Below are 138,560 nucleotides of genomic sequence, written 5' to 3' on the forward strand. Positions count from 1 at the left end.
GCAGACTGGACAGAAACACGGCATAAGCCGAACAGCAGGGCATTGAGTAATTGGCAAGTCAGCAGTAAGTTTGCACATCCTGGTCGACCCAGAAAAATGTCCCTGGGGCGCCGCAAACGGTCGGCCAGGCCATCTTTTCCTTACATTCATGTGTGCTTCATGTGCGTTTCGGTAGGCCTTTGTGCCCCATCATGCTACATGCTACATGCTGCACAATCAAACATAACTTCGAGCTCTGCTCTGATTAATGCGTATGAGAACTATAAATCTTGTGTATATATGTTGCACAGGAAAAACGCTGTAAGTGAACGCAGCAGCCTGCACACAGAAAAATATTGTCTAACATCATTATCAATTATTATCTCTTAATTAGATTAAAGTTATGACTATAGGCTAAATTTTGTGTACATAGCTGACGGGTTTCTGAATCAATAATTCCGCACTTAAATCATTTCAGTTATTAGGCCAAGATAAATTCCAGTTTACTCACCAAAGAAGCAGCAGCAAAACACCAGTGTGTAGAGGGTGATGAATATTATGCGCACATCGGTGCGATCAAAGATGTACTCGCTGGCCTTCTCCGCATCCTCCGCGTCCTCGTCCTCGATGACGGCACCACTTCCGTCCCCCGAGAGAGAGAGTCCGGTGGTCAGGGCGGGCACGATGGATGTGGTGGGGTCGCCGTAGAGCAGGATGTAATCGGTGCTGCTGCCGTTGATGGGCGGACTGATGGTGCTGGTGACATTGGCGGAGGCTGTCAGCGCGGAAGCGGAGAGCACGGCGAGCAGGATGGGCAGCGTTGTCCGGCTGGAGAAGTGGGTTACGGAGCAGGACGACCGGGGTGACCGGGATGGCTGCTGTTGTCTGCTGCTGGTGGGTGGGTGGTGCGGTTGCCGCTGTCGGAAGGCGGAAGTGCTGTGATTTGGCGAGCTGTTTGGACTGCCGTTGTTTTGATTATGCACCACCCTGCGGTGGCCGTCGTCATTATCACTGTTGAGGTCGTAAGCCGCTGATATGTGTGCCCCATCAGGTCGCCATCGTTGCTTATGCTGTTTTCGCTGCTCCACTTCCGAATCCTGTTGCCAGGACCAGGACCTTGCTGTCTGCAACATCGTCATAATCATTTTGTGCGTGTGGCCGCCAATAAAAGACGCAGCTGCAAGGACAAAACACAAAAGAGTGCGATGGAATTTAGTTAGTTCTTGTATGTGCTTCCTTAAGTTCGTTAGTTCTTGTCTGTTTTTCCTTTAGGCATCTACAAGTCAGTTGTGATTACATTTTTGTAGTTTTTTGTGGTTAACTAAAATTTCTAATTCCTAAAGCTCTCATTTTCAAATATTTGCTAATAGCATTAATGGTCCGTAATCCACTTTTAAAGGCTATGCACACGGTGGCCTTTTGATCTAGTCGAAACACTTCAACGGACAGGTTTAGTTCATTAACGACTTAGTCACGTCTGTTATGTCCTACGGCAATTAAACGTGAGCCACCTGAAAATCTCATAGCCGCCTACACAAGTCCACGGATACTTATCGCAATAGCTGTTCGAGTGGACATTTTAATTAAGCCGTCTTTAATAGCGAATATAATTAAAACATTTGTCTGCCAATGCCACGACACAGGCAGTAGTCAAAAAAGGAAAATTATGCTTTTCCATTTGCCACGCACGCAATCACTGCTCATTCCATCCAATATTTGTACATATGTATGTATGTATGTATCTGGTGGCTGGCACTTTGCTATTTTTAATATGCACAACGCTTTGTTGCTAATTACGCGAGTGCAGTTGGCAATATCATAACATTCACCACCTCCTGCCTGCTCCTCCGTTTGCATCTTTGATTATTGCTCTCTGGGCTCGTGTACGTGCTCTAATTAATAGACACTCGTATGCAAACTCACTACATCAAACATGCGCCAACATAAAGACTGTCAAGTAATTAACACACTGGATTCTTATGTGCCCATCCTTACAGACGCTTTAAGGGGTATCATGCATGCATAATTTAAAGGAAATCCACTAAAATCCATTGCGATAATCAACGGAATCAAAGTCTAGAGAATCTGCAACATTTAACGAGTCAATCACATTCCCGTTTCTTCCGCAGAAAATGGTTATAAAGTTAAAATGTTATAAAACGAACATGAAACTTTTATGAGGAGCTTCAAGGCGAACTTTAAAGTAATGTTTAAGGCCTTCAAATATACTCAGCTGGAGGCTAGAAAAAAGTTTCAGCATGTATCACTTATTGAGTAGAATTACGTAATGATTCCTCTCAATTTGAACCCCTTTTGATATTAGTTAGTGCATTAGTAACTGCTAAATTGTGAGTTAACTAGAAGCAAATATTCTATTACACTAGAGATGCTGTTCGTTGTAAAGGAACTTGTCAGGATACTTGAATGCCAGCTTAGTATAAACAAACACATCGAAGTCCTAGAACTAAAGACATTAAGCAGGAATCGCACTGTAAATTCCTTACTTTACTTGACAGAATTTACAATTGACTCCTCGCCGACTGCATTTTAAACGCCTTTTAAGAAAATAGTAGCAAATAGTTCGTTAAATAAGAAAGTCTGAAGTGCGAAGGGAATGTCGCGCTGCTGACGACTTCCGGAACGGAAATACGGAAATTGTTTGGAGCTCTAATGAGGCAAGTGGCTTTGAGTTCGACTGCGACTGGGTACTCGGAGACAAATGAAAAGCGACGTTTGCCGGGTCGTCTGCTCCTAAATTGATTTCCTTGATACTGATTTAATTAAAAACCAGCAGCTAGTGCAATGGAAGCTTCCTTTTTGGCTTTGTTCAATTGGCCCAGGGGATTCTCACCCTGGAAAGTAACAGTGTTCTAGGATTGGTAGATTTAAGCACTAGATTTTTGACATGTAATCTAGATACAAATGCAATGCTTAGTGAAAAGCCTTAATTAAGATTCAAAATCCTACATTTTTGTTGCATTGTGAGTTTAATTTAAGGTCGAAACGTTTTGGTAAAATATCAATGTCAGCAGTGCAAATGGAAAGTATAAACAGAACTTAAGACACCAAAGAATGTTGTATATTGCTTCTGAAGACAGAAAACAAAACGCAAAAAGAAAAGTCATTACAACTTGCTCACATAGCGAGCAAATTGCGGAAAAATATTATTTCCTCGTTTTGTGGGCAGAGCAACAGCAGCCAAAATTACAGAATGCGAATTCATGTTGCACTCAGTTGTCTGAGGCTGGTGCAATTGGAATTCGGTCCCCATTTTCCTATCTTTTTTCCTAGCCAACCACTTTCCCACCCAATCCGCATCCGAATGTTTGCGTAAATTGCGCTCAAGTCAGGACATTAGGTGGTAATTGAGTGTGCCGACAAGAACCAAGTGAAAAATGCCTTCCCACAGAGTCGGCACTTTCCCTAGCACATGGGAAAGTGTGAGCACTACTGAAAGGCACTGGGGCGACTAGTTGAGTGGCAAAATGGAAGAGGCTCTCAGGACAGCACTAAATTATGCTCCTAAAAAATATTAAATTTTTGGCAGGCCAAGCTGAGAAATTAGTTTTGCACGTTCCTCGCTTGTTATTATTATCATGAACGGCAGTCTAGGATAACACGGCTGCAATATAAATCAAGAATATAAACAAGTTACCTACTATTTAAAAAGTTTGGTATTCCCTTGCTATGTTGCTAAAATAGTACTTTTATTTGTAACTATTTTCTTATTTCCTGCCTTTTTATTTATTCACCGCTTGGATTAGTAAACGTACCTTTAAAGCAAAACCAACCTACAAACTCGTACATGCATTCCTATTTTAGATACGTTTCAGGGTCTGGGGCACAGTTTCCGGGGCCAACACTTGTGCAACGCGACACCTGCTGCAAGGTGGCGCAGGAGAAATGCGTTTTCACGATTTGCTGCCACGCTCTGGTTGCTCTGATGGCCGTGAATGTGCGCACCGCAACCTTGGTCACCTTTTGTCCTTTGACTCGCCGAGCCATTGTGTTGGCCAAAAATATGTAATGGGAACTGGGACTATTGTTTGTCTAGCGGGCAGCAGAGAATGGCATGGGAGGTCTGGCTGGCGGAGGACACAGGACTTTTGGCGTGGACCACGTTATTGGAAGCCAATTTAGCAGACAAAATTGCCTAGAATGGCGGCATCGCGACGGGTGGCCAATTGGTGCAACAACAGTGCAGCACGAGATGCTCAAGTTGCATATTTATGGGGCATGGGAAATTAATGTGGCTCGGATAGCGAAATGAAAAACGGCTTAAACGGCAATTGGCAATTGGCATTTGGAAATGGTCTTCTTGCGACAATTTTCTTTAAATTTGCATTTAACTCAAGTCTTAAATCCTGCCATCCTGCATCCTTTCATCCTGCTATCCTTCCATCCTGCCTGCGGACTCCTTTGCATCGACACCGAATAATTTATGACAGTCGCCGCCAAGTATTGCGGATATGGGGAGGAGTTTTCAGACGGACTGGTCGAAGATTATGCAAAGTTTTCGGCGCCTGCTCGCAGCAGTTGGAGCACCAACTTTCCCAGCCAAAAAGTGTCCACTGGAAAATTCGATTCAGAATGGAGACAACTTTTGGCTCGTGGGAATTTCTGGGTTTACATATATGACGTGCTTGTGGGCGCGAGACAAATTGGTGGGCAGGGCAGAGGGCGGAGGCCGGAACTGACAGCGATATGCGCGAAGGACTAAGCCCTGGGATTTCGCGGCGGGAAAATAAACACCATTTGAAGGGCCTTTAAAATTTATTAAAAAAAAATCGAGTTTTCACTGGCCAAACCAAAAACTGGCTGGTTGCCATTTGAGACCCGAATAAGCTTTTACAACGAGCCACTCCTGCTCCAATCTCCGGCACAAATCAATTTCAAACGTTTGCGGCCCCAGAAAAACCCTTCTGGATTCCGTTTCATTTGCAGTCGAAATACAAATGCTAACAATTGAAAACCGCAAACCCGAAACTGGCCTCAAAACTGCTATTGCCTATTATATACGCAATCAAAAGAGAGAGCAACATGCGATCCGATTATGTAGAAGGCCCAAATGAAGGCCTCATGGTTGCAACTTGACCTAAAATCAAACCTGTGCAACGTTGCTCTATTGACCGCATTTACAAATCAGTTTCATTTCCTTGTTTTCCCTTCAAGATAAATAAAGAAGCCAAAAGTAAGGGATATTTTTAAAGAGGCATCCTGAAAATGTTTTTCAGTGAAACATTTTAAAACTTAATTTTATGAGCAAATATTGAGACCACCCTAAGCTAAAATCGCTTGTTGATCTTAAGGCTAAAACTTCAGATTTAAGTCCAGATTGGAAGCCAATCACCGCACAGATATCTTACCGCTACAATACCATTATCGAATATTTAAGCTCAAGCCACGAGTACCGAAAATAATGGTGAATGCAATTCCATTTCGCAGAATTGAAAAATAATAGGCACTTTCCATTTATGGCCAAACATTCCCACAACTCTGCCTGACTCGCCTTTAAACGAGTCCTAATGTGACAGCCAACATAAAGGGAAGGCAGCAGGCGAATTCCCCGAGGCAACGACACTTGCGAGCTGCCAATTCGAAGGAGCAGGATGTAGAGGCTCGGGGCTCGGGGCTCAAGTGTATTGTGATGTTGCCAAGGAGGTCCTGTACGTGGAAAGTGAGTGCTCGGGGAGGCCTAGAGCTCATTAATTAGGCAAGACCACAACTAAAGATACGAATTGAAACAATGGCCTGGGCGGGCCTTGAAAATATGTTGAGGACATTCATCATACTCAAGTGTCGGTCAGGATGGTCGGCTGCAGGCAGCCCCATAAATATTACATTATAATTATGAAGGCCAGACAGCTGCTGGTGTGAGTGGTGGTGGGGCGGAAAACTTTTCGCTGCAAAATTAATCAAGCACTTGCGAATAACAAGACCAATACTGTAACTGCTCTCGGTCATTCATTATTTTATATGCCGTCTGGCCCGTCCGACGGCCCACTAATCGAAAAAAAAAACAATACGCAACATGTGCCAAGCTCGACGCGCCGAAAGTCATAAAGACACGGTGGTCCAGAAAGCAGTTTGGAATAAATTTGCCAGTCCTAAAAGCTACACCGATCACATTGGCAACCGGGCAACCAATTAGCCCAATCAATTTAATTCGCTGGTACAGGAAAATCACACACTCGCGCAGACAACGATGTAATAAAGTGAGAAAGGCCAACTTCTGGTTGATTGGTATTTGGCAGCCGCAGTCACATGACATAAAGTCAACCTTTTCACATTTGCCAAAACTTTCGATATTCCTTTCAGCAAATGCCATGGAGCAGCGTCACGTCCACGGCGTTTGACAAGTTTTTCACACGACTCCTGGCTGGCAGGGTTAGGTGATAAGCCAAGTTTCGGCATTTGATTCAATTAATAGCGGATTACCCCGACCAGAAACACGAAACACGAAACACGAAACTTTCCGCCAAATTGCGCAACTTGTGGCGTACTCATTTGAAATTCAAGAACCTTATTACATTTCAAATACTGCTCGGTTGGCGGGCAGATGCGAATCCTTTGAGAGTTTCCGGAAAGTATGTTTGTTGCAACACAGAAATTGTATGACTTTATACGTCTAAAGGAGATACACTACTAAACACGGCCCTTCTAGTTGGGCGAATAATTTTCACACTTTTCTGATAAATGACTTTAAAGCGTATCAAGCAGTCCATACCCGTGTCGAAAACCTATTATGGTTTCAGAGCAAGTAAGCCCCATCTGGCATTTAAGCCCAGGCTTCACCAGGAGGTGAAGATATGCCCCAAGGCGGCGCTGTGCGTCTTTTCAAATGGCATTTTGTGTACGCCGCGCTATCTGGCGCTCATAATCATTTGTCCTTGCGGCAAAGATCCTTTAACCAGCTCCCCCGTCCCCTCATCCCCCCTACCACCCTTTCAGCGCCCATGGACGCATACTGGCAAACGCTTGGGAATGGGGCTCGTAAGTTTGTCAGTTAAGCGTCATCTTCATGTCTTCATGGCATTTCGCTGAAAGTGCAGGTAAAACTCGATGGTGAAAATTGATTTTGTCTGAGCATCACCCACTTAGGGGCTGACATTGCTGGCGCACGTTAAATTTAATTTATGCCATCGAAATGTAAACACACAAACGAAAAATGTGATTTACTCGCCGAGTTTATGTTGTCCATGTAGCTGTAGTACTTTATGTTTGCTCTGCTTCCCCTCAAGTCGGCAATTTATGAGCTTGCATAAGAGCATCGAAATTAATAGCCAGCCGTTAGCCACATTTAGAAATTGGGAAAAGACGAAGTGGGCTAAGATTCATCTCCTCTTAAATGTATCTTTTTATTAAAGAGGCGACAATGGGTACGGAAAACTGTGAGCTCTTGGAAAGAGTATAAAAAATGCTCGTACATCACAATTCCGACCTTTTTCACTAAGCCCCTTCGATAATCGGACAATTTCCATACGAAATGCATGGGCTAAAACGTATGGTTTGTAATCGAAACAATTGCACCTCGACAGAAAATCCCAAACATTTTAACCATCGTCCAGGTTAACCCATTTTTATTTGCTCTTGCCGCCCACTTGCCAACCATTGTATGGCATAGAATGCTCTCTTGACAAAATGGGTTTTGTTTTCCACAAAATTCCCATGGCCATTGGACCCCGTTCAATTTAAAATCACTTGATTCGCAGTCCTGTGTTTCGGTCTGTGATGTCTGTTGTGGCATTCAGGTTTTACTGGGTAAGTACGGATTTATTGTGTCGCATTGCCAAATGAAATAGAAGCACGTGAAGGAAGAGCGAAATAATCAATTCATTGTGAGTGGTATTAACTGATTTATTGCCCTGAAACTGCATCTGGGGTGCCTCGACATGCAAACTGAAAACGTTAGCCTCATAACTACTGGTAATGAAATAAATCAATCGGTTTTTCTGTTTTCAGTAACATTGTACAGTAATTGTTACAAATTTCAGGCATTTTTCTCGTCAGTTCCGAAAAACTCTTAGATGAATCTCATCTTTTAACGAAAGAGGGTAAAAGTCACAGGCTCACTTAGTTTCAGAAGCTAATCATCGCAGATTAATAGCTTCAAAAGTTTTGATTCGCTGGCAAAGTTCTGAATCTCTTTTCGGGCCACTAAGACAACTTCCGTCGGCAACAATTTCCCTACCACTTTTCCTGTTTCACCTATGTGTTTTCCAGCATTTTGAAACTATAACAACTACGTCACGGCGTCGTCAAGTTGTGAAGGCGGAAATTATTTTGACGTTTGTTGTGGTTTATAGCCCAGCTTATTTAGCCCGCCCCAAAGTACTCCCCTTTTTTTGTTGGTGGCACCACGGAAAGAATGCCCATTTTTGTCGTGATCTAACCTGACCCTTTTATAGTTACCACAGCCATGTATATGGGCTGAAGTTTAGCTTTTCCTTTCGCAAACGAGATTGCGGTTTCGCCGCTTGCCTGTTGTTTCAGTTCGTTAGCATAAATTTGTGTGTGGTGGTTGTATGAAGAACACAACAAAATTCGCCACCGACTGCCGGCATTAGGAGTTTGGTACCTAATTATCCTCGGCAGCAGGCAATGAGTCAGCTTTCCATGCAAATGAGTTTAAAATTGCGCCAAGCGTCAAGAAGGAGCAAATGCTTAATGAATGCATTGCGCAAATTACATTGTGGAAGCCACAGGATTGCGTGACGTTCCCTCCACAGCCGGGACCAAATTGGCCCAAAATGACGTGGTTGTTGTCTCCTGTCTCCTGGCCAAGTTGAAAGTCCAAGCCCAGCACGAGGTGTCGTCGAAATGGTTATTTTCTGCTTTTCACCACGAAGGTCACTCCAATCGACTTGACCCTGGCTGAAAACTGGCTCCAATTCCTCGATGATTGTTGTGTAAATAATACACGAAACATGAGCGAGCGATGGGTTCGAGTGCCTCGACTATTGGATACCCGTGACTCATATATTTCAATTAAATATGCTTGCATGGTGAGCAAATATCATTTATATATATTTATACAGTTCTATGATATTTAATTTTTAGACAAAAAACTTAGGTAAATACTTTTCTTAGGTGCCACTAGTATCGTTTATAATTAATATGTATTCAGAACTTAAATGCATTCTTATAGCCTATCGATTATGAATCATAGCAATGATATTGCGTAAAAGCTTAAAATGACAGTCATGACCTTTTAAGGCTACATTTCAAATCAAAGTGTGTGCCCACTCCCCAAAATATCTAATTCCTCTGAGAAATCCTGCTGAATTCGACCAAGAAATGTTCGGCTTCGAACGATTTACTTTAAAAGAACAACGCCTAAGTTTGCTCAACAATCAACTTTAAATTTGAGCAAAGACTCGTCTGAACCCACGCAAATGCAATAAAATACAAGACTTGACTGTATTTAGCCACTTTTAATCAGGTACATATGTATGCCTCCCTATACAGGCTACTTAGGAAAGACCCATATATCTCTGGGCCACAGACAAATCGCCCATTAATATGCGCTAGGCAAAAAGTCGAGCTCGGTACATAGGACTCTAAAAATGTACTCCACTGTGGGCCGCTTAAGAACAACAAACATGTTTATTTGGGTCATTATGTAAACAGGGTCAACTGAGGAAAGTTTGACCCCAGACCAGTAGATATGATAAATGGTAGGTCTTTAAACCGTAAATAACGCATATAATTTTTTAAGTTTGGTGGGCTTCTTCAAGCAATGTTGAAACTTGGAGGAAAATAAATTTTTCGTGGCTGAAGGAAAATGTTCTGATATCGGATTTCCACTAACTTTACAATGTGAATTTCTTGGTTTACGCCTTAAATTAAAACAATAAAACAAAATACAGCGCTTTACGTATGAGTTTTCATATTTCCCCAAAAGTGCCAAAAAGTATGCTACAAAATATGTAAGGTTTGCTCGATCTAAGAAGGGGTGAAATTCAGGCTCGTAACGTAAAGTTAGCGCCAACCGAAGCAAAGAAAACTCATATGTACAACATATGAACGAAAGTCGTAAGCAACGAGGCATAAATTGCCAGATTACCTTCACGTTCACCGCCTAAGCTTTATTTTTCAAAATTGCCCTATAAAATCGAACTTGAAGAACAGGAAGTCGAAATAGAAGCAAATTGTCACAGGGCACAATAAAAATGTGACTTGGAAAATATTTATAAAAGTCCACCTTTCGCATTCCATTCTTCTTTCTCATTTCCTTTAGATTGGTTCCATGCTCTTCGCCATTTAATTAATCAGCCAAGGCTCATTAATTTAAAACGTATTCAGTGCAAATACTAAAGAGTAGTACATTTTTCACTTAAAAACCCCACACATTTCATATGTTTACCTTTTTGGAGTTGCAACAAGTACTTGCACTTTTAAGTGGAATCCATTAAATTGCGCTGTTCTGTAGCCGACTGTTTTTAATTAGTTTTGAATGGTTTTTAAAAATCGTAAAACCAGCGCAGCGGTAAAAGTTTTTGACTACTATAGAGGCGAAACAAATTAACTGATTATACTCTCATAAATTTATCCAAAATAATTAAATTAATTTGCGTTCGCCTCGCAAAAGCCGAAATTCCAATAAACGGTTGGATGGCGCAGACCTAAATTAATTCGATGCTGCTGTGGGTATTTGAATTTCGAGCATCCTGTCGTCAACAGAAAGTGGCAGGAAAAAGGACCCGCAGCGCAAAAGAGGCAATCTCACACCTTCATAGTTCAGTTGGCAATGTTTGTCATTTGCGCTTCATTTAGTTTTTGCCACTTGTGGGTGGGTGGTGGTTGCAGGCGATTTCCATGATGCCCAAATCTAAAAACCAGGTGATTCGAGTCTTGAACTTCGATTTCTAAGTGTGAAATAAATCAATGTCACTGAGTGCTTTGCTTTTGAATTATCACACTAAAACTGTAAGCGTTAAACTGAAAGAGTTTTAATTCAGTGTTAAACTACTGATGTGAATTTGTTGGAATTTATTTCAAAACCTAAATCAGCTCCAAATTTAATCCCAGACTTTTATTCGCTTTGTCATTTGTCTTTGCGGCATGAAAATATCTCTAAAGCAAAACTCAAATCTCTTTTGTGCCTTAAAAGTAGTTTGTTTCTGGCTGCAAAGCAAGCTTATGGCTTTAAATTTTCTTTTCTGACTAGAATAAAGTTTTTATGTTTCATCTCAAGCTTTGGGCCATAAAACCATATAAGTCAATAATTTACGAAAACCGTAGCGTACTTCATTGCGGACATACTTAATTTAATCCTGTGGGGAAAACGCTGTGAGTGGAGGACAACATGTGCATATGTGTAATCACAAGGCTCGTGTCAACACATTTTTCAAAAGGTATCTTAATGAACCGCAGTCTGATTGTACGAGTAGCTTTTGGCTTGATGGTGATGTGGAGATATAGGCAAGGACCTGTGCAAATACAAATCTGCCATTTGTTAATCGAGACACGCACACGCAAATCAAAATCACAAATAAACCAGAACAACAAAGACGCAATCCGAATTAAATGGTCTAAGGCACACCTGCGACACGCTGCCATCACTTTTGTTTGTTCACTTCAGGATTGCGTGGGAAAACTCACATTTTTTGTCTTCCACGTGCGGAAAGTCGAAATTCAGATGATTATGCGGCAATCTTCTTATCGTTGAGGTTGAATTGTCGGATAATCCGTATTAATTATCCAGTATTAAATATTAATCTAAAACTTTCTTACCTGCGGTTGAATATCGGAAAGTATATCCTTCTTAGTATTAACTACTATCTTTCCGGTAAAGTGCTTCAAGATTTCGCTGGAATTCGTCTTTAAGAAAGCTGGCAAATGGATTAGCCAGGTTTTTAGCCGAAAATCACAAATTCAATCACTGCCTAGTGGAAAAGTCTATAATAATAAGACTCCGATGTGCCGATACTTTCGGGTTACATTTCCTTTGGGTTTCTCACAGATATTTTACAACCGAAATTCTTATAGCGTTTGAAAATATTGTTTTTCCGTTAATGCTTCGCTTATTTAGTGTAGCGCTGAAATTAACAAAAATTTGTATTTACTCATTGCGAATCCAGCATGTTGTAAAAATGACCTTCGGTTTTCACAATCGTTTAGTGCCTAAAATTATTTTATTATTTCCAATTAGCTCGGCGAATGTGGTTCACTTCTAAAAATAATTCAGTATTCCCAGTAGATATAATTTTTGCAAAAAGCTTCATGCTTCCATTGTAATAATTCGTATGTGTAAACTAGGCATTTAAGCAAAGGCTTTTAGTTTTTCAATTTGCAAGTGCATTTAAATCTATATAATTGGAGCAAAACCAATTATACCAAAGACAGGGTAAAATTGATAAATGTTGAAAAATTATTTATCTTAAATAACACAACTTTGAAATGATTTTTTGATCATGAGGGTTTCTATCAACAGTTTTCATAGTATATTTACACACTTTTAAATACATGAAGTGTAATTTTTTCGAATATAGCCGAGCATTTAGGTTTTAATTTGAAGCGTTTTTCAGGTTTATTTTACATTTTCTTGTATTACCGGTATATTTTCCGTTACGATACGATTTTCGCGTAGTCCGTCGGTCGAAATAAACTGTTCAACAACTGAAAACATTTCACTTTTGAGATCCTCAATCTTTCGAAAACCCGCTGCAGCTTTTCACAATTTATTAACTCGCACTGACAGTATCATAAATATTTCAGAAATCGCGCTCCTGTCGAATCCGCGCATTCGTCGAACTTACACAACCACGAGCGGATATTCCGCTTGTTCAGTACGAAAACGAGTAAAATATTATTCAAATATCACTCGGCGTTCTGGGTCCGAATTCCCGCTCGATTTTGGCATTTCGCGTCCGATTCGTTTGAGATGCCGCGACATTCTGACGACGGCTCGTTTCACAGAAGCGGGCCAACACGAAAGGCGTCCGAATGCGGCGGCAGTCGACAGCGCCTGCTGGCCAAGTTAACAGCGCTGTTAGCCAAGCTGCACTGTGCTGTTGTGTTGTTGCATTTCCACTTGTGCGTCACGTGCTCCTGGCTGTTGTTGTTGCATTGAACTTGAACTAGTGGCAAAGTTGTTGTCGTTGTGGTTGCCATTGCAGTTTTTTCTGTTTTTCCGACATTGGCGCGCATTTTGCCGGCTGTTTTTGGCTGGCATTCGGCATCTTTTCTCATCGCGCAGGCGCTCTGAATTGGGAAGACCGTTTTTGAGTAATATTTGGTTTCAAATTTCATTTGATTGTCCCGCTGCAATGGGAAAGTCTAAGTAAACTAATCATTCAGCACGGGTGGGAACTTACTATAATTTCTAATTTTAAGGAAGCATATTCTGAGAGCTACGCTTATACATAAATAGAGTTCATTCGTTCGCCTCCACAAAATTCAAATTATGGCGCAATTTGAGCAAACTGAATTTGAGGATCTTGACAACAAGTGCTGTGAAGCGCATTTAGAGTTATCAATTGACTGGCATTTCTATATTTAAATTTGTATATAAAGGAACCCAAAGTTGTTACATTCCGTATATAGATACTGAATAGATATTGGAAAGGATCCAAAAACTTTATTTAAATCGTTGGTCCCTTAAGAAATTTAGCAGCTAATTAACAGCTATTTGTATTGAATAAAACCTACGTATTTATTAAATATTATTGTGGCTATCAGACTACGTAAACAACAAGTCCTGCTGATATTAATATGCCAATTGTTCAGAAGTGTCAAAGTTGTACAAGTAACCTCTTCCCCGCATTCTTCAAACGGATAAGCATTATGCACGTGCCTGCTGCTGAATGCCAAATACTCGTAGTATACAAATTTAACAAGGCGGGAAAACTTGCACCTTGTGTGCTGCGGAAAACTGCGAGAGTGGCTGCAGTTTGAAAAGCTTTGCGTGCATTAGTGAGTTTCCCAACAAAAATCAATCTTAGAAGGCGTATCTGGTTGCAAACTCCACCGCAATGTAACCCCATCTTCTAAGAACGTTTGGCTGAGCTGGCAAGTCGGAATCTTTAAAGTTTGATTTCCTCGGAATTAGCTACAAGTCTTTGCCCGAGTGTAAGCCGCAAAGCTAGATCGAAAATATGTTATTTGGATGGTGGCACTCTCACCGAAGGACGAAGGACGCAGAAATTCCAATGCAATTTGATTTTTCAACATTTTCCGATGGCTTCGCGGATCTCCCCTTTCAGCTTTGAACATTTCCGTTCTTGGCAAAGAGAAAACCTTCGCCAAGTTCAAGTGGAAAAGTAGTCATAAGTCGGTGGCAGCACATGGGTGCGGTCAGTACTTGGGAGCTGAAAGAATTGAATTGTGGTCGGCGAGCTTTTCGCAAATAAATTAAGTATGTGTACTTTGAGCTTACAGCTTGCCAAAGAATCGCTCAAAATGGAGTGGGCAAAAGAGAGATTTAATGCTGCCAAAGACTTTGAATGTAAATTTAATTTGAGTCGCAGCATGATGTATGGCATAGCAATTTTAATCAATTGTCTCCAACTCGGCAAAGAGTCCAACAAACACTTACCCTCCTTATCCCGTCACAATTCTATTGAAATTAATTGATTTTGGCTCAGCAGTAGGCAAACATATACATATCATCAATGCGGTTGGCCAAATACGCTGGAGAAGCTAAGCAGATTAAATAGTCGCTCATAGGAGGCAATTAATTTTACATTCTAAGTAGTTGCCATTCAAATACACTAGGCTATAGGAAGTATACTGCACAATATTAAGTATACGTAATTATAGAAAGTACACCTAAGTATAATTCCATTTTGCGACTTTAAGCTGTTTGGCTGTTATTTAATGAATTATATATCCAAACCTTTCACTCACTCGTGTGAGAAAACGAGTGATTATAAATAGCATGGAAATCTACAGTCGAGTCCATCGATAGTGGACATATTTTAAAATAAATATCATATTCAAAGCATACACTAAAAAAGGGTAATAAGACACAAGGGAAAAAGGCAATGGTGGCAATAAAATCACAATCAATTATTGTCAAGTCACAAAGTCCCTTGTTGCAAAGCCAATGAATAAATAAAAAGCTACACATGTTGCATTTAGAATACCCAACATTTTGTATTGTTGTTTAGTAAATCAATAAGCAATATCTTATCTCATTCTTAAAAATGGATATTGCATTGCACACAACGGACTGAGGTACTTTACCACTTTACTTGGTAATTTGTTAAAGGTGAAGATAGTCTGCATAGACATAAGTTGCGGCAACACGTAACATAATGCCTTTTACATAGTGCGTATTGTGCGTAATAAAATTATTCAGTGAAATCGTTAGGAAAATGTTGTTAACAGCAAGCAGGCGGTTACTTATCATCCGGCCACTAATTAAAACAAGCCGCAGGCGAAAAGGCAAGTGCTCGCCTGATAGTGAAATCCAACTTTGGGGAGTTGGCCAACCTCTAATGAATAATGACGGCCCAAAGCGGAGTAAAAAAAAAAGGAAAAACCCGGTCCGAATGTCGGACAGCATTTTGCGCGTAGCGTGCGTGAGCGAATCAAACATGTCCTTGAAGGACGAATACGTGGCGAGGACTGGCTTAATGGAGGGAAATCGGGCAAACCCTAAATATCCACTGGCATCGAGAATTAAACAATCGATTTGACGCCAGTCGCCAGTCGGCAGTTGCAAGTTGCTAGTTCCCAGTTATCCAGATGAAACTTTTTCCAGGTCTAGTCGGCAAAGTTTTCGCCAGAGCAGCAGGTCCTTTGAATGGATGGATAGATGGATGGATGGATATTGACCCAGCCAACGTCCTTTCGCTTTGCATACTTTGCGCCGCAGTGCCAACGCAATTTGTTCCAATGTCGTGTGTCACGTTTGCTTTCATTCTGGCATGGCTTTTGGCTCCTTGGCTTTTGTTTGGCATTTTGCTGTTTGCGCTTGTGCCATTTAAGCCCCAACTGCAGTTGCCGGCCCCCCCCCCAAACCCCCATTTCAGTTTTCTGCGTCCACCTTCCCTGCATTTTATACGTTCATTGGCTTTGATGTTGTAGCTGGAAGGACTAATGAACCCTTTGGCGAACGGCGATGCCGGCAAAGGCCCATAAAACTCAAGCGAACACCGCTCTCATTGCGATAGATAACACGAACACACCGCCGAGTGTGCCATACATGAACTTTATAGTTCCTTTGTTCCACGCCGCACATAAGACATTTTTGCCACTGAATCTGGAGCAAAGGGTACGTGCGAAAAGAGTCATAATTCTGGGATGGCAATGTTTATGCTGATATGGTTCATATTTTGGTGGGGCCTTGAAACATTTGCTATACTACTACTATATTCTTAATTTGGGTTTTTAGATTACCATGCCAGGAGCTACAAAAATGGGGTAATATAGCTGCATTAAAAGCTTTTCACATTTGTAGAGGCAAAAATTGAGGTTTCGTGTCAGCCGGAATCGTTGTACGACAGTTTAATTGGCGCTTGAACCAGCTGGAATTTGGTGTTAGACTGGACACAAAACAGAAAACACGCAAACCCCATGAATAACTAAATTTGTTCGGAACTGGACAAATGTAAGCTAATACAATTTTTACGATCAGATTTCAATAATGCGTTCAAGGCTCAGTTTGTGTTAACATTGAACATAATAGTTTTCATTTCAAGGGTTAGAATACATTTACGGATAGAACATCTACATTGTTTGAAACTGATATTAGATCTCCCCGTTCACTTCTGTATTGTATTTGTACATCAATGGGCTTAGAATACAATATTGCAGGTACAAACAATAATCATTACAGAATTTGTATTAAATGATGCAGACTATTTACATTTGCCACAGCATTTATAATTCAATTAGCTTGATGATTCACCCGGAGCAGCAAAAGGACGAGCTGCGTCTCAAAGGCCAGCGGAACTTATAATTACCACAAACGGTGGCCGCTTCTCGGTTACAGGTGGGCGTTGCGGCCACCCACCCCTCTCGTCACCGTTATTGGCAATGGCTTGGGGCACGTTTCGTGTCAATAACTTACAATTAGCTTGAAGTGGTTGAGTAGTTGAGTGGGTGAGCCCGCAGAAGGCGGTGGATGTCGGGCCAAGGGCGGGGGCGTGGCCATTCAGTCACTCGGGCCATAACTAATAGATAATAATGACACGACCACGTCAAAAGTTGATGGTATAGGGGTTCATTGGACCTCCCAGCCCAACTGCCGGGTTAGGGGACAAAGTTCACTGCGCTATACATGCGATTCTCGTGTTTATATTAATCAAAAAGTCCCAAGAATAGTAATAATAGTAAAACTTAATAAATTAAAGAAGGAAATATCTAACTAACTGCCAGGAGTAAGGAAAAATTCATATTTTTGTACCATTGCTTACCGTATTTGGAAGTGAAATTTAATGCTGGAATAAACTTAAACAAATTTAAGAATTCAACCAAACATATTCTATTAGTTGCAAACTTTAAAATGGCTTCGGCCTGTGGTGGCGATAAAAATAAATTTTTGTTTGCAACAGTTTGCAACAACCGGTGGTGGTAAGTCGTCCAGCTAAGAGCCATTATAAGTTCAAAATTCTACTTAAATTTGATTGCACCTACTTAGCTCAAAGCACACTTAAAAGTCTATCGACATCAGATTGCGGATTCAGCACCCCAGAGATATATGCCCACTCGACAGATCGAAGACGCCCTCGAATATATCTTTTGGCAATAGTATATTGTATCTGAATCGCTGTAGAAATAGAAGGCTGAAAAAGGGAATGGAGATTCGGGCTTATACTTAAAAATGCCGTCAACGCCTTGAGGCGCCAAACATATTGAAATTGTCTTTTTGTATGACGGTTCAATGCACAGACTTAAAAATGTTGCCGTCTGGTCAAAGTTGAATGGTCAGAATGTCGGAAAAAAGTCAACTCTCCTGGTGTGTTTTGCCAAGCGGTTTGTAAGTAATTTAATTGCCAAATGCAAATTTCAAATTCCCTGCGCAGGTTTTCACCGACATTAAATACACAAAAATAATGACTGGAATAAAATTAAGTAGAGTGCATTTGGCAACAGATAAACTTTGAAGGGAAAACCATAAATAAACTGCTAACTTTAAGGAAAAACAGAAATGAAATGTTTTCGACTATAGGGTAGACAATAGTCTTATAAACTTAATCGCTTCGGAATGGCTTAACCAAGCTTAAATAAACAAATATTTGCAGTTGGCTCGAGCACAATTTGCCGATGCTCAAAGGGTACTTGTGGATATTAGTGAGAACCTCTTCAATGGCTGCATCTGTAAATGGCGACATCGTAAACAACTATTTACTCAATGTCCTCTTACAGACCTCGTACATAATTATCTGCATTGGTTTGGTAAACAGGTCCTGAGAAAGGAAAGGGTTTGCATCACCGCCTTATCCTGACAAAGGGAAATAAATCAACACAACCACAAATCTGTGGGATAGCATCTATTCCTATTAGACTTGACCCAAAGTTTGAGGCTGCGCATCAAGAAAAAATACATAAAACAAATAGCAAGCCAGACAACTAAGGCAGGTCCTTGGACAGCTGGAACTGAAAGTGTTTGTTAAAATAGTTAATTCCCAAGGGTCCACAAAGCTGCTTTTCTTTGATGTTTAAACTACTGCTACTCTACAGCTAAATCTTAAGACTTTTTAATATCTTTACCATTAGTTTGTTTGTTTCCGAAAATTGTGCTAGAGTGCTCATAACACATTTAATAAGCAGCGAAAATATGTGCCACTAAAATTGTTATAAAAAAGAGTAGGCTAAGCATTTGTAACTAAGAAAGAATTGAGTTGAAGTACATTTTACATTCATTTCTCTTCCAGACATAAGCAGAGAAAACCAAAAATGCCAGCTCAAAAGGTAAGAACCTCTGCGTAAATTATCCAAACAAATTTAATGTATACCTTTTTTTTTTTAAATACAGCCCCCCGAGTTCAAGTTTCCCATGCATGACATACACTTCAAGCAAACGTTTCGCAACCTAAGAGTGGCCTGTACTTTGGCTTTAATAGCTCCGCTGCTTTTGTACACTTTACACAACAATCCGCGCAGGAGGAAGTACAGGAACTTTTACTCCAAATACGATCCGCTGGATGCGTTCGATCGCATGATGAGTGGAGGCTACCTAGCGTCCTGTCCGCCGGGTAGTGGACCCAAAAAGGATGACAAGAAGGACAAGAAAAAGAAATAGAACACCATACAAGGACATTTAAAACATAATAATACTAACATAATGCCCCTTTTATTCATTTCTTGATATCAACTCATTAAATTAACCAAGTGAGCTCTTGACGATACACTTCCTAAATGGAAATATAAATTAACATGGAACTAGTTTACACATTATATTATGTACACAATAAATTGGAGCATTGCAAACTATTATTTTCAATGGTACCTTTCATTTGCAAGTTGAAGCAATAAAGTTTGTGGTAGAAGTACTTGCGATCAGCAGCGATTTAATCGCATTTAAGCGGAGGCAACCAATACAAGTTGGATGATGTCGGAAATCCGCCGAGATGTTGCCTAAAACGCTGAATAAAGGATGTGAAACCAAGCGAGATGGGCGGTGGGAGATGTGGGCCAAACCAAGGCAGCTGTCGAGCGACAAACTTAGAGGCAGTATCGAAAATGAAACTTTTCGGTGGCATCAGAACAACAAATGCGGGCTCATATAATGCGGGAAAGGCATAAAATTTCAATAAACTTGCTGCCTGCATGCTAAGAAAAAGAGGTTCGCGGTTGCATTTCGCCATATTTTCGGGAGATGGGTGCTGCCCCCTTATGGAGAATGTGCAGTGTCAGTAAAATGGGGAACTTTATTGCAGGCCGCGTTGACATCCCTCCCGGCATTGTCACGCTGCCTGGATAAAAGAGGAGGAGCCTCAGAGGAGGAGGCGCTGAATCGGGAGGAATGGCACTAGGTACCCACCATGCAGCTACGGGGGGAAAGGGGCTAAGGGCCGTTTGTGCAGCGAACCGCGTTCTTCAGCATGGGAAGCATGTCGCTAATTATCCTCTTCAAAACCTAAGCCCGAAATGTTCACCATCCAACTTGTCTTAGAAAATGGTGAACTTTTAGCATTTGCAGCTAAGCCTCTCAGTCGCTTCCTGGGCCATATTTAAGCCAACACCAACCGTGCCCAAATGCTGCACTGCCTCCCGACAGCTCCTGCACTTCGCCGACCTGACTCCAACTCGCCAAGCAACTCGCTCGCATCCTGGTAGCCTCAAAGAGAAGCAGACGTGCTCGGCTGAAGAACACCTCAGATAGCAAAACCGCAAATACCACAAACTGCGCCATCTCGACGGAAGCAACAATGGAAATCAGTCAGATGTCTCAAGTCTCAAAGTCGCTAGTGCAATGCCCTACATTACCCCTTTTTTTAGCTTAAGCATATCCTAAAAAAAAAAACTAATAATTATATGTGCTTCATTTTAACTGGCTTTTATTTTATATAGATATATCCTGATATATTTTAATTAAGAACAAATATCTCATAGCTTCAAAATTGACCGTAGTTAGTTTCATAAGTAAGATTATAATTATTATGTATAAGCTTACAAGGTCCTAAGTCTGGCTGAAAAGTGTGCATGCCCACTCACGTACAGGGTATAAACAAGTTGAGTACTTAACAAAATTTGTCTGCGCTTCTTTTTCGAGAGTGGAGCGGCTATTTTGCATGTTGCTGCCACCTGCCCACATAAACAGAAATGTTCCTGAGCACGTCCTGCTGTCCGGGACTTTTATTCAAGGCAAGGAAACATTTTTATAGCTGTTTTGGGTCATAGAAAAACGGGCAGTTTACCTTTTCCTTAGTCTTGTTTTTCATCCTTCAAGTGTTTGAGGTAGTAGAGGTGTTTTTCGGATACACTTTTCGTGACCCTTTTGATTGCCAATCGATGGCCCGTGTTAAGGAGATATCAAAAGCACTTGGCAGTCAAACAAATGTGTATTTCATATTTGTACATTTTTGGGGCATTAAATCATGTTGAATGTCGCAACTTCTCGTTGCGCCTGTATGTTTTTCGTTCCCAGAAATGTGAGAGTCCCGAAATAGACATTTCCTGGCTGGGGGTAAATGCATAATTGCTACCTAGCAGCTCCTCGACTTGCACAGCTCATTAAGCCCCCCTTGTTGTGGCAGTGCCTCAAAGTTGGACAAATTGCATGGGACCAGCAGAATGATGGCCCAATTGTGCGCCTCGTAAGACCGAACGCCAGGCAGCCAGGCTTCGATAAATCAAACTGGCAAAAAGGATTTCCGCCCTGACTTTGACTTGATGTGCATTTAATGGGCGGTTTGCGTCACGAAGCTTTCCAATTGGCCCAGTGCTGGCAGACGGACTGGCCTGCTCGCTTGGAAAATTGCAGTTTGGCAGCTTGGCTAGCTCGCAAGTTTGGCAATCCGCTTACACGTCACGAAAGTCGACAAAAGTAGACAACATTCTGCATTATTCTTCATATTTATGAGTCAAACTGCAGAATGTCGCTTTATTAGGGGCAACTGGCCGGGCAGCTCTGCCTTTCCCAAACAAGGCACCCAAATGAACATGCGAAATGCCGATGAGTGAAGCCCCATTTCGAGCAATTGAACTTTTTGATTGAGTTGGGGGCTTAAGCGATTTGCCATCACAAGGGTTTGCACAATGGGTGTTAAATAGATTCAGACCGAACGAATTGATGGATTTTACACTGCAAACGGATAGGTTAACAAATCAGGGAAATATAATTATGGAATAGTAAAGCGATTAAAGACATTTATAATAGTCTGTATTATGCCAGATCTGTTCATGATATAAAACTGCTGCGAGTGCTACAGTTTTTCCTTCTTAAAGATATAACAAATTGATGATATACCTAAATGACTAACTAAATAAAGTTCTTGTTTTAATTCAGCATTAATTCCTTGACTTTCTATGGTGATAAGAATTCAACTTTTTAAACCCGGTAGTGGTGTTAAATCTGGAGTGCAAAGGGTAAAACATGCATAATGCCGGAGTGAAAGCTGCAAATCCGTTGTGGATTCCGTGTAACCTCCTCCTTATCCCTTAGGTTTTTTTAATTATGGTTACGCTGACATAGGCACGTCACTGGCAACAACAAGAACCAGGACACGAGGATACAAGGACATCAGGACACCAGGACACGAGGACAGCAGGACAACGGGCGCATCTGGCACATAATTTCATTCATTTTGTTTTCATTATTGCACCACTGCTGCTGTCGAGAATTGGGAAGTGATTGCCGTCCTGACAACTTAATTTAAAAACAGAACTATTGGCGAAACGCTTTACAATCTGAGCAACTTTAATTTGGTTAGCCCGAAAAATGGATGTATACTTTATTATTCCTTCACTTTGTGCTTGCAAACTGACGTTTTTGCGCCCGACGGGCTTTAATAACACTGAACTACCGCATTTGTTTACATTTATCCCACGATCAAGGATTCCAAGTGGGAATGTTATTTAATGTTTTTTTTAAACAACTAGTTCAGGCAACACACAGTTTCCTTTTTTTTTACTGAAAACATGCCTAACTTATTCGGCTTTAAATGTTTTTTTCATTAAATGATTATATTTGCGTACAGAATTAAAATGTTAACAGCTTTGATAATAAATAGACGTTGCTAAAATAATTTATAGGTATAAATGAAAAGTTTAGTTCGCACATGGGGCTACTTTCTACCCGCTTCGTTCAAATATTTTGTTGGCTACTGTTACACCTCACGTCGAGATGAAAAACTCTAGCGATGCATAGTTGACGAGACAGGTATCGAGAGAGGTTAAAACAATTGCGATACACAGCATTTTCCTTCCACCCACCTGTGAATAGCGAAGTGTTCGCCTAGCAGTGCCTATGCGATTTAAAATGTTGAAAAACAGGAAAAACAGGAGGGAAGAAAAGAAAATGTAAGCGAGGAATCGAAATGGATGCGAAGGGCAAATAAAAGGATTTATGTGTGCGATGGTAAGCTGCGGCTGAAATAAAATAATTTGTCTCGTGCTCTTTATTACTGCATATGTAAGTCATCCTCCCTTGATGCCTTCCACAGAAATAGAAGGCCCTCGGGGAGTGCGGCACACAGAAATACACTTTGAAGATGTTTTTATTAACCACTCTGACCTCGGTTTTATCCCTTTTTATTCATGCAGAGAAACAAGTATGTTTGGTCGGATCTGCTTTAAGTTAAATCAATAAACATACTTTATTCTTCGCGGTTATGGCTGGTTTTATAGAAATTTCTATGCCGGTCATGAGCTTTGATGTTTGAGCCCTTGCCAATAATAAAAAAGAAAAACTTGGGGAACTGGCAAGAATTAAGCATGCGCCGTGTGGAACCGCGGAGTTTTCAGATGCAATCGGGGCTTAAAGCTGAAGGAGTGTTCGCCCCCAACAGTTTCCATTTGGATTTATCACTTTAAGAATGGGGCGAACGGGTCGATGGAGCACGATGCTAAGCACTTCTCCAATTTGTAGCAATCTCTCGGAAAACATGGCGTATGCGTAACGCGCAACACATAACTCAAATCGCCGGGCATATTCATCTCCATATGCAAAGTAGATTTATGTCGCATTTCTGTTCCGGCGTTGGCATTTTTCGGCCCTCTTCAGCCATTTGAAATTCCCACAACTTGTCGGCGTATTTCGCTTGTTTGTTGATTAAGGCTCGAGCTCTTTTCGCTCTTCTCCCGCATGAGCGTAAATTTTCCGCTTTCACAAAGCTTAAAGTCAACACTTGCCCCTTACTTCTATTTATATTTTTGTTTCTTTAAGCAGGTATCTAATTCAGGCATGCATTATTTAATTACTTAAATTCTGTTTTGGGCGTTGCGCACACAGTTCACGTGCCTGAATTTTTGACTAGAACTTTTCGAGAATAATAGAATTCTAAATGGAACCCTAAGAATTGCGAAGTTTAGACACGTTCTTAACAAAATATTGGCCAACAACCAACGAATACAAGTGCTACTGCTAAACTTTGGGTTTACACTTTATGCTGCACTTAAATCTAGTCTCAGTGTTTATAACAAATAGATAAAAGTAATTATTGATAAAATGATGGGATCAAAACTTATGAAACTAAAAAGCTGCAAGTCTTTAAAGGTCAGTCCGGCTTAAGGCCAAAAATGTATACAATTGAAAGAAAAAATGTGTCAAAAGCTCTTTATTGAATTTCGTGAGGAAAATGCCAAGCGGAATGCCGGCAATGAGGCGATCCAAATAAGCTGCAGCCCACAGGCCATATGGCTCATGAAATCCCGGCAATGCAGGCCAGCGGGAAACCGATGCAAGGCGCTTTTCCACTTTTCCATGGCACCGTTGACACAAAAGTGAAGCCGGTCCAGGTCGCTTCTTATTCCGGTGTTTGTTTTGGGCCCCAGCCAGCTAGTCCGCCAGTCAGCCACTTCGGATGAGCCTCGGTTTTATTGCTCACTTTAACAGCATTTGAGCAATGCATTTTCCGAATTTTCCAGCAGTTGAGCCATGAATTTCATGTTTGCATAGTTTTCCTTTTGTGGTTTATATGATTAGAATTATGGTAATGTTTTGCCTTTAGTTTGATTGGAATATATTCCAATAAAAGACTGGTCAATTTTTCTGGCTCTGGTCCACTTGCAAATATAAAACGTGGTGCTGGCAAAAATTTTTATATTTCGCACTAGTTATCACTTCTCAGGAAAAAGTTTTTTCCTGGCTTCCTAAGGGAATTAATCAGTTACATTCAACTGAAGGCAACAATAAATTTAAAAGTTCAGCGACTTCAAACCAGCCAGCCATCCAAAAACTTTTGTTGCGGCATAAGTTGAAACTTATTTACTTCGTGGACTTTAAACTTTTTTGTCAAAATCATCAAAAATTTAAAGCTCATACCCTTTCTAGCAATTCAATTTCATTCAATGTTGCTTTTTCTATGAGCGAAATGCTTGTCCAATAATTAATAAAATAACATTTTCACAATCACATGAACATTCTGCCATGCCATTGCAACTGTTCAGAGATAAAGATAGAATTCGTAGATATGAATACAGCGGCATGGTATTCGAAAAGTACACAAAAGGCCATAAAATAAAAGCTTCCTGAATTTTGGTTTTTCATGTGCATCATTTGGCCCATTCTATACGCCGCAAATTGTTGCATTTTTTAAATATTCTGACTGAGCGCATTTATTTGTGGTTCATAAAAAGCTTCAATTCCCAATGGACCTCAATCCAGCAGACCCATAAAAATGATTGCACTGCAGAGCCTAGAAATACATTCTACGCAAAAATAGCAATCAAAAAATCATCGGCACTGGTCACTCGTTCTGGGCCATGATGTGTCCTCTATACCTTTGAAATGGAACTTTTTGGGAGCAGTCTAGGTCTTTTCGGTATCGATGCCAATTTGTAGATTTGGATTGCAAATAAAAGTACGAAAAATGCTGAAATTGGACACAGACAACATCAATATTGGCCAGCTTTAAAAAGATTACGGACTAAGGCAGGATGACAACTCCATATTACACCTACGTGATATTTATATATTGTTAGCAAACTAAATAAACATTTCTAATTCATAGCAGGCAAATACCCATTCAAATCTTACAGGCTTTGGATCGAAAAAAGCGAAATATATTCAAACATATATTTTGTATCAAAGTAAAATTTCATATTAGATTTCATATCACTCCCAATTCGACATTCTACCGGACGTAAAAACGGGTTCAATCTTCGGGTAACATTTTACAGAATGTAAAAAATCTTTTACACGCTCCTCTCCTCACAATTTTAAAAACTGAAATGCACAAATTGGTTATGTATTGTAATTAGTATTGCAAAATACTATACTTTACCTGGCTTTTTATTATCAGCTCTTTGGCAATTTATATTTTTCATTTGGCAGGCATTCACGGCTTCCGTATGACACTGGCCATCGAAACCACAAACAGGCCGAAAGTTTCGTGAGCAGAACGTCTGACAACTTTCGGCAAAACCAAACCAGAAGCAGATAAATGCCAGTTTCAAGATGTGCATTGTTTAAACTATATAGAACTGTATAGAGCAATGGCAGCAGACGAAAAACTTTAAATATACTTGGAAGTCTGCATCGGATGATCGGTTCTGCTAGGGTTACTTAAATGCGGAACAAATGGGTTTCACAATTAAAGAAATCTCGCTCGTTCGAAGTGGGTACACTCTTACATGAATGACTAACATGTGACATCCATGCAGTTCCCAAACTGCTAGTAAGTGCAACCTATTGTAGCTTTAAAGTCTGCCAATCTACAAACCGCGTCAAGTTGAATTCCATTGAAAATACTGAGGAGGCATAACATTCCTCACTGTATCCATAACCCCAGTGATTTATTGCTTTCAGCTCCGTGTGCGTCTCTATATGGCCATCCGTCATACGTTTCATAACAGAAAACTGATTTTATTGGCCCTATGTTTTTTAATGTGCTGAAGGGAAAAGTTCAGCTCAACCGACTTGTTTGCTTGTGGCTACGAAAAATACATTGCGGAAGTCCATATAACAGGATATTTATAAATGAAAATCCCCTAACTTTCACCAGTGACCACAAGCATGAGTTTATGGGCTTCTCCGCAGCCGGAAGTCACTGAGCACCGCAAATTCACCGTCAACTACAAAATTGAAAAATCAAGGAATTTGCACATCCTGTCGGCAAGATTGCATGGGCTAGTAAATAAAGTGGTTCCAAAAAATCCCATCTACATTTTACGCTAAGGATATAGTTACAGATATATACGTGCAAACTGCACAGGACTCAAATTTACAAGCAGCTTAGCTTGAGCAAAACCAAAAGTCTTACACTCAAAGTATTTGAATAACATATTTTTAGGTTCTGAGTCTTTGGGGTTACCCCACCACTTTCCGTAATTAAATTTAATTTTCAGACTTTAGCCATGAAAATGCGAGAAAATCACTTTGTATGGTAAAGTCATAAAGGTCAACAAGTTTTTTTTTTTTGTGATTCGTGCAACGCCGAGACATTCATACCGCGTCCTGAATGCGAAACGCAGGAATATTTTCCGCACAATAAATTTACAGCGTATATTTAGTTTATCCCTGCGTCCTCGTGGGCACGTTTCCGCCTTGACGCCATCAAACAAAAGGCACCCGGGAGGCCGCCCAGTTCAGCAAAATGTCGAGCCGCCCCACAAAAATAAAACGACTCTCGCAAAAACACATATGTACACTTCCACTATATATTATAGTATGCCGCTGGCCGTGTGAAAATTCTCGCCTTCCGCTCGACTTTTTTGCGGCTCAGTCTTTCGCAGCCTCTATTCCATTAACTTAGTTGTGTCACATGGGGCTCAGCGCTGGGCGAAGCCTGAAAATAAATGAAAGTAAATAAATTAAATTCACTTAATGCTAAAGTAATGAAAAGGGACTTCAAAGTGGTACGGGTATCTCTTTTTGTTCATTTCCCAACTCAAACATCAGGCAAACAAAGTTACTTTTGCAGTTGCCCAAAAAAGTATGCTACGTTAAATATAGGTCCGACCTTCAGATTTGCTTCCATGATGCGACTATCCTGCCAATTAGCTATGCCCAAATAATAGGCTCAAAGTGCAATTCTCTGTCTCATTTGTTTTAATTATTGGCTAATGGTGGCCTCCGTCAATAAGTCAATACTCAGAAGTCAAAGTTGAGCAAGCCAAAAAGGATTTAAGTGTTTGTCGCAAGTCACTTTGCAAATATAGTCATACACTATGCTTTGCTCTAAAATCTAAGTCATAAATTTTCATTTGTCGCAAACAATTTGCACTTTTATCCTCTCCTGAGTTGCTTGCCATAATTCTGTCTATTGCTGTCCTGGGAAGAAGCAATTCAACTTTGCACAAGTTAATTAATTGATTTTCATAAACCAAACTCAACGGCTTCTGGCATTTTTGCCCATAATTAGTGTTTCTTTCAAAGTGCGGTTTTTGTTCTTTCATCGGCACTAGAATGTACCCATAATTAGGTTTATAAAATGTTATAAAATTAACTTGAAGCTATTTAAAGAATGGAGAGTTGTTGGGGGTTTGTTATATGTTAAAATGACCAAATTAACAATCTGGGAAAACGAAATGAAATTTCATGCTCGGCCAATCGAGAGACTTTAAAACTTTGCCTCGTTTTCATGACATCTCCACTGGGCGTGCGGATCGCCACAATACGCAATTAGTTGGGCACTTAATCCGAGGAGCAAACACCACCAGTGCAGAATGACACCCCGATTAGCGCCGGCTGTGATGGGGATTTATCCCATGCCAAATGCCCCGCTCTCGGATGGCTTAGCTTGAATGTTGGGAAATTATTTGAGAGCTTGTTTTCGCTTTAAAGTGCAGCTAGGAGTCCTTTTTTTTTGCTGGCCCCCATCGCTGATTAATGAATATCCTTAAGAGTGTTTTTATATACATGGCGAATCCGAAACCAAATCGCATTAATCAGCAGACGCAAACAAAAGAAGAATCAAGGTCGTCTGGGTCTGATGAGTAAACAATGGATACCTTTCCTTGCTCCTAGCTGCATTCAAAATAAAGTATACCCCTTATCGATTCATTAATTATTCTATTAGATCCAATGATTACACAGTAACGTACATATACATACTCGGTTTATTATTAGCGCTGTTGTTGTTTGGAAAAACATTTATATATTACATAAAAATCGTTTCAGGAACAGAAATACAGATATTTAATATTTCTACGGGAATGGGGATATAAAAGTACAGAAGGACAAATTTCAAATACTTGTATTTGACTAGGCTAACGAAAGCTGCTCACTATGCAGAGTCTTCGTAGACATCTAGGCTAAGGCAGTTGGTCCAAAAGGCATCAATGGTATGGTACAAATGGGGCAGTGCATTGCCGATGCCATGGTTCTCATCGGTGTAGGTCTGAAAAATGTGGCAAGAGCTTTAGACGTGTCGATGTGAATAAATTCTAGGTTTTAGGACCAACCTGTTCCTCGAACTGAATATCTTTTCTCTGTAGCAACTTGGCCAACAGCAGGGAGTGCTGGTAGTGGACATTGTCGTCGCCGGAACCGTGAATCAACAGGAAGTCGTGGCTTTTGAAGTTCTCCAAGTTGGTGAACACGCTACTCTCCATATACTTCTCCAAGTTGTCATTCTCAGTGGGAAGTCCCATATAGCGCTCGGTGTAAATCGTATCTACAGCGAGACATTGAAGGTGTTGAAAAAATAATAAAAATAAATGAAAAAGAGTTGACAAACCGTAGTACAGCCATGAGGTAACTGGAGCCACCGAAACTCCGCACTGAAAGACCCGCTCGTCATCCTTCTCAATGGTCTTGGCCGTCATGTAGCCACCATAACTCCATCCCCAAATGCCGCAACGCTCCGCATCCACGAAGTCCAGATTTTGTTGCATCCAGCGAGTGACAAAGAGTTGATCTTCGACCTCGTGATCACCCAGATCGTTGTTAACCGAGAAGAGCAGGTCCTTGCCCTTGTTACCCGTACCACGGCCATCAATATACGCATAAATCGTCTCTCGCGAGGTCGTGACAAACGCCTCGTAGCCCAGGGTGAACCCGTTGGTCACTCGCACCGAGTTGGGTCCCTGGTAGACAACCACGATCAGTGGGTACTTCTTCGTCTCCACGAAGTTGGGCGGAAGGGCGAGCTTGGCGTAACCAACACTGCCATCGGCCAGGGTGACATTCATGAAACGATAGCTGGGACGCAGCTTGTTCTCTATTTGCATGCGGTACGCTGTGTTCGGCTCCCAGTCCACCTGGAGTGACTTCGTGGCGGCCTCGAAGATCCTGGTGTAGCTGGGATTGGGTCCGGTGCAGGAGAGCGTGTAGTAGGAGAAGGACTTGCTGAACGTGGCCGAAGCGGAGCGACATGCCACTCCATCCGCATCGATTTGCCCGCAGCTGAGGCACTCATCGTTGCTGAACACATGGTAAACCGAGGGATCTCCGGGCAGAGTTGCCTGATAGTAACTGCAGAAGGAGTGTTTCAATTGGAATCGCTTCTATATAATACTAAGGTGTATGCTTACAGTATGTCCCTGGCTTCGTCATATCCATAAACGTTCAAAACCGTGAAGTTACCGCGCGACTGCCAACTGTTGAGACCAGTCTCCAGGTCCAGGTTCCACACCTGGTGCCAGTTGTCTATGAAGTAGCCGAAGATGCAGCTCTTGCCAGCGGTGAGGCACGTAGGCGTGCCAATGTCCACCCAGCCGCGAGGCTCCTCCAGTCGCCTCACCTCCGCACAGTCACCCAGGTAGCTGCAGCTCTGAATGGAGGTGAGATTCTGGCGGCGATTCATCCAGGTGATGAGCAGGTGAGTCGCGTTCGACCAGACAACGCTCTGCAGGATGTGATCGCTTCCGACAATCTCCACGGGCGCCACGATGCTGTGCACGATGGGATCAGTGTCGGACACGTCGTAGACGCGTAGGCTCACCACCGGGTTCTTGGAGCCCGATTTGGGATACTTAAGCTGCTCCTCGTGCGGATACTGATAGAATGTGGTGGCGCCGTCGCCGTACAGGAAGTAGGTGAATGTCTCCACCTCGGTGTCGTTAAAGAAGCCCACGGCCAGCCTGCTGCCGTCCGATGACCACCAGATCGCGCTGCCGCTGCTCAGGACCTCCTCTTCGTAGACCCAGTCGGGCACTCCGTTGTAGACCACCCCGTCCACGCCGTCGTCCGTGATGCTGACCTCCGAACTCTCGTTGAAGTGGATGAACACGTTGTTCAGATAGACGTAGGCCAGGCGATCCCGCAGTGGCGACCATCCGCAGTACTGCAGCTTCTCGCCTTTGTGGATTTGCACGGATGTGTTGGTCTCGATGTCGAAGACGTCGTACTGCGCTATGTACGAGTGCCGGAACTTCTCCGTGAGGTTGTGCCGGATGAGGATCTTCGTGTTGTCGGGCGAGAGTGAGAAGGTGGCACCCACATAGTTGTTCTGAAAACAGTGAATCGTTAGCATTTTCCAATCCATTTCCATCGTATGTAAAGTGCATTACCAGAAATGAAGAGTTTTGGAAGATCACATCTGTCTTGGTGGCCGCATTGAATTTGTGGATAGATCGGTCGGTGGCAGTGTAATAGAACTCGTCATCTGAAAAAGTGCATGTGTTGAAGATCAAAGATCCGAGTGAAGGGTATCTGACTTTCTATCGTTCTTTAGATTTTTTGGCGATCGTATCGATGCCCACAGGTTGGTTAGATAACATATACAAATACAAACACCCTTACTAACTAATTAACTTTGTACAAGTTTCAATTGCAGCTGTTTGAAGTAAAGCGAGTCATTGAATCTGGAATGCCGCCAGAAAAAAAGGCAACTAGAAATTTGGTGCTTCGAAAGTTAAGTAGGAGAAATCTGGCATCGCGCCAGTTTCATAACTGTGCACCAAATGCCCTTCTTTATAGGGAACATCATCGAACTACAACCAAATTTCCTATTACTAAGCCATTGTAGAGCGCAAAGTTCCCAAGTAACTTGGAAGTGCCAAAGGAAAGCAAATCTAAGATTTTTCTACTATCTGGACACTGCCATTATGGTTAACCAAACGTCGCTGATAAGAAACACTAAATAATCGTACTATCGAGCTGCAGAATGATGATCGTAATTCATTCAAGATAAGATTAAGCATACTAAACTAGCCAAAACTTGAGCTCAAATTGTAAGTCTAGCAAGTTTTCTTCGTTTCTTCATCAGTTAAGTATTATAGTTCTGGGTTAATTCTTTTTTCTGTGCATTACTATAGGGGGGAAATGAATTGCCCAGCCGTATTATACGTAAATTAGCTCATTGATAAGGGTCGGAGCACTCGCGGTAGGAATTCCCCGGATGTTAATTCCCCCCAAGATGATAATTCCCCGCGGGTGATGCTATATGTGATAGCAGTCCAAGGCACAAGACAAGGTTCTTAGCGTTGGTGGTGTGATGGGACAACAAAAGGTTCGACGACCCAGAACCGATGGGATCGATGACAATAAGCAACGAACCTGTTATCCAGGTGCCATTGAAGCTCCGAAGCCCCGAGGTGCCATACAGAGCTTCCGTAAGTTCCCACGCTGTCTTGTTGCCCTCCGCTCCCTCGATCCGTCCAACAACCGCCGCCGTCGACGGACGCGGACACATGGCCATGAGGAGGCCAAGGGCAGCGATCAGCAGCGGATTAACTAGCATGTTGTATGCCGCCCGTAAAATCGTAGATCGTTGAAGTCCACTTCACACTTGTCACTTCGCGAAATCCGCAACACGCAACAGTCGGCGGCGCGGCTAAAATGCAACTGAGCCGGAGTCGGAGTCGGAGCAGAAATCAGAAATCAATTACAATCACACAGCAATTAGCGCGTATGTCTACGCCGACGTCTACGTCGACAGCGGCAGAGCTCGCGACTGAGCGAGTGAGAGCCACCTGTTGAGCGCGTCGCGGCGTTGCCAGATGTCGCCATTTATACACCGCTCATACGAACTTACACTTGCCGACAAAGATTACACTTGAATGTCGCACATTCATAGGGATTTCTTGATAAATTATCCATAAATATTTAATATTTCTTCAATATTTGAACAACATTTTTGAATGGCTTACCCGTATTCCAGGTGCCATTAAAAGCTAATAGTCGCCTGCCCAAGCCGTACAATGCCTCCCTAATTTTCCATGCGCTTTTCACTCGCGTTCTGTGCTCCGCGTCCGCTGCGGGAACAGATCCTAATGCTAATTGGAGCAACAGCAACCAGCAACTCAAGCTAAATCCACCGTGCATAGCTGTATAGCTGCAGCTGAAAGGGCCACGCTTAATCTGATGTTGGAAACAAGTGCGGAGTGCTTGGCATCTCAAAAGCGAGTGAACTGGCTTTGCTGAGCGTAAATGATTATATTAAATTAGTGGCCAATGGAGGAAAAGCCATAGCGAAAGACCCCATTTAACAAGTGGAAGCCCTAAGAGCTGGCAGATACCGCTTTCTGGGGAAAACTACTACAGGAATAAGATACATCCTTTAAATGTTTACTACATATGAATGTATATGAATGCTTACGGAGCTTTTTTTAAAGTTTATGTCTATCATACTTACATATTTGAAGTAGACAAACTTCAAGGCACAGAATGACCGGCTTTTTTCTGTGAATAGTGAGTATCCAATAGTCGAGAATCCCTCATGTAAATCATTCCTTCCATAAATTCCATGTAAAATTCAATTAAAAGGGCGTCTACCTTCACGGCTTTTGAATTAAAAATAACATATGTAGGTTTTTACTTTCGATTTCTAATTTTATTCTAAGCTTCAAAGAAGATTAAAAATGATTTTTCTAAATATCAACCACCCTTTTTCAGTTTTTTTTTTATTCAGTAAGGATGTATTTTACCAAGCCAACTCCTTCCATACGAATATTGCATACTTTTCAGCGCTGTCAAATGAAGCAACTAAAATGATGGTGCTCAATTTGTTCTATTAAAAAATGAATAACTTATTTGCAGAGAACGATTCTGAAAAAAAAAACAATATTATCTACAGCTTGAAACCCAAAAGGTTTAGGCAATAATCCAGCGACTTTCTGGTATAATAATATAATAAACTAATATATTTATTAATTAAGTTTATTTTAAATCTTATAAACAGTGTTGCATGATTTTTGTTAAGTTTCGTGGCACCGATCAGCCTGCAAGCGGCATGTTACAGCAACCCAGTATCTAAAAACAATTGTTCATACACTGCGGTCCAAAATTGAGGTTTCGAAAGTCAGAAGAGTTGTTCACTGCGGCCGCTGAGCCGTTGGGTGCTGATTTTGCAGCTGGTGGCTGGGAGTCTGCTGCTGCAGCTGCAGGACGTGGCTCAGGATCTGCGCCTGCTGCTCGAGACACTTGGGGAAGAAGGTCTGCATGAGGTCAACCTTGCGTTCCTCCAGCTCCAGTCGCTGTCGGCATATCTTGGTCTGTTCGTAGAGCAGCTGGTTCTTTCGCCGTACTTCCTCCATGTACAGCGCCTCAAGCGAATCTGCGTGTGGAGGATTCACAGAGCCGAATGGACGACCCCGCTTGCGTGGCACAGGAACGGGGGAGGCGCCAACGACGGCGGTATTGGTGGTTGGAGTTGGAGCTAGTGCTGGAGCCGGAGCTGAGGCTGGAGCTTGTGCCGACACCGGCGCGGACATACCACCGTTTGCGTTTGTGGCCACGCTGATGGTGTTATTACTGCTATTGATATAGGCTACCGCCGTGATGGGCTGGTGGTTGACGCTCGATGTGGCCGCAGTGCTATTGTTATTGACGCTGTTGTTATTGAATTGAGTTTGCTGCTGCTGAAACTGCGGCTCATAGTTCGCTTGGAACTGCTGTTGCTGTTGTTGCTGCTGCTGCTGTTGTTGCTGTTGTGGCGTCTGCAACTCGAGCAGCTGAGGCTCGGCTGGTGAATACTGTTGCAACTGCTCTTGAAAGGGAATGGAGCGGTACTCTTCGTCCTCGTATTCCTGCTTGACCACCTCGTCGTACTGGTCCGTGAACAGCTCCGTGCTAAAGCTCATTCCGCCGCTGTTGTTGTTGTTGTGGCTGCTGCCGTGATTACTATTGCTGCTGCTATTGTAAAAGGTGGCCGTACTCGGCTCACTGGCCAGTCCCAGGCCCTGCTGCTGCTGCTGAACGGATTGTTGCTGTGGCTGTTGCTGCTGCTGCTGCAACTGCTCCGCGGACACATCATCCCGGGGCGGAGTCATGTCGCGGTTGTTGAGCAGGGCCTCTGGCGGCAGCGGATCGGCGTTCTTGGGCCTGTGCAGGTTCTTCAGGATGCGGTTGATGATGTCGTACTTCTTCCAGCGCGTAGCATGGCTGGATGGATCCGCCTGCAGCTGTTTCTTGACTTGCCTGAGTGGAAACCGCTCTGTTAGCATGCAATCATAACGACGTGGTCAAATGGTTAACCTACCTGAACTTGGCCCTGGTCTGGTTGACCTTCATCTGGATCTCCTCGGGCTTCACGTCCACGGCGAACCGGTCGCGCAGCTCCTCGGCCCACCGGCCAAAGAATATGGTGTTTTTGCCGGTGCGCGTCAGCCGCCAGTTGTCGCGTCCCCAGATCTCGTACAGGCGCTCCTCCTCGCTGGGCGTCCAGTAGCGACGCGCCTTCTCCTTGCCCCTGCCCTCGAGCAGCTCCTGACCACCGCACATACCCAAATCCTGTTCGGCACCGCTGCCGCTTCCGCCCGCGTTCAACGCCAGCTTATCGTAGTCCATCGACTGCTCTGCTCCTGCTCCTGCTTCTGCTCCCGCAGATGCTGTTCCCTGTTCCGGCGCCTCTGGGTGTGCGGTCTCTGCTCCAATTACACAATGCGACGCAGCGGCACAATGGTGGAACACACGGGAAGCCAAGAGTAGTTTTTTCTGCACAAAAAATCAACAACAGCTCTGATACACAGAAGAGTGTGACCGTGCGTCCCCAAAACGCCGAAAATGCCCATAGCTTAGGGTGACCACTCCGCAGGGAATTAACACAATTTCTATCTTATATATCTGTTGTTTACAGAATTTACTTTCATACGCATTAAAATTCGAGAAAATAACACTTAGATAGCAAGGGAACATTATAGATAGCATTGGCTACATTTTATAATTGATATAAGCATAACTGATATAAATAAAGTCGCTTGATCGAAATAAGAATCATATTATATTTTCTAACTTCCGAAGATTTCAAGAACTGTAAAACTATGTATATGAAAGTAAAAACCGTTGGTTGTATCTTTTGCACCTGCTGCCGGGTCGCACTAAAAGCGTTCTTGGTATTTCCGCGCTTTCCGCGACTGGTCCTTGGTCACGTACGAAAATGTTTGGATGCTAGCGATTCCACGGAATAGAAGTGGAAAATGAGTGGCCAGAAGCACCTGCGACTGCGCTACTACACCTCCTTGGAGGAGGCGATGCTGGTGCGGCTTTGGCGCGAGCACCTGCACGACATACCCTCCTACACGGACAACCTGCCCATTTTCCGGGAGATCGCGCACGGCCTGCAGCAGCACGGCGTGCGTCTCAACAAACAGGAGGCTCGCCGGCGCATCAACAGCTACCGCAACAAGTATTTGTAAGTCGCAGCTGCTCTGGCCACGTCCAAGTGCTAATATGCCCTATTCCTCCTTTGCAGAAACGAGCGCAACCGCGCGGAGGGCAATGCGGACTTCCAGACCGACTGGCGCCTCTATCCGCTGATCGACAGCCTCTTCCGTCCTGCCAGGCCGTCGACGGACCTTTTCCACGCGCGCAATGTATTGGAGACGGCCGCCGCGAGAGCACGGGTGGATCTGCCCTCCCTGCCGCCACTGCATCTCACGTCCGCCGCCCACCTGAAGTTCGAGCGCGACCCGGACGGAAGCGCCTTTCTCGATCCACAGCCCCTGGTGCACGCAGTGGTGAAGACAGAGCCGCGGCAAGACGACCAACACCATCCGGTGAAGACTGAACACAATCCCACAGAAACGCAACTGGGAATGGCGGCTAACCACTGCCCGCAGGGAGCTGCAGCCGACAGTGCCATTCGGCGGATCCCTCTCATGCCTGCCAACCACAGCCTGCCCGAGGCAGAGGAGGCGCCATATGGGGGCCACACCAACGGCCTGTCGGACGCCGAACGTTCAGCGACCAAACGGCGACGAGGGCGTCGTAGTATTCTGCCACACACGGGCAAGATCACAATGGCCGTAGTGGAGGAGCTGCGCAAGGAGAACAAGATGCTCGAGGAGCAGAATGACGCCTGTCTGCAGGAGCTCGAGCACAAGGAGAAGCAGTTCATCACCATGGAGCACAACTTCCTGGCCTATCTGGAGCGGCAGGAGGCCTTGCTGGCGCAAATACAGCAGAGAGCCATCAAGCTGGAACCCGATCGCGACTACTAGAACTTCGGATGATATGAGCCAGCTTTAGCTTTAAGTAGGGAACAGAGTCCCACTGGTGGACATCGAGTCTCGACGCTTGACCATGTGTATTTCATTTCGTTCCTTTCGCAGACACAGAAGTCTATTTCACTTGACGTACAAAGCAGCATAGCGAACCGAAGATATGTTTATTTCTTAGCCTTTTCTTATTAAAACGTATGTATAATGTGTATAAAAAATCCGACTTTGTAAAAGAATTCTGTACGGTCTTTAAGTTAAGTTGAGTTACTGATTAAAAGTTTAAAATGTAAACTAGAGTAAAGTATTTCGAAATAGTTTGGATGAATTAAGATTTAAGATACATTTCAAAAACTGGTGAAATAATAAATTATAAGAAAGAGGAAATTAAATTATAAGGATACTATTGCGATAATTATAGAATATCCGTTTGAATACGAATATATTTTTAAATAGTAACTAAGTTAAGCATTATTTCAAAAGAAATGTGAAAATGCAATTTAGTTTGAATTTTGATTCATTTAGTGTGTGCAACAACCGGGGGTTATTTGTGCACCAACCCTAGTGTGGCAGCAGTGTGACCGTGGCTAGAACGCGTCGAATATGTTGTATACATTTCTTAAATTTTTATATTTTTCATTTCGGATGTTACATGTTTATGTATGGGATCTTCTTATTATTATGTAAATCAGCTGTCTAAAACCTTAATTTTTCAAAACTAAAAATTAACATGTATGCCTTGCTGAAAAGAGTTCTCTTAATCATAAAAACTTAACATGTGATTAACATAAATTTAACATGCTGTTAGCAGCAGTGTTCTTAAGAGCAACCTAAGAGCTTTCCTAGTCGATTGGCACGGTCACACTGTAGAAATACCAAGACCATCGAGTGGCAACGCCGCAACAACGGCAGATATCGGGAGTTGGCAATATGCCATTCGATTTCGAGACTTTAAGCGAAACGGTCGTGTTTTTGCGCGTGTGTGCGGGTGGCGGACGCGCGTGCCAATCGGAAAAGGCCTTTAAATCAAATGAGTGGCTCGCCAAAGGAGCGCATCAAGGTGTGTGCACGTGTCGAGTGTGGGTGTGTGTGTGTGCGGCGCGGCGCGGCGCGGAGAAAGCCAGCCTTCCTGTCTGGGATAAAAATAAAGATAACGATTGGGATAAAGATCGCCGAACGGATTGTGCGAAATGCACAAATCGCCGTGGAATCGGTGCTAGAGAAGGAAAAACAAGTGTGCAGCACACAGATTGAAATGTTTGCCCATGTGTGCGCGAGCGTCACCTAAATAAACAACATAAAATTCGATTTGCAGCAAGGAGAGCGAGTCGGAGCGAGTGAGAGGGAGAGAGAGAGAGAGAGAGAGAGAGCTATTTTGTTGTTGTTGCCGCTGCATGTGGCATGCCCGAAAATCCCAATCAGAATCAGCTGAGCCCTGCCTCGCCTCGCCTCTGCCTCCCTATTACCCTTCCTCCCACCATCTCTTCCTTTCGCACGGTGTGTGCAGGCCAGTGTAAAAGTTTTTGCGTGTCTCCACCGTTTCTCTTTCTCCAGGGCCGCAACACTGTGCTACAAACTACGTGAAAACCCGTTTCGTTACATTTCGCTTCGCCCCGCCTTCCCCCCTCCACAACTCCCTCTCTCCCGATTCGGTTTTTTCTCCGCTGTCGCGTCACGCCTCGTTTTTTTTTCTCTGTTGTGTGTTGCAGTTGTTGCTTTTACTCAGTGCCTCTTTCATTCATAGAAAACGGTCAGCAAAGCAAAGCAACGCAAAGCGAAGCGACAGCAACAGCAACAGCAACAACAAACAGAAACAGCAGAAATAACAGCGCGATTTCTTTTCGTTTCGCCCAAAAGAGCAGGCAAAAAAAATCAACAAAATACGAAACACAAAGCCAAATCAAAAGAAATCAAATTTCAAATTCGTGCGGCCACCAGCAATATCGAAATAAAGAAATTATCTAAATCATCATCGACATCATCATCAGCAGCACAAAAATCGAAAATTGCCTCGCTGTGTGTGTGATGTAAGTTCGATAATAATATTTAACAATTGCAAAAGTTTATTTTATGCATTATGCCTAACTGGCGCCCATTGTTCGCCCCTTTTTATTGCTCTTCATTTGGCTTTCCTACGTCTTCCGGCTTTTTTATTGAAATTCACTACTCATTTGGGGCCAGCTTTATGTGTTTTTCAACGTATTGTACATATTGTTAACACATCAAGTGCAATAATTCTTTATGGTATTTAATGTTCTCTTAATTTGTTAGAATTTTCCCATGATCGTAGTCATGTATGGGTTTTTCCTTCTGTAGTAATCGTGCGGGTCTAGACCACTAGAATGATAAGGTTGATAAGATTCTTGGCTGTAATTATCGAATCTATGGCAAAATCATAACTATTTTTTTTTATTATTTCTTGCTGGCAAAACTGAGATAGATTGTTTTTGGTTTTCTACCGATTTGATGAATTTCATTTTCCAATCGCGTTTTAATTTTCACATTAAAAACACATTTGTTAACCCATTAAAAATTTGTTTGGCATTTGTTTCCTTTCAAAACAGCTCATTAAATCCCCGCAGTCCACATAAATCTTGTCGTCGTTTGTGGCTAAATATTGTCACTTAGCAAACACCCGAAAATACATAACTTAATTTATGCGCACGAGCATTAAAAATAGATTTTGGAGGTGTCGAAAGAATAAATATAAATATAAGAGGTTTGCTAAATAAAAGTGTATTAGGTAATTGTACACCACGCATTGTTATAAACATTACTGCCTTCTCATTATTATTTGACAATTCTATACAAATTATTTTTTGCTTGGATCTTCAGTTAGCTTGGGCTAGTTGTATATAAATAGACATGAGCTGTCCATAAAAAATGAACATTTTTTTGTGAAGTGGTTCAAACGGGCAATTTAACACGATCTACTTAACTTGTGTGTTGCTGTTTATTAATAAAATATTTGCCAATTATACGACAGTTTACGTGTTTAGTTCCATGTGTTTCGCCCTATTATTAAATATTTGTGCTTTATAAACACAACTTATTTACTCCATTAGTATGATTCGAGCATTTTCTGGGTAATCAAACGAACTAAACAAATGTTTTTCTCAATAATGGAAAATATTTGTGTAGCAAGACAAGAGAGCAGTTTTCCGCATCACAGAACTCAGTATCTTATATCTGATGGCGCATATTGTAGATAAGAAATTATAGTAAGTAAGTGTAGTAAGTAAATTTAAGGCGATACCAACGCATTGCGGTGGCTGGATTACGCAGAACATAGGACCTTGGATACGAATAGCTCGGAAAGATTTCTGGTTTTTAGATAAAGAGCGAGAAACACAATTTTCTACACAAGATTCAAGCGGAAGTTTATAATCGCTGCCACGAAAATTCCAGAAGGGTGATTTGTGGGAGATTTTCAAGAGAAAACAGTTCTGGATCAATTCTCTATATGGGCAACAACTATTTCGCTTTTATTCTTGTTTCTTTGTAAATAACACCTCTTGTGTATTTTAAGTTTTCAAATTAAATTGCTATTATGGTTTCATTAATTTATCATTTTCCCCCTCTGACCTGAAAAGTTTATTCCCCCGCCTGGTGACTTTTGAAATATAATTGACACCCCCAGTGACGTAACATCAAAGCTCACATGCATTTACACAAATTTTGTTTGTCATGGACACAACTGAATCATATTAGGCCACAGCATTTACTACACTGGTTGACAAGAAACCCGTTTTAATTTGTGTTTCGCTACTCTGGTGGGAAAGTTTTAATTTTACATAACCAAATTGAGATATGAAATTGAAAAATTAAAATATAAATATGTGTACGCAGAACTATCAACATAAAAAAAACCTATAGTGATTGACTATCTGATACCGTTACTAGTAAAGTGAAGAGTCCAACAGCTTGTGGGCGTTAGAGTGGGCGTGGCAAAAAGTTTTCTTGCAATTCGATAGAAATTTACAAAACTGATACAAAAATAAAAAAATATCAAAACATTTTTCAAAACTGTGGGCGTGGCAGCTTTGGGCGGTTTGTGGGCGTTAGAGTGGGCGTGGCAAAAAGTTTTTGAACAAATCGATAGAAATTTACAAGGCCAATACAGAAATGAAAAAATATTTAAACATTTTTCAAAAGTGTGGGCGTGGCAGTTTTGTGCGGTTTGTGGGCGTTAGAGTAGGCGTGGCAGCATGATTCGACAAACTTGCGCTGCGTCTATGTACCTAGAGTCTGTATGCCTAATCTTAACTTTCTAGCATTTGTAGTTCCTGAGATCTCGACGTTCATACGGACAGACAGACGGACAGACGGACAGACGGACAGACGGACGGACGGACAGACGGACAGACGGACAGACGGACAGACGGACGGACAGACGGACATGGTCAAATCGACTCGGCTATTGATCCTGATCAAGAATATACTTATATGTCGGACATACTTTACGAATCTATATTTTATCTACGAGTATAATTATTATAGTAAAATGTGTTAGACATCATACAAAGTTAAACATCAAAGTTAGATGAACAAGCTTTTTGTTTATTTTTTTGCAGTTAACAAAATTCTAATTCTTATAAAAACGTAGTAATTCAGTTTCTTTCAATTGTGAATTAGCTAGATTTTGTAGTCCACATGGGTTGACAAGTTGTAACCCTTTCCCTGCCTGTCTTACCGGTATTGCATTACAGTGTTGTGGTTAACCACAAATAAGCAGTTTTGTTCTTTTGGTTTTCCTTGCGTTTTACACTTTCCAAGACCCAGACCTTAGAAATCAGTCAGTTGTAACGTACATACATCTTAAGGTAAGAACTCAAGTAAGTCAGGTGCGCAATTGACTGCTTCTAGTTTATTCATGATACCTAAAATAGTTTTTTATATATTTTTATATTCGAAAATTATTATAAAAAGTTTGATTTGGAAAGCAAAACTTTGCGACCCATTTAAATTTCAAAAAAATTTTTTTGTATCTTCAAGTGAACTTTTCAGGTCACGCATAGAACATCAAAGATTTAGTTATTCAAAACTTCAACTAATTGGTATTAATATCTTTTGCTTTCGTATTTTACTACATTTCGTTAATGTGCTCATCCAGCGTTGTGTTGCCAGTTTCGCTTGTTTAGGCCAAATATGAAATGGGGCAGTCGGCTTTGTCATGACAACTGTAGGGCAACAAAATGTTTATCCAACTTCCTCTAACAGTTGGGCACGCAAAACCGTCAGTCAGTCACGGCCAGGGGTATTCCGCCGGGGAGAAGAGTGGTGGCTAGGGATAGGGATTGGGTTCCGAATTGGAATCGGGAGCGGGACAGGTGCGCCCGGTGTGCGGTGTTCCGACACCTTTCTCCACGGCCAGGGGCCATGTCATCGTCAGCATGACGAGCACTGGGTTGCCCAGTTGGGCGGTCGGCGGCTTATGCTTAATGGTTGATTGAATTGAAACGAGGGAAAATGGGTTGTTTAAAGGGCTGTTGTTGGCCTGGTGGTTCCTAACACCTAGATGAGGGTTCTATGAAAGGCAGCTTACTGAAAAACACGTTAAAACGGAGGCTAGGCAACTCTGGTTACCAGCTTTTTATGTAGCGCTTATTTAAGAACGTTGGTATATTGTTTACCAGACTCAAAAATTGTTTATATGAACCGCTTTTCATTAAATACACCTTTTTTTTTTTTTTTTTTTGATTTTTTGGTGCATTTAATTTTAGCAGGGTAATGCAATTTCTTACACCTAGTTAACAAATTTGTTTCGGTCAAATGTTCCTAAGTTATTAAATCACATTTTCTTCGCCGTTTTAGATATATAACCTTCAAGGATTAAAAAATATACATCTCCAAATTATCAAAAAAACAGAATTAAGCTATGTATAAAAACCTATATTGCATAACTACAAACAGAAGCGAAGCTCATTCTGAAACTAGCAGATATATTTTTTTAATGTTCAATTATTTTATTTGAAAGATGCATCTAGAGCTACAGACAAAGAGGTATTCCAGCGAACGACACAATTAAGATGGCACATTTTCATCAGGGCGCATTGACTGAATTCAGGCGCCTGGCAATATTTATGTAGTACTTTCCTCAACAGCATGGCTTTTCATGCTCGAGCAGCAAAAGTTTAGTTGTAATTATTATGCAAATATATACAGTTCGAGCGACGAGAGAAAATGTTTGTCGGCTAAAAAAGTGAAGAACTTGAAGGCGACGTTGAAGGCATTTGAACAAATCATTGGTTGGCTCTGCCAGAGTTGCCTTATTGTTATGCAAAAGGGTTGCTTACTAAGGACAGACTGTTGCTATTGTTGTTTATTGCTTTATTATTGTTTGTTTTGACTGCGACTCTTCTTAACTCGATTGAACCTTTAAAATGGTATAAATATGAAATTGAAAGGCAAGCATGTATTTGATTTTAATATTTACATTCTAATGGTAAGCGGCCAAGAGGTAGCACTTCAGTGGGGAAAAGAAAGAAATTTAATTAAAATTCGTTTGCCTTTACCCTCATCACTTATGCTCTTCGTCTGTGCAGCTTGTGTGTAGTTTTTGGCAGGCTTCCAAGTGGAAAAGCCGCCTGTGTTGTCAGTTTCTTTGTACCTGGAGAAAAATGTGACAAATTTCCGCATACCATGTCTCAGATGCTATACCTTTTCTTAAAAACTAGGTAATAGGTGCTAAAGTATACTCGTGTTTGGCCAAGGGAGTTCTTTTCCAGATGTTGTCAAGCTTAACACTTGCTAATGCTCGAAATGTGTTGACGGAATCGTTTCTCTAAGTGCAGGCGGTTGGGACGGCTTAGAGATAAGACTAGGAGGATGGACCATGGGTGATGGAGTGTGGCAGCCACTCAAACTTGACATAGACTTGGGCCACGGGCTTTGTGTTCGTGAATGTGCTGTTGAGGTTGTGGTGGCATTTGTGTGTGTGTGAGTGTCTGAATACAAGGACGTGAGCACCATGTGACCACTGTGGCACACATGCCGTGGACAGGGACAAAAAATGCGGGAAGTCCTTAGTGGAAACCAATTTCATCACTTATTGTCCCCAGCTAAGCTGGCAAAGAACCCGTCTTGTGAGCTTGGGCACAACCTTTGATGGGGTTGGAACACTGTGCCGCAATTCGGCTTAGATTCGGGCTAAGCTTGCTGTTAAGTGAATTAGTGAAAAACACATTTTAGTTTTGAGCTGCATTCTCGTGTTCTTGATTACTTAAAAGCTTTTCCTCACGCACAGACTGTCACAGGCCAAGAACAAGGGCGCTTGTGGCTTTTAAATCGATAATGGCAGAGAGGTAAGGAGGCTGCATGAATAGGCATAGAATGGACCTTCGGCTGGCGATCTGTGCATTTGATTGAACTGAGAGGACTAGAGCCTTTTCAATTTATTAAGCGCCATTGAAAATCGAATGAGCGGTAAGGACATAACGTTCAGCATGTTCGGAAATATAATATCAGATTTGCGACAATGCAAAAACGTAATATTATAGATATAATAATGCAAACTGTATGACTTATTATAAAAGTTGGTAACATTTTAAATAGCTGGTTTCCTTTTAATTTGCAGATGAAGTGTACCAAGGAAATTAAACCATCTTTAATTAAGGAAATAAAATTTTTTTTGTTTAGTATTTTCAGAGCGACAAAGTTTGTTGGGGTTGTTAAATAGTCGGTACTTAACGTGCACGGAATATGTTCCTTTGTCTTATTTGCCTTTTTTGTTGTCTCTCTTTTTGCCTGTGAAAAATATGCCAACGTACTTAAGTTCTTGTTGCGCATACAAGTACTGACAAATTGCCTTCATGAGCTACCCACCCACTTTAGTTTTGCTTTTGAGGACTCATTAAAATCCGGTAAGAATAAATCTTTACAAATTTCAACGCTCGCTGCGGGAAGTCTGTTTAAAATGGGGACAATGTACATATTCTCTTAGTAATTTAGTGTGCCGAAACCCCATTTTTCATGATGCCAAAACGCGTTTGAAAAAAAGATACCAAAATCTTGAAAGCTCTGGCAAAAAACTAATTACTTGTGGGTGCATTTTGAATGTACATATGTCTTTAAAGATTCATATTTTGCCCTGCTAGTTTTAGTGATACTTATTTAATTATTTTCTTTTGCTCACCAGCTGTTGTAGTTGGCCTTTTTAATGAGTGCCCCTGAGAGATTTGTTTTAACTGGTTAGCATGAGAGAACGACGAGCTGCTTAAAAGGATAAGCGTTGCATGAAATATGAAAATGTCCTTGACCAACATGCTGCAAACTTATCCTGTTTTCAAAATCATAATTTTACGTATGAATATATACAATTATGAAAGCCTGCCTTTTGTACGAATTCCGGAATAATTAGGATTTATTATGATTAAATTTTATTTAATATCATTCCACTTAAGCTTTAAGCAAATGAAAAACGTTTATGCAAAATACTTATCGAAAGCCGTTCGAATGGTAATTTATTTTATCAAAATATTGCGGAGTTTACCCCTAGATGGCTGGACTCCCACATATTGGCCCACTGAAGCATCCAGCCGGTAAATCAATATGCCACCTCGAGAGGAGTCATCCATTACGACCTGCTTGCCAAACATCCGTGCGCAGCTAACAGGCGAAAAAATAATGACGGCAACTGGGTGTCGACAATGGATCCTTGTGCAGGCCAAAGGCACAGGATATCGCCGCCAAAGGCGCGTAATGTCATTAACAACAAATTGAGCACATTAATAAATATGAATTATGATTGTTAATAAAAAAGTATGGCCAAAAGCCACGGAACTGGAAGTGTGGCGTAGTTTCGGGCCATTTTCACGCCCAGTGGCAGGAAGCTGACACATACCCGGTGCCACGCCCACGATTGGAATGGGGCGCAATTAACGGAGTTGCGGGTAACCCAAATGGTAATTCGCCCTGTGGCCCACAGGCTGATGTTGCATAACTTTCAGCGCTCCATGGAATGCGAGTGTGTGGTGTGGCAGACATCATAAATCAGTTTTTGTTCCGGGAAGGGGCCACCCAGTTTCCATAGTTGATTTTTATTTCGTCCCGACTGAGTGTGGCCCAAAGCTCAAAGCTTCAAATGGTCAGCAAAAGATAGAAGAAATGAAAAGCCACTGACAGCTCATCAAAAATTGGCTTCGAAAGAAGTTTGAGTATCGACTGAAAAGTTTATTTAGTCGTAACCCATTCTCTACTTTTTAGTATACCAACCTGCTGTTAAACGTGGCCATGCTTTCACCTTAAACTGCACTTTAAAACCCATTTACAACCTAAATCCTCGTAAACCGCTGAGCCCGCAAACGGTTCATCATAATGGAGGCCAGAGCCATTCTAGCCAAGTTACTGCTCATCCGCAGAACGGTTGCCATTTTGTTTTTATTATTTAAGATACGGGTGGGAGGGGCTTAACTAGGACCACAAAGTGGATACCACCTACCCATTTGTTGGCATCAAGAATTCCTTTGGTATATTCGATTTTCGATTTTATATTGAACTCAAGTGCGCTTCAGTGTGTTTTATTGATAACGTCAGCTCGTCACTTTTTTCTTTGTGTTACTTAACTCGAAGAGTGACAGCCGTGAATTAGGAGAAAGAAAAGTTTTTCCTCAAACTGTGTCCCTGTCTGTTTGTAAGGCTATCTGTGTAATTTGGACCCAACATTTTCGCAAACGGAAGGAGCGTCCTGTTTTTGCTTCCTTCCAGACTGACACTTGTATTCGAACTTTTTCCTTACACGAGTTTTCGGTTTGACTTGATGTTATTTGCAGCATGCCACATCGTCATCGTCATAATGATGATTCCTTTATCTTTACGGCACCTTGCACATTCATCGCATTTCCTTTCGTCGGTGAAGTTTCCTGGCTCTAATGTGATGTGAAATTTGACTAATTAAGTGTTAGACGAGATTATCTTGTAGGTTGCGTGTCAAAGACCATCTTTTTGTCATCACAGCCTCCATTTTCAAACGTAACTGAAACTTCACACACAATGGACTTGAAATTAGACGATGTCTTGTGAGATTGATTGCGTTAGTGCTCAATTAAACAAAAACCTGCCCAGTTCATCGTGAAATGTGATTTGGTTAATTGGAAAATATTTGGGGTAAGACCTGATAGCCATCATGATTAGGAGGCCATTGAGAAAGTTTTTACAATCCCCTTTGCTTCGCTGTGCAGCTAAGGCTTGTCTACCAAATAACAAAAATATCTTCATTTAAAATTCGTTTATTTCCGGAATTGAATGTTTACAAAAAGGGCAATCATCTCTTTAAGACGAATATTCGCTTAAAAATGTTCGAAATTAACAGGCAGCTGTGTCATATGGAAAGAGAAATATATGCAAATGGAGTTAGCCCCGTCAGAATCTCAAATGGTCGTGGGGTTTTTTGAGTTTTTTTTATTTTGCCTTCGGCTGCTCATGCGACTGTCATATGTATTTTTAAGGCCCCAATGCTTTTGGCCATCTTTCAGGTTGGTTGTTGTTTTTTCTTTTTGACTGATTGCCGCCTCAGGCACGAATGCGTGTGTAATATTTATCAGTCCATTCAATTTACATACAAAGTGCTAAGTGTAATTGAAATTTGCAGTAATTTCCTACTCAGCTCGGTAAACTGTCCGTGAAATATTATGTACTTCCATTTCAAGATTTTATATATTGTAAAGGAATACTTGTCATATTCGTGCAATGTAATCCTTAGGGTTTTTCTTTATCAATAGAAAAGACAAACATTTTCAACTTAATAACGGACCATAAAACATATCAGAGTAAAATATTTGACTTATTTATGTTGTCTAATCTCGGTTCCTTTTACTTTTCCACGCTTTTGTTTATTGATTTGATAGACACGTACTAATATAATTAATTTTCAAGGTATATAGCTCACGGGTTTTTAATCTTATCTTTTGCCCAACGGCAACCTTCAACAAACCTACTATCAATTTTCCATACACCATACACCCTAATGTAGGAAAAAAAGGGTTTATTAAACTATTTATATTCTGTTCAATATTCAATCATTAACTTGTATGAATTCATTAGCAAACCCTCTTTGTGCTCAAGTACAATAATCCTTTTATACTCCATGTGGCTCATTAAATAGCAAATAATACTGTTTACACTGATTTTCTTTCAAGAGCAATTAAATCAAAAGGGGCTTTTAGAGGCTCTAGGAATTAAAAGCCATTTGCTGTTAGAAGTTGGATGTAGTTTTTAATTGGCCATTCATCGTGCCACTTAGGAAACTTCTGTTTTTGGTACAACGTCAAAGCACGGTTCTGATTTGTTCCAATAACGTTCCAATAACAGATAACGTATCTAAGAAATTGGTAGCCAAATTCAATTTTACCTCTGCAGAAACCAAATGTGTATGTCTAGTCATGTTTTACAACTTCTTATCAACGAAAGAGCAACTGCCTCAGTAACTTTATTAGAATTGATGTATACAGGCATATTTTCCACGTAAACATAGTTTTTAATGAGTGGATTTTCTTAAAGACGAAACTGTTTTCATGCTCAACCCTCATTCTCTATAGTTATTATTTTTTAAATAAATACCTTTTTCGAGCAATTATTTGGCAGTGTATTGGGTGTTTTCAACTTACCCTTTCACTAAAATGAAGCTGATTATGTCTACAGACTGCGCTGCTGGAAACTCAATTAATTTTGAATGCAATTTAAAGTGCACTTGTGTAAAGCATTCTACTTAGTAGACACTTTCCCATCTGCGAACTAAGTCCACTCGGTCATTTTCCTTTTAAGTTTTCCTAAGGGTTGCGGTATTTTTTCGGCGCTTTCCATTGAAAAAAGTTTTTGAAATACGCTAATTTTAATTAGCTTCCGACCAGAGACTCAGTTTCACTAGCCAATGCCGTTCGACCATCCAATTTCGCTTTTATTTCTCTACCCCGCTCACCAGATCGGGTAAACATGTTTGCTTTTGTCTGGCTGCCGGTATCGTTATGTAAGTGCCTAGTTTATATATTTATATAGTATATATTGCCCGTAGTCCCAACGTATTCCATTAGCCAGGCGAATGCTTCCCCGGGGAAACGCACAGTTTATTTGCTCTGTTAATTAAAATTACGAGCGTCAGACAAATTTGTCTGCAATGTACATGCAATGGGGTGATTATAGGTAGTTTGATTTGTTAGTCCATGGTTCATTTGCAGCTAATTTAATTAACATTTTGGGCAGTAACTTGGTGGCTTACTCACTTAGTATTACTTCTTAGCCCGTATTAGTGTAGAGCATTGTCCATTTTGTACAGGACTCGTCGAAGAAAACCATTAAGGGTCTTTTATGCCATGGTGTGCCAGGCACACTCGCTTAATCTTCGGCTATTCAAGTACAAATCTGGGCCGTTGGGTTTTTATTATTGGTTCAAGCCATGCAAGGACCTATTCAGCGTCCTTACCACAGATACAGCTGAAAATACAGTCCCCAAAAGTGGGAAAATGCCGCGGAATCGACTTGCCTGCAGTTGTGGATTTTGCTGGCTCATAATGGCACACTATTTGTGAACACACTTACTTGACATGCGAGTATATTCATCTAAGGTTTATTTATTATTTATTGCATACCTTACTATACTGTCATGATTTTCCTTAGGCGGTGAACAGTAAAATGTAAACCAATGGTGTTTACTTTATTATTATCTGTTGATTGAAAAAGTCATAATAATTGTAGTTTGCAGAAAAGGAGAAAATATTAGTTATATTCCAGTTCCGGATATTGATAGATTTCTTTTGTCATCCTTTGCAGTAGCCTAGCTGAATTTCTTTTCCAATTCTAGGGCATCTCTATCCGAGTTTCCACTTTGCTTTCGTTCGGTTTTCCCTCTCGCCAAACCTAATAAATTTTGCATTGTGCGCGGCGTTTGGTTGGAGGCCGCAGTTACCTGAATTCAGATATTGCCTTCCGGACATACAACTTGGCAGCAGCTGAGGCTGTGGTCCTTTTACCCCAAACCCGCCATCGGAATCCTTAATATTCCCTTGTTGGCTGACCCTGCGAAAACGCCTTATGGCTTCCTAAATATTTTAACTACGAAGTGCAGCAGTTTAAAGCGATAACATAAGCTATCTATATGATGTTTGAATTTTTGATAGTGTGAGCAGTTGTTGAAATTTGTTGCTCGGCATTTGAACTTTGTCTCTCGTCCTTTAAAATGCTCGGAAAGTGTTATGTGCACATGTTAAGTAATGCTTTAAGTTTCCACTTGCAGAAACTTTTGAAAAATCGTATTATTCAACCACAGTGCTCTTGACCTGTGGCTTCCACTTGGCCTGGGTGCATCCATCCCCTTCATGTCTCTAGACAAAACAGATAAATGACTGTATTTGTTGAGTTTGCTCTTGCTGCAACATCCCTACCCCTAATCCTATCACCACTCGAGAAGTCAAGTGGCGAGGACCAACTGCTGAGCTGGGCTGAGCCCTTCTATGGGTTAAATGGAGCGCAAGGAGTCTGGCGGCTTGTAAGGAAACCCCATTACTTAAAAAAGTATGAGACTGCTGCACAATTTGCAATGAGCAGGCAAACCATGTGTGACCACGAATTACTTATTGAAATCCCACATAAAAGGGAATTGGCATTTGTTTTCGATGCAGTAGCAGCTTTTCAAAGTACATATCATCTTTGCAAAACTGGGTGAAAAGCATTTGCAAACTTTAAACTTAAACCTCTTAAGAACAAAAAAGCGTTAACCTGCTTTGTTTTCTTTTGACCCAGCTCCGCCTGCTCCTCACTAGAAGTCCAAAGTACACACCTGCTAACGGGTAACTACCTTGAGGCTGGGAGTCCTGGCTGCACTGCATCCCCGGGGCACCGTTTATTCAGCAGACGATGACGGGGAAAATGTGCAGAAAGGCAGTTTGCCTTACTCTACACCGTCTTTGTGTTTCGTTGCACATCAATTTTTAAGCAGACCAAATGCAGCTGAATTGCATTTTAAAGCAGACTTTACCGGTTCGCCTGCATTGCGTAGAAGATTGCCGGAGGCCTATTTAGAATACATTGTGTAGCTAACCCAAAATCCATTGTTAGCATTGCATGTAAGAGTGCTGGGATCCTAGCTTGCTTTTGGCAAAAAATACGGATTTCAAATCCTGTCTAAGAAGTAGTTACATATGCTTAAATATAATACGCCTAAGATTGTGCAACATATCTATCTAATTAACTTCCAATTCTATTCTTTCATTAGAATATGACTAATTACATTTATCATTACATTGCATTTATTTCTGACTAATTACATTAATCACAGTTGACTAATTATTCTTGTTCTCTGTCTTTTCAGAAAATAGCAAAATAAAATAGGTGAGTGTTTACAAGTTCCGTCTTTGTTTGTATCATAAACTTACGTTTCTCAAACTGACTGTTTTTTCTACTGTAAACATCTGTTTCAAGTAAAAAATTAATATTTTTCTTAGATTAGGGTCTGTTTTGATTTATCTGGGGCAATGCACTTGGGGGTATGAGGGCATATTGATCATAAGTTCGTGCCAAAATTAAAACTAAGTCGAAAACTTTGGAAGGCGACAGAAAAACAAAATGCTCTATGCGAATTTCGCTGGTTCGGGCAAGGTAACACCAAAATTTGGATTATCCGGCAGTAAACATGAAGACATCCAAGTTAGTTAGCTGTCCTCGTTAATCACCGCCGTCAGTTTGTTGTCATGCTTTATTTTGTTGAGCCCGGCTTGTCGTTTTCATTAACCTTAATTAGCGTGTGCCGTTGACATTCGTCACTATCCACATAACTGCAATTGCTTTACACCCGTCACTATTCCCCGCCGCACTGCACAGCCATGATTATCAGCAACATCATCGCCAAATGAGAGTGATATTTGGTGTCACACGTTTTCCACGTCGCTCCTCTGCATTATACTCTTCCCTGCCATTCTGGAATGGAATGGCCCAAAGACCTCTTCGCCGGCTTCTGATATTGACCATGGCTGGCATTTGTGGCCAACCACCCATCTCCATCTCCATCTCCAACGCCAGCCAAGCAGCCACTTCCATTTGCCCAGTTGCTCATTGCAACTGGCTTGGATGACTGCCATCGCCGTTTGTGTCAGCTGCAAATGAGTTTCTGGGCCGCAAGAGCGAAGTGGAATAGTAGAAATAGTAGAAGTATGGATGCATGGTACACCGAGTTTGGAATATTGAAGGTTGAGAGGTCTTGAATATTTAGGCAAATCACTTTTGGGGCGATTTCAACTGGTAGGATAGCAATCTCATAAGCTCTGCGTTTTCAAAACGATGTTTTATTTGCCAATTAGAGTGTTTAGGCGAGAACGAGTGCATATTGAACCCATAAGTAATATGCCAACCAGCACTAATTACGCCCATGCCTTAGTTCGCTTTCCACCCCAACTTGCCATATAAGCCTCGGGTGCGATGTCGCTTTTGCTCCATTTACTTGCCAATGACAGTGAGTTCGAAAAGTATGTCGACCTATCGCTTACTTCACTGCCCACATGGGGAACTAGTTTCATTTTTTTTGTTTTTTTTTCATTTTGTATAAACGTTACTCGGCAATAGCATTTTGTATTGGAATCGCATGGCACGCGGCCTGATCGTGTGACTTTGAACTCAATAAGTGTGGATTGGTCCGGTCGATTTTTATGACAAGTAGCGAAACCGAACAATATTAAACTGGATTAAAACGAACCCAAAGTGCCAGTAAAAACTTTCACGTAGTTCATTTGCCAGATGGAAAAAAGCTATTTGTGCCTTTTTCCGTCCGGCTGTTTGTCACGTTTGAAGTTTGTTTGGCGCTTTTTTCGACTTTTTTGCTTCCTACACTGGTATTCTTGGGATCTTGAGATCTTGGTTCGCGGTCCGGGTTTTTTATGATGGTTCTTCGAAAGCCTGACAGCTTGAGGACTGCTTGTCAATAAAGTTCTTGACACCTTTTCTTCATTTGCACAGATTTCTCTCGGAATGACTTTCGGTTTACTTTTCACTGTATTGTTTTTTTTCTCATTCGAGCACACATTCCATGTAAATTCAATTGCTTTTTTTCGCTAAGCAATATAAAGATACTTGAACGGAAGCCCATGAATATAAGATAAGAGCGCATACATTAAAAGTATATTGTAGAGAGTTCGTTAAACTTGTGGCCCGCATTTTATGACCTCAATAATTGTGCTTTAAAATAACAAATTTGATGCTAAAAAAAATCCTGAACTATAAAGTGGTAATTGTTTCAAATGATATTATTGTTCTGCTCTGCTTTTTTTTATCTTTTGAAATTGTTAGCGTACAATGCTTTGTATTTCATAATTTGTACACTGCTGAATGAATGGCAGAACACAATAGCTAACACACTAAATAGCAATAATAGGCATTTGCATTCAATTTGCTGCATCAAATGCTTAATGACCGAGTGAACAATCGCAAATACACGCACAAATATATGAATATTGCTCGTTTCTCGTTCCTCGAGCCGAATTATATTGTGCAAACAAAAGCAACCCATCTCCCATCTCATCGCCCCGGACTACTGGTCACCTGCCTGACCTCAGAGTTGAGTTTGTGTGCTTTAATTGCTTCTGACTTTTTGTTGCTTCCTTGTCTTGGCTTGTTGAACTCTCAAGGTAACAAGAAGTAGCAACCTGCCCCCTTCCGCGGCGCCCATTTAATTTCCACGAAATGAAGAGGGAAAAAGCGGCAAATAAAATGTCTAAGATTGCGATTATCTTTTTAATAACATCTCGAGGAGAGGCGAACATTACCACAAAAGAGGCGGGAAACTGGCAATGAAAAGAAACTAAAAAAATCACGAATTTAATTACCACGCACCCAGATAGCGCCCCAAATGAAGCAATGAAATCGCAACAATCGCAACAACGGTTGGAGTATTGGTCACTGCAAAAGTATCATCTAACTAGAACCATTGCCCATATGGTAAATAAATTAAATTAAGTTTTTACTACGTGTTTTCTGTAGTTTTTCCGCATGCCTGCATCTCAAAAAGCATGTCTGACATAGGTCTTGGGTGCCCAAACCCCCTAATCGTTTCAGAGTTTTGCTCTAAATGTTTTCATGGTCCCCGTAGATATGTGGCAGTTATTTATTTCAAATCCCATTCGTTTGTAAATGTCACTGCTCAAAGCAAGCCCACAGATTGCTAAGAATAGCCAACAAATATCTACATAAAATACAATTTATTTCATTTTACACAACTCTTGCCAGGCCAACAAAAGCTAGAACGAAATGACATTGCTAAAATTCTGTCAGTCGCATTCATGCGCAAAAATCATTTCAAGTAAATTAGAACTTTTCCTCTTCACTGCTTCTAGAACACAGACATTTTCATTTATGTTACTTTCCTGTAAAAATAAACTTTAGGTAACTATTTCATTATGCGGTCAATTTGACTTGGTTACTTAAAGTAATAAAATACGCTTCCAAGTTCAATACCAAATGCGCCAAGTAACTATAACCGATATACTTTAATAAATAATTAGCTGGATGAACTGAAAGCACTGAGTAATTGAACTCCAAAATAGCCGTTTACAGTTGAAAAGCGCATCTCGAGAGTTGGACCGATTTCATCAGCCCTCCGCCGTGTGAACGTGAGGCACTGGCTCCTGACCCTGCCGCTGATCCAGTTGTTGCGGCGGATTGTTCTGAATACTGGGGTGATGATGGGCTGCCGGCTCCTGTTCCTTCTCCTCCATCTCCTGCTCCTGTGGCTCGAGTGGCGTCTGCAGTTGCTGGGATTCCTCGGAGGACTCGGCATTTGGGGGATCCGGATCGCCATCACTGCTGAGCAGGGCGTAGTTCGGGGGCTTCTTGAGCAGGTAGCGGGTGTTTGGATGCTGCTTCGTCTCGAGCTCCAGGCGATCGATCAGCCAGCCCTGTTTCTGGTTGTTTGAGGCCCAGAAGTAGACGGTGCCCCTGTCCTTGGGACCCTGGACATTAAACTGCAGCTGAGCCTTGTCCTCGTCACAGCGGTTCTTCTCGTTGGACAGATTGAAGCCGGACTCCTTGATGGGCTCGCCCAGCAGACCCACGGCTCCACTGTGCTGGCGCAGCTGCTGGATGGCCAACTGGTAGAACTCCGTCTGGCGCACACGGTCCTCCAGTCTCCAGCGCATATAGGCCAGGCTTGAGATGGAGGCCAGTGCTCCGCAGATGCAGATGCCGCTCATCGTTCGCCTCGAGGGCAGACCGATACGCAACTTTAAGGTTGGCATGGCGGCCTCTTAGACGGCAAGAAATCACTTTTAGAATTTTGTGTGTGTGTGTATGTGCGAGGTGTCAGAGGCCTACAAATACTTGGAATGCGAAACAACTCGATGACAATGATCTCACAGATCTCGAACTTGTAGCGCCGTTCCCACCAAGCAGCTATCACTAGATGGCACTTACCGCCGAGCCTTGAAATCACTGCCGCTGCCTGGGATCGGCGGGCGTTGCCTCCGCATAATTGCACTGCAACTTCCTCCTTGGCCAGGCCAACAAAATGCTGCTGGCCGGCAGAGAACCGGCGGCTTGGCTCAATTTCATAGTCACCACCCAAAAGGCGGGGATCGCAAAACGCCGCCGACGAAATCCAGAGATAGAACACAGAACTCGTTTCGTTTCTCTGGCTAGCTGTACATAGTAGTTTTCTTTTTTGGTTTGTAGGCCAAATGAGCGGCGGCGCCATTAATGACAGTCCGAAAAGTGAGCCGTCCACTGGATGGATGGACCTCTACTTGCATCCTTGTGGCCCTTGATCGTAGGAGGGCATTAAACTAAGCTAGTGGGAAAACAAAGGCAAAAGCTTTGTTTTTAGTTGCAATTATATCTTAGAACATTCAACACGCGAATGCTTCAGCTTAATCGGGGCTTTCTGAATGTAAGCTTATTACTTATAAGATTTGGTTGTTATTGACGGTCTCGAGTGTATACTATATATAGTAAGTGATGCCCACTGCGTCCATCCATACTTTTTGTTCATCTCATTACAGCAGTGCTATTTTTACTGGCCAGGGCCAGTGGAGTCGCGCATAGAAGCAGTCGAGAGACCAATGAGTATCCAATTAGGGAGCACATAGTTATTTAAAAATAGTTCTTCCAAGAACGCAGGGTATGAGAAGTGGCCGGCCCCATCGCGTCGGTAATCGATACTCATGCAACGCCTGTCACGGATGGGAACGGAACGGAATATTGCATCTGATACGATGCTGGCGAGAGTGTGCGGTTAATCTATCAATGCATCTTCAAGTTTGAATTTCTGCTGCGGCGAGCCTGATGTTACATTTCTGGCCTAAGTGGCCTCTGGTGTGGCTGTCCTTATCGTGGAGGGATCATGAGTTACTCACTTACTCTGTCTGCGTGTCCCCGTCCCCCTCCGTTGGCCGGGAAATGTGACAATTTCTGTGTTCGTTTTTTTAGCCTCATTAAGACCTCTCTAAACACTGCCACTTAAAGACCATTTTGGTGTGCTTATCTTTATGGCCAAGACAGCTAGTGCGAGCCCCCTCACCTTCCTCCGCCTTGTATCTTCGACGTCTAGTACGCCATATGCTTAACATGACTTTGATGTACTCAGCATTACGGCCCGAGTAAGATCTTTAATAAATCAAATTGCCTTGGTCGGCGGGAAGGGGGTACGGGGCACTTAAAGCTAAATCTTTCTGATTAAGTATTTCCCAGAAAGTAATTCCATGGGTTTAATAGCCGTTTGGCAAGCCACGGGTTCTGCAGGTGTTTCTCTTACTCAAATCTGTGTATAAACTCTTTAACTCCTTACCATAAAACCGAACTTGAATGCGATGCATGCTTAAGTGAACCATTTTCTCGCCAAAATTACATTCAATTGCTATTAGGAAAATTTATTATCAGGAATTACAAGTTTTCTATTTTTTTTTTTAACCTGACTGCGGAGTTTCAAATGATTACCTTCACATAGTAAGCTTCATACAGCTCAACCCGTTTTAGCAGTGATTAATATTACTACTTGGTGATTTCATAGTCTTTACAACATAAGTTGTAAAGATTAATTAATCCCCCTTATAAAATTTAGCAAATTCTCTGGTAGACACTGACGCACAATACGAGAAAAGACAATCAACTTTTTAATGACATCAAATGAATAAGTGCTTTTTGTTAAATTTGTATAAGCAAGCGTCAAGGCTTTTTAATTAGTTTTATGCTGAAAACGAGTAAATGATGCTCAGCATAAATTAATTGTGAGTTGGGTCAGACCCGAGCTGAATCATAAAACTGGTTGCTTGTCTTCCCAAAGATGAAATATGCAATTGCGCACAACAGTTCCGCAGATAAGTAATGGCCTACGAGTCTGACTACGGTGTTCTTCGTTGTGGGTTATATATTCTGTTTATCTTAATTATTTAGTCAATCCTAGTCACTGCCCATCGATTTCTAAACCTTCATTAGTCCAAATGGCCTTCAAGGCTCAGCAGCCAAATTACCCATTTGCTTAAAATCTAAAAAGACCATAAATTATGAAAGACTACTGAAGATTCCAAGCAAAAGAGGTCGCCGCAGCTGTCAGTTGTGTTCGTTCAATCAGGCACTTCTTCAGTCAGCCATTTCAGCCATTTACTCACTTAGCTATTATTTTCAATAAAAACCAAATAAATATGGCAAATTGTAGGGGCCAGCCAGCATTAGCAGCCAGCGGCAAAAACTACAAAATCGAACTACAAGTCCAGCAAACGCTGGGCGCCTGCGCAACACGCAAAGCCAAAAGAAAAGCCGCTGGCGAAGGCAAAGGCAAAAGCTGCTATACTCGGACGTGGCTCAATTGAAGCCGAAGCCAAAGCCTCAGTTTCAGTCTCAGTCTCAGCCAAAGCCAAGGTTTCTGCCTTTGTAATTGCTTGTCTCCGCTCGGCTTCAAGTACGGCCAGCAGAAAAAACAACAACCAAAGCAAATATCCAGCGACATGCGTCTGAGTAATGTTAGCGCCATAAATAGGCAGGACAGACAGAAACAGAAGAGCGCGCTATAATCGAGTGCCTCGACTACCACATACCTGTTACTTAGCCAAAGGGATGGCGCGATTTATGCTGGAGTCATGTGCGCAGCATACTTTTCCAAGCGTCCAGCATACCCGGCACTCGTAGGGTAATTAACATGCTGATCGAACCTCGAGGGTCCACGATGCGAAGACGGCGGGCAACCATGGAAGCAACTTGTGTGTTTAATTGCCAGTTGTAAAAATCTTTTAGGGTGGAGCTAATCACCAAGCAACAGATGCAAAGAAAACAACATCCCTATAAGTGAATTGAAGGTTAAACCTTTTCGCTGTACTTGTATTCTTCAGGATTAACTGGATGCATCGATGTTCACAAGTGGAATAAGATTAAACTGCTTATCCATTAGGTTTCTTTATACACAAATGCTAATTCTTGGCCCCTTTTTAAGCACTAATTAAATGTTATTCCTCGTTGGAAGCTGGCCACGCCCTTCTTTCAAACAAATGGAACTCGAATTGATTAGAGCTGCACATTGCACACATATGGACATGCCACCATGTGGGCGATGGAACGGGATACAGTAAAATCAGACCCCGAACCACTCTTCCGCTTGAACTATGGGGTATTATCTTATATGCCTGCTGCTGGTTGCTGATACTTTAGCTGCTGGAGGAGCTCGGTTTCCATCTGGGAAATGGCTGAACAATGGTCACTGATAAAGTCCAGCGAAAGGGAGCTGTTCCTAAGCACTCGTCTGTGAAGCAAAGTAGCCGACATAAAACACCAGCGAAGCTACCAGCTACCAGCTACCAACTGAATCTGAATCTGGATCTGTGTCTGGGGATTTCTTTCTTTTATCATCGGCTGTCAGGCCAGCGGCGGCGAGCGAATCGAATCGAAACTGCTTTCAAGAATTTTCTATTTAGGAAGTGCAACCATAACGTTTCCTGCAAGCGAGCGGACGGCTTTTGTTGTTAATTGTTTCTTTTATGTTTATGTAATTGCCAGTGAAAGACAACGCTCACTTTACACTTTTCTCCACTTCACGAACAAGCTATTATGGCGCTTTTAGTTTTACTATATAATATATCAGAGCGAAGGACAGCTTCAACTAGGCCACAAGATAAAGTTATTTGGAACGCTATAAATAAAATTGGTGTAGACAAAAAAATGCCTCTTTAAAACTCTCTCTTTAAAAGCTAAGTATGTTCGCTTCCGACAAATTAAACTTGCTAACCCACAAATTTATACTTTTTGGGTAGATAACATTTCAATTTAACACTACACTTTTCTTGCGCGTACAGAAATGGTAAAATTAATAAACGGAAATAGCTCTTTGTTCAGCTTGGGCTTTTCTGAAAGTGCACCATCTGCTGCACTGCGGCAAAGGCAGGAGTGGAAGTCTAGGCACTGCTTCCACGAGCTCTCCAAGATGCAGTCGCGGATTAGATGACAGATTAGTTAAATGCGCATGAAATGAGGATCCGTTCGCACCGTTGCCTGCTGGTTGGTAGAATCCCAGAGCCGTGGCTGCCTCGAGAACGCTTCCTACTTGGCCTTATGACCATACGGAGCCTCCTTGGCCTCCAGCACGCGTTCCTCAAATGTCTTCATTCCGTAATCAGGCGTCGGGCCAAGCACGCGTAAATCGCCTCTATTAATAGGCGTTGTAATTGCCGGTTGCATGCAGGTGATTAACTGAAGTCGGCCCCAAAACGGAGTGGGCACCGAAAGATGCGTATTTCAGATACTTTTTGATTCCCCCTGGAACTCTTACAGCTCTTAGTTGCCAGTTTTAACGCATTTAATTCAAACGCGTATTTTCGTGATGTCACTTCCATTAATGAGCTCATGAAGTATCGCGCTTAAGGGTCGTTAAAGTTCAACTTTATAACTGAGCCCACAGGCTTTTGTATTCCTTTAGGGCTTGAATAAACAATAATTTAAATTCAGCTAATGAACCTAATGACCTCTGGTCGCCCTTGAACTAGTTCACCATAATTTATATAAGTGGAGTAGCATATACCGCCTAATTGCTAATCGACTTCCTGGTGGCAGTTCATGTTTTCTAACCGCAAGTATCCCAGAAACCATTGGAACTCCGCTGAAATAGCCACAATTTCTACAGCTCACGTAGATTGCACACCCGATTGTATTTCCAATTGCATTTTACCAGATCCGATTTGAAGCAATCAGCGATTTATGCCCCATTACCTCTCGCTTACTAATAACACACAAATGTGCATTCTATCACATTTGCCAGAATTTTACACCATGATTTATTCGCATAACTATGCGAGTGTGTTCTCATATTTGTTTGGTTTCCACTTCATTGGTTTTTCCTTTGCTATACGTTTGCACATCCTGTCTAATATGCTTTGTTGGCTGAAATCGCTTCTGATAGGATTAATAACACACCATTCGCATAACAAAGCATCGGTATTGCACATCAACAAAGGTTGTATGAAAATAAAGGAAAGCAATAAATAATGCTGAGTCGACTGGAACGAATACTTAGATACACCGACTTGGTGACCGATGACAATAATAATTGAGTTTTCCTAAAATATTTGCGTTTAAGTTACATAACTTGTGAGTTGACTTTCATAAATCCAATGGCTTTCGTCTAATTCCATATATATTTCATGAATGCGTTTACTTTTCGAATAACATGAACTGAAAGTTTACTTTACTTAAGAAGTTTTGTTTTTATTCTAAATCAAACTCCAGTTCTATGTATTTTGCGATCATTTCCCCACGATTTAAAGTCTCAACACAAATCGCTGTTAAAATACCCATCCTCAAATGCTCCGATTGTATTGCCTGAAGCTGTTTTGTTGTAATGACAAGGGTACAAAAGAGCTTGCCACACCCAAAACTTTTCCCTTGCCTCTTGCAACTCGAGGTGGAAGAAATGTGCGCAAAAACCAACAAGTGATATTAAATGTTGCTGCAAAAGGGGGGAAGCTGCTCAGGCTCTCAATATTTTAATACCTGGTACTCGTAGATTAAAGGGGTATACTAAACTACTTAAAAAGTATGCAACAGTAAGCGGTAAACCGAAAATATGCAGTCGTGTTCACATTTTTTAAGTATTACCATCAAAACATTTATTAACATGTTAATGTAAACTTTCCCTGAAAGTGCGAGTCTTGGGTATCGGATAGTCGACGTACTCGACCACATCTCCTGCTTGTTCGCATTTTCAGTGCGGTTCAGCGCGAAGGAAGACGGCTGGCATACGGAAAAGCTGTATACGGCGAAAATGTTGAACGCAATTGTGCTCGCACTGCTGTCACTTTTCCATTTGGCTGCCGTCCGCATAAATAAATAAAAGTCAGCGAGTGTGTCCGCATCCTGGTTGCCTGCTTTTAGCGCCGTTGTTGCTTGTTGCCTGCTTTAAGTCGCTTTAGGATCCTTACACTTTCCGCGACTCACGATTCACGTCCTGCGTTCGTTCTCATCATGACTTTGCTCTGCAAACGCACTCACCTAATACTCGTACTGTATTCATGGTGCGTGCGATAGAAATTCGTTTGCACTCCTTGTGAAGGCTGGCCGAAGTAATGAACCCGTGCTCACGTAGAACGCTTTCAGTTCGCTAGAAGAACATGCTGCACCAAGTACCTGCTAATTAGCTCTCACCGAGTGGTAATCATGTAAGTCAACAATTGAACGTGAAATTTCATTAGGGCAGCCGACGATAACAGCGCGAATATCTCAAGTACCTGGTCCGCCGTTTGGCTCCTAACTGCCCAACTTCTCGATTGCGTCATTTTCCGCAGCCCGCGTCCGCTCTGACCAATCCATTAGTCGGGGAAAATCACATAATGCATGTAAACGATAATGAAAATGACATTAGTCCAGGCCACACGAGAAGCGGCCGAGCCAACAACAGCAGATTGAACATCAAATTCAGATGTTTTCGCATTCCCAAAGGGGAAGCAAATATTTGCAGGCAGATGAACTTGCAAATGCCCTCTAAAATACATTTAATACATTAAACATTTAGCAACAACTAGCATTTGGTAATAACTATAAAATATTGCACAATTAAGATGATGCTTTACTAGTACGGATTAAATGGATTATCCAGTAGACAAAATGGTCTTGCTAAACCTGCAATACCCTGTACAAATGCACAACGCAGCGAACGGGAAAACGAAATTAATGAAATTAAGCTAACAAACTGCGACCAAACCGCTGTGTGTGTGTGTGTGTAGGTGTGTGGCGAAATGTATCTATGTGGATTGGTTTACGTCCTCCGCCCACGCATATCGCATTAAGTTTTCCGGCTCCTTTTTTCAGCTGCCGCAGATACAGTCTTTGCCCCTCCTCGTCCCCGCCCACGGAAGTGATAATCGATTCGCACCTGTCCTGATGTGGGCGTGGCTCCACTCTTGCCAACCTTTGCCCATACCACCAACTGTCGCTCATTATACGAATTAATGTCACGCATTTGCGTTCGATATTTTCCATCTTATATTTAGCATTTGTCCAGGGCAAAAACAAAACCGTTGACATCAGCCATCGGACATCGGGTGCAATTGACGTCTATATAATGGCATACAATGACATATTATTGGCAGTTAAGAGACTGTTGAACTTTGGCGTTGCAGCAAGTTGTATTGCACAGGAAGGAATTAGTTAAAATAACAAATATTAACCTACGCATTAGCTTGTGATTAGCAAGCTTTTTTATTTCTCCGATCAGCATCACTACTTTATCCATCCAACATTAGATATACTTGCTTTATCTCGAAAAAACCACAATTTCCTTTGAATTTTCTTCCCTCGGTAAACATTTGTATACAGAAACTTTGTTTGCTCTCCTCTCGTTTGCCACTATCTGGGTGTAGCGGCAATTTATTGGTTTTTCTTGCTTCATAACTTTAGTTTTTGTATGTTTTGATCGCGTGATACTTGGCGTCGCTAAGTAGGCAAAAACTGGCTGGCGATATACATAAACCCGTACAAGGTTCTGTCTCGACCGAAATCGGTGGTCCGTGGCAGCACCTACCCTCTAATTCGTGGCGTGTTTGTTTGCCTTTCGCTTTCGCCGCGTCTTTCCTTCGACTTTCCTCTTTTGGCCAAAAGCTTCATTAGTGCCAATGCACCCATTATCGCAGTATTTGTCGCTGCCAGTTGGCACCGAAAGGAGCTCCGAATTGTGTTACGCGTCCATGAGGTCAAAACCAATCGATTTTCTCGACTTTTTCGGTCGACTTTTTCTTGCGATGTTCCTGTTTTGTTCTTTTTCCGCTGGGGCAGCACTCGCATTTGAGAATTGTGTTTTCTGTGGCACACGCTGCGTATGAGCAATGTATTTCGATAGGTTTGCACTTATAGCTTCCACGACACTTTACTCTAAACAAAGATATCAAGTAAACTTTTTGAATGGGCCAAACTAGGTAATATTAAACTTACTACGGCTGAAACAACATATTGGATAAAAGAATAAAAAGATGGCTTGATTTGATATTTCCGTGACGGTTGTAATTATTGTTGTGTATGGACACAATAATAGGCTGTATTCCTTTGTATGAGTAACATTGCAGGGCCATGACAAATAATTGTAGCAGTAAGTGAAACGATAGTATATTTTTGTGAATTAGTGGACTCTCGTGAACTAATCGACAAAATTACGAGAAACCCATATCGATCGTGTTTAAAAATGTTGTTATTTCCACAAGTTCTACATCTCAGGTTTAATCATTGCCTCTTAATGCCTAATTTTCTTAAATTAGTTTTATGGAATCATTCTTAGCGGTCACATTAACCAATTTTATAGTTGTTATACCTAAAGGAAGATGTGACTAATTAAGATTCAAGAAAACGTTAATTTTATATATTCCTTTATAGTCGAGATTTCTCCGTTTCTAACCACCGATTGGCAATGCTAATGAAGTTACTATGCAAGTGCCGTTGGGTCTAAAATCTCTTAGAGTTTTACGAGGTGGCGTAAATCTTCGTTAGCATGGAAACATCGCAATCGCCAGACGAGCTGCGTTTCCACACCCTCAGTAAAATGGTTATAACTCAATTCTGCCGTTTCCGATGTCAAAACAAATGAACTAATATAAATTGAACACTTTATGAGTGTTCCTATGTTTGGGTCCTGTCCCGTCCCGTAAGGTTCTTTCCTTTCCGAGTAAAAATACGACAATGGTGTGACAGGTATTTGGGCATTCATCAACTTGTGTATGACAGCTTGTTGGAACTGCCCATACCATAGTTCAACTCCCTGTGGGGAAGCGAATGCGATATTGACCATCAGGCCATCATTAAATGGCCATAAAGCTCTTTGTTAATTTATTTACGCGTAATTATCGATAATTATGGTCTTATCTTTTGACTAGGCTCGCAGTTTTTTGTTTGACTGTCTGCCAATTATGTCGTGCATTGAATTATTGAATCCCGGCGAATTGCTAATTTATTTAAACTTTATTGAACACCATCAATTGACTCAGAGTCACGCAGAGTCAGGCAAAGCGAACATGATTAAACTGATTGAAACACAATTTTTTAATTATTTATACATAGTCGAACTGTGCGGAAAATAAACCTAAGATTACTGCTTGCAATTAAGTGGGTTTACTCGATCATCCCCAATTGACCCGCCGCCCAATCTCTTTATAAGCTAAGCCTGGTATCCAAAATAAGCAGTATCCGATGGGCAGAAACACAGAGGCGAAGCAAACAATGTTTTCATAAACGATTTTCGCCTGTGACCGCGTCGCAGAAATTTCTGAAAGAGGCGAAAGGCGAAAACGAGAAATAATGAGGCATTCCATTCCGCAGAGCCTCCCAACCATCTGGAAATGCCCAACAAGGGGCCATCGCAATCTAATTAGACATAATAAGGCAGGCAGGCAGGCAGGCATTCGGCGGGGGAAGTGGAGGCCCATCGGGTTGAGGGCACCACTGGTCATATATACCAAAGAGTTTGTCAGCTCGGAGCGGATCCACTGTTGCCAGGCGAAGGTTAGTTTCGCTATTGCCCCAGCCACTCCGCCACTCCAGCGACTCCAGCCACTCCACTCCACTCCACTCCACTCCAGCCACTCAAGCAGCAACTTGGAACTGACCAAACGACCCAGCCGGCAAGGCCCCAAACAGCCTCACGAGAATTGGCGATCGCAGTGCGGAGTTTTTCCGGCCATGCTCTGTGCTATTAAAATATATTACAGCAGCAATTTCAGCCGACTTTATTTTTGCGCTTAGCTGCGGCTCTTGAGGTCCGCAAACCGATGTTCGCTGCTCGCTTATAACTTCATTTTTTATGGTCATGAAAGTCAATTGCAGTTTGGCATTTCTTCGATGGATTTTCCCCTCGTTCGTCCGTGGAAATGCCATCATCATCGCCCCGCTGCGACTTGGGATCTGTATTGTGGAGAAGAAGTCGTAACACTTTGCACGAACAACTTAGCAACTGACCAGTAAGCATATGGACACATTCTAAAGAGAATATTTTATTCTAGTTTTGTGTAGCCTTTGTACGTGTATCAAAACTAATTTTAGTTCTGTACATTCATTTTGAGATAACCGGTTTAAGCAGTGTGAGAAGATTATTAACCTCAAGCTTATCGGTGACTTATGAAGTATGCAAATTTATATAACATAACGGGCCAAGGATTTAAAAAAGATTACAGTTTCAGCAATACAATATACCCTTGAACTCTAGGGGTATTCGACCAAAAAAGTTCTGCTTTTTAGCAACCCACACTCGTTGTTACAAAACAAACGTGTGTCGCACTTCACGCCGCCTTTTTGGGGGCACAACTTCAGTTGGCAATTGAAAACTCATAAAAATTCTCACGTTTCGCTCCAAATTTTGTAAGTCACACAACTTTTTGGGGCTTTGCAAAATCACCATACCACAAAGAGCCACACACGCCGCAGCAAAAACAAAGTGACGAAGATCAGCCACAAAGTATGTGAACGTGTGGAAAGAAACAAACAAAATCATAAAACAAGAGAGAACGCTGTAGTCGAGTTTCTCGACTATCTGATACCCGTTACTCAGCGGGGTGCTACCGCACCAAAAACTGTCAGGGGTGCGGGGTCCAGGGTCTGGGGTCCGTGCGGGGTGCGGGGTCCGGGGTGCGGGGTTCGTGGTCCGGGGTGCGGGGTCCAGGGTGCGGGGTCCGTGGTGGGTGGTCCGGGGTCTGGGATGCGGGGTGCGGGGTGCGGGGTCCGTGGTTCGGGGTGCGGGGTCCGGGGTCCAGGGTCCGGGGTGCGGCGTCCGGGGTTCGTGGTCCGGGGTGCGGGGTCCGGGGTCCAGGGTCCGGGGCCCGTGCGGGGTGCGGGGTCCGGGGTGCGGGGTCCGGGGTCCAGGGTGCGGGGTCCGGTGTGCGGGGTCCGTGGTGCGGGGTCCAGGGTCCGTGCGGGGTGCGGGGTCCGTGGTGCGCGGTCCGTGGTCCGTGCGGGGTCCGGGGTGCTGGGTCCGGGGTTCGTGGTCCGGGTTGCGGGGTCCAGGGTGCAGGGTCCGGGGTTCGTGGTCCGGGGTCAAGGGTCCGGGGTCCGTGCGGGGTGCGGGGTCCGGGGTGCGGGGTCCGTGGTGCGGGGTCCGTGCGGGGTCCGGGGTGCGGGGTTCGGGGTGCGTGGTCCGGGGTGCGGGGTCCGGGGTCCAGGGTGCTGGGCCGTGCGGGGTGCGGGGTCCGGGGTTCGTGGTCCGGGGTGCGGGGTCCAGGGTGCGGGGTGCGGGGTGCGGGGTCCGGGGTCCAGGGTCCGTGGTCCGTGCGGGGTGCGGGGTGCGGGGTGCGGGGTTCGTGGTGCGGGGTCCAGGGTCCGTGCGGGGTGCGGGGTTTGGGGTGCGGGGTCCGTGGTGCAGGGCCCGTGCGTGGTGCGGGGTTCGGGGTTCTGGGTGCGGGGTCCGGGGTGCGGGGTACCCGTTACTCAGCTATTCGAAGTGCGAAGGAGAGTCTTCAGCACATACAGTTTTTGGCGGTTTTGTGGGCGTTAGATTGGGCGTGGCAAAAAGTTTTTTGGCAAATCGATAGAAATTTACAAGACTAATACAAATATGAAAAAATATCAAAACATTTTTCAAAAGTGTGGGCGTGGCAGCTTTGGGCGGTTTATGCGTTAGAGTGGGCGTGGCAACATGAATCGACAAACTTGCGCTGCGTCTATGTCCCTGGAGTCTGTATGCTTAATCTCAACTTTCTAGCTTTTGTAGTTCCTGAGATCTCGACGTTCATACGGACGGACAGACGGACGGACAGACGGACATGGCCAAATCGACTCGGCTACTGATCCTGATCAATAATATATATACTTTATATGGTCGGAAACGCTTCCTTCTGCCTGTTACATACTTTTCAACGAATCTAGTATACCCTTTTACTCTACGAGTAACGGGTATAAATATAAAGTGTTTGGCTATGGAAAGATTAATGCCAAATGTGATCGTTAGGGTAAACTAAAGCTACAAACGTGTTGCAAAAAGCCGAGCTGCTCAGGTTCCGGATTAAGTTTCTCTCTGCAATCAAACTATTATCAGGCCTCAAATTGTAATGCTGTTGAGAGCTGTAGTTGGAGTAGTTGCGTCGGTTTCCTGTAAAGTGAAATGCGGATTACTGGCGGCCTGATTGACCGATTCATCAGCCGACAATGCCCCAGAAACACAAAAAACCGGTGGCACTTCTAGTGCCCTCCAGGAGGCCCACGCGTCCGCCTACCATACAAATTAACGATGGAGCAATGAACTCAAAACATGGTCCATACGGTCTAATAGTTTTTAATTTCGGAACTCGTGTGGACCCCCAAGGCAAGTCCGCTAATGAATGTTTTTGTCTTCTCCAGAAGTCGCGTTTGATTTGTATTCATCTGACCAACACACCTTGGCATTTGTTGTGTTCTTTTTGGCAAAGAAAATATACTCCGTGCCTGGAAAATAATATTTTTATATGTGATATTCAGGTGTAAGGTCAAGTGTTGCCTATGGCAGTTCACACAGAACAAAAGGCTGTGGATGAGCAGGGTGTGCTATAGGCCATTCAATGATATCCAGTTTCTCTTCTAAGCAGTTATTCTCTTAAAAACAAGCATCCAGCCTAAGCTCAAGCCAAAACTCAGCGAGTTGGGATATCTGCTATCAGACGTCGAAGCGGAATTTGAATGACTAAAATGTTCAACAACTGTTTTGCTCTCTCACATGATGTTTTCTTATATGGACCCTTTATATATACTTGTATACATCTACTTATATATATTTCACGCTGCTGACTAATATCGCAGAAATTGTGCCTTGATTTAGCCAATGTCGTTGCACCCGCAAATATTTAATTCCGGCGGTATCCCTCAAAATTCATTGTGAATCACAAAGTTGGCGTGCGCACATGTTGAATGCACAAGACCTGAACTGCTTTCGAAGTGGCATTGAGATCTTTAAACAAGTCGACACCCGCATCTTGAAGCCCCGAGAAGAGTGCTTGGCAAACGGAGACCCACGTAAGCACTTCCTGTGCGACATTTTGTTTGGTTAACCACGCCGAATGATAAGTAATCATGGGCAGTTAATTGATAACGAGCTCAAACAATACGCTGGCAGATACGTACGTTGGAGAAAACTGTGCCAATTAGACAGGAGTTCAGCAGTATCATTTCAAGAGTCTCCGGCTTCAGTGTATTTGATACCAATGGAATCCAATAAACGGCAAGGAAAACTATTTATTTTTAGTTGCAACCGAAAAGTTCAATTATTTATTAATTACCGAATTAAGAGCTAGCAGCAGTTGGCTTATCACATGTTGTAATTGAATCATTTTGAAATTCTGGACAGCTTACATCTGAAATTGTTTATTTATTTATTAAAAAAGAAAAAAGAAATAAAAAAGAAAGAATGCATTTATCATAAAATGAATAATAAATTCTTAGAATCAGTGTGCATATTCAGTAAATAAACTTATTGGAGGGTCACCAACAAAAAAAAAGTATAAAAAAGTTAAGTAGCAAATCGTATGAAATTTATATAGAAATTTGTCTGTGCGATTCGTTATCTTTAATTAATTAAGATTGACATATTGAAGCTGTTGAAAAACAAGTAAAAATATCACGGCGTCTATCTACAGACTTTACGTTGTGATTACTCCCTCTCTTGTGTACTTTAAAATTAAAACACTATCAATAAGAAGTCTGATCAAAAAAACCACGTTAAACTCAATTGCTAACCACAGCCTGCCATTTTCAATTAGAACTATATGCTTCTGATAAGGGTTTCTTATGTATATAAAAAATACACTTTTATACTTTTTCACAATAGACACAATTACTCTATGCAAGTTTATTTAGAACTCAAAAATCAATAAGTCCTTTTCTAACGGGCTTTTATTGAAGAAAAGAATCATTAGTCTTCATCTCATTTTCACATGCAATTCTATAAAAATAGGGCTGTGTATTGAATACTGGCTAAATAAAATATTGGAAATTTTGTTTTTCGTGCACCTATGGTAAAATATTGTTTCAAAATGATTGAAAGGTATCTCATAGGTGGAAAATTTGACAAAGTTGCCCAATATAAACTAACTCCACCAATGACTTTCAAACTTGGAAGCTGCTAAACCGTTGAAAAGCGCCATCTACTGTACAGGGTGTTTCCCATAAAATCTCTGAGGGCGCTGCTGTAAAACTACATGTTTTGTACATGTATATCTACATGCTAGCATGTAAATAATTTTAAGTTCATGCACCTGTTGTTTTTTAAATATTTGTTTAAATACGTTATTACAATGTTTTTTTTTCCTTTGCAGCTACAACATGCGTTTTGAGCCTCTGGGCCAGAAAATGTTCACACGCCGCAACTGGTTGCTGCGCTGCAGCATCCTAATCAATGTGGCGGTGATCCTGTACATCGGCAGTCAGCTGATGATCGGCGGCGGCAACAACTTCTCCAATGGCGGTGGCTTCCTGCTGCAGGAGCAGCAACAGGTGTCGGTGCTGCAAGTCGGCTCCGCCTCATCAGCTGCTCAGGTGCAGCAGCAGCAACAGCCGCCCACTCCCAAGAACCAGAACGTAAGATACATCTAGATAATGCACATGCGACCTTTGCACCATCGCCTCGTTCCTCTTCAGCAGGTGGTCGAGATCTTCGAGTCCGAAGAGAAGCAGCTGGTCAATGCCAACGCAGATCCTCCAGCACCAGCGGCTCAGGTGGCTGAAGGCGCTGCTGGAGCTCCGCAGTTGGCGAACGACAGTGGTGCCGGTGCGGCTGGTCTGGGCGATCCCGCCCAGGTGATCGGAAACATTGGACCCGGCGGTGTCGCCTTGAGCGGAAATGCCGAGGTGAACAACAGCCAATCGGACGGCGGCTACATAGTCACAGGCGACGAGAAGGAGCTGGAGGAGCGGGTACGATCGCTGATCAACTGCTTCGACCACGACTACCACCAACAGACCCTGCAGCGCGGCGACTTCTGGGTGCTGCAGAACTACGTGCGGGCGGAGCACGGCGACATCAAGTGCCACGAGTCGATCACCTACACCACGCACGCGGACTACACGTTCCTGGACAACCTGGTGCCGCTGCTGGAGCGCTGGAACGCCCCGGTGAGCATCGCAATGCACGCGCCCGGCACAGACTTCCAGCCCACGCTGGACTCGATCCGGTATCTGCGGGAATGTCTGCCCGGCAGCCACCTGGTGCGCGCCTATACCACCTTCCACATCTACTTCGGCACCAAGCACATCCCCAAGTCTGTGCCCAAGCCTCACGAGGTCTTCAAGACGGGATACAACTGCACACTTCCAGCTCCGTACTTCAACGTCAGCTCTGGTCACCTGTACAAGGCGCAGAAGAAGCTGCTGTATCCGGTGAATGTGGGGCGTAATATTGCCCGCGACTCGGCACTCACCCACTTCATCCTGGCTTCGGACATCGAGCTGTATCCGAACCCGGGTCTGGTCAAGAAATTCCTCGAGATGATTGCCCGCAACGAGCAGTACTTGAGACGCAAAGCACCCAGGTAAGTGTCTTCACTTACTTGAAAGGAAAGCCATCTGATTGAGATCTATCTTCTTTTGCAAATTATAGAGTATTTCCATTGGCCATCTTCGAGGTAGAGGAGAACTCCCCGGTGCCTCACGACAAGACAGAGCTGCAGGAGTTCCTTCGCACGGGCAAAGCCATACCCTTCCACAAACGGGTGTGCGCCAGCTGCCACGGGGTGCCCAAGTCCAAGGAGTGGATGTCCGCCAACGAGACGGATGAACTAAGTGTATTCCACATAGGTACTGAATATACAATTACAACTTTGTGCCCTGTAGATTAATTTAATGTTGTCTTTGCAGGAAAACGAACGGGTTACTATGTGCACTGGGAGCCCATCTATATTGGAACTCATGCCGATCCCCATTACGATGAACGGCTCAGCTGGGAGGGTAAAAGCGACAAGATGCCTCAGGTAAGTTACACCGCATCATAGCTTCCCAGAAATAATCTACTTAATAATATTATTTGTTCGCAGGGCTATGCGCTTTGTGTGATGGACTACGAGTTCCACATACTGGACAACGCATTCCTGGTGCACAAGCCGGGCATCAAGGTGCTGAAGAAGGACAACCGACGGGCGATGCTGTCCGGCAAGACGAACCAGCTGATACGGAAGATCATCTATCCGGAACTGAAAATAATGTATGGCATGCGCAAGGGATGTGCGATATAGTAACTAATCCTGAAACCGAGCTGAGGTCAGTCCCGATTGAACGGGAAGGAGGAAAAGGCGAAAAGACTACAACCAACTTCACTATTACTATTTGCAATGCTATAGATCGGTTGTGTCGACTACCGGTTCCCATTCCCTCTATAGCATTGAATGCGCACTTCAAGTGCGTGTTTTACAATTAGCTAGAGACTTAGCCCTAGAACTATAGAGCATTACGTAGTTAGGCTTAGCTATAGGTCAGGACGTGTAACGCCATGGGGGCCTATTGGGTTTTACCGCGTTCTTGGTTATCTTTTTCTACTCTGCAAAGCCTTGAGAGCATGGCTTACATAGACTTAACGTAGTTAAATGTGGCTTTTAGGTATCATGGTGTATTCCATTTAGCTGGCCATTCTTAAGTTGGAAATAGCCGCCAAATAAGCAGACGGCCCTTTTGATAGAGCATGCTTAAGAATCTACGCCTACAATTGATCCACTTCCATGGAATTTCTGTAAATAATAACACACTTGGACCAATCCTCCCTTCTGCTCTCTGGACATAAGCCGCCAGAGACTTGAGTTATGGGGTGTCCACCACTCATAGGCAGTCATTATCAGTTACTTTTAGTCTAGGCCATAAACTTAAGTGTAACGTTATTTAGTTGAATTTTCAATATACATTCATTAACGAGTTAAAGATAGTTTTATCGGATTTCCTTTTTAAAATACTCAAGCGAGTAATTGAGAGCAACATTATTTTTGTATACCGGGCCGAGATTCCTAAACATCAGCAGAAGAAGCAGTCTTACCACTTTTGTGTTTCTATCTTTCCGCAGTAAAGGCATAGATTAAACAATGTTTTTTGGGCAATGTAGACTTACTGCAAAGACCAAAACGTAGATTATACCGGGCCAAAACAATTCCAACGTTAAATATTTGACTTGATTAGCAGAGTAGGAATCATTGAATTGAAACGTATTAAATAGACTTTGAGAGTTAAAGCGTAATAGTACTAATGATAAAGACAAGTTTCAACAAAACACAATTACTATTAAAATTTATACAAGAAACACACACATTGAGAATTGATTTGTTTACTTACCGCACTGAAAGGTAGGCTGAGCAGTTAATGCAATTGAAAATTACATTTCAATAAGCATAAATGCGAACCGTGATATTTGTACTAGTAAAGCGATTTCGAGATGTTAAACCTATTTGATAAGAAATGAGGGAACGATCAAAAAAGAATGATCAGAGGCCCATATGCATTAAACTTAACCTAAATTTAGTTTTGTATTAATGTTTTTAATTAGTGTTGAACATTAAGTCAAACTTGTGCACATATAAATGTTTAAAACAACATGTCGAAATCGAATCCACGATTAGATTTCGAGTGAAATGCTGAAGGTTTTTGTTGCGTAGGCCTTAACACAATAAAGATTTGTAAGTTTAGAAAAGATTAGTACTTAGCTGAAATACGGCAAATTTTACGTATGTTGTTGAATATTTAATGCAGTACGTTTTGAAAGTGACTTGGGAACAACATACAACAATTGGTGTTTGTATAAGTACATAAGCCTTGATTCCGCTGATATCATGTTTGCAAATCAAGTCTTCGCTCAAAAATTGATTTAATTACATATTTTCCATTCGTAAGACTAAAATATCACTAAACATAATGAAAATGTTAAAAATGTAGCTAAGAGCAGAATTAAAATATAATTAGAATACAAAAATTTGAATTACAACAATATATTTGTATGATGTAAAGAAAAGTGTAAAAGTGCCTTAGACAAAACGATGAATATAAATTATTTGTAAGAACATTAATCAAGCAGCTGAATAATATTGAGTTTGCAATTAAATTGGCAACGCTGTGTGTTCAAGCATACAGCATATTTTTGTATGTACATATATAAATAAAATCGTACGGCAATGTATTAAATTAAAATGTTTACTATATATCGAAATAGATTATTTTTTATAACTTGAGTCTATGTCACAATTTGTATTGAATGAGTCTTCTTGATGATTCACAGCCTGCCAATTACTTAACTTCTTTTGTTTAATGAAGAATACTTTTAATTAAGTTGTCATCTAATTTTATTAGGATTTATAACTAATTTGACTAGAAGTCCTTGATCGTAAAATTTAGATTTACACATATTTCAAGAACGCCTCATATGTCCAAATAAAAATGTTTTAATAGGTAAATGCAAATCTGCTGAGCATGGACTACTAGCTAAAACCTATGGAAAGCTACACAAAAAAAAGACAAAATAAAGAAGAATAATAAAAAAACGATTAAAAAGTCTTTCACCTTAAACATTATTTTCAAGCGAATAGTCGAATGGGTATACGTACTCAACTCTGCCAAAATTCATTTGTTGCGGTGCCTTAAACAAGTTCTCCGGTCTCATGACATTTGCTGCATCTTTCGTCATTACTTAATTTAAGCTTTGATTCTTTAAAAATCCCCACAAGCAAAGTTAAGGCCTAATACCAAGATCATTGTCAGATTGTCGGATTTTCGTGATTGGTACGGCCTCATGGGCGCAGTCGGCCTTGACTTTATGTTGGATTTTCTGGTTTCTATTGATTTTCGGCTGTCTGTTCACCGAAAACAAAAGTGCGAAATATGGTAATCAAATCAAACATAAATTAAATGCTGACTTTGTTCATTAATATTTAAAACAGTTGCTAGCCGAAGCTGGAAGCAGAGCTTTCAGGTTTGATTAACTGACTCATCTCGAACGAAAGCGAGTTCAAAGTATTTATTCTTTATTTTTCCATCGAACAAATGTTAAAGCGGAAACAAATTCCCAGAAGAAAGTAGATTCCAATTGGGAAAGAATCAATCAACAAAATATGTTTGCAAATTGTAAGCACCGCGGGGTATTCAACCAAAATTATAATCGCCAGTTGCAATAATGTTTCATTTCTGTCGAAATATTGTGCCATCCGATGTCTTTTCGTTTATTCGTTATTTATTGACAAGTTTGTTTTAATGGCAATTGAGGCTGAGATTACGACGGCGACAGCAAAAGCTGTTGCGAATCCCCACCAGGTAGGGGAAGATCACCAAGCTCCGGCGACGTTTCGGCTCGCTCCGATGATCATCATCGAAAAGAGCTTCAGCTTCAGTTTCAGCCTGAGCGTCAGCTTCAGCTTCAGATACGAATGTGAGGTTACCAGTTAATATCTGCGCTGCGTTTCTAGCGCAAAACAGTCGAAATTGTCAGCTCGTTGGCTGAGCATCGCAGTAGCTCTTCCTTAGTTTAACTTTTAGTGATCACAACCCGAGGACTAAATACAACAGTTAAAATGGCTAAAATCTTAATCAGTGCTCTATTGTGCGTTGCCATGTTTGGCTCAATGGGTTAGTATACTATAGTTTTTTATATATATTATTTGCAAAACGAATGACTTTGGTCACAAACTTTGCTGGTGCTATACTATAGCAGCGAAAAGTTCCAGAAGGTGACACAAACATGTGCATATACGTCAGCACAAAATTTCAATAAACATCAACTCAACTCATTTCATCTTGAAGAATTTAAGATTCATAGTTGCGGAATCCAATAAAATTTAATTCTTATTGCTTTCTTTTCAAACATATTCGCTTTTTGATAAAAAGACCCACATATCTGTATCTGAATGTGGCAAGTCCCACGTTTAGTTGCAATTATTCAGTTTTACAACGCATAAAACTGATACTCATCCGACTCACAATACCAGGAAATTACGCGATTTTGCAAACAAATTAACAACAAATTGTATGTAGAGAAATGCAAAGAAAGCTCAATAAGTGCCAGTAATTATTGCCATCGTAATGGCCAATATGTAAAATCCCACCGAAATTTCATTGCTATTTCAAGGTCAGCAGGCAGCCTTTTCAGAAATTTGATTCACACGCCGCAGCGGGCATCGAAACATCAGTATTGCATAATCTTTGGCTGGCACCAATGGTCCATTGTGTGGAACGGGTTTATCTCGCGGATAGCGGTCAGACATGTTGGGGGAGCTGGAGGCGACAGATCCATCTCGGTGCGTGCCCAGCCGGTTGTGGTGACCTTTAAGCGCGTTTGCACCTCTTTCGATTCAGTACGACATCTTTACTGTGTCAGGTTTCGAAAAAACCAACGGTCGCGAACTGAATTTCGAGACGGACGTCACGTTTTAGACGAAACCTTTTTGAGCTCATAAGTGGAATGGTATTTTAGCATGTTTATTGATTACATTAATTGAGGTAAAAACAGGGGCAATCTGCTTACTTCTTTTTAAACATTAAACTTATTAAACAGAAAGGCAATAATTTAAAACCATTAAATTGTTGGCAGAACGTTCACAAGATAAGTTGTTATAGTTGTGCTAATATTAGTTGGTTGGTTTTATATCAAATGATAATATAAATGAAACTGATAATGAAAGCGGTTTATGACGTCAATGACAGCAGCTAAATATGCTCATTGATTTTTAAACTGGTTAATATGGTAACAGGTTTTTAATAGTGCAGGTACTCCAAAAAGGCGACCCTTCATGTGGAATTTAACGACTTATTTTGCACTGAAAATGCTTTAACAATCGTAGGCATTTGGAATTAGTTGGCATTATAAGCAAAGAATATGGTTCGTATGCATTCCTGGCAATCCCAATTCACTGTCACTTTCTACCAAATGTACAAACTCCTATATTACAACTTCATAAGTCCTATTCCCACTACACACTGAATGTCTTTAAATCACAACCATCACTTCATCCAAGTCCCTGGCACTTGTCTACTAAGCAAACTTATTTCTGTTACACCGCATTAAATAAACATTTTTGAATCATATTCGCGGGTTCAACAACCGGGGTATGTGCCCACAAAGTCATTAAAGTTTCAAAGTTTTAATACCCGGGTATGTGTATGTAATATCGCGGGAAGACGAGAAAATCCATTGTCAAGTGGAATGCTGCCCTACGGCAATCCCACGACTCGTTGATCATAAAGTACGTATCAAATAGCTAAAACAAAAAAAAAGAGCCAGTTTCCCATCATAACTCATTAGAGGTAAGCTAGCCACCCCAATCCCGTGGATCGATATTAACCGTCGTACGCTATTTCTTCCAGCTGCCGCTGCCGCCGGAGGATGCAAGGAGGCGAATGGAACCGCTCCCGTTTCCGGATCCTGCGATGCCTACATTGAGTGCAAGAACGGAGTGGCCGAGGAGAAGCTCTGCCCCGACGGTCTGCTGTACAACGAGAAGTCCACGGGATACCCCTGCGGCTACCCCATCGACGTGGAGTGCACCCAGGGACAGGCCCGCCTGCAGGCCGCTCAGCCCACGGATGAGTGCCCCCACCAGTTTGGATACTACCGCATGGGCGATGCCAGCCACTGTGGACAGTTCATGAACTGCGCCGCGGGCCGTGGCTTCGTGTTCGACTGCCCCGAGGGTCTGGCCTGGAATCCGGCCACCTACAAGTGCGATTGGCCCGATCAGGTGGAGGACTGTGATGCCGAAGCCTTCCTGGGCTTCCGCTGCCCGGCGCCTGCACCCAAATCTGAGCTGCTCGGCGAACAGGAGGCGGACTACACCTTCCATCCGTCGCAGGACAACTGCCAGGTGTACTTCATCTGCATTGAGGGTCGTCCGCGTCGCATTGGCTGCGGCGAGGATCAGGCGTTCAACCAGGAGCTGAATCAGTGCGACGACATCGAGAACGTGCCCAACTGCAGCAGTGACATCCGTGAAAAGGGTGCCCAGATCAAGGCCGCTCGTCTTCATGCCAAGAAGAACTAAGTCAAACCAGTTGTGATTTTGCCCATGCACAGGCCATATGGCGATAGGCTGCTCGAGTTTTCTAGTCTGTAGTTAAAGAAATTGGCAAACTGATTGTTGACATTTTGCTCGTCGAAATAAAAAACGTAAAAACATAAACAAAAACCACTTAAGCTTTCCTCAATCCACAAACTCCGCTCCCAAATGATATGACATCTAGCTAATAACCTGCGTACTTTTTTGTCATTACAGCTCTTGGCTCGCCGGAATGCCCCACGCCCAACGGACGCTTTGCATCGGGCGATCAGTGCGACTCGTACACAGAGTGCCAGGATGGTACTCCCGTGGAGAAGTTGTGCCCGGACGGCCTGCTGTTCCACCAGCGCACCAAGGCGACCGGAGAGTGCACATACGCCCCGTACTCCACCTGCAAGGAGCGTGCCCGCCTGCAGCCCGCCAACGGAACGGATGAGTGTCCCCGCCAGTTCGGCTTCTATCCGAACGGAGATGCGACCAAGTGCGGCGTGTACCGCAACTGCGCCCACGGCGTGGCCAGCCTGACCAAGTGCCCCGAGGGCCTGGCCTTCAACGAGGAGACCTACCAGTGCGACTGGCCCGATCTAGTCGCCAGCTGCAACGCCGAGGCGTACCTGGGCTTCAACTGCCCCGCCGCTGACTCCGCCGATGATAGCGCTGCCGCCGCCGTGGACGTCAGTCCGGAGGGTGAGCTGCGCTACTATCGCCATCCGCAGACCTGCAAGAAGTACTTCGTGTGCGTCAACGGACATCCGCGCCTGTACAACTGCGGCAAGTACCTGGCCTTCAACTCGCAGTCCAAGCTGTGCGACTTCTACAACAAGGTGCCCGAGTGCTATGCCCTGCTCAAGGAGAAGCAGCGCCTGAAGGCGGAGAAACAGCAGCCCCAGGTGGCTCAGCCGGAGGCTTAGGGTCTTGGAGAAACCAATGGAATCTCAGAGGCTGCTAGCTGTACTCTTCATGTGCAATAAATATTATGCTGTAAATATGTAACTGCTTATTGGTTATGCAATGAATAAATAAGTAATCTATAAAGAAATGGATGTACATTCTTATTTTAAATCTGTTATCCAAAAATTTTGAGTGGTAAAAAGCTAACCTTTTTCACTTTGTAAAAGATTTCTCCAAAAGAACCAAGTAGAATTTAACCCACACTTAGCAAAAAACTTAATTTGGTTTCTTGAGTTTGTAATTTATTATCAGTTTCAGATTTTCCGTTTTTTGAATTTAGTGTGTTAGTTATTAATAATAGGTTTCTTACTAGTACTTGGTAGATTAATTAAACTTATATTATGTTACATAAGTAAGATGGCAAACCACTTCCACACGGTTAAGCATTTGTTTGCGAACTCATCATGGTCGTTTCTTCACTTCATTTATAATTTTTACAACGTCTTCATTTATTAAAAAAATATTGTTTTTAAGAACCAATTTTAATCCGCAGTTACGATCCAGTTACGATTTTGTTTTGGAAATTATTTAAGCTCGAATTTCGTATTGTTGATTAAAAACATTTATTCTGTATTTATCACTAAGTAACCAATTAATTTTCGTTCAGAATTGTTTAGGACTGCTTAAAACTAAATTCTTCATTAATCCTTTTGGATCCGATCGCTTCCGTTTCCTCTGATTCGTTTCTTCTTTGGCTATAAAAATTAAATTACATATAGGTATTGTTTTTTGAACTTTTGCACTATTCTGTTGTAGATGTTTTTGCTGTTGTGTGTGAATATCAGTTTGTTCGTTATATTAAATTACAACAAATAATTGGTAGTTAAGTTAAGTATTATATTTGCTTTTACAAATTTTTGTTTCACTTCGATTCATATCATTTCATTCTTGCTTTGTGGTGCTTGGCTAAGGCGACTTTTGTTTGGTTGTTTTCACTTTGTTTTTGTTGTCTTTACATTTTGCAATATATTTAACTTTTGTATCCGTTTTCATGCTTTCCGCTTTCTTTCACATATACAGAAATAAACAACTTGCACTGAATGAAAACTAAATAAACGATAGTTCGACAAAAGGAGTAAATTCGGAAAAAGAAAACAAATGTCTTAGTCGTTTTAAAATTTGTGCTAGAAATTCGGCTATTAAAATTATTTATGTTAATACACACACTTGAGAAAAAGTACATATCCTTTCATTTCATTGTTTTTGTTACATTTTGGTTTTCATTTTAACATATTCAGTCTTTCAGCTTTTAACATAAATAAATTAATTAAATTAATTTATTTAATTACATTTAAAACATCATGCTGCTTGTTGCCTGTAAATAATTTTGAGTTCTATTGCATTTATGTGGTAATTTTTCAGTTGTCTGCCTATCATTGCTTGTCTTTTAAATTTATAGCCAAAAAGGTTTTTCAAAAATTTTGAAGAAATTTTACATCCTTAGTCAAAGTTTGTTGTAGAAGCCAAAAGTTTTGGTTGCTTGCTTGCTGCCTTCTTTAACTTAAATCTATTCTATATATTTTTTATCATTTACATTTAATTGTATTAATTATATGTTTGGTAATATAGTTTTTCAACTACTCCCCTCGTATTTTTTTTTTTGCGCTTTTGAATAGCTTTTACTCCTAAACTGGTTTTGCTCTGTTTTCTCATACGTTTAAAAACTGTTTTAGTGGACGTAGAATCTCTTTGCTTTGGGTAGTTCAAAATGTGTCGCTTAATTTTAGTTTATCGATATATAAGAAATATATAAAATTTTGTGTCTAAATTCAGTTGTTTTTAGGAGTTGTTTTTGTGAAAACTAAAATAACTTCTCTTTCACGTATTGGTTTAAAAGTTTATCAAATACTCTCCGTTCAATTAAAAGTTTTTTATTCTTTTGGTTTTTGGGTGGGGCTTAAGTTATTTTAGTTTTATATAGTCTCTTTCTTTCGATCATTGCTTTAATATATGTATGTACGTAAACTGAAAAGATTTCTAAATTTGTTCTCGTTTCGCTCGTTTCTTACTGTGTAAACCGGTCTCTTGTTAAGGCATCTGCATTTTGTCACTGAAGTTGTGTTTTTTCTTTTGTTTCTAGTTTTGGTTTTGCATTTTTACAGAATGTTTTAACTGCATTGGAATTTGTTTGTATTTTAAATTTCAAAACAAGACTTTCCAAAATATAATAATAATTTGCGTTTGCCCAAAGTTTTTGAATTTTTGCTTTGACTCCTAAAAACAACGAAATATGTTTTTGTTCGTTACGAGTAATTTTGCTGTGCCTTAAGATACAATTTCTTTTTTTTTGAAAATTTGCGTTCACTTTGTAGTGCTGAAATAGACAAAGTTTCCCGTTTCCCTTTGTTATTAAATGGGTTTTAGTTGTTAAAATTTTGTTAATTTCGAATTAAATTTAGGTCTCTGAATAAACTTAAACTATTAATTTTGTGGCCTAACTTTACAATGCGCATTAAGTAATCTTAGTATGCTTATTTAATGTATTTTTTTTTTGCACGCAAATAAGCGCTTTGCTGGATAACCATGCTTAATTGGTAAGCTGAAATAATTCAAATTTCAAATTCAAAATCCGTAAAAAAAATAAAAAACACGGTTGTATATAATATAAGAACATTTTAATAAAAATTTATTTAATTATAAATTGGAAAACTTAACATTACGCAATAAAATAAATGTTCAGGAAGCAAAAGTAAATGTCAATCAAGATCAAAAATAATAGGAAACTTAACTTTTTAAAGCAATTAAAAACATATATTGAACGGCATAAAAATGCCTACACTTTTTTTATAACCTAAAAAATGTTCTCACTTAATAGAGTATTTTGTGCTCCCACTTAATTGAATTTTCGCTTTTTACCACCACGTTTTTTTCCCTTTCCCTTTTTGGCCAGTTTGCGCTTTTTGCTTCCATCGCCACGCAGAGCTGATTCCCGACTAATCTCCCCAAGAATTTCATCGCCAAGTGTGCCTGCGGATGGATAAGTCGGTTTAAATTTCTGATATTAGAGAGGAGTAATGAGAGCATACCCAACGTGGTCAGCTTTCGCTGGCGATGCTTCTCCGCCTTGGTCACCGGCAGACGCATCAAATAGGTCTCCTCGTACTCCTGCTTCTCCTTCTGAGCATGGGATAGAATCTGCTGAGCACGGGAACCAGATGAAATCTCTGTGGGAGCATCCAAGTACTCCTCTTTAAGGTCCTGCAGCATGGAAGACCTGGTGGGAAAAGAGACATACTTTGCTGTTGAATGGAAACTAGTTAGCAACGGTGCTCAAACTCACGTAATGGCCCGCTTCTTGGCCCGGTCCAGTGCCTTTTTCTCCTTGTCGGCATCGCGTTCGTCGCCATCGTAGTAAACGGGCTTGATGCGCGGTGGCACGTACACTCCGGACTTTCCGGCTGTTGCCGCTTTCCGGGGCATTTTCGCAGCGCCGGCCTCATCCTCGTCCTCCTCCTCGTCGTCATCGTCCTCCTCATCGCTGTCATCTTGTCCATCGTCCTCGTCTCCTCCTGCTCCGCCTGCGCTGCTCATCATATCATCCGGATTGGGCTTGTAGAGAATGGGATCCGTACTGCTGGAGACCCCAGTGGTGGCTGTCTTTACCAGTTTGTCGATCTGGTAGCGTAGCTTGTGGTCTATGGGCCGAATCTTCTCCAGCACCGTGCGAATCTCGATCAGGCGTTCGATGGAGGGATCGCCCTCGATGGTCTCGCCGGAGCATTTGCGCAGCACCACGTAGGTCAGATTGATCAAGTAGTCGAGCAGCATGTGGTACTTCACCTCCAGGAAGCTCAGGCCGTACTCCGTGGTTAGTTCGCCTCGCTTCACCCGCTGCAGCATGCCCTCCACCAAGTCTGTCACCTGCTTTACGTTGCTGTTCATCTCCCCCAGCAGCTGAATCGCCTGCGGGATGTCCTGGCCCTGTGCCTCGCAATCGTAGTCCAGTGCCTTCAAGAAAGAGTTGAAGTAAAAAATTGAATGAGTATAGGAGTCATAAGAATGACTGATTTAGGTGCATTAAGTACTAAGCAATGGGTTTTATTAATTCGGCGCTATAGCTGCTTTATCAGCTTACCATGCTTAATTCCAGATGTGTTCTAAGCCCGTAGTCGGCTTTTTTGGTCGATTCAAATACAACGTGCCACCATATATTTACATAATATTTTACCGCATCTAACCCTTTGCCCAGTTGAGTGTCGCGCAACTCATTTGCATATTTTATTGGTTGCCATTTAATTATTTGCATTTTACAACATTTTTGGCAGCACACACAATCCACCGCCCACACCTCACCTCACGGGCATCTGCTTTTTGACCGACCCGGCTTATGTTGCATTTATTTTCAATTAATATTAATAAAGCAGGTGGCTAAAGGCAGTGGATCTAAGGGGTGAATGGGGGTAGTGCTGCTGTGCTGGCGATTGGTTGGCATGTTTTAGATATTAATTGCAAAATACAGCGAAAAGCTCATTTTTCATATATTTGTTTTTGTCATTTGCGGTCTGCATTTTTGGCCTGCAGTTTACAAAGCAATTTACCAAATAATTATTTCGACAGCAAAATTGCTGGTCAAGTGCAGAACAACCCGCAGCATTTATTTCAAATTCTGTGTATGTCCTTATTAGCAAATTATTTTAATTGTATTTTGTGGCCACGCATACACAAAAAAGAAAGGGAGGTTTGGACAAAGGATTTACCACAAAAATAATATATATATATATATTTGCTTAATTTATTAATTCATTCATTTTTATTTACCATATACATATATAGTTGTCATCTGCAATGATTGCCAGTTTGAATCCAATTACGCGACGACAAACCGGACCATCATAGCGAATAGTCACTGTCGCACAAACAAAGCGTTAGATAAAACGCAGGCATATTTTAGCGACGAAAACGGCACAAGCCAATTGCAGAAACACAACCACCACGTACAGATGGCCCAAATGAGATGAGATGGGCATAACGAGGCTTCCATTATAAAGTGGAGCCCAAATAGAGCACCGTCTATATGGGACCTGCCACAGAAAAATAAACCAAATTGCAAACTGCGGACACATACATACACATACATAGACAGACCACCACCCGGTTGGCCCTCTATCCACCACCCGAAATGATTATAAATTCTAGGGGCTTTTGTGTCATTTGCAAATGCACCAGCCAAAACAATGCAGTTTTTGCAATTATTGCAGTTGTTGCAATGCTGTCGATGTTAAGCATTAACAGTTATTACGCAATGCATTTCATGTGCGTGGCCGCGAAAAACGGGTCCTTTGGGCCAAAACCAACACATAATTCGCCCATAAGTAGGCAATACAAGTGCAATTGAATTCGTACCAGGAATCGTCCCCCCTATTGTATATATACATATGTACATAGGCATTTATATACACAAATATACACCGGCCACACTCCAGCGACTGACAAAGGATGGAAAACGCGAATAAACAAACAATATTTCGTGGCAATTTTTCCGTTGCATGAATAAAATATATACTGCAATTTCTGTGGGTTTTCCAGCCAGGTTATGACCGTTCATTTCATTCATTTCTCTCTCTCTCTGCGGCAATCCGCTGAATTTAATGACAACATTTGATGGCGTCTGCCCCATTCTACCCAAAATAAAACCCACCTTTTTTGCCAACCACAAGCGCAGCTGCACAATTTCAGTGGTGCCTAAAATAATTTGGGTGTAGGACACCTTCATTTGTATATAACCAATTTATTTTTATACTATTTTATGCAATAATGTCATAAATAAATGTGTTTGCATGTGGTTTAAGCCTCGTCTGTGATAATTGCGCAAAAGCCTTTGCATATTTATGGGCTGAAATTCGTATTGCATATGCAATTTTCGACAGACGACATACGCTGAATGCATTGGTTTTATGGGGGAAGAGGGGTTTTATGCCAATAATGAGGGTTTCTGTTTGTGGTGTATCTCATTTTCCAAACATTTTGGTATGCCCGACACTTTTTGTTCGACTTTTTACAAATTTATTTTATAATTATATTAAATAAATTGTATTTTAAAGCAAAATTTAGCGAAGGAAGCTGTTTTTGTTGACTTATGCATTCAATAGTCTCCCATAACCCGTAAAAATAATAAACTGCCGGCCCTCAATTACCAATTATTGCTTACCGCAAAAAGTGGGCAGGTGACGAGCTCATCAATGTCAACTTGCCAGATATGAAATCACTGCGAAACACTTTGTTGCTTATCGCGATGGCATCACTGCAAGCCCAAGTCAAAGGATAGGAAATCCTGGCTAACTCTCCTACACAAAACCCCGCATTTTAAGCGCGTCAGCCATGGCAAGAGTTCTGTTTTCCCCATGGCCGGGGATTGTGTATCGCAAGGCCCATTAGAAAACGATTGGCATAACTCAAAAATTGTGCAAATTAACGTTAACCCAACGAACCAGCGACCAGAGAAACTCCGCTGAATATGACGGCAATGCACTCAAAAAAAAAAGCTTGCAAAAGACATTAATTTCATAAGACTATAGTTTTACACCCCATACCGTTTTATACCTCGGGGTAAGTTAGAGTGTATATTTATATTAATAAATCTTTAAAAATATCTAAAAGATACTGAAAACAAAGATACTATACACAAAGATACAATGCTATCACTTTTGGTTTGAGTGTATCTGCCGATACACTCATCTAATACCCTCAGGCTGGCTCCAAACCGCAGTGAACCACCCAAACACATAGCCACCCAAAACTACAAATCCTGTCCCCCAAAAGTCTGATGTCGCGAGTTTCCCCCCAAAAGTGGCATGTGCAATTTTTGGTTGCAAGTGTCGTTGTCTTTGTTGCCGCTGCAGTTCGTGGTGTTGACGTTGTATAATGCCAATAACCGAAATATTGATTCTAAGTCATGGGTAGAGGGTGTAGATTTTGTGTTGTTACACTTTAAGAAATATATTATATTTATAACGGAAAAAGGCTGCTTTGTTATAAAAAGTAATATACAATATTTGCCATTAAATTTCTACTATTTTTAAGATACATTTGTATTACTGATTAATCAAAGTTTGGCTTTATGCAGGCTTATAATTATTAATTTCAAAATGTAACACACATTATTTCACATTTTGGCTGCCAATTACCAATTTATTTATGAACGCATAAATAACAATTGTAAAAATACGTCTGGACTCTGATTCGTATTGTAATCCCAAGAGGAAAATATTCCACATTTGACGTTGACATTATATTTGTTGTGGTTCGCATGTGAGTTGGATTTGCGTGTGTGGATTCAATTTGGTTTGGTTTGGGTTTGTATCCGGCGAAAACGGGAAATGAAACTGCTGTGGTCGAACCAATCGGAAAGTGAAGCTGCACAACGAGCACTAATTTTAAGCACCAAAAAAATGCCATCTATGAAATGGCATTGCACCATACAGACACCATCATTTTCCGCCTCGATTCGCAATTGACAATTATCAATTTCAGATTTTTTTATTCAACCCCCAGCGACCAAATTGTGAGCAATGTTAAGGTCCATTATTTATTTTAATAATTGGCAAACCCAAAAGAGCGAAATAAATTTGAAAAAAATAGCTAAGTGGATTGGTACTGAAGGTTGGGCAAATAAATTGTAAAATGTAAATACAAGGATCCATGTAGAAAAGGGCGAATATTAGGAAATAAAAATTTAAAATAAATATTTTTATATACCGTGCGTCATATAAAAGAGGTCTAACGACTCTACAGTTGGAGCCAAATGAACGTAGGGTAATCAACCCAAGTGTACTTTATAGGGTTTAAAGGAGATAGTTCATAAGCTTTTTGGTTCTCATATTTCTAGTTTTTGTAGTGCATCTGTAAAAGAATATTCGCTTTGAATCCACCAATATGCACATTCCGATTCCGTTTCACTCTGTTCGATATTATTTAAAAAATACAAATATTACAGGCACATACACAAACCGAATGGAGTGAAACGAGAAGCTGAAAAGGCTGAAAAGTAAAAAAAAAAAAGGAACGACACTGCTATGAAATATTGCCAATCAGAAATGAAACCGAAAATAAATCGATTGTTGCAACAAACGCACATAGCACGACAACATGGACAACAACAACTACGAATCAGACTAGCCATGGCCAAAAAGCAAAACAACAACCATATGTCACAGGAGAAAGGCCGAAAGAGTCGGAAACAACACGTTCCCTGTCCCATTCCCCCGAACTCTGCGTTACGCGAAAAAGTGGGTGGCTTTTGGGGGGTGGGCATTTGGGTGGTCATCTGGGTGGCGCCAGTGTAGTGGGTCGGCTGAGTGATTGCCGCGTCTGCGGGGGTGCAAATTGAAACAGAGTTGAGCCCCGATCTCTGAAACTGTCGACCAGCCCACGGATCCACCCGTTATGGCATCCATGTGTTGTCGTTTTGTTCGCCGCTCGTTTGGGCCCAGTTCGTGTCGCTCTGCCGCTCCTGGCCAAAAGCCTCGCGGACCCAACAAGCGCGTCGAGTGATTGGGTGGCACGGAGGTCAGGTGGTGGTAGTGGGGATTGGGTATATGGGTTTTGGGATGGAGACTGCCTGATTTCCGCCGCTGCACGTTGCATTTGCATGTGTGTGACATAATTGGACAGCATGGAACGTGAGCACAGCGGAGACGCATTGGATGGCAGGCACAGTGGTCAGGAGGAGCTGCTATCCACGAGCTGGGACTCATTTATCCGAAATATGCTATTTTATATGCCTTCTGGTACATAAGTTGATCAGGTTAGGCAAAGTATACCACTTCCATATATCTGCATTTACTCGCTTCAAACTTCTAATTAGATGGCTAATGCTAGTTCGTATTTGATACAGCACCCCATCTTACAAAAGAAGTGCCTTCAAACCAGTGTTAGGGGTGCTCTATCATCGGTTTTCTTTGTGGCATTCACAGTCTCTTTTATTGTGGACCTTTGCATATTGATGAAGCTGCCGACTCAACCCCTCTGCCATTCATTGTTGGCCAGCTTATCACAGGGAACAGCTAAAGCCTTCGTTGGTAAATCCAAAAACACTTTCTCGGGCTTTTAAACTGCAGGGCTCTTGGAATTGGGACAATCTGTCATTGAACAAAAACTTGTCAAAAGAATATAAAAAGTTAAACCTAGTTCAGGTGCTATAAATATATATATTCAAATGTTAAAATTCTTATTAGTACGCTATCATTGCATAACCCAATCCTAAAGAATGACTTTCCATATGGCCTCAGTTCGTTTGCAAATTTAGTTAAAGCTTTAGAAAACCATAAAGTCTTATGATCTATCGCAGGTCTGACAAATGGCCCCTCCTTCAACGAAAAAATATATAATGTACAAGTTTATGTGCGCCGAGAATCTGACAAAAAGCGGTGGTTTTTCTGGGTGTGTGGATATTTTTGCACGTCGAACAGAAATTATTTATAAAATACACAAAACACAATTGTGTACACACAATATATAGGATGCAGGAATATACGGAAAAGCTACCCTCTCTCACTCACTCCCGTGCGCAGAGACAGGGCCGGAAAACTGGAATGGAGATCCACATAAATTTACGTGCCAATAAAATAAACAAGCGCGGAGTTTTTGGTGATTCGCCAGTGGAAATAACAACGGGCAAGTGGCAGTGGAAGTGGCAGGAGCTGTAGACGGACGCCACAGGAAGGGGCAGCGACAGAGGCTTTTTACCATTTATACGAGCCCACAGTGGCAAGAGTAACCACCCTTTTTGCCGCCCCTCCCCTCCACTCCATGCATGCATAAATTGCGCGAATTTTTAACGTTGATTGTGGAGCAGGCAAAAATAACCGTGTGGTGGCTAATGCTCGACGGAGAAGCGGGGGATCGGTGGTCGGGAGGTGGATGGCGGATGGCGTGGAGCACACAGACGTTGTCACAACAAATACTCCGCGAATTTTATATAAATTTTAAATACAATTTGCTATCGAGCCCGCCGAAAGCGAGTAAAAACAACAGCAAACGACCAAATGGTCGAATGTTTCGACTGGTGTCGATGAATACTGGGGAAAGGGTTAGACGGTCTATGGGTGCGCACGGGCATAGAGCACACACCACACAACATACAGCACACAACATACAACAGACAGCATACAGCATATAGCAGAAATCGGTGGTCGGGAGAGCGGACAAACTGTCGCTTAATTGGAAATTGTGTATTGTTCTGAGAGAGCGGCGAAAAAGCATAGATAGCCAGCAAAGTTCCATCAATTTTATTTGCTTTTTCGAGCCAAATATTCTGCATATTTATAATGGCGATGTGGGAGGGGGCAGACATAACATGGCCATATCCTTTTGGAAATTTAGTTTTATTAATTATTAAAACTCAAAGCTATTTTCAATAATATAATACGTTAGAAAATAATAGTATCTCATTTGTAGAGTCACATAATTAAACAAGTCCGACGCAATTACCACCTCAAATCCACTGCCTAACCTTCTGGGCTAAGAACTCCACTCCCGCATCATCCAACCTAATCCCTGTTTACGAACTGGGTGGATTGAAAACAACGGACTCCAAGCCCGCACTGTTCTCCAAAGGAACCCGTCTAATCTATTAAAAATTCGTGCGGCACACGGAAAGGAGGAGCAAAAAAAATTCATTTTAACCGAAAACGGGACAGAAAGGACACGGATACTTATCCGTAAGTAAAGGACAACAGACTTGCTTTCGAATGATGAATGAGCGAATGCATTTGCCGCTGCCATATGACTTGACAACCGCAAATTGTGGACAGGATATAATGGTGCCCACCGATGCGAGTCGCAGATAAATTTTATAAATTAAATAGACAAACTCCCGGTCTGCACACATTCTCAAAAATCATATTACCGTAAAATTTGCGCCAACTCCTCGACAAAACATGTACGTAAGTACCAAGTCGACCCAAAACAGAAAATCTCATTACAATTTCAACGCGATCAGACAAAGCAGCATCAGCAGGAAGGCGGCGAACAGAGGAAACCCTGATGATGAAATGGATTTTTATCCCAAAACAGGACACGGCGAATAAAAGAAGCATGCGAAGGAATAAAGGGAGCAGGGAATTATGGAAAAAAAGAAGGACTAGCCGTAACAACAACGTTAACGATGAAGCCCTGTTCCAGCGCTCAACTATCTGATACCTATTAACTGGCACAGTTGTTTAACTATAAAAATAATTACTACACATGCATGCCTCAATTAACAATATATTTTCATACTTCACTATAAGACGACATTGGTTCTTGTTAAAACTTAAACTCAATTCATGTCGGTTGCTTGTTTTCTTCCATTCCTGACTGTTTACTGTAGGGTATCAAAACTGAAAAAAAATCACGGCATCAGCAGAAGTGGATGCCATTCCTCGCTCCACCGATGCTACCCTTCCCGCACTCCCATCCTCGGAAAACAAGAGCATGGGACGAGTTGGTCCTCGGCGCGTAAAAAATGCAAATCCCAAGTCAAAGCTTAGCACCGTGGCGCCCGTACGTGGGGCAGCCTGGCAACATATCCATCCTCTGTCCACGCCTCACACCCATACAAACACACAGATTTGAGTAATGGATAAAAAAAAACCTACGCAGAAATGGAATTTCAAAACGTATGTCCCGGCATAATGCAACACACTGCGGGGCGGTGTGGTTCTTCCACTGGAGATATAGCATGGGGAAGCAAAATTCAATAAAAATGAAAAAATAAAACGGGCTACAGCCACGGGGTTTGAATTGAAGGCCAGTTTGGGGTCCGGTCTGCTCTTTCAAAGATTGGGATTGGTGTGGTGGTGATGGGCAGAAGGACCAGACCGACTGGTTGCAGGACTCTCCGGATCAATGACGAAAGTGCGTTGAAGTGTAGCGCAAACAATGGCAAGAGGCATAAGCAAATGGGCCACGTGATGTTCATATGCTGGGTGGTGAAAGAAAGAGTGCAAAATGGAAAATGTTTTAGGAAACCCCAAAGAATCCGCTTTCCATTCGTTTGTTGAGGAAGGCCTTAAGGAAAGCATGTTATAGGTATAGATATATAGTCATAAGCTATAGAAATTCCAAACTGCAAACCAGCTTCAACTTGTAACTTTCCGCCATCTTCCTCCCGTGCTGTCAATCGTAATGCCCAAAATCGGTTGGATGGCTGAAGCCCATTCCCAAAAGACATCCCGCAACCTATCAGTTTTCATTGCCACGAAGCGCTGATTAAAAGACGCTTCCGCTGCACTCAAACAAACGCACCAGGAGACGCATCTCCGGCAGAGGACTCTGCGTATCCTCGTCACTGCTGCCTGCAGATGGCCGTTATCCTTTGCGTTGAAGGCGACCAAAGGGCCAACTAAACAGACGTCAAAATCATTGCCATTACACGGGGGGTTAGCAACCGGACACGAACTGGTAGTTGGATTTCGAGTGGGTAGACTCCACTCCAGCATACAATGAAAGGGCGCGCCCACAACCAGGACCACGCCTCCCCCCCCTCCGACCAAGCGTGATGGTCAACTGTCCCGCCTTAACCCGTCAGCCGCATGCCTGGTCGCGGAAAAAATACCCGAAAAGGGAGTGGAACCTCGCCCACTGTTTGGGTGGGGAATTTGAAAAGCGTCGCCGGTTCAAGCTCAAGTAGCTTGTGTGCCATTTTTTCCCATTTCGCTCATCGTTTTTGTTCTCAACTTTTGCTCTATTTCCGCCATCGCCATCGCCATCGCCACCGCTGTCTGGCTGACGTTTTAGCGCGGCCAGTTAGCGTCGGTGGCTTGGGGGATGGAGAGCCGGAATCCAGGATCCGAAATCCGGAGGCGGGGAGTATTCAATGCGGTTGTCAGTCGCTGTATGAGACGTCTCCGGCAGTCCATCCTCTGGGGCCCTTTGTGCCGGCATTCTGCATGCAAAGTGAAAATGTTGTCGCTGTTTAATGTCAAGCGTTGACTTTTTTCGTGGCAACTCCAAGGATCATTGTCAACCACGACGTATTCTTCCCCTCCGATGGCCGCAGACGTTTTCAAGCCGGGCGGAACTGAAGTTCCTGGCCGATTTTGCATTTGTAAAGCACTGTCTTGATGGATTTGTCAGGGTCAGTTCCGATTTTCGGTCACTTGAAGTGCCACTATAGGATAGCTGGCATTCTGGGAAACCAGCTATCCAAATGGAATTACCTATTACATATCCTCCGTGCCCTTTCTACGAGTTCAAAAGCATTATATATAGTCCCACCCATAAATACGTCATCACTATTCCGGTTAATACACATAAATATTCAATATTATATCATAAAAATGACGCTAGAGTATATAACCATACAGTATTTGGGATGTACTCCCCCAATGAAAAGGAATGGCATACACATTACACATGGGTGGGAATGGGAGTTTATGGAAAGGGAGGCAGTCTGGCCCAGAGCGACAATGGCAAATGGATAAAAAATGTTTTCGTTTGCAATCATATTATATTTATGCAATCATTCGTTGGGTCTAACTACCCGGTCTATCTATTTCATTTGATGGTTTACCCTCTTCTATATGCTACGATTTTTTTCCAACAAATAACTTGTGGGGGAGGTAATTTTGTCGTTCGGGTTAATCAAGGCTAGAGATTTGCCATTTTTTTTTTTACTAACAAGCCACTGTGCAGTGCTGGCAAAAGTTTGGATTTTTCTATTTGCAAACTCATTTGGGCTGTTTACATTGCATTCCACTTTTTCGGCCGCAAAATAAAGGACAGTTTGTGCTGCTGTTCGTGCTGTTTTTTGGGTTCCAAAAATATTTAAATATGTAAATAATACTCGAATGTTCGTGCACATGTGGGAACACCACACATGCAGAGGTGTATATATCATCAGCGCTATGGAGGAACTGGAGGAACAGGCCCAGCCCAGAAAAACTTCAGTTTTATTATTACTTTTTTGCAGCCACGTGTGGCTTTTTTTTCCTTTCTGCTGGTCGCGAGTGTGTGAGTGTTTGCATGTGTGTATGGTTGTACTACGCCCTTTTCGGACACTGCATTTTTAATATAATTTTTACAGCCCCCACTCCATCCCCCTGTCTACCGTATCAACGCCCCAGTCGCAATTTTTTCCACAGTCTTGTTGTTATTATGGTTCCACGCCCCTCCCACCGGCAACTTTGTTTGCAGTGGGCGTGCATACGTATGTGTATGTGTTGTGTGTACTCATTTTCAATTTCATTTTTTCCATTTGTGCCCGGAATCAGATTTTTTTGGGGTTGGTATCCGCCCATTGGCAACTGTCCGGTTTGCAGGTGGTCCTGCCGCTGCATAAGCGAGAAATGCTTGCGATGCTTTGTTATACCCCTCAACTCGCCATTCAAAAGGCATATTACACATATTCAAAAATGTAAATCATCGAGAATGCAGCATTTCTATCCTAATGAAGTGTACTCTGTTATGATGTGAATGAAAAAGCAGACTATTCAGACATATTTGCCTGTCTGTCATTTTTTTTACCCACATTTTAAGAGTTTCTAAAGGACTGCAGGCTTTTTTACTTTTCATGACAGCCCATTTTTTTCGTAGCCAAACTTTTGGGAAATATTTAGTTTTAATAACAATACAAGTACAAATAATAAGATTAAATTTATTGTTCGACAGGTCAGAAATCACGCGGTATCCCGTAGTCGACCAACTCAAGTGCAACATTATTTTTGCTGTTATTTATATTTTATATTTTAATTTCTGCTTTTGGGGAAAAGTGGGCGTGGCAGGACTGCGACTGGGAGGCGGAAGGTAATGAGCAGGCGACGTTGTCACGCCTTGTGAAAAACGAGAGGGGAACATCAAGTATGGTGTTCACTGTAAGCGGGGGCATTTTTTCTGCCGCATAAGCAAGAAATGTTTTAATGAATTTTTATTCCGGATGGGGATGTGTTTTTAATTAATTAAAAATATAAATTAAAAATAGCATAATACTTTAATTGAAATGGAGATGGGGCTTGGGTAAAAAGTATAAAGAAAGAGTTGTGGATACTGAACGCAAACAGAAGGTAAACACCTTTGTCGGCTAAATGAAATACATTAAATAATCTTTATGGGCTTCTGACAGCTTAACAAATATATTTATATTTATTTGCTAAGGTCGAGGATCAAATATTATTAAGTTTGGAACAAAATCCTAATAGTTGCCTTTGCACAATCCAATGCATTCCGCATACGATTTGCGGAAGTGGAAGTGGCAGGGTTTGTATATTATGGTTATAAATAATAATAATTTATTATGAATACTTTAGAGACCAACATTTTCACGCAAACAAGTGATTTGCGTACGAAAGATGCTCCTTGTGCTTAGACAACTAAATTTGATATGCGAATAAAAAGCAATTTTTCTCTGTGCACACCAGACTGCGGTACCGCCAAGAAAAGGGTCACCAGACAGCTTAACCAAGTAACTTAACCCGTTCCCGATCTTGGGAGACCCTCAACTTGGCCTGACCACAAAGTAGGGCTGCTCCGCAGTGGGGCAAACGACCCGCTCGAACAGCTCGGGCACCACCGAAGGTCGCGGCTTCTGTTCGTCCGGCAGGAGCATGCTGTTCCACAACAGGTTCGAGATGATCGCGTGGCCGCGCTGGCTGAAGTGGAAGCAGTCGTGGGAGAAGAACCGCCAGTCCGTGTTCCCATCGGGCAGTACGGGAGCAGTTAGTTTGGTCAGCATTGGATGCGCAACGATGGCAAAGTCCTGGCGATGAAACTCGGGCAGCCGGGCGATCTCCATGTCCAGCTGCTGCCAACGGGTCAGGGTGTCCATGCGCTCATTGAACTCGGTGCGATTGAGGCGGTCGTTGATCAGGCAGTGGCATCCCACACGGTGCACCACGAAGCACTGCAGCGGCACCTGGGTCATGGTGCTCAGCACCAGCGGTATGTTTGGCACCACAATCAGGTTGATCAGCAGGCGCGGCACATGGTCGCGCAGGAGGCGGAATGCCTGGCGGAGATCGCGGGCGTGCTGGTCGAGGAAGCTCTGCGGAGTGTCCCAGTGGCACAGGTCGGAGCAGATGTCGTTGTTTCCCACATACACAGTCAGCAGCTTCCAGTGCCGCTTCATGTCCACATGGCGATCGCGTCGCAGCAGATCGATGAGCACGCGAGCCTGGAAGGGCAGATCCCGCGACATGATCATCGGCTCGGCGATGTTCAGTCGCGAGGATCGGTGGTTGATCACCAGGCTGTTGCTCACCGCGAAGCCGTACAGCTTGGGATTGAAGATCTTCAGGATGTTCGGCAGCGTCACGAACCTTCGCCAATTGGCAAGTCCACCGCCGGAGAAGGTCAGGCCGCGAAACTCGTTGATCATGTCGATGGCATTATTGGACAGAATTCCGTTGCCTGCGGACAGGGAGTCGCCGAAGGCAGCAATGATATCGATGTCACCCGGCCTGAGGTGTTCTATGGAAGTGGGCGGACTCGGGGACCGTGTGTTGTTCGTGGGACACCGGAAGGGCACCTTCTTGGACACCGGAGACTGGAGCTTTCCCTCGCGTCGACCGCGACTGCTCAGCGCCTCGATGTTGTTGAGGGCCCATCTCAGCGTGGTCTGCCTGGTGTTAAGGAATATGTGGCGCAGATCCTGGTCGATGTCGGTGTACTGCTGAATGCCATTTTCCGGCGCACGGGGATCGTAGGACTGGGCACGTACTCCGATGTCAGCCAGCAGGCGATCGGATCGATTTTGTCGCCGAATGCGACGATTTGCGGATACAAGAGGCGTGAACAATATGAACAACGAGCACAGACACAATGCATAGGTAAAGTAAGACATTTCTGATGATTTTTTGGTCGAAATTCAAGAGGTTCAGTCTGAGTTCTTATCCATTCGGAATTACTTTAGCAAGCTCACGCAAGCTCACACCCGATGAACTTCTGAACGCGTTCTCATCCGACAGGCAAATGTGTCGATCGTTTTTAATGCCCGCCACAAACTATATGAATTCACAGGCCGAATCCCCTCCTCGCAACTCCGTTCGCTCCGTCCGCCTCGTCCGCTGGCTCTCAAACTCATTTCTTTCCATTAAAGCCAACAACAAGCCACACACGATCGCAGAGGATGGGGAAGGGATTGGGACGGGGCTCAGAACTTGACTTAAAAGCGTTGACCGAGACATTAACAATCATAAAAATGACAGAGCGGCCTGATAGCAGCACCAGCCTCTGGTTTCAGCTCGAAAAAATACACACAAAGTGCCCTGCGGTTCAAAAGCAGCAGCAACACCAACAGCAACATCAACAGCAACGAAATGCCCTAAACAAAATACTGTACTGTTTAGTGTACAAAATAATTACCTTGTGGCAAAACATGGATGCTACCAAAACACGCCGAGAAAACGCACATTTGTTTGTGTTCAGAAAAAATGAAACAATAAATATAATTAATTTGAAGCTATAGAGACAGGGGCGTAGACTTTGAGCTTGGGATCTTAAGGTGAGCCCAAAAATCACCCTATCCGACCAAAAATTTTAAAATCAGGTCATTGAGTTAAAAAGTCGGGGGAAATTTTGTTTGTTACGGCCAATTAAAATAATATTTTAATGTGGTGATTCCTCTAAAGAATTATTCGTCAATTTAACGTTTTTCTTTTACTCTTCCGTCTGTCAATACTTAATGTTTTTCAGTGATATAAAGATGGTAATTAAATAGTTACCGGCACAAAGAATGAAGTTGGTTTTTAAGAACAATGGACACATGTATACCTGGCAATAGTAATTAAACTTTATAGTATATAATTTTAATTTAATTTATCTTAAGACGTTAAAAAATTACATTTTACCCGTCTCTGCCTAAAATTGAATCTTATCTGCCTTAGATCTTCAACTCCCCATTCATGCATTTCGAACAAGGAAAACACAAGCAAAGAGCTTCAAAATATTTGCACATTAAGCTTAAGTAAGTTGGTAATGTAATTGTTGCTCGAAATGCTTCAAATCTTAATAGCTAATTGTTTGTTTGGATCTCGCGAAAAGAGTCTTGAGACTTGAGTGCTATGCGAAAACATATCCGTTTTGTCGAACTTGATATCGGTTATTGCCCAGCAAGCAACCAAGACAATTTATATAAAATATTATTAAGTAAAGTGATCTATAAATATATTGTGCGGCTCTCACAACTTGACTCACGCTGGGTCTTGTTTTCGAGGCGTGTCATCTGAAGGCTGTAAACACAGCCTGCGGCATCAGCAAGGGGCCTGAACGTGATGGAATTTTACTCTGCTGTTCCGGTTTCCGCTTGGCCCCCCGCACCCTTTCCTTAACGGGTTGGCAGAAGCGGCCCCTCTTTTGGTAACGGGATTGAGCCCTAAACACTTTGAACTCACTATCTGTCCCTTGCTCTAGATTTAGAAGAGTAAGTATCGAAACGAACCCGCTAGATTCCATTATGAAGCTCATAGTCAATGGCAACCTTTGAACCGGGAAAAAACTAAGCAAACTGTTAGCCCTTTAAAGTGCAAGCCTTTGAAAGTAATAACAATAACATCTACACATATGAGAGTTAAGGAAGCCTAAAACACAAGTTTTTGAAAAATTAAGTAACCAAAACTTCTTTTGCCTGTTATTGAACGTACATCTGTTTTTAAGCCAAGAGACATCGTTTCAAAAGTAATCATATTCAATTACTTTCTATAAATAATACAATGTATTCACTACATTGACCAGAGTAATTAAACAAGGAATAAATGCAAAATTAACTTGTCTGGTTAGTAAAGCGAAATCAATTAGCTCGGGAGATGTGGAATTTTATAATGTGTCAATTTTTATAAATTGCTGCCCTTCTAGACACCGATCACATTTAATCGCTTATTGATTAGAGGTATAATTTATGTGGGGTTCAAAGATCTCAACAGAACACTTGACATTCTGAGTTAGATTCTTTTAATAATACTGTAATCCAGTTATGCTGTATACTAATAGTAACCCAGCTGCAGTTACTCACTTCTGCTTACGGTGTCAATAAAAATATCTCAGATTCATTCCCTTTAAACTAATTGAGACTAATGGGGTGTTGCTAGGTGAAGTTTACATTTTTATTTCAGCAACATTTTGCAGTACGTAAGCAACATTATTGCTGAGCTCAACAAAGCAAGTTTGCTAATGCAACTTCATTAAAAAAGATTTTCATGATAACAAAAATTTTTTTATACACAAGGTAATTAAATAACCTTAATTTATAAAAATATTAAAAAATATTTTGCACTGATTTAATTCTCCCAAGAGAGTTTTTATAAAAGCTTTTCAGGTCGGCTCTGCTCGAAAGCTCCAACTCGAAAATTAAATAAAGTTTAATTTGCATGAACGGGTTGCCAGACTGGTATAATTTGTATGTTTACACAATAAATATACACGGAAAAAAAAAATGCATATTTGAGTAACTTAATTGATATCTGCTGAAAATGTAACATAACCGCGTCTTCTCGTGAGTTTACCAGCATAACTGAACTTACTTGCAAACTAATATCCCTATAGTCAAAACAAATACCTCTTAATAACCATATACACATGTAATATTGTTGTTGAATATTTAGCAACGTTTTAATTGTAGGCTAATTATTGTTATAACCGAATGATATCGCAATTACGGACAACGTGTCAGATAATCTAGGAGAATGCGCTGTAACTGAATTATTGTTGTTATCGATTGCTCTACACGACACTTTATAAAGGGCTACAAAAAATTTAAAAACAAAAAATAATGGAAAATTCTATTTCCTTACAAAAAAAGGTTAGTGGTGTGGACTTTTATTAAAATTCAATGCACGAATAGAATATTCACACATTTTTATTAAATATGCTGTCTCATCAGATAATGTAATTACATCCGTTACTCGTACGGTAAAATGTAATATTTTATCTAACTGATTGATGATATAAAATATATATTTGCGATCTGCCTAGTTCTCCTAACCGTTCAGTTCTTTACATTTAACTTTTTTTATACCTCAACCTCCGCAAAATAATCCTATACAATTAAACAACTCCAATAGTCTAGTTGATTTATCCGCATTAAATATTTATATTTTTTTTTATATAATTTAATTGCATAAAACATGATTATTCATTACATGATTTATGACATAAATATCTGTCATACATTTAAATATGATTCTATACCGCACGGCTCGATTAGTCAATTAGTATTGCATATTTTCCATTTTATATCGATTTTTTTTTTTTTTTTTTTATTTTTTTTTTTTAATCTTATTATTCTTTTTTTTCTTTTTTTTTTTTTTTTTATTTTTAGCATAAATGAAAAATAAATAATATAATTAATTCATTAAGAATCATTAAATTAAAAAAAAATAATATTAATCTTAATAATAAAACTAATCCTCATTTTAAGCCCTATAATCAATAGTTTAGTTTGTCGATAATGCATCACTGGAATTTCCAAATGATTCAGCTGCCGGAGGAAGGACGGTTTAGTTGCCCATTGCACAACAAATTGCTGGTTGATAAAAGTTTGCCACTTTTTTCACAAGTCCCCATTTGCCCCGATCTAAAATATATAGCCCGATTAAGCGGAAAGCTGACAGCAAGTGAGCAGGTGAGCAGACCAATAAGCGGACTGCGCAGACGGTGGTCAGCAAACCCTAAGTGGGTTGAATCGTCGGTTGACCGACTGGCTCTCTGTGATAACAAACGTCAGCACGAGCGCGGAGTGCAAACCCCAGAGCTACCACCTCCACCTCCACCTCCACTTCCACTTCCAGCCCGCTTCCACTTCGAGCTGGCCAAGAGCGAGTGCCAAGCCGCTTGCGCAGTCGCAGTCGCAGCTTCAAGGTCGCCTATTGTAAAAGAAAGCGCCAGCGCACGGCCTTGAACACGAAAAATATGTTAAAAGCCAATGGCTGAAACAAGCAGAAGCCGAAGCATGGAAGCATGTGCCAGATAAAAGATGATATGGGATGAGAAACTTGAACTTCGATTTGCCCTCTTTTGTTTCGCATGGAAACGTATGTTTCATGTTCGAAAACTATCGAAATGTGAGCAAACAAGCCAGTTTTGAGTGCCATAAACTTTGCGCTTGAGTAAGACAATGGACAAAGCCAATTTTTCGAACCAATTTGTATACTTGTTACTATTCGTCGTCGTTTAGCTTTTTGCAAGCTTGTGCAAGAGGGCAAAACAAGAAATCGCCAGGCAGCATCCCAAAAATTCGAAATAAGGCAAATTGGGGTTAAATGGTTGGCAAATGGGTTAACCCTCTGCTGATATATTAAATCAGCTATGTTACCACCATTTATTTGGCAGTGAGGAAATAAATACCTTAACTTAATATTATATTTAATGTAAATTACCTTTTTGTTAGTGAGTAAGTAAGTGTTGCTAGTCTGGAAGTAAAGTGATCTCGGAAATGATCCTAATCTTCTTTATGAGCCCTATTAAAGTTGGGAAGCTTGATCTTCGTGCAAAGTGTACAATGTGAACTATGTTTCTCTAAGTGCTCAGAGAAACAGACATACTCTAACGCTCTCCTCATGGAATATTTTATATATTATTTAATTTTTTACCCGGAAGCTGAAGCGCTGTGACCCTTGTATTTCAGATATTATTTTTAGAATTTTTTCACTCTATGGACGATGTTCAGAAGTTTAATTTATTCATAGTTCACAAAGTCATAGGTGGCCCCCTTGTAAATGTGAAGTTGACTTCACAATTGATTCCGAAAATATACAACTAAAAGAAACAACATGTGTCCAGTCTTGATTTTAGAAAAAGAAGTTAAAACGGCATTACAAATAATTATTAACTGGGGTATCCACCCTAACCCAAAAATCTAGTCCATAAACTCTGTTAAATTATTGGCTGTAAAACTAAAATATACAATTTATATAGCGCAATTAGCATTTTTAAACTTACTGTGAAATAGTAATTGTTATTAACCTGACGTTTCTAAGCAATGTTCACATACCTGCAAATAAATGCGAAGAATAATTAGTTGGTTACGAATCAATTGGTTTCTTGATAAACAGGTTGTGGAATAAGCAAGTATTGAATAATTCATAAAGCCAAGTACCAGATAAATGCCCTTTTTGAATAACATGGCGGCGATAGCATCGGATAATTATAAATATGTGTATAAAGAATTTATTCTCTCCACCTTATAAGGATGTTGATGGTATATACATTCGCACACACTCATTTGTAGAAGTTAACAGGTAGACGCCGCACAAAAAACAAATAGATAGAAAAAGCGCAGCGTTGTGCCGCATTAATAATTTTATTTCGTACAATCTATCTTCATTTTTTCATACACTCGTTACCCAAGGAAACAACAAAAAACCCGCACAAATAAAATCTTTTTTATTTTCAGCGTCGCGAGTTGCGAGTTGCGCCCTGCGATCGACGAAAGCCAAGAGAAGCGATGACTGGCGCCGGATCCGAGCCAAGCTGAGCCAGCCCAGTAGAGCACAGTTGAGCCCAGTTGAGCCAAGCCACCCGGCTTGGTGGATTGAGCTTGCGAGTGCCCGATCCGCCGCTTGGTCAGCTCAGTCGAGAAACGGAGCTTGCAAGCGACACTTGTGGCAAGCGGAGACGTTCAGCCGATCCGATACAGTCGAGCGTGAAAGACCGTCGAAAGAAAAGCGGAAAAAGCCAAAAAGCCACTCGTCGAATCGGCGAAAAGCAAAGAAAAAATTGCAACACCAAAAGCGCGCGTGCGTAACCCGATCAGTTAGAAGATAGGCGAAAAATCCCTCGATTTATACGGTACGGTTAAACAAACCAAAAAAACATTTCTTCATACCAAAAAGAAATACTTAAGCAGAATTTGTGTGTAAAAAGGAACACAGTTTTAAGCTACTACAATGTGAAGTAAAAGATTCAAGTATTTTTAATAATAAGTGAGGGCTTTTTATCGTCCAAATAACGATTTCGGATGAGAAAAACCACTCACACAAACACATGGGCAAAGAAAAACGAAAGACTTAAGATACAAACTTGAGCGGGCTGCCTCGAAGCATGACCACATGTGAATTTTATCCGGGTGTATGTGAATTTCGTTGTGTGTACATAAGAAGATCTACGGCCAGGCCACGAGCCAAAAATATTGTGTTGAAAAACTGCGACAGCTAACATTATCAATATATTTCCGGCGTTCTGTTTGCCTTTTCCAAATAAAGGTTTAGCAATAAAATAAATATCAAGTGTTTAAAAAGCTTACTCAAAGCTGAACTGAGCTACGCTGAGTCGAGCGGCGGTTGGTTAAGCAATGCAAAATATTGCAACAGTACCCCATCCATTTATTTATCTCTTCGGTGTGTTTGGGACCCAATGATTTCTGCTTATTTTTCGGTTTCAAGTGGGAGTTAGAGCGCCACAAAGAAATTGATGCTAGCAGGTGAAGCAATTTAACATAGGGATTATGGAAAAAGGTACAACAGGGAAAATGCACATAACTTGGGCACAGTAATTTCCTCTGAGATGTAGTAATATCGGATGACAAAACAGAAAACGATTTCGACTAAAGCGTACTGTGACACACAAATCTTTGATGACGAACTGAAAACACAACGACTAGGACAAATCGCTTAATGAATAGCATAATGACATAAACTCACTTGTGCATTCAATGGGAAAAAATAAACAAACAAAAGCAATGCTTGGACAAGATGCATCATCCTAATCATTTATGAATTTTAAAAAGATTGAAATGAGATAGTAAATGAAAAAGTGGCATTCAGAAACCTAATACTTTTCAAGAAGTCAGTTAATTTATCTTGAACATTGAATCATAATTAGATTTTCTCTAAGAATAATGATTGGATTTTCTTACTTGAAGTCAGGAAGTTGTATCTCTTTATAATAATGAGCACACATAATTAGAATCAATCGGATACGCAAACCGTTACATCAATGGAAAGGTAAATGATATAAACACAGGCGCGCAATCCGAGGCAGACAGCTGTTGTGGATATGTATGTTGCTGTTTCTGCCGCTGCCGTTGCAGTTTGACCGAAATGATTGTTGTGGCATTATATAAGAAGTGGCCATGCCACAAAAACGATGAAAGAGAAAGAAGAAAATGGTGAAAAAGACCGCAAATGAGAAGGAAGCAGTTGCCAGGAGTTTCAGCAGACAGCTGGCCAGGCCAGCAGGCTGGAGAGTGGTTTGTCGCAGTTGCAACGTGTTGCACGAACTAAATACCCACTAACACTGGAATAAGCCATCCGAGGGGCTGGCTCACCGTTGATATGGTTGGCCTGCTAAATAAGCCGTTAAACCGCATCAAGGTAACAGCAAACTTGTTGGCCATTTAGCAACGTGTTTGGCAATAATTACTTACACCTACTCTATTGGCCATGCTCGTGCTCGTGGCTCTGTTCTGGGGGGCTGAGAAAGCAATTTGGGGGTCCGTCCCTATTTTTCTAAGCGGCTCATGGCCGTGGCAGCTCAATTGCAAACATTGCGAAACATTGGCAAATAAAATGCGACTGCAGCTGATGGCAAGACGGCAGCAACACCAACAACACTACCAACAGCAAAACATCAATAAATATAGCCACCAATTTTGGGAGCCGCTCGCAATTGAGTTACAACGTCAGCAGCGGCGGTCCGTTAACCAGTTGGCAACCTTGATGCTCACTTCTTGGTTTTTTTTTTCGTTTTGTTAATTATTTCGGGTTTTTTTTTATTTGTATTATGGCAGGTGTCGGTCTTGGATATCGATTGTTGTACCGAAATGTATTCATTTAGTGCATATTGTTAAGGCGGCAATATCGATTTGTTAACCACTTTAAACCCTAGTAATCCCTATGTTTCCACTGTAAAAAGTTATGTGGAAAGGCTACAAATTACTATACATGTTCATTAAATTCAAATGTGCATTGTCAACTGTGTCACACTGGTTTAATGGTTTTTTATTTTACTTAACCTAAGCCGCATATGTTCATGCTTCCCACTTCGACTCGAAAGATGCGCATAAAAACCATAAAACTTAAACGACATTAAGCTGAAATAGTCGTCCTTTGCATCACGATTTGCAATGTTAAGCAAACAGCAAAGTTGAAAACAAGCCATAAAGTTATGACCACGACTGTGTGTTACTAACCTTACTCAATTTATTTTTTGGGTAAATGCTTACTCTTTTGTAGGTTATGCTTTCGAACGCTTTATGGGCGGGTTTTGTTTAGTTTTTTTCTCCACTTTATTGTTGATTTTGTTGTTGATTATGTATATATCATGGCGAGATAAATAAATGAGTAAGAGAGATAAATAGTTACAAATGCAATCAAGTAAATAGTTTATTTTTGGCTTGAGACTAAATCATGAGTTGGCAATCTAAGTGGGTCAAAGTCTGATTAGCGAGGTCACATGCATATACGAGTATAATGATTTTGTTTCTGTTTCTAGGAATTTCTAGTCGCATATCAAACGGGAGAAACGATCATAACGACTCAATGCAAATGTTACAAATAAGATATAACCAAAAGCGTTCGAGTTAGAGCGTTAGATAATTAAAGTAGATTTACTTTAGTTATAGTATACAATAGTGTTTTACACATCTTACAGGTCTAATGGGTCGGAAAACAAATAACTTCAATTCGACACATTCAGTCGTTTTGTACTTTTCCCTTGAGCAAACGATATCTGTGACTACTTAGGTGTCATGATCCACTTGCGATTCATTTCACATTTAAAAGGTTTTGTCTCGACATGCAACAGTCAGCTCTTCCCATTTACAAGTCAGATTTTGTGCCCCTTAAACCTCTCACGACATATTTTCTTTTCAACTTAAATCCAGTTCGCAAAGTGTTTATTTATTCTAAATGCATTTGTACTGACGTTGGGTAGACCTTAGGTATATAGATACTTCTCTACAGTATATAATTGTTATTCAAGACGATTCTGCATCTTTTCATCAGAAGTTCCGTGTTGCTCAACAAGTTTGTCATATACTCGCAATGGTATGGGTGTAAAATACTGCATTTTAATTTAGCTGACACGATATTCTTATACCCTTGGAGTAAGATACTTGTTCTACAGATATTTTAATATTCTAATTTTTGTAATATGACTGGTGGTATATAATTAGCTGTATTATAAATTCTAGGCCCGACGGTTTAAAGCTTAAAGTTTAATGTGTTAATTCTGACGCATGCTGGTTATCGAAACTTGATGTGCATTTTCAAGCAAGAGGCCAATGAACCTTTTCTTGGTTAAGTTAGTTAGAACTTACACATTTCGGTTTCGTGTTCATTCAACCGCAAAGATGGCTAATTAGCGAGTACTTAGAGCTCGAATAGCAGCCCGAAAATAAGTTTGGACCTCCCAAGTGATTTGAGTGCCTCGACACGTGCATGCCATAAAGCCTGGCAAATCAATAAAATACATAACCAAATCAAGAAAATGCGAATTATTGACGCAAGTGATTTATGATGTTCCGAGTGAAGGAGCCAGAAATAAAAGAAGAGGGTAGCATTGTAGCTATAGATGCTAGGAATGTCTCGAATAAAAATAGTTTATATGAATTCCATTCCGCCCACAAGCATGAAAAACATTGAATTATTTATATTAATTATTCCACAGAATAAAACATAATGGCGGCTGTTGAGGTGCGGAATGGCTATAAGTACTATGGCTCCAAATCAAATCCCAAGATTGTGCTTAACCAGCTAAATATGAACGTGATGCGTGGTTCTATGTAAGTTGCATTTAAGTTTTTTTGGTAAACCGAACTAAGTACTATGCTCCTTCTCTCATACGATCAGATACGGATTGCTGGGTGCCTCCGGCTGCGGCAAGACAACCCTGCTCTCCTGCATCGTTGGCCAGAGGCGCCTTAATGGAGGCGAGGTCGCCGTGCTGGGCGTCAAGCCAGGAGAGCCGGGTAGCGGCGTGCCAGGATCACGGGTGGGATTCATGCCCCAGGAGATCGCCCTGGTCGAGGAGATGACCGTCAAGGAGACCATCTTCTACTTTGGCCGCATCTACGGACTGACTGACGAACGCATCCGGGAGAAGTTCAAGCTGCTGAAGGAGCTGCTCCAACTGCCGCCAGCTAGGCAGATGATCAAGCAGTGCAGCGGTGGACAGCAGCGACGCCTGTCTTTCGCCTGCGCCATGATCCACGATCCGGAGCTCCTCATTCTGGACGAGCCCACCGTGGGATTGGACCCCATGCTGCGTGAAAAGTGTGTGCAAAAAAGTGTTTGGCCTGCCTGCAGAATAACCTAATTTGTATCATCTTTCAGGATCTGGGACTTTCTCGTGGAGACGACGAGGAATAGCAAATTGGCTGTGATTATAACCACCCATTACATAGAGGAAGCCAAACAGGCAAACTGCGTAAGTGGAAATAAAAATCGTGATTAATACGGAGCTTAATATATACCCTAATTACTCATTCAGATTGGTCTTATGCGCAATGGTGTGCTATTGGCCGAGGATACGCCTACCAACATTATGATCAAGTTCGGAACTCAGTCGATCGAGGACGCCTTCCTCATTCTGAGCCAGCGGCAGGGCAACGAAGACGAGTTGGCCCAAATCATGGATCACAACAAGAATCAGGCCTTGCCGGCAGCTGTGCTGCCACCTGAGGTAATAGACACACACGAGCCCAACACGCCGGAAAAACAGCCCATCCCGTTCGAGGAGCCCCTAAACGAGAACCGCAAAAAGATTTTCTTTACCACCAAGGGCAGGGTAAAGGCCCTGATGACCAAGAACTTTGTACAACTCTTTAGACAGCCCTCGTAAGTTCCAACCAACATCCAAAGATGTCGTCACGATTAATGACCAATTATTTTAGGGGAATTATTTTCATGCTACTGTTTCCCATCATACAACTGACGTGTTTTTATCTGGCCATTGGAAAGACGCCCACGAACCTTGAAATAGGAGTCTATTCCGGCGAAGTGGAGAACTATGGGGAGTGCTTCGACGAAAACCTGGTCACAGTCTACAAGGACAACGACAACGAGAGCTGTCTATTCAACAAGCTATCCTGCAGATACATCCGCGAGTTGGGTGACGACGTGGCCACGCGGAAATACTACGCCAGTGAAGCAGATGCATTGAGTGATGCAAAGCGGGCCACAACCGTTGGCTATTTGCACTTTGCCCACAACTTCAGCGATTCGATTCTCTCGGTGATGGAGGACGGCATCCACACCAGTGACGGTGCCGTCGACCACGCCGAGCTTAGTATCCACATCGATATGACGGGTAAGAAAGTGCCCGTGCGAAGTCTTTTAAATCTATAGAGTTGTTCTGCAGATCAACAAGTGGCGTACTTCATGCAGCGAAAACTACGTGACAAGTTCAGCACATTCATGAGGAGTGTTGTGAAGGACTGCAATGTATCCACGGCCATTGTAGATCTGCCCGTCCAGTTCCAGGAACCAATCTTTGGCAGCACAGACATCGAGTTCCAGCAGTACTGTGCCCCAGGAGTGGTAATGACGTGAGTAGAGCATCCACACAATGGACATCCACACAATTACCTCTGCTCACTTGTTTATGTTTTTTATTTTATGAGCTGACGAAATTCACCGCAATCCATTAATTGGTTCTTCGTTGGTAGTAAATCAGATCTTTGCTTGAATCAACATTACCCTATACCCCTATACCCTAACTGCTAACTTGTACCACCACCTCTTCGCAGCACTGTTTGGGATTTCCATTTATTAATTCCCTTAATTGTATCATAGCATGGTGTTCTTCCTGGCCACTTTGATGACGGCTGCAGTGTTCATTTCTGAGCGCATGGACGGCATCTGGGACCGAACTCTTTTGGCAGGTGTCTCGGCCAACGAAATGCTGTGGGCCCATCTTCTAACCCAGCTCATCATCATGGCCCTGCAGTCGTTCGAGGTTATTATGTATATTGGTCTAGTGTTCGATACTTACAACAATGGGGATACCACAACGCTCATTGGGTTGTTAACGCTGACCGCATTCTGTGGCATGTTGTTCGGTAAGCTGAGACACAAGAAATGTGCCAAAGGTGCAGTTTAAGAACTATGCTGTAATTCACTAGGTCTCTTCATATCCGTCTTTTGCAAATCGCATACAGAGGCAAACTTTGTGGCTACTGGCGCATTCTACCCCATGATTATACTGTGTGGTAAGTGTCCTCCAGCCAGTTTTCCCATATTCCTTTTTAATGAAACCTAATTTGGAATACGTGCAGGACTTCTGTGGCCCTTGGAGAGCATGCCGCAGTTTCTGCAGGACCTAGTGATGGTGCTACCCTTTACCATACCCTCCATCTCCGCTCGAAATGTGATCGAGAAGGGCTGGAGCATCACACACGAGAAGGTCTACAATGGTTTCCTGGTCATGGCCGGCTGGACGATCATCTTCTTCGTGCTCTGCCTGATTGGTATCAGACGCAAGGCGTAATTTTGGACCTTGGGCTAATCTTTAATATTCGGGGGCCTTTCATTTAGTTGTAAGGTTTTAGCATTTTTTGATAGGTGATCCATGTATGTGCATATCGTTTTAATTTAATAACTATCGGAAGCATATCACTCGCATGTTGTAGACTCTCATCACACAAGGAAACACATTCATACCAACGAATCGTAACTTATTTTTAGTCAACGTTCTATACTGCACTAAAAATATCATAAGGTCTTAAGGGTGTCTCACAAATAATATTTATAATACACAGGACAACAAATCGTACTCATTGACAAGCACAACACAATTTACAACAAGTCATACATTTTTATTCACATCGAATGTGTGTGAACTTTGTATATTTAAATGTGAAATTATGTAAATCGAAATTTCAAATCAACCAAAAATATAAACCTAAATTAAATGATTGTAAAAGTGATTGATTTCGGGGTAAAAAGGTAATTTTGTAAGAAGTTATTAAAAGGTTAGTATAACTTAAGGCATCGCATTTAAATCAGCGATTAATATCCGTTTAAGGCAGTCAACAAAAGTTTAAAGTTTGTTCTTGTGTGAAATTCAAAGCTGCATAAAACTAAAGTCCATTCCTCCTACACACGAATATGCATATATGAAATTGTATGTTTGCTTTTATATATAATATTGCTCCATGTGTGTGGGCCAAGGGCAAGGACACACTCACGACGACGACGATGTCGAGGACGTGCCAAAGTTGCTGACACACTTCGGCCTGGAAAGTGCTAGACAGAATGTCTGCCCGGCCGGATGACTCCCCCGGACCTCCCCGACTTTCTCGGTGTCTGCCAGCAGACATTTTTATTACAAAACTTTATCTTTGCCAAATACGAAAAGGAAGAGTAGGAAAAATACATATAAAATGCCATCGTCCTGCCATTCTCCCTGCCAAGTCCCCGGTGTCCTTGTGAGCGTCAGTTTTTGTGGGTGTATAAAGTGATGGGTGGCATAAAATCTAGTTTGGTATTCTATATAACTTGCATTAAATATGCAAGATAGGAGTCATTGCATAAGTTTGAGTGCTAACTTGTTGCGTTTCAGGGAATGTGTATGCGACTGCCAGATTAGAATTGCAATGGTAGAGTAACAAGTGAATGCTAAGTTCCAAATGATTAGGCTTTAAAATTTGAGCAAGCATTCATTAATTAATGGATTTTCCTCAGTTTTATATCATACTATGTTTTTACAAATAACTAGGTAAAACACATGTCTCCACAGTTCTCAGCTTATATCAAGAACACACACATAGTTGACACTGAAATAATAGTCTATCATCTTTGCAAGAGTTTTACGTCTTTTCAAAAGTTATTTCAGTGTAAGCCCTCATAAATTGGGGTCAATAATTCATCTGTACTCGCAGATAAACTGAACCTTTGTATACATTTAAATTATTACCATTCCGCATTCTGCACACAAAATGCCAAGTAAACTTTTTGGTCAATCCTTCTGTCTGGCGCACACAGACAAAGATTTTCCTGGGGATGCCCCACAAGCAACAACAACAACAACAACAAGGAGGAATTAAAACAACGTTTTTGATAACAAACAAAGTTGCATGAGTAGGTCAAGGTGCCTGAAAGTAGGCAACTGAAAAGTTTTCTCGAGCGTTGACTGCACAAACAATTTGGGCTAGCTATGGTTTAAACTTTGAACAAGAACACAACCACACCCAGACAATATCAACAAACTGAAAAAACCTCCTCACTCCCAAAAATTAACACATTCTCCAGACTAGTGAAAAAGCTGTAACAACTTTTGACCCATTTCATGTATATACAAAAAACATGTTTGGCCTTAAATTCACTTTGAAAGGGCGGCGAACTGAAAAGTTAGTAAAATACTCTCGTAATTTGACCTTCAACCGAGTGAAGCCAACTCAGGAAACAAACTCACACATGGACAGCAAGCAGACAACCAAAATCTGGGGGAAATGAGTAAATATTTAAACGTTTGAAACAAAATGAATTTTAGACTCAGGAGCTTGGAGTTCAGTCTGCAGAAGGTTTCTGGTTTGCTATAGGGCGTGTATGTTGTTAAATTCACATCTGAAATATAGACCAATTGCTTATTGTACACTTTAAATGCAAATGAAACTAAAATTGCAGGGATCAAGATTTATAATTCCGTAGATCGGACTATCTTCCATTATAAGAGTCAATCGAATAGTAATTAGAAATAAAGAAAGTTATATTAAATATATAAGTTCAACCCAAAATAGAATGATGTCGCCCAATGACTTCTGCAAACATAAACAATGTCTATAAAGGCGCAACACAACTTTTATCCAAAGGATGTGGGGCCATATTTTTCGAAATTAAAACCATCTGGCCATCAAAATGAAAGATGACACAATTGAGCTTCGAGGGCGAAACGGTTTTGTTGGGCCCCACAGTTGGAAAGGAGCCCAAAACAATGCCGACTTTTGCATTTCATTGACCCTTTAAATGGCTAAGAAACACACAGAAGGCACCGCCAACACACTCCTCTGCATGTCAGTCAAAGTTCTTTCTCTCGGCAAAATGGAGAAAAATTTGATTTGGGGAGTTTATTCAATTTGCTGCATGTGGGCCCGCCTGGAGGGGGCACATCACATAGATAGCCACACTCACTCGCACACTGGCATTTAAGTGCACGCCGCTCAACTGATGTCTGACGGACAACCAGAGTTATGGCCAGTGGGTGGCTGGAATCGGGTGGGTGATTCTGGGTGATTCAGATGGGTTGCGGGCTGGCCTGGGCTGGTATGGTGCGCTCTGAACTTTGCCAATATAATACAATCAACGTTGTGCTTCGATTCGATGCGCATTCAATGCGTTTGCCGCTGTTGAGGCAGTTGAGGTGGCTACCAGTCCAGCTACCGATGCGTAGGCCCACCCAACCTCACGTGCACCTGCCCCCAATCCTTATCCACATCCACATTCACATCCCCACACAAGCCCACACCCACACACGTCACTCCCGCTTCTCATGTGCAGAGGATGCCTTTTGTACATAGGCTCGTTTCATTCACTCGCCCGAGCAGTGTGTTCGATTTTTACCTCGTTCTCGCTCGCTCCCTATGTAGTCTATGTACTCCTGTGCTCCGAGTTCCTTGTCCTGCACTCCGTCGCACGCAGCGGAGCACGGGGAAGCAGCTGGGGGATCCTGACCACACATGCGTTTGGCCTTTTGCCTGGCACACATAGCAACAGCAGCAGCGGCAGCAGCAACTACGTCAGGTTGCTGCAGCAGCAGTGGCAACAGCAACAGCAACAGAAATGTCGCGCTGTGTTTCAATCGTTTTATATGGCGCAACTGCCGATTGGATTGGTACAGTGGTCACTGCGTATGAGATCCCTTGCTCTTAACCAAATGCAGTACAAATAATTGCAATTAATATTTATTAATCAATAGTATTTTCTGAAGCTTCTTTATTTCATTATAATCCTATAATCATGAAGAATAATTTAATAAGCATAGATGACTTTTTTCAATGGTGAGTGAGTTCCGTACAATAGTAGAGCCACACTGAAAACTCTGGGGAGTAATTCAGTTAGAGTGGTATTTTTGTTGGGACTGATAGGATAGTTGTTTCCTGGATCACTGTGCACAAAGGCAGTGCTCGAGAAGCGTCAGCCAATGCAGCGACCGGGAAAACAACAACGGCGGCGGCTAAAATACATGCGTGGGGAAAAGACGCGAGTGCAGGGGGCGGGAAGGCTCTGTTTTTCGGGGGGAGTTGGGAAATTTTGTGGGTGAGAAAGGGTGGCAGGGTGTTGCGAATGGAAACGTGGACGGCGAAGCTGGTGAAAATGGCGGCAGCGACAGCGACAGCGACAGCGACGCAGCCTATTTCGGTGGCCAGAAATATAAAAAAGGGGCGTGGACGGGGAGGGGTCGGGGCGGCCGGGGGTTCGTGGCAGCTGAGGGACAATGTGCAATTCACCGGAGAGCAAGCAAGAGAGAAAGAGAGAGCAAATGGGTGGAAGTGGGCGTGCAGGCACACACCGAAATGCAGTCGGAAAACGAGGACCTGCACACAACTGCACTGGGGACTATGTACGATCCGGATGTCGTGTATGTATTGCCATTGACCAGGACATTCCCCCTCTCGCTCTCCGGGCCCATCTCTTTCTGGCCTGCTCGCTTGTTTACCAATTTATTTTGCGCACAATACGAAACACGGAAAATGCATGAGGCCACCGGCTGTCTCCCAGCCCCAATCCCACCCACAAGACCGCCGCCCACCGCCCATCGCCCATCGCCCACTGCCCACCACCTCAAAAAAAGGCCGTTGCGTTGCATACGAACGCAATGATAGCCACACAGCAGAGCAGGCCAAAAGCAACAACAGGGAGCGGGCCGAAAAAATTGCAGAAATTCCAGTTCGATTTTTGGCCATAATGCAAAAAAGCATGTTGCCCTGCTCTCTCCTCCTGCCCCTCCTCCGCACAGATGAACATATATGTATGTATCTGGCATCTCGGTTGCTCCCGCATTCAGTGTTTGTTGTTAGTTTCCGGTTGCCACTTTGTGCGGGGATTTCTGCCTTTCCCCAGTTTCCTTTCCCGGCTTTTCCTTGCTTTTTTAGACTTTCGTCGTGCTTTTTTTTCCAGCTTTCTGTTTGCCTTTATATCCTTTGCAGGCCGCGACTTCCACTTTGATAGAACGAGCGCCGTGTTTTATTTTGTTCCTCCTTCATTGTTGCCCCTGACTTTTGCCAAAAAAAAAGGAGAAAAAGAGAAGGAGGTTTGGCGTGTAGTACCACGCTCGTAGTGAGTTTTTGTGCCCCATGTCCTTCGTAGTAGTTAGTACGCGTGGTCCAAAGTCAGTCATCAGCCCATACGCATTTCGCTAGTCCACGTAGAAAAAGTCGCTATGGAAATGCAAAGAAATGGAACGAACGACGTAGAAAGGAATGGCAACGAAAAATTGAAGAAAAATGGGGCACAAAGGATTCGAACGTCCTGAAAAAAAACCGAATGGAAGAAGGCAACTTGGCATCCTAAGAGAGGGACACATTTTTCGTTGTCAAATATTCCCTATTTTTGGCCATTTGATACTATGAAGCTTCTGTAACTTGAGATTACTTGAGATATATGAGAAATGTATGTTTTCTAGATATTTCCATCGAAGCAACCCGCTTCATTTTAGTTTGAAACTCGCACCCCGTTCTAGACCCGAAATATCTCAAATATAAAAACCTGTCATCCAATGAGTCCCACACTACTTGCTTTCGTTATCCTTGGGCTGTTCAATGCAGCATCCTCGTTCGTTAGCTGGACTGAGGCGTTTCACGAGCAGCAGGCGACGTATCTGCGTCCCGGTGAACCTCACATCCACGATGCACAGACGCTGCTCAACATGCTGTACGTGCACAATCAGATCCAGGTCTACTGTCAGCCCCCAATGGAGTTGACCATGTGGAACGTATTCCAGAGCAACCGCCTGCGCTTGCAGATAGCCGCTGACGGAGATTATAGTCAGTATAAGGGAGCCACCGTGCGGGAAGTCCATCAGGCGGTTCGCCAGCTGGACGATTGCCACGAGGGGAAGCCACTGGGGCATTCAACAGAGGAGCCAAGGATCGTTACGATGGCCACACATGATCACGCCTGCTATGGCATCTATACAGTTGAACCGTTTGTCCTTACGCTGGAAGTGATCAGTTGCGACCTTGAGCGGGTAACACAGTTCACCTTTGGCCTCGTTTTGTGGCTAAGCTGTCCGCTCCTGGCGGATTCGCTGCTCGCCTTCTACTGCTCAGCTGCGGCCTTGGGCGCCCACCTGGCGGGTGTGTTGGCGGTCGCAGCCGCCCTAATGTCATCGGACCGCGAGCGGCACCTGCGCCTTGGAACGCTTAAGGTGAACTTCAAGCTGGTGCTCAAGGAGCGGCCCACTGCGATAACCTTGGCGCTGATCGGAGGCGCTTGGCTGCTCAAGTCCGCCTGCCAGCGCTTCAGTTTCCTGTGGCGGCGCACTCTGTTCCGCCGTCTGCATCACCGCCTGCTGAGGGCCACCTCATACTGGCTGATCTTCACTGCATCCGATCACAGGGGCTTTGGGTGGACCTGCCTAATGCTGCTGATCCCCTGGCCGGAACTTTTGTCGCTGATAAGCTGGCTGAATACCCAATACGCTCGATACCAAAGGTGCTGCTTGAAACCAACGGAGCAGTGGGAAATCGTGAGTCAGGAAGCCCCTTATCAAGGGTCACATTGGCGGATTGGGCGATCCGGACACGATAATCTTTTATCCGAAAGCCAAGGGAGTTTTAATCCCATTAACATGCGTTTTTATCGCGAGCAGCAACAGGATGAGCAGAATGAGCATGATGAAAATGCCTTAATCTGCGAATCCTGTGCTAATTGTCATGGACGACCCTCCACGTGGAGCTGTTTTAACAGATGTCTTCAGATGAGCTCGACTAGAAATCCACCCAGCCCAGAACCTCATTTAACCATTTTATATCGCAATCTTCACTATTCAAACTCTGAAAGCAGCTCCACGTTCCAGTGATAAAATAGAACCTACATTGAAGTCCAAGCCAGCAGAAGAAATCGGAGAAGGATTGGATCCACTGCAATCGAATCGATGCTAAGGGAGGCAAACAAGAATTTTCTATTTGCCAAGATAAGTTGCCTTATGAAAGAGGTTGTCGATGGGTGGCAGACAAAGTTTCTCAAAAGCGAGGAAATGTGTAGGCAAACTCTGCCTTATTAAGTGCAAAAATGGTCATGAATGAACATCACTAATTAACTAAGGACTGAAATATTACCTAGAAAAGTTAAATAGGCATCACAAAAAACCAAGTACTGAAATTACAGCTTTGATTTGATTTTATGCTTAATGTTGTTAAATTTCGTTTGTGTACAACTAAAAGTTTTGGTTTTCATAAACAAGTGAATCCATTTTGGAAGAATTCATCTAACTTTTTTTAGAGTATAACTTAAGTGCATATGTCAATGACGATTTAACAGCTGTCAAGTGATTTATTCTCAGTTTGGTTTGGCAATTCGTCATGCGTGCTTACAAAATCCAACTCGTGCAAGAATTGAAACCAAACGATCATCAAGCAAGGCGTAGATTCGTCGAATGGGCCCAAAACGAGATTGCTGTTGTTCCCGATTTTTCATAAGCCTCCAAGATCTTGTGATTTAACACCGCTAGACTACTTTTTGTGGGGCTATGTAAAGTCATTGGTCTATGCGGATAAGCCACAAACGCTAAACCATTTGGAAGACAACATTCGCCGTGTTATTGCCGATATACGGCCAAATATTGGAAAAAGTCATTGCAAATTGGACGTCCAGATTGGACTACATCCGAGCCAGCCGTGGCGGTCATATGCCAGAAATCATATTTAAAATGTAATGCCACAAGATTATCTTTCATGTCAATAAAATTCATGTCAATCGAATAATCCATCGTTGTTTTATTGCAATTTAAAGTTCTATACCTCTAAAAAAAACACCCTATAGTATAGGAATCTGTAATAATAGTGGTGAATGGCCGCTGAACCTAAGTTCCAAACTTCTAAACAGACTCCTGCATCCGTGCTGCTTTTAACTTAATTGTCCTGATTAGCATGCCTCCGTGCCTGTTATCCTCGTTGAAATTTTTGTGCTTTTGACATTCGTTGGCGCTTGGAGTTACGAAATAAGAGACTCGCTGTGGGGCGAGGGGGTTCGGGTGGTGCGTACTGCGTATTGAGTGTGGGGGCACAAATGTGCCTATTACCTCCTCCCCAGCAGTTTACCATTAGCCACACGAACGGAGGAGCAGGCTGCTAATACTGATGCTGATGCTGATGCAGCTGCAGCACTGGAACAACAACAAAGTTCGGTCAAACGTCAGAAATGTTCGTGCGCTTTGGCTATTGAACGCAGTCCAAAGCGCAGTGCAAAACGCATTGAATCCACCCACTGCCCACTGCCTACTGCCCACCACCCAGTACCACCAACAACACTCCATGCAGGGACCAAGGACCTACTCCTCGGCCCGGGCATCGGCAAATGCAAATGCAAATGGGTAAAAAGCGCTTTGACGACCATGTGGATGGAGGCGGTTGGGCTGGTCCTGGATGCAGTGATGAGTGGGCGGTGGCTGGTGGGTGGTGGTGCAGGGTGGACAGTTGGACGGGGCAGGCGCAAAACGCATTTCAAATCGAAAAGTGGTACTTCACTCATTTGGCGCGGGGAAACGGCGGCAGGTGACTAGCCAGAGGATTCGTTTCTCCACATAGATACAAATACAGGGTATCGAGAATAAGTTTGATGGTTTATGTTTCCTTAATTGCACAAAAGCTTAGTGTAATGGATTTCGATAAAGATCATCTATTTAAAATTATTGATAATTGATAATAATTGATAACCGTTTAAACTTTCTGAATCTTTAGCTGAAATAAAAGGGTGTCAGCTAGTTGCAACCCCAATTTAATTTTCCTGGCTTCATTTGGTCCGCTTGGCTGAAGGAAAAATTGACTAAATGCGCCGATTTATGTGCATTACGTTCGGAGGCGACCTGTACGGGCGGGACCGTCTGTCGATATCGAAGCACGACCAACCATTTATAATTGCCATATTTGCCATAACTCTGGAAGCTCGACAGTTTTCTATATCAGCTGTATATTTTTCCAAACTTTCCGGTTTTGGTGGTTGATTTGGGCTAGGGAAAGTGCAACCAGGGGTGAAGTGGGGGTTGTGCTGGGTTTTTGGGTGGTTTAAGACTGACTTGGGTTGGGTGGTGAGGCGCGAATCGACTCGGGATGTTAGCTATAAAGTGCATTTTGAGCTGCGGTGTCCCGTTTTGGGATTATGGGGGTTGTGCACGATGGCGTCAAAAGGTCAGTGGCAGGGTGGAATATCATTGATTTGGAAACCTGAAATAGTTCTTTTTTGATTTGTAGCAAGGAAATAATTCTAGCACATGTTTTCCGTGTACAATATTTTAATTTATATGAATTTTTTGTAGTAGTTCAAATAATACGAAACTGGATAAAAACAAACATTATCAAATATTTTTCGAGGATAATGTTGATATACCACATAATAAGACGTTAAATAGTCAAGGAAAGAACATACCATATACTCGAAAAAATAAGTATTCCATATTATATATAGCGCTTTTGAATAGACCGTAGAGTAACAAAAAAAAAGGTATCTGTATCTGGAGTATTTAGGATGATTCAACAAATTGCAGCGACTAGGAGACTTATTGAAACTAAATTCGTAAAAATATCCTAGTAATTATAAATGGGCATAATAATTCAAGACTTTCATTAAAAATTACTAATATAGCTTTGCTTTAAAATTAAGTATATTACACACCTGCACCATTTTGATGTCCTTGTGTGAGTGTCCCGTTAATGAGTCCTAATCCAACGGATATTTGCGTGCCGGTTGCTCGGCGAACGGTAAATTAAGCAGAGGAAGCCGTTAGAGCGAGACGCCAGCAAAACAAACGAAAGCAGCTACAACTGAACTTAAGACGCGAGAGAGCGGCGCACGTGGTGGAATCACTTTTGTTTTAGTTGCGCTTTTATTGCACTGCTTGTCGAATTCATTGAATTTGGTGGGAATACGCACGCACACACACACACGCACTCACGACTGCATTGGCGAATAGTGTGGGCGGAGTGCAACGAAAGAGCGGGAGAAGCGAAACGAAAGACACGCGGTTTTAATTTGCTAGCTGTGATTATCGCGATAGTAGTGCTTGTGTCTTGGATTTACAATTAATTGTATTGCACTGCGCGAGCTTCTGTTGACTGCACCGCTTCGAACCGCATTTGGCTCAGTACTTGCTTGCTTTGCCGTGCGCAACACGAACCGAACGCGAACTCAGTCAGTTTATTCCTATTTCCCCGACGCGTTCTAGAGTCAGCTGCGATGGCTAGCGGTGGAAGCGGGACGATAACCTCCGATACTATCGGTGTTACTAGCATCGATGACCGACTGCGAGTGTCGATTAGTTGCAAGGTTTGCAACTTCTCCCAAATTTGGTTATTTGGCTATTATTGGTCAATTTGTCTGAATGATAAGAAAATAATAAAAACGAAAAGCCGTTAAAAGATAAATGGTTTACAATAATTTAATACAATACATTTAACAAAAAAAAAACGCCTGTTTCCAATGACGAAATACCGAAAAATACTGTTGGTATATTTACATCTCAAGTTTATAGAGCATGCAGCTCAGACCAAAACCGTGGTGAAAAACTTGGATATATCCTTTTCAATTTCAAAAATATTGAAATTTCTTCTCTTTTCTATACAGAATCGGACATTAAAGCCTTGATAGCTCCATACAGTGACTTTATATTTATCAGTATAAAGGGGAAATAAATTAGGGTTCCCAGAAATGAAACTTATCAACGACTGGTACATTTTCGCAATTATTTATTTAAAGGATGCCCGTTTGAGAGCGTTCCAGCAGATGATTCAGTGCCATCGGCTTCCAGTTGCTGAAGCTTCCATCGCTGACCATGCAGACGTGACGATCGATGTAGCAGAACAGCTTGCCCACGCGATAAATCTGTAAATCAGATCATAAATATATCAGTATATAAATATCTTTGGTCAAAAACGAATTTTCATTTACCTGTTTGCCCATCTCACGTCGCCCTGGCAGAGGAGCGAAGATGATTCCCAAGTCGGCGCATTGCTGCGACACCAGCTCTTTGAACTCCAGCTGGGCGGGCGGATGAATCAGGTCCATCATTATGACAGGAGCCGGCGGAACTGGAGGCGGAGGCGTGGGCGTGACCGTGGGCTGCAGCAGGGCATCGCTGGCTCTGTGCATCATCTCCAGAGCTCGCCGCAGATGCTCCTTAACGCTGGGCTCGCGCAGAAGCGGTTCACTCAACATGCTCTTCCAGCCGGTGTACCAACGGGAGATCTCCGCGTAGTCCGGCGACTGATTCAGCCAGACTACGAGCACCTGCATCCAGCGCGGGAAGAAGTGTCTGTCCAGTAGCTGCGCCATGTACATTGGATCGATGAGCTCGTGCCACTCCCACACCTGTTGCCACAGCTCCAGGTCCTGGTGCAGTGGGTTGATGATGAACTCGGCTAGAGTCACCTGCAGTTTGGGCACTATGTGCCGCTGCAGGAACTCCTGCATTTCCTCCTCGGGGAAGGCCTTCTGCCAGGGCGTGAGCATGGCCCTAGCAGATCGGTCTTGCGGCGACCAGGCGCGCAATGCAACGCCCAGTTTGCTGCGGATCTGAGGATAGACAGCCTCCTCCAGCTTACTGCCCAAGATGGCGTGCCACGGCAGCACCCAACTGTCGATTGGGATGGTGTCGGTGAGAGGGTCCCACTCCTGCACTCCAGCCGCCAATCGTGGCAGAACCAGTTGCTCGAGCACCGAATCCAACACCCAACTAGGTAGCAGTGGTGCCCAAGCATCCAGCAGTGCCGCCATCGGCGGGTGCTCCTTGGGCTGCCATGCGGCGGCGCTGGCCCGAAACGAAGGCATCACCCCGGCCCAGATGAGCGAGGAGTACGGATCGAAGACGTTGCGGGGCTGCTGCTCAGCGGCATCTCCTTGCTGAAGCATCCCGCGCCATTTCTTAATAAGTTGCAGCGGCTCCGTTGGATGTTCCAGTGGCTGCCACTGCACTAGTTCCTTCTTCAGTAGCGGCGCTATCACACCCGCTGCCAGATCTGCAAGCCCGAACTCTTGGAACTCGGCAGCATAGTCCACGAGCAGCTCCCGAAAGAGTCGTTCCGCCTGAGGTAAACTCAAATCTGGATTCTCGCTTAATCGCTCCACTCGGTCCAGGGATTCCTCCAGCGTGCGTATGTGGTTTCGTTCTAGTTGGACGATCTCTTCCAGCTTCCGGTGCTCGCTCTCCAGCGCTGCCTGCTGGCTGGAAGACTCGCGTTCCTCGTTGTCGATGGCGATGATCTCCTGCTCGCACTGGCTGACCAAGAGCTGCAGGTTGTGCGTCAGCTCGGGCATGGCAAACACGCAGACGGGAGCGGATCCCTTTTCCGTCGTTTCCGCGTCGTAGAGCGTCTCCTCTGGCGTAATTTTAGCCTGTCCCAAGGCATGGTAGCCACTCAGCACTCGCTTCTCTGGGCCTGTCATATCGATCACCGGCACATTGCCAAGTTTCTTGCTCAGCTTCTCCGACAGCAAGTGGCTAGACGTGTTGCCCTTGGCAATCACCTCCTCCACGGACTTGTAGTAGTAGCGCTTACCCTGCCGCTCTACCGTATCGGCTCCACTGGCTGAGCCCTTTCGCCACTTGTTCAGCTGGTCCTTGAACTCTTTCGCCTCGCGCACGTCCTCATCCACCTTGATGCTCTTGTTCGTCTTTCCTCCGATGCTTGCGGCTGTTTCGGGTCCATAGGCGCCTATAGCGCCTCTGCCTTTGCGGACATGGGCTTGCACCGGCTGCGAAATGCCCTGCAGGTCTTTGCCCAGACCCTTGCCGGGCTCATAGCCCATTTGGAGGAGCAGCTTAGCTCCGATGCCGCGTGTATGCTGCTCCCAGGCGCCCACGTTGCGCTCGCTGGCGATGTGCGAGCGGTGCTGAAATGTGGTGCTTGCCGGTTTCCGGCCCAGCGATGGCTTCTCCTCTTCCGCGGAGCTGTTGGAGCTGCCCGGGTCGTTCTGGCCAAAGGCTGGTCGTCCGCTGTCGGCCGAGTTGTCGCTGTGCTCGTCCTGGTCCTCTTCGGCACCATCTTTTTGCGAACCTTTTTCGTTATCGGCTTTTAGCGCCTTCTTCTTCTTTTTACCCGCCTGCTGAATGCCGCCGGCCACAAAATTGACGGGCATGGTGTAGTCTTTGGGCTTACGGGCGGCGCGACCCCTTCGTGTGGCTCCCGCCTCGCCACCACTCTCCTCCTCGCTGTCATCCGCCCAAATGCCTGCGAAAAGTTAGTTTACTAACCAATTCTGGCCGAAACTTCAATACGTACCGTAGATCTGTTGGTGCCGGCTCTGGCGCCCACGAGGCCGGTTGATGTTGAACTCATTGTCCAGATCGTAGTCTGTAATCTCAAATCGCTCGTACTCGTTGTCCGACATCCTTGCTAGACGTGGATGTATTACTTGAAGCTTAAACTGAAACTTCTATGAATGTAAACAAACGCACCATTGACAATAGGGATGGCCAATCAGTTGCAATCTTACTATCGAGAATGTCATCGATAAAGCAATCGATGTAAAAGTGCAGTAAATGTATCGTAAATGGCCGCCAAATTTAAATTTGTTGATTATCAAAAATCATTATTTTACGTGCGTTAACCATTTCTTTCGCTCTTTAACTTCCTTTTAAAGTGATCCGTATTTAATAGAACGCAATAAAACATCAAAATAACGTAACATGGTAAACTTGATAACCCGATTTCCATACACAATAATTTTTAAAACATTTTGATAGGGATTCGAATTTGCTGATTATAGTTATAAATGGCGGATAATCGATTTGGTAAGAAATGTATGTTAAAGCCGCCTAATCGTCTCTTGACCAAACTGGTAGTTGACTAACGATTGATTAGCGCTATCAATTGTTTATTGTTATTGAATTGATATGATAAGGATAGGAAAATACGCAATCGTGATAACTAGACGGATAAGAAAATCTCTCTAACCATGTTCACATCGCGGGAATTTTAGTAAATTTAGTCTCTTTCCATTACTGTATGGTGTTCGGTTCGCGAAATAACTTGTCTTAAAATCGTAACAGCAGATATCTTTGAACGATTGGCGTTGGTTGCTTACGTTATAAAATCGTCATAAAATTACCTTTTATTGTTTGAAATGAAAACGGCAACAGAAGAAGTTGAGCCAGAAGAAAACTTAGTTTTAAATATTATCTTGCCTATTCATTGAGCCTACATTATTACAATTTTAATATAATCTTTATATGTTCAATTAACTGGTTTGGGAAGATCTGCGCAGTTTTTCTCTGTGTATGAAACTATAAATGCTACCGCTTTTATCTGCGTACGTAAATCATGTTTAGTTTTACTGGGTAAAAGGAGGTAGTCATCTTCATTATAGGACAGCCCCATTATCAGAACATTATAAAACATCGTTGAACCTCCAGGCATGCTACCACATTAATGGGATCTTATCGGATGAGTCAAATACTAATTTGACTTTATACAAAGAGACCAGTAAATTAGGCCCAACTACAAGGCAAAAGCTCAGTAGCTACCATAAACACTTATTTCGATTTCCAAATCCAGTTAAGCACGTAGCATTTTCCACGGATTTATTTCAATATTTCGGTTTTCGTCTACAGGTGTAGGTGGTGTTCTTTAATCTAAGAAGTTCCAGAATCAATGCTCATGAATCCAGCATGGTGACCCTAAGTTTCTGCAATAGAAGATATATCCGTTTGTGGCCAGTGCTCATACTTCTCAGTGTGGCACTGTTGCTGGTTTGGAGGAACTTGCAGCAGGCTCAGAACCTTGCCGCATCTTCAAACATCGGTGGGCGCAAATCGGTGTCACTCTTGCTGCCCAACGCCTCAAATCCACCAAGTTCCTCTGCCGACTTATATCTGCACAATGATCGGCAGCCCAAAGTCATCCCAGTCATGCGAGAGGACTCCCCTCGCACCAAGGCTCTGCAATCATTGCTCAAGTGCCGCAATCGATCGCTGCGTTTCCAGAGGCTTCAGCATGGAGACTTCTGGCTGCTCCAGAATCTCGTGATTGGACGCAAGAGTCGGGATGTCGGCTGTGCCGAGGCCGTGACGTACACCACCAACGGGGATTTTACGTTCTTCGATAATCTTGAAATGGTGGTCTCACGGTGAGTGCTTTAAAAACATTTATAGCTATACTCTACAGTTGTGGCTAAGATAATAGCTGTATTTCTTTCAATAATTTATTTGCTTATTTAATGCATTTATTTTCCAGCTGGCGTGCTCCTGTAAGTTTTGCCATCCACACGCCGGGTTATGATCTAAACACCACACTGGATGCCATTCGGTATGTGCGAAACTGTTTGCCGGAGAGCGATAGCATCAAGGACTGGGTCTCATTCCACGTGTACTTCCCGAACCGGCACATGCCGGACCACGTACCATACGACGAGGCTGAGGCCCTATCTTACCCGAATATATGCACGTCGGTATCGCCGCCCTACACACGAATCCCTCCTACGGAAAGCTACAAGTCCAGGGCCAACCTCACCTACCCCATCAATGTGGGCCGGAATATAGCCAGGCAGGCGGCCAACACCCACTTCATCTTCGCCTGCGACATCGAGCTGTACCCCAGTCCGGGTTTCGTGGACCAATTCCTTGACATGGTGGCCAGGAATCACAGTGTCCTGCCCCTGGATCCCAGGCAGCGGAGAAGGGTGTATCCACTGCCCGTTTTCGAGATCGAGACGGGTGTTCAAGTGCCGGTGGACAAGGACGAGTTGTTGACGCTCTATCGAAAACAGCAGGCACAGGTGTTCCACCTGAAGCTGTGCCCCACATGCCACACGATTCCGGGCCAAGAAGGGTGGCTCAATCGCACCTCCAAGGCCGATGACCAGCTGCACGTGTTCAGCAAGACGCTGCGGAAATGGAAGTTCCGCGCCTGGGAGCCCTTCTACGTAAGCGATAACACGGAGCCGCTGTTCGACGAACGCGTCACCTGGGAGGGTCAGTCGAACAAGCGCATACAGGTGAGTGACTACTGTAGTGAGGCTTACGATTCAGAGTGCAACATTTCATTGCAGAACTACGCCATGTGTCTTCTGGACTACGAATACCACGTCTTGAGTCCAGCATTTCTGGTGCACAGTCCTGGCATCAAGCATTCCAGCGACAGAGACCCTACTCGACTTCAATACGCAAAGGAAATGACCAAATTTATCAAGGATAAAATCGAACCCGAATATAAAGTGCTCTTCAGAGCGAACTCAGCCTGCAGGACGTGACATTACCTTTGCAATGAGCAACGCCCAAAAATATGAGATGAGGTAACTAATGAATTTATGTCCCATCTAAGTTAGGATTGTGCCAGAACTATGGTGGGAAAAGAGTCTATAATATGTAATAAATATGATATTATCCGATTTTACTAAAACCAAATAGTATGTAAGTACACAACATATAAGTTAAATAACAGTGCTGGCGATCCAATCAGAGTGAAAATATAATATATTAAGGGACTTTATTTATTTAGAGCACTTGTGTCAGTAAGAGCACTGTTTCATGTAGAATGTAGTGGCATAAATGGATAATAAATATAACTTAAATTGAAAATACAAAGTTGTTGAATGGTTTCATGACATTGTATATTTATCTAAATCGCAACACTTTCTTTGTGCAGATAGTCTTTTTTTATGGCATTTCGTCGCAAAACATTTGATAAAAGCTCCTGGCGCTGAAAAAAATCAGAGGACACTTCGTGAGCTTGGTTTTGTTGAACGCTGGCATCAGGTTTTCCATCCTGCCACCACTTCGATTGTGGCACATCCCACAGTTTTTGCCCCGCTTTGGGCATTACGTAAATAATTATTGGTTGTTGTGAGATCGGATAACTGAATTTCACTTCAGTGAGTTGCACTCCGTTTGTTACGGGGTTCAGAGGATCTGGGCCGTAAAGTCGTTGATATCGTTGGCTCCGCACCAGAAACATTATTTGCACAAAGGCAATCAACGCCAACGTGTCGTAGGTCACTAGCACTGCAAAAAAAGAGGTTATCATACACAAATGTGGCATAACAAATTTCGATTCCTACTTGCGTAAAATGTAAGGCCAATGGTCATCAAAATTAAGGTGGCCAATGGCACAATATGTCGGGCAATACGAAGCGTTATAATGACGACTACGACCACTTGGACTGTGTAAATGAACTCGAAGATAGCCAATGGTATCACGTTGTATTTCTTGAGCTGCATTGAAAATATTAATATTACTATTCTTATATATGAAACTATGTAAAGGCTGACCTTGTATGCGCCATAAGCCGCCAATACGCAAGTTGCAATGTGGCAAGAACTGTAGATTTGAATAAACATCATGAGCTCCTTGGAATCTGTAGGGTGATATAAAGTGATACAATTCAAAGATTTGTTTTAATAGTAAGTTACTTCTTGTTCCACGACATATAAAGAAGAACTATTTTAGAGCTCAAAGCCACAGAACTAGTTATAGTAGTGTACATTCACCAGATATAACTACTTACAATTCTCCGCCCAGGTGGCGGACTCCTTAACAATCGTGCTGGTTCTATAGTGAGTTTCCATTATGTTGATAAAGAAGGTAATGAAATTTGTGCCGTCGGCGAATATCAACCACATGAAGACAGTGTTTTTCAACTGAAAACGAAATAAGTGAAAACTGCGATCAAAAGTATAGTATAAACTCACGATGGCCGCAATGCAAGTGACCAGGACACCCAGTCGCACCGAGGCACAAAAGAAGTAGCTCTCCATGAGCACCATGTTGTCCCGGGACCAACTGGGCCACCTGTTCCAGTTGAGGCCGACATTCTGTGGCTTTCCATTCGAGATCTGTGCAGCGAATGATATATGTTGGCCATTTGAACCGAAATTTGACGCTTTGGATATGAAGTCCATTACCGCATGTATTCAGATTGGCATCTTGTACATGGTTGTGTCATTTGCTGGACGGCAATTAGTGCGCATTTGTGGTATTTGTGTGGCTGACACTCCGAATTCTCTGTGGCACGAAGTACTCAGTTCTGATTTACGGACCGACATTACCGGTAATACCAAATTCAATATGTTATTAATGGAATCATATATGTGTTATTGCTCGGTGCGTCTCGGGGTCGTTATTGTTTCTGTTCTAAATATCGTAAGTTACAATAAAACTTCTTTCTTCCCCATAAAACTTACCCTTTCCGCTTCCAGATCAGAGAGTTGGCTTCTAGTATCACACTTTTTGTGTTGGGCGTCAAAATTTTCGAACCTTTGATCGATTTGCTGGAGCACGACGCTGAGTATAAAGACAAAAAGTGGGCTCGAAGGTTCATCAGTTGGTGTGAAAACGGTGGGTGTCTTGGCACCAAATGTTTAATGGCATTTTAGATCACAATTTCACGCAATATTCTGTATAATTAGATCCCGGTATCTTGACCGCAGTTGCTCACACAGTATCTTATGTCCACGTGCTGGCAGGCATCTTAAGTATTTATGGTGCTATTAAGGTAAGTTTAGGCTAGTCCTTTCAATACATTTGCTTTGTACCAAAGAGTTTTAGGGTTTTTTGTATTAATCAGTTACGGAAATGGTTTCTACTACCCTTGGCATTCTGCGAGTTTGTCTACTTTATACAAATTACGTTTCTTCATATCATTCTGATGATTATGCTCAAGAAGCAGATTAACTTGGGCTTTCTCATAATTCTCACTCTGCTGGGCTGTTTCTATATATGTAAGTATCGCTAGTTTTCTATCATAGTTGCTATAGAAACATTAGTGACTCTCCACCGACTTCTCTCAGTGTTTGTGGGCTACAATGCCTGTGCCTGCGTGGCCATGTTCCAGATCATCGGCCTGGTGAAGAGTGACCGCTACCGCGAGCTCTATGGAGACGATCCCTTCCATCCGCTGGTCATGAGGAGCACTCGCCCGAAGGATGCAGCAAAGCCGCTCCACGTGCTGCGTATGCACGACATGCACGACACAAACATCGACGAGGAGAAGCGACTGAGCAAACTGGGCCTGTGGCCACGTCGTCAGCCGCCGGTGGTTTCCGTCCTTCCCGTGCAGGCATCGTATCCACAACCTCCGCTGAAGTGGTGGCAGCAGCAGGCCCTGAGCACCGGAGATGACCACCAGCCGGATCCGTCCGTCTACCGCAACTGGCAGACCAAGGAGCTACTCAACGGAGTGGGCGGCGATGTGCAGCGCAAGAGTGAGCTGAATCGACGCTACGCCGAGAACCAGATGCATCGATGGTACTGATCAATGATTCCAGGAATGGTTGTCTGTTAGTTAGTTTATTCAAATTAACAAGTTATACATAAACAATTGAAACAGCTTTATAATATGCCTAGGTATCTTTAAAGAAACTCATGCTCCTATCACTGTAAGCACACAATTGGATATATTGCAACGTTCAACAGTAAAAAATAAAAAGAAATTACAGAATGTAAATTGCAAAGCTAAATTAGTAAATCACAAGCTTTAAAAAGTTTTGTAAGTTCTCTGAAAGCCAACAGCGTGAATGTAAAAATCCCTATCTGCTTATTCGATAAGTCTTCGATTCCTCTCCTCAGCAACTTGCACTTGCACTGTGCAACAATATCCTTGACTATCCAGCAGGACGAAAGTTTCCATCTCTGTGGGTGTGGGTTTGGTTGCCAGGACTTTTGGCGGGCACTTTGCATAAACGGCACTGCAGATTATGCAACTGTCTGGGAGACACTTTGCATATCCTCGACCAGGAAGCGGGATGCTTCAATGGCCGGTTCGACTTACAAATGCTTTTCCCATTTTACATTCGCAACCAAGTGCACAGCGACCGGAAAAGCTGGGGGAAAAAGGAAAAGAGCAGACAAGCTGCGGGCAGACAGGGATGGGGATATTCGGTGAACCATTCTATTGTGTTGGCCAAACGACAAAAATCAAAATACTTAACAATTGGTGACGCTGGCAATGGAGCATGAGTCGCAGTGGATAATGCTGGGAATGCGTCCAATGGCTTCCAACGATATTCTCAATTTCTCCTTTATTCTCTCGATGTTTCTCTGAGCATCTGCCAACGAAAATCCGGGCCACATGGACATGAGTTGTGCCCAGGAGATTTCTGCGATATGTGCTGACACTTTTGTTGACTGCTGCCGTTGCTTTGCTGCCCTTGGGAAAGCAGCTTCTGTTCTCACCAAAATTTTTTGTGATTTAATTAAAAGTTTTCGGAAAATATTGCATCTCTGCTGAAAAGTACGGACAACTGTGCATTTGTTTGTAATATTTAATAGTGCCTAAAATTATATATTTTACCAACTCCCATGTTGAACTCATGATGTTACTCCACCGTTAGTATTATTTTGTCTTTACTGACTTGGCCTCACCTTAGAATAGTCTTAGAGCGGAATAAGCTTGTCTAATCCTTTCATCAGCGTCTTTCGGGCAAACGTTTTTCTGAAGCTCCTTGGAGGACATCAACAAAGTCCTTAGGACACGACTAGGATACACGTAAGCCGATACGTGTCGCTGATTATCTGCCGTGTGCTTAGCACTGGATTAAGCGGCCAAAAAACGTGGCATGGAGGCCAGGAGGCTGGAACTGTCGTCGGTGAAATACTTCAGGAGCGGAGTCTTAAAAAAGGGAATCTCAGATAGGATGCACCTAATCCGCTCCTGGTTAAATATATATAGAAATGTGTAATTCTGGGCAGGCTCAACAAGTAGGTGAGACTTGGAGGTGGAAGGTAAACGTTTGACTGGTCGACATGCTGCAAGGATTTTTAATTCAATGTACGTGTGTGTGCAAGGCAGCAAAGGATTCGAGCAAGGACGCCACTGGAAAGTGAATTAAAGATTAACTTGGAGTGATTTGCGAATCGCATGGACTAACTGAATTGAAAATTTATGGAATAAAACATTATGTAGCACATTTTATTTGATGATGGCTAAAAATTGCACTTTAGACTTAGTTACTAATTCAGTTCGGGTCCCGAAGGGATGAGTTGCCAAGTGTTTGCTTACACTTAATATCCATCCACCCAGTGATATATTAATGGAATACTTTTACACATTTATTCCCAGCAGTAAATAAGTTAAATTTCGGGCTCAATTTTCGCTCAAGGACATTACTTCGTTATAATCCGTGCACAAACTCAAATTGTGGGCAGATGATGCTCGGTGCGATGGAGCAGGTTTGCATTCTTGTTCAGCGGCTGCAGCTTCACGTAATCTTGATGCGGGTGGTGATGATGCTGCGTGCTAGGCAGCAGCGGTAGTGATGTGTTTGAAGTCTGTAATTGAAGGACATACGCAAATACTCATTAAAACTTCTTGAATTATCCTTTGAGAGGATGGCAGTACGTACCTTTGATTTATCCCGGGCCGCGGCGATGGCCGCCGCCTGGGCAGGACCAGTTTGGAGCTGCTGGGCCGCGGTGGCCAGCATGAACTGCTGGGAGGCGAGCTGCTGCTGGCGGAGATTGGCCGCCTCCAGGCTGTTGACGTGCTCCAGCTCCCGCTGCTTGGCGATGTAGTCGTCGAAGTAGGAGTGCTTTGTGAGCTTCTCACAGGACCAGCGCTTGGTTGGGTCCTTGTCCAGGCACTTCTTGAGAAAGTCAATGGTCAGCGGGTTCTGCTGCGACTTGGCCGGCATCTTGTCCTCCAGTGGCTCCAGCGTGGGCGGCACCGGCAGCGTGATGCCCTTGAAGTACTCGTTCTGCCCGAAGATCTGGATGTGGCGCGGCAGCAGGTCGCCGAGCGTCTTGCGGATCAGGTAGAGCTGGTCCACGTCACTGCGTCCTGGCCAGAGGGCCTCGCCACGCACCAGCTCGGCGAAGAGGCAGCCGATGGCCCAGACGTCCACGGGTGTGCCGTACTGAGTGTCGCCCACCAGCAGCTCCGGCGCCCGGTACCACCTGGTGGCCACGTAGTCCGTGTAGTTCTCACCCGGACTGAGCATGCGGGCGAAGCCGAAGTCGCACAGCTTCACCTGTCCCTGTGCGGTGAGCAGGATGTTCTCCGGCTTGATGTCGCGGTGCAGGCAGCCCTGCTTGTGGCAGTAGGCCACGCCCAGCAGCGTCTGGTAGCAGATCTGTTTGGTCAGGTGCTCCGGACAGCCCTGTGGATGGCGCTCCAGTTCGTGCAGCACGGTCAGCTCGCAGAACTCGAAGACCAGGTGGAGGCGCCGCTTCCGTCGGAACACTTCTAGCAGGGAGACAAGGTTCGGATGCTTCAGGTTCTGCAAGAAATGTCTTGTGAGTAAGTAAATCAAATAGGTATCCATGGCTAAGTTAGGGGTTACCTTTAGTAGCCTAATTTCTCTCAGTGCAATTTTTCGAATCGCTGGATCGTCCTCGGACTCCACAAACCGCTTCACCGCCACCAGAGCACCCGTCTCCCGATCCCGACACTTGTAGACCACGCCGTAGGAGCCCTCGCCCAGCCGACTGAGCTTCTCGTAGCGATCCATTTTGCTGCTACCTTGTGGTCTGCAAGGAAGTTAAGGGGTAAGAGTTATTCCGGCATTCCCACCCCGACTGCGGCTAACGATCAGTTTGAGTTTGGAGTGGATTTTACCTTGAGCTCAAACATTGACCACGTTTGATGTTTGCACGTCGCATTGCTTTGCATTGGGCACACAAAATGTTTAAGAATTTTTCTGTTTGATAGCTCAGACACGAACACATGTGGACTCACAGGGGCGAACTTGAACCTCGAACATTCGAGGGTATGCGAGTATGGGGTGATTTGATATTCGATTCGATCTGTTATTATTTCAAGGGCTGTCTTACGATTTGATGTGATATGCATATATACAGTTTATTATATTGAATAGATTTTGTTTTGGGGATGTCCAGAACATGGTGGAGGTTTGGTTTCACGAATTCGGTATGATTTGGTTAGTTGATTTCGATGGAATGAAACAAACAACAAATGAGAAATCGTTTAGAATGAGTTAATTATTTCAAACGTAAGTTTTGGTTTGGTTTCGAAAATGTTTAATGAGTCTTTTATAATAATACGGAAATAATACAGATAAGAAACTAATTTGTGCCGAAGTATATCTCCCTGCTAACTTGTACCAATCTAAATGTAGCCTCACGGTAATAAAGCTAATCAAATAAATCGATATTGTAAACATTCAATTGCCATTAGATACACAACCTAATCATTAACTGTCTGCCACTTATAAGCACGAGAACTAAATCGATTTTTTTTTACCCAAGTAAAAATTACCCCATGTCGAATTGGTTGCTGCAATTGTCATTGTTTTTAGTGTATGGATTAATGAATTGCATGAAATGGAAAAGAAAACGTATCTGCCAGTTTAAGTGGTGTCGACATTTAAGCTTATTTCCAAATTTGGCTCTGTGTAAATAAGATTAAAAAAAAACTTAGTCGATGTCCATTTTGTATTAGATTCGGAACCGAAGGTAATTAACTTTCTAGCGTGAACACGAAAACTAAATCGATTTTCAGCCCAGGTGTTCGAGAGCGTGTTTCTTTCAAATCGGCATTACTTCCACGTTGACAGTTCAATGCCAGCCACAAACCTTAAACGGGGTAACTGAACCCTACTTGGGGCTTTCTGCATCTTTGCTAACATGTGTGTGGGTCATAAACATGGCATGCAATTAAGTATTTGTGTGCTGCTGATATGGTGGTTTTGGTGGGTGGCACAAATAAATGAAAGCAACACAGGACACCGAAAACGCAGCAAGCAGATGACTTACCTAGGCACCCATCTGGCTAATATTTGACGTATTTGCCACTAGAGTTATATATTGAATTGTGAATGAATTGGATTTTATTTGATTAAAGTCCTTTTGGGAAAGTCTACAATACACACCATGCGCCAAATACTCTGCTTAGCCTGTCGATCAATAAATATTTGAATGGGTAGACCGCTTGAGCGGACGTATGTTTTGTCTGACAACCGAGCACCGAATGGGGGAATCGCTGGAGCAGACCTGGCCCCATGTTCCAGGTCGACTCCACCCCACTGGCCAATGTCATAGCAATGCGACCAAAGTTAACAAAGCTAAAAACCACAACAAAACCAAATCCATGCGCAGTTGCCACAAAGTTGTTCAAGAAGTTTCTCCCCTTTGTTGTTTTTTCTAGCGACTACCGGAAGACATTCAAGGTGTGCTTCTTTGGCTTTCCCAGCTCCTTTCCCTACACATTTTGAGGTTACCTCCTGGAGTCCTCTATCCAAGGAGAAGGCGGCGGAGAAGGAGTGGCTTTCGAACCGGGTTCTTTGACACAGATTGCTGGAGGATTCCATAAAGCTAAACTGGTGCAGCAGTGCAATAAGTTTGTCGTGACTGGCGCTACGTGAGGGTTTCGGGGTGGATTCTATTTGGGGTCCTTATTACTAATTAATGTTTGAATCGCTGGGAAATTATAACAGTATTAGGGATGGCTTTTCCTGGTTGAGTAACTTTAGTTGCCTTGCAGCTAATTTGCTTGCCAGGGGTCACCTATTGTGTTTGTTTTCGAAGCTGTCCTAACTTTAAACTTTCACGGCAATCAGAAACTTGTATTATTTATTAACTTAAAGGTTAGTTATGTTAATAAGCAATAGGAAATGTTTTTTTTTGTCTTTTTTTAACAAGAGAATAAACTCTTGTATTGATGTGCATACCTTCGCAGTGAGAACAATTTGGATATCTCAAACATTTTCATTGTAATATCCAATTTTTTCCAGTTCACCGTTTGTCTATATTTGGTTTGTTTTCGTGTTCACTTCACTTGGGCCAAACAAAAAGCCCGATAACTTTTTGGCAGAACTACACGATGTGAAGACGTTAAGAGCCGGCAAACGACTGAGGTGCTTTTGGTTAGAAACGAGTTGGGAGAGCGCCGGAGTTGGTAGCAACTCGATTGCATCAGCGGACATCGCACATACGCCGCGTTGGCCAATGGCGACTTTGATTCTTATGTTTCTGTTTGTTTTGGTCTCGCGTGTTTCATTAATAATGCATTTAAGTGCAGCGGCAAAACACGAAGGTGAGCGTCGAAAATAAATTAAGCACCATAATCACGCATATTGTATAAGCAATAAATAAGGTACATACATAAGGGAAATTCTTTGTCCGGGATAATATTTTGGATCCCTGGTTTCCTGGAACTTCACCACTAAGGAGAGTGGGTAGACTCCCAATGGTTTCTTTAATTTCATTTGCATAAATACAGAGAACTCCAGTCGACCCCGTTCCAACTTGAACACCATCTGCTTGCCGGTTTATACATTTGACAGCTTTTGTTTCCGCGAAAGCACTTTAACCTTTCCCACTTTGATTTTTCCTTTATTCTAGGCTCTTGTGGCTTTCAATTATATTTTTGTATTAATTGTTCTATGAAGTTGTTTGCGCACCATAGTAATTATTTGTTCATGTCGTTGGCATGATGTTTGCACTTGATGTTGGGGTCAATGCCTTTCAGCTTTATGGCTCTTTGTTTATTTACCATTCTGATATTGACCGCCGGCAATTGTGTGAGCTAAAAGGGCTAAAAGTTTTTGAAGCTATGGGTATTGCATAACAATGATACGGGAACTAAGACTTTTGTATTAAAGAAAAAGATAGACTCTAATATGCATATTAATCAGATGCATTTTACAGATAATTAAATGAAAGAAAGAGATTTAGGAGACAGAAGGTAAAACATTACTAAGTTCGGATCAAAATAATCGTAATTTCTAGCGAAACACATACTTTTACGTAATTACTGCTGCTTTGTGTGTTTATTTCAAGTGTCTGTACTTGCGAAAATAGGAATCATATGTCAAGTGAGTAAAGTTTTTTAGCAAAGCCCCCACATTGCCTTGCAAAGTCCCTGAACCTTTTGGCCATATAAATATTGCGGGCTGGTGGTGAGGGCTGTGTTGACGTGGCCTTTGGGAAAACAAGCGTAAAATGCAATAAATAACAAGCCATTAATGCCGAATGCTCACACACGCACCGAGTGTCCCAAACTTAGTGCGAGGTCTGTGCAAAAAGCATTGCCTACTTACGGGGATAGAGGAGGTGCTGTGTGCTGTGGCGAATGGAGAACGAAGAAGGCATATGCGTGTGAAATCAAAGGCCAAGGCCGTTGCAACACCAGCTCCACCGGCTCCACCAGCACCGACTCAAATGTCATTGGGAAAAGTTTATCCTTTCTGCCCGTTTCAGCACTGTATTTCACTTTCATTCCGCAAAAAGTTGGCAAAGCTAATTAGGGCCACGAACGGCGCTAATCGACCCACCTGTACTGCCTGGTCTCAACTAAGTCCGGCTCATTGCACACCTGGATCTTCTGTATGAGCCGGTAGAGAAAGGAGTTCTGAAACGATTGCGGCAAGTAGAACGAGGAGCTGTGAAACATTGCACGTCGCCAAGCGTTCGCACGGCTGCAGGGTCCCAGGATGACTAAGGTTCACTTGAGCGGTCTGCCGTCTATTTATTTTATCGATACATGATTTCAAATGCAACGGACATCATGAATCCTTTATGCATGGAGCGACATTCCTCCTCAGACAGGTGCAAAAAACGGCTCTGTTTCTGACGTGTCTCGTGCCGGCATTGCTTTTTCATTTTGTTTAAGATTTTTTTTGGGTCAGAAAAAATGCGGCCGGGGGAAGCCAAAGGCACATGCAAATGAGTCAGGCGCATTATGCGAGAAGTGAGAGTTGCGACGGCAGGCGAATGAGAGTCACAAGCCTGGCTGAGGCAGAGTTTGCCACATGCCACAGCGAGGAACACGAAATCAGCGGTGCAAGCTGGAGGGGACGCGCGGCTTGAGGGGATTCAATTATGTAAGGTGAGGCGGGGCACCTGTGATTTTTGGGATCTACTGTGGGAATGGGAGCGACTGTCAAATGCCATGAAAGCAGCCAACAAATGTGAGTACCCTGCTGGCGAACTGAAAACGCGAACTGCTGAACAGTCCCTTCGCCAAGTGAGTTCATATAGGCAGAACAGTCCCATTAAATCATTTTTAAACACAAGAATAGATCGTGATGCGATATAGCCGGTCTAAATCTAGTTTCTTTAACTTTATGTCCGTTCCAATGAACATCGAGTTCTTGAGACCTTGGTAAAGGTCAATCTGCATAATGCCAAAACATCTAAATATAAATGAGATTGGATGCCGGAGAATCCCAAGATAAATTACTTTTACCTATTTTGCAGACTTCTAAAATATAGCCCTTGTGTTTTCTATGATTATGATCTTGTCTTATTCTGAATCAAACTATAAGTGATATAATTACCAAAGAAATATATGTAACTCTAAAGAACATGTGTGCGAATACAAGTGTTAGGTATCAATTATTTGTTTACAGTCTGCTTGGCAATATTTTTGTCTATTTTAGTCAGATATTCGAACAAATACATTTCCCCTGCGCCGGCCGCACATATATTCCTGTTCCTTTCAAGCTGAAGCGCAAGTGTCGTTGACATTTGCCAAAAAAAGGTTTCGTCTACAAGGATCAAAAGCATTAAAAAGCGCTACATCATGCGCTCCCATAAGTATGCAATATTCTTTCGGAGCTGCTTGTCCTGGCTGTCAGAATTCGGATGGTAAGCGGGGTGAATGTGGGGACAAATCCGAGCAACGAACGCATTTCAATGCAATTTGATGTCTCTATGCTTGATTTCTTCTCTGCTTGCTTTTGTTCTTCTCCAGCTTTTTTCCATGCACATATACTCGCATTGATTGAAATTCAATTTGATTGGAGTTTTTGTCCTTTTTGGTCCTGTGGCTTCTTGGTTAGATCTTGTGTAAGTTGAGTAGCTTTTAACTGTCAGCTTCGGGGCGTTCAAAGGAGGCATCTCAATGTTAGTTAAAGAACGAGTCCCACAATGTTTTCATACGATGATTACTATTTACAGTAAGGTTATTCACAAGGCCTGATGTTAAGCAAAACAATATCAGGGCCAGCACTTTATCTGCGTGCCAATCTTGAAGTTCAAGTTTGCGCCAAAACAATGCAAAAATTTTTGGATAGCTCTTTTTGTTACCATTCAATGCAATGCAATGCCAAGTTCGACTTACCTTCTGGGCAGAAGTGGAAGGTGGTTACCAAACAGCCAGAGACGTTTCTCTCCGAACCATTTGTCCATAGACAAGCATTCACTAACTGTTCGGAAGATTGATTTTAAAACGACGTACTACTGCTGGACTCTTAAAAGTGATTTCCGCATTCTGCGAGCTATAAACTAACTAGATTTTTACGGGCGAGATGCGAGGCGAATTGCGCGTCCGTTGGCTGAGAAATATTAACAAACTTTGTTTATAAGCGTAGTCCACGCCGTAAACGTAGCCGGAATTTGTATGTGCGCCGGCATTGAAAACGCCGAAGACAATGGGATGGAGTTTCCAGGGGGTGGGCTTGTTGGGGTGTTCGTGACGGTTGACATTGGCAACGCTTTGGGGCAAGAAAGCCCGGTGGGCAACGGGGTGGGGATCCGAATCAGGGTTGCTTTCCTTGTATTTCGGTTATTAATAGTGTTGTTATAGCGCATGCCGTTGTTTACGTTTGCGTTGTCAATCTGTTGTCATTAAAAACAAACAGCAAATTTGAGCTAAGTTCACGCTTTGATTTCAAATATTTCTAGTTAAGCTCTTTTTAATCGGAGTTTTCGCTACAACTTGGCCAAAGAAGGTGGCAGAGCTTAAATGAAGAAAGTTTTGTACTGCCAATAAACATAGCTAACTACCCCAAACACTATTTTTATAATTTTAGAATTTTCGAAATTTTGTTTACAAATTTTTGATAAGGGTATCCTCCTAAGCTCTTAGCTTGGTGTGTAGGATATGGATTGAAATGGACATTGCTTTTGAAGTAATTAGGAAAATATTAAATTCGGATATATTCTAGATATTTATATCTACTTAATGTTCAAAGCATTTAACTGCCTGCTTTATTGCGTGACCAAAGTGTGACCTTGTATTGAATTATTATAAATAAGTTATAATATCAGAGAGTAGGCATTTACCTATTTATAGTTTACAGAGAAGGCACTTTAAACGTAGCGGATGGTGTATTTTGTTGCTAAATATGTTCATATGAATATGACACTTTAAATGAGTTGTATGTTTAAACCGATGAAAGATAGCGCATTGAATCAGAGAAATTTTAAGGATTAGACAATTATTTGTGTTTAATTTATCATTAAAGGACATTCTTAATCGGCTTGAAGAAAGCTTTCTAGAAATCTAGAATAGGAGAGCTTTTAACTAGCCAATTTTAGGGCTGGCAACGCCTCGAGCATTTTCCGGTTGTCAAAGTAACGGCAAAAGGGAAATGGTGAAACTTCACCGCCAACCAATACACGGACATAACGAAGGAGCGGCCACACACACACACTCAAACAGATACCAAAAGCCGGCCAGCATATGCCAGCGCACTAACACACACAGAAATGCACCGATGTATTTGCACACGTGTGCTCACACATACATTTATATTGTAGCGTTGAATGCGCTTTGCATTTTAAGCTTTTCTCTTCCACTTCGGTCGTTGTTTTATTTTCATTTTTTGTGGGGATTTGTTTTCCTGTATTTTTTTTTTGCGATTTTATTGTTTTTTCAGCGGCAACGCACAACAAAAAGACAAAAGAATGGCTGAAATGAGATAACCTTTAAAAGCTGCTCGTATGCTAAAACTAAATAACGGCATTAGAGCCAAATGGCAACCAGGACATGGAGGTAGACCAACTGCTAGTCCTCATGTGTGTGTGTGTGTGGGTAGTAATACCGTTTGTTGGAGCACAGTACTGAAGTTGTGGCTCTCAACTCCTTGTCTTTCTCCTCGGATTGATACCCTGTAGTGGTAATGAAAGTTGTCTACTAATGCAATGGACATTTATATTATGGCGTGCTTAAAATAATACTATTTTTTAAGGATCGAAATGTCGATATAAAAAAGGCAGACTTCATAATAAAATTTTAGACAGATATTCTATCTATTATTTATATATAAGTTGTTACAGGGTATCCTACCGTCGATTGGGTACTCCTGAAGCTCTAAGAATTTAGTTGCCCAGGACAACTGAAAAAGGCAACTTGAAAGCAACAACAAATGCAAATTGCGGGTTCGCTCACTCACTTCTCTCTCTCTCTCTCTCTCTCTCTCTCTCTCTCTCGCTTCCACTCGTGTGTTACAAATGAGTGCAATTGTTTTCCATGTGCAGCAAATTTTTTATGATTATCCCTCTTTTCTGTTCACGGTGTCTGGGAATCCCCCAGCATTCTGCCGTCAGCTTTAAGTTGTTGCGAAATTTGGATAACTAGGTGCTGGCCAGGATCTGGAAAAACGGAGAAGAAAGCGGAAAGGAAAGGAATGGAAAGGAAATGCTTTAGCGGAGCAGGATTAACACCTGTTTTGTGTGCAGCGCCAAGCCTCAAATTTATTGTGTTTGTTTACAAGCTTTTTGCGTGCGCAAATTCTGTGAATTGTACCAAGTTATGAGTGCCAGCGCGTTTTGGGCCCCCATTTTACGGGCTCACGCAGCAGAAATTTCGCCAGCGGCAACTTAACGCAGAATTATGGTCCGCCCAGATAATGTGAAAAGGAAAGTGCAGCAGACCAGGTTCCCAGCTTCCCAGGCGGCATTTCGTTTGCATTAGGAGTGACATTCTAATATGCACGAAGCCGTGGAAAAATGGAAAGTTTGCGATATCTCGGGAATTTCTGTGGCAATACCGAGCTTAACGAGATCTGGAGTTTCGGAGTTTTGCAAGTTGCTAGCCAAGCCGCAATTTGCACGAGGGGTAAATCGCAAGGAAACTGAAAGATACCAAGCTACGCATTTCTTAGTTAGGTATATTTAACCTGATTGAAATTATTTTAAAAATCGTTTTCATAGAGTTCGAGAATTTTGAACTTAACATTTCTATGTCTGTAGTCAGGAAAATATTCCTAATATAAGCAGTTCTTTTGTTTTATTATAGATATTCTCGTAGTTTCCAAATGATTATCTTTACCTTGCTCTTTCAAACGCCCTTTTACGAACTCCAGTGGGGATTAACTGGTGGCTACACAATTGCGGTCAGATAGCACACATCTTTATAGTAAGCGAAAAAATTAAAATGAAGCAAAGTGGATGCCTGTGAAAAAAACTTTCACTGGCCCCTTCCGCACACCACCGCTTTCACACATTACGGCCACAACAACCTTGTGAAAAAGTTCCATAACAAAATTTATGCGCGTAACTGGGCGCAGTGAAAGGAAAACTGCTGAAAAAGTAGCAGAAAAGTGGGAAACGGGGCAAGGGGTGGAAAGCGAGTCTCCCTTAGTACAACTTTTAAATAAATTTCTAAATACTCAAGTTGCGCTTTCTCCACGCGCCTCAAGACGATCGCAGGCAAACGTGGCAAAGTTTAAATGGCTGGAAAGAAATGC

The 138,560-nt window shown here is 42.5% G+C and overlaps 18 protein-coding genes across 31 annotated transcripts in view; 8 read left to right on the plus strand and 10 right to left on the minus strand.

The window, feature by feature from the left end:
- Positions 1-12,865, minus strand: part of LOC120458204 (trissin receptor) — a 23,660-nt gene extending 10,795 nt beyond the window's left edge. Inside the window, exons 1-3 of one of the 4 annotated variants that reach the window (XM_044006890.1) lie at positions 12,536-12,865; positions 11,716-12,020; positions 491-1,156 (exon numbers count right to left, since the gene is read on the minus strand). In XM_044006890.1, the coding sequence (XP_043862825.1) occupies positions 491-1,124 (634 nt within the window). In that variant the 5' untranslated portion in view covers positions 1,125-1,156; positions 11,716-12,020; positions 12,536-12,865. Of the gene's footprint in view, positions 1-490; positions 1,157-6,097; positions 6,355-6,509; positions 6,614-11,715; positions 12,021-12,535 lie in introns of those variants that run through there. The other 3 variants (XM_044006892.1, XM_039645781.2, XM_044006891.1) reach the window with 3 other exon arrangements.
- A 5,837-nt stretch (positions 12,866-18,702) lies between these two features.
- Positions 18,703-19,368, plus strand: LOC120454871. Its single transcript, XM_039640432.2, has 2 exons — positions 18,703-18,843; positions 18,908-19,368. The coding sequence occupies exons 1-2, from the start codon at positions 18,829-18,831 to the stop codon at positions 19,172-19,174; spliced, it is 282 nt and encodes a 93-aa protein (XP_039496366.1). The 5' UTR covers positions 18,703-18,828; the 3' UTR covers positions 19,175-19,368.
- Positions 19,369-25,598: 6,230 nt separating this feature from the next.
- Positions 25,599-26,045, minus strand: LOC120457868 (enhancer of split M1 protein). Its single transcript, XM_039645395.2, has 2 exons — positions 25,821-26,045; positions 25,599-25,762 (listed from the first exon to the last, which is right to left on the minus strand). The coding sequence occupies exons 1-2, from the start codon at positions 25,999-26,001 to the stop codon at positions 25,692-25,694; spliced, it is 252 nt and encodes an 83-aa protein (XP_039501329.1). The 5' UTR covers positions 26,002-26,045; the 3' UTR covers positions 25,599-25,691.
- A 2,533-nt stretch (positions 26,046-28,578) lies between these two features.
- Positions 28,579-32,761, minus strand: LOC120456308 (venom dipeptidyl peptidase 4). Of its 3 annotated transcripts, none has more exons than XM_044006884.1 (6): positions 32,572-32,761; positions 30,991-31,085; positions 30,013-30,929; positions 29,217-29,953; positions 28,942-29,153; positions 28,579-28,877 (listed from the first exon to the last, which is right to left on the minus strand). In XM_044006884.1, exons 1-6 carry the CDS (start codon positions 32,744-32,746, stop codon positions 28,764-28,766), a joined length of 2,250 nt encoding a protein of 749 aa, XP_043862819.1. In that variant the 5' UTR covers positions 32,747-32,761; the 3' UTR covers positions 28,579-28,763. The 3 variants fall into 3 exon arrangements, with proteins under 3 accessions (XP_043862819.1, XP_039498995.2, XP_043862820.1); XM_039643061.2 differs by lacking the exon at positions 32,572-32,761 and adding an exon at positions 31,979-32,277; XM_044006885.1 differs by lacking the exons at positions 28,579-28,877; positions 28,942-29,153; positions 29,217-29,953; positions 30,013-30,929; positions 32,572-32,761 and adding an exon at positions 31,972-32,313 and having other exon boundaries at positions 30,991-31,077.
- Positions 32,762-33,560: 799 nt separating this feature from the next.
- Positions 33,561-35,408, minus strand: LOC120458434 (myb-like protein AA). Its single transcript, XM_039646077.2, has 2 exons — positions 34,902-35,408; positions 33,561-34,840 (listed from the first exon to the last, which is right to left on the minus strand). The coding sequence occupies exons 1-2, from the start codon at positions 35,207-35,209 to the stop codon at positions 33,736-33,738; spliced, it is 1,413 nt and encodes a 470-aa protein (XP_039502011.1). The 5' UTR covers positions 35,210-35,408; the 3' UTR covers positions 33,561-33,735.
- A 288-nt stretch (positions 35,409-35,696) lies between these two features.
- LOC120458686 lies at positions 35,697-37,250 on the plus strand. The gene is made up of 2 exons (XM_039646423.2): positions 35,697-36,053; positions 36,114-37,250. The coding sequence occupies exons 1-2, from the start codon at positions 35,839-35,841 to the stop codon at positions 36,859-36,861; spliced, it is 963 nt and encodes a 320-aa protein (XP_039502357.2). The 5' UTR covers positions 35,697-35,838; the 3' UTR covers positions 36,862-37,250.
- Positions 37,251-37,765: 515 nt separating this feature from the next.
- LOC120449556 (beta-1,4-glucuronyltransferase 1) lies at positions 37,766-72,906 on the plus strand. 3 transcript variants are annotated; one of them, XM_039632111.2, is made up of 8 exons: positions 37,766-37,918; positions 38,716-38,885; positions 51,158-51,177; positions 69,555-69,816; positions 69,880-70,766; positions 70,835-71,031; positions 71,092-71,204; positions 71,268-72,906. In XM_039632111.2, exons 4-8 carry the CDS (start codon positions 69,562-69,564, stop codon positions 71,463-71,465), a joined length of 1,650 nt encoding a protein of 549 aa, XP_039488045.1. In that variant the 5' UTR covers positions 37,766-37,918; positions 38,716-38,885; positions 51,158-51,177; positions 69,555-69,561; the 3' UTR covers positions 71,466-72,906. The 3 variants fall into 3 exon arrangements, with proteins under 3 accessions (XP_039488045.1, XP_039488036.1, XP_039488027.1); XM_039632102.2 differs by having other exon boundaries at positions 37,767-37,918; positions 38,603-38,885; positions 69,877-70,766; XM_039632093.2 differs by having other exon boundaries at positions 37,767-37,918; positions 69,877-70,766.
- Positions 54,302-55,169, minus strand: LOC120449568. Its single transcript, XM_039632124.2, has one exon. It carries the CDS (start codon positions 55,065-55,067, stop codon positions 54,423-54,425), a length of 645 nt encoding a protein of 214 aa, XP_039488058.1. The 5' UTR covers positions 55,068-55,169; the 3' UTR covers positions 54,302-54,422.
- A 1,716-nt stretch (positions 72,907-74,622) lies between the features above and the next one.
- On the plus strand, positions 74,623-78,285 carry LOC120458400 (protein obstructor-E). 2 transcript variants are annotated; one of them, XM_039646025.2, is made up of 2 exons: positions 74,623-74,823; positions 77,463-78,285. In XM_039646025.2, exons 1-2 carry the CDS (start codon positions 74,769-74,771, stop codon positions 78,155-78,157), a joined length of 750 nt encoding a protein of 249 aa, XP_039501959.2. In that variant the 5' UTR covers positions 74,623-74,768; the 3' UTR covers positions 78,158-78,285. The 2 variants fall into 2 exon arrangements, with proteins under 2 accessions (XP_039501959.2, XP_043862856.1); XM_044006921.1 differs by lacking the exon at positions 77,463-78,285 and adding an exon at positions 76,558-77,375 and having other exon boundaries at positions 74,628-74,823.
- Positions 78,286-80,795: 2,510 nt separating this feature from the next.
- On the minus strand, positions 80,796-117,451 carry LOC120458302 (neuroguidin). The gene is made up of 4 exons (XM_039645906.2): positions 116,873-117,451; positions 81,478-82,145; positions 81,224-81,411; positions 80,796-81,164 (listed from the first exon to the last, which is right to left on the minus strand). The coding sequence occupies exons 1-4, from the start codon at positions 116,879-116,881 to the stop codon at positions 81,031-81,033; spliced, it is 999 nt and encodes a 332-aa protein (XP_039501840.1). The 5' UTR covers positions 116,882-117,451; the 3' UTR covers positions 80,796-81,030.
- Positions 93,215-95,087, minus strand: LOC120458292 (phospholipase B1, membrane-associated). The gene has a single exon (XM_039645894.2). It carries the CDS (start codon positions 94,951-94,953, stop codon positions 93,610-93,612), a length of 1,344 nt encoding a protein of 447 aa, XP_039501828.2. The 5' UTR covers positions 94,954-95,087; the 3' UTR covers positions 93,215-93,609.
- On the plus strand, positions 100,654-107,968 carry LOC120458283 (ABC transporter G family member 20). The gene is made up of 10 exons (XM_039645884.2): positions 100,654-100,892; positions 104,712-104,826; positions 104,894-105,316; positions 105,377-105,470; positions 105,534-105,880; positions 105,937-106,352; positions 106,404-106,590; positions 106,838-107,103; positions 107,167-107,253; positions 107,320-107,968. The coding sequence occupies exons 2-10, from the start codon at positions 104,723-104,725 to the stop codon at positions 107,529-107,531; spliced, it is 2,136 nt and encodes a 711-aa protein (XP_039501818.2). The 5' UTR covers positions 100,654-100,892; positions 104,712-104,722; the 3' UTR covers positions 107,532-107,968.
- Positions 112,690-114,469, plus strand: LOC120458308. The gene has a single exon (XM_039645917.2). The coding sequence runs from the start codon at positions 112,758-112,760 to the stop codon at positions 114,060-114,062; it is 1,305 nt and encodes a 434-aa protein (XP_039501851.2). The 5' UTR covers positions 112,690-112,757; the 3' UTR covers positions 114,063-114,469.
- A 474-nt stretch (positions 117,452-117,925) lies between the features above and the next one.
- Positions 117,926-120,651, minus strand: LOC120458261 (septin-interacting protein 1). The gene is made up of 3 exons (XM_039645850.2): positions 120,475-120,651; positions 118,145-120,423; positions 117,926-118,078 (listed from the first exon to the last, which is right to left on the minus strand). Exons 1-3 carry the CDS (start codon positions 120,581-120,583, stop codon positions 117,947-117,949), a joined length of 2,520 nt encoding a protein of 839 aa, XP_039501784.2. The 5' UTR covers positions 120,584-120,651; the 3' UTR covers positions 117,926-117,946.
- A 540-nt stretch (positions 120,652-121,191) lies between these two features.
- Positions 121,192-123,731, plus strand: LOC120458884 (beta-1,4-glucuronyltransferase 1). 3 transcript variants are annotated; one of them, XM_044006287.1, is made up of 3 exons: positions 121,192-121,275; positions 121,806-122,320; positions 122,428-123,731. In XM_044006287.1, exons 2-3 carry the CDS (start codon positions 121,863-121,865, stop codon positions 123,440-123,442), a joined length of 1,473 nt encoding a protein of 490 aa, XP_043862222.1. In that variant the 5' UTR covers positions 121,192-121,275; positions 121,806-121,862; the 3' UTR covers positions 123,443-123,731. The 3 variants fall into 3 exon arrangements, with proteins under 3 accessions (XP_043862222.1, XP_043862223.1, XP_043862224.1); XM_044006288.1 differs by having other exon boundaries at positions 121,196-121,247; XM_044006289.1 differs by lacking the exon at positions 121,192-121,275 and having other exon boundaries at positions 122,428-123,187; positions 123,242-123,731.
- Positions 123,732-123,810: 79 nt separating this feature from the next.
- On the minus strand, positions 123,811-124,955 carry LOC120444123. Its single transcript, XM_039623677.2, has 5 exons — positions 124,881-124,955; positions 124,697-124,829; positions 124,461-124,546; positions 124,250-124,403; positions 123,811-124,193 (listed from the first exon to the last, which is right to left on the minus strand). The coding sequence occupies exons 1-5, from the start codon at positions 124,953-124,955 to the stop codon at positions 123,811-123,813; spliced, it is 831 nt and encodes a 276-aa protein (XP_039479611.2).
- A 301-nt stretch (positions 124,956-125,256) lies between these two features.
- LOC120458655 lies at positions 125,257-126,442 on the plus strand. The gene is made up of 5 exons (XM_039646386.2): positions 125,257-125,331; positions 125,388-125,526; positions 125,598-125,683; positions 125,756-125,909; positions 125,979-126,442. Exons 1-5 carry the CDS (start codon positions 125,257-125,259, stop codon positions 126,440-126,442), a joined length of 918 nt encoding a protein of 305 aa, XP_039502320.2.
- Positions 126,443-128,225: 1,783 nt separating this feature from the next.
- Positions 128,226-135,350, minus strand: LOC120458823 (cyclin-dependent kinase-like 1). 4 transcript variants are annotated; one of them, XM_039646636.2, is made up of 4 exons: positions 135,209-135,350; positions 129,468-129,654; positions 128,532-129,404; positions 128,226-128,457 (listed from the first exon to the last, which is right to left on the minus strand). In XM_039646636.2, exons 1-4 carry the CDS (start codon positions 135,274-135,276, stop codon positions 128,320-128,322), a joined length of 1,266 nt encoding a protein of 421 aa, XP_039502570.1. In that variant the 5' UTR covers positions 135,277-135,350; the 3' UTR covers positions 128,226-128,319. The 4 variants fall into 4 exon arrangements, with proteins under 4 accessions (XP_039502570.1, XP_039502568.1, XP_039502571.1 ...); XM_039646634.1 differs by lacking the exon at positions 135,209-135,350 and adding an exon at positions 133,419-133,548; XM_039646637.2 differs by lacking the exon at positions 135,209-135,350 and adding an exon at positions 131,814-132,046.
- Between the last annotated feature and the right edge of the window lie 3,210 nt (positions 135,351-138,560).

Source organism: Drosophila santomea, chromosome 2L, assembly GCF_016746245.2.
Source record: "Drosophila santomea strain STO CAGO 1482 chromosome 2L, Prin_Dsan_1.1, whole genome shotgun sequence".
Lineage (NCBI taxonomy): Eukaryota > Metazoa > Arthropoda > Insecta > Diptera > Drosophilidae > Drosophila > Drosophila santomea.

Bases quoted from the DNA above. Each gene is read 5' to 3' on its own strand.
- LOC120458434 (XM_039646077.2), bottom strand. From the start codon at position 35,209: ATGGACTACGATAAGCTGGCGTTGAACGCGGGCGGAAGCGGCAGCGGT. The intron at 34,841-34,901 runs GTAGGTTAACCA...GTTTCCACTCAG, and splicing joins CAGACCAGGGCCAAGTTCAG to GCAAGTCAAGAAACAGCTGC.
- LOC120458823 (XM_039646634.1), bottom strand. From the start codon at position 133,537: ATGTTTCACAGCTCCTCGTTCTACTTGCCGCAATCGTTTCAGAACTCC. The intron at 129,655-133,418 runs GTGGGTCGATTA...ACTTCCTTGCAG, and splicing joins GTTGAGACCAGGCAGTACAG to ACCACAAGGTAGCAGCAAAA. The intron at 129,405-129,467 runs GTAACCCCTAAC...CATTTCTTGCAG, and splicing joins GAGAAATTAGGCTACTAAAG to AACCTGAAGCATCCGAACCT.
- LOC120458655 (XM_039646386.2), top strand. From the start codon at position 125,257: ATGTTATTAATGGAATCATATATGTGTTATTGCTCGGTGCGTCTCGGG. The intron at 125,527-125,597 runs GTGGGTGTCTTG...CTGTATAATTAG, and splicing joins CATCAGTTGGTGTGAAAACG to ATCCCGGTATCTTGACCGCA. The intron at 125,910-125,978 runs GTAAGTATCGCT...GACTTCTCTCAG, and splicing joins GCTGGGCTGTTTCTATATAT to TGTTTGTGGGCTACAATGCC.
- LOC120456308 (XM_039643061.2), bottom strand. From the start codon at position 32,162: ATGCTAGTTAATCCGCTGCTGATCGCTGCCCTTGGCCTCCTCATGGCC. The intron at 29,954-30,012 runs GTAAGCATACAC...CTCCTTCTGCAG, and splicing joins GACGAAGCCAGGGACATACT to TTACTATCAGGCAACTCTGC. The intron at 29,154-29,216 runs GTTTGTCAACTC...GTCTCGCTGTAG, and splicing joins TACCTCATGGCTGTACTACG to ATACGATTTACACCGAGCGC.
- LOC120444123 (XM_039623677.2), bottom strand. From the start codon at position 124,955: ATGGTGCTCATGGAGAGCTACTTCTTTTGTGCCTCGGTGCGACTGGGT. The intron at 124,830-124,880 runs GTGAGTTTATAC...TTTCGTTTTCAG, and splicing joins TCACTTGCATTGCGGCCATC to TTGAAAAACACTGTCTTCAT. The intron at 124,404-124,460 runs GTCAGCCTTTAC...TTTTCAATGCAG, and splicing joins CGGCTTATGGCGCATACAAG to CTCAAGAAATACAACGTGAT.
- LOC120458292 (XM_039645894.2), bottom strand. From the start codon at position 94,953: ATGTCTTACTTTACCTATGCATTGTGTCTGTGCTCGTTGTTCATATTG.
- LOC120458283 (XM_039645884.2), top strand. From the start codon at position 104,723: ATGGCGGCTGTTGAGGTGCGGAATGGCTATAAGTACTATGGCTCCAAA. The intron at 104,827-104,893 runs GTAAGTTGCATT...TCATACGATCAG, and splicing joins AACGTGATGCGTGGTTCTAT to ATACGGATTGCTGGGTGCCT. The intron at 105,881-105,936 runs GTAAGTTCCAAC...CAATTATTTTAG, and splicing joins CAACTCTTTAGACAGCCCTC to GGGAATTATTTTCATGCTAC.
- LOC120449568 (XM_039632124.2), bottom strand. From the start codon at position 55,067: ATGCCAACCTTAAAGTTGCGTATCGGTCTGCCCTCGAGGCGAACGATG.
- LOC120458686 (XM_039646423.2), top strand. From the start codon at position 35,839: ATGAGTGGCCAGAAGCACCTGCGACTGCGCTACTACACCTCCTTGGAG. The intron at 36,054-36,113 runs GTAAGTCGCAGC...CCTCCTTTGCAG, and splicing joins AGCTACCGCAACAAGTATTT to AAACGAGCGCAACCGCGCGG.
- LOC120458400 (XM_039646025.2), top strand. From the start codon at position 74,769: ATGGCTAAAATCTTAATCAGTGCTCTATTGTGCGTTGCCATGTTTGGC. The intron at 74,824-77,462 runs GTTAGTATACTA...TTGTCATTACAG, and splicing joins TGCCATGTTTGGCTCAATGG to CTCTTGGCTCGCCGGAATGC.
- LOC120458261 (XM_039645850.2), bottom strand. From the start codon at position 120,583: ATGTCGGACAACGAGTACGAGCGATTTGAGATTACAGACTACGATCTG. The intron at 120,424-120,474 runs GTACGTATTGAA...AACTTTTCGCAG, and splicing joins CCGGCACCAACAGATCTACG to GCATTTGGGCGGATGACAGC. The intron at 118,079-118,144 runs GTAAATGAAAAT...TCTGATTTACAG, and splicing joins GACGTGAGATGGGCAAACAG to ATTTATCGCGTGGGCAAGCT.
- LOC120458302 (XM_039645906.2), bottom strand. The intron at 81,412-81,477 runs GTGAGTTTGAGC...TTTTCCCACCAG, and splicing joins GCCAAGAAGCGGGCCATTAC to GTCTTCCATGCTGCAGGACC. The intron at 81,165-81,223 runs GTATGCTCTCAT...ATCCATCCGCAG, and splicing joins GCGAAAGCTGACCACGTTGG to GCACACTTGGCGATGAAATT.
- LOC120449556 (XM_039632102.2), top strand. From the start codon at position 69,562: ATGCGTTTTGAGCCTCTGGGCCAGAAAATGTTCACACGCCGCAACTGG. The intron at 70,767-70,834 runs GTAAGTGTCTTC...TGCAAATTATAG, and splicing joins TTGAGACGCAAAGCACCCAG to AGTATTTCCATTGGCCATCT. The intron at 71,032-71,091 runs GTACTGAATATA...TTGTCTTTGCAG, and splicing joins ACTAAGTGTATTCCACATAG to GAAAACGAACGGGTTACTAT.
- LOC120458884 (XM_044006287.1), top strand. From the start codon at position 121,863: ATGGTGACCCTAAGTTTCTGCAATAGAAGATATATCCGTTTGTGGCCA. The intron at 122,321-122,427 runs GTGAGTGCTTTA...TTTATTTTCCAG, and splicing joins CTTGAAATGGTGGTCTCACG to CTGGCGTGCTCCTGTAAGTT.
- LOC120457868 (XM_039645395.2), bottom strand. From the start codon at position 26,001: ATGCACATCTTGAAACTGGCATTTATCTGCTTCTGGTTTGGTTTTGCC. The intron at 25,763-25,820 runs GTAAAGTATAGT...TGTGCATTTCAG, and splicing joins AGCTGATAATAAAAAGCCAG to TTTTTAAAATTGTGAGGAGA.
- LOC120458308 (XM_039645917.2), top strand. From the start codon at position 112,758: ATGAGTCCCACACTACTTGCTTTCGTTATCCTTGGGCTGTTCAATGCA.